The sequence below is a fragment of the Acomys russatus genome, chromosome 17, assembly GCF_903995435.1.
Source record: "Acomys russatus chromosome 17, mAcoRus1.1, whole genome shotgun sequence".
NCBI classification, from domain to species: domain Eukaryota; kingdom Metazoa; phylum Chordata; class Mammalia; order Rodentia; family Muridae; genus Acomys; species Acomys russatus.
In genome coordinates this window covers 38,909,034-39,018,400 of record NC_067153.1, presented here as the reverse complement: position 1 = coordinate 39,018,400, position 109,367 = coordinate 38,909,034, and the positions used below count along the sequence as shown (strand labels likewise).

Sequence of the window (109,367 nt, the reverse complement as noted above, 5' to 3'; positions counted from 1 at the left end):
TCACCTAGCCGCTACAAAGCTGGACGGCCAATTTCTCAGTGTCCTGCTTGATCAGTTTGGTCGGTCAGTCAGTCTGCGATCAGCAGGAGAGATAAGAACAGTTTCTCAGGCCAGTGGCTATTCTGCCACACTTGTTTCTTTGACACCCGTCATCTTCAGTGAAGTAGACTGGATATGCTGCCAGGAGCAGATGTGTGTCTGTCAGAAAAGCCCTTTATTATTAACTGCCATCTTCTGTAGACCTCTGAAGTGTTTGAAGACCATCTCTCTAGCTACTACAGTGCATAATCATATCTATCATTTGATCGACTTCTCTATCTCAGTATATCTAAATAGACAAGCATTGCTTGTTTTTAGCTATGTGTTCTTACTTAACCCTGAAAATATACAAGAAACCAAATAAAGCTTATTCTGTAATTAACTAAACTGGTATCTAACAAAACTACAAGTAAGATTTATAAGTGACTAACTTGTATCTCCAACCATACTGAACAGTTAGCTCTTACAAGACTATCACTTTACAGCATATTTTTAAATGGGTTGCATATATATAATACATTAAGCAAACATTGAACAAAGTCTATCAACATACAATATGTACAATACATAAGGCAAAAGTTGAACAAAATAATCTTAAATTTCTATTGATCTACAATACCAATGGCTGATAGATTCAATAATCTACCTTTTATCCTATAGTTCTATATCCTCCCCTTTTTTCTTTCCCTTTTCCTTCCTCTCCCCTAACACTACATAGAATAGAAAGATGAGAAAGAAGGATAGAGGGGAGAAAGAAAGAAATCCCTAAATGTAACCTTTCTAACTTATAACCAACCCCCCTAGACAATAATGAACATTGGTAACCCACCAGAAACACCCATCCCACCAGCTAGGAATGGGGGTGTTGTGTTCTCAAAATTACTTTCTGCTGTCTGAGGGCAAGAACATCTTTTGGGTACCCTTAGAAAAATAAGATACTGGCTGAGTGCTGGAAAAGCTAGCTGTATCTGTTTCTGTCCAGTCTTTTTGGGATCAATCCTTTGGGCTAGCCCTTTTAATGTTGATAAACATGCAGATTCTTGACACGGTAGCTGAGGCAGTCCTCCAGGTTGAATCGCCTGGGCATTCTGCTTTGTTGCCATTACCATCTGGTTTTTTGCTCTGAAAATCAGCAAACTTTTGAAAGTACTAGTATAGGTACATTTCTAATGTCTCTTAGCTGCTGTTGTTCCTTTTTCGCTAACATTAAGAAAATTTAAAGTCAACAAAGCGTTATTTAATCTGTCCCTGGGGGTTTTTACACTTCCTTTTTGTTTAATAAGCATCTCTTTTAAGGTACGATTAGCTCTTTCTACAACTGGTTGTCCTGTAGGACAGTGTGGTATACCAGTAATGTGCTTAATATTATATAATATGCAAAATATTTCATCTTACTGGATACATAGGCAGGAGCGTCATCAGTCTTAAATTTGTGCAGGCATTCCCATAATTGCCATTATTTCCAATAAGTGTGTAATTACACAATCAGCCTTTTTAGAACTTAAGCAGATGCCCATTGAAACCCTGAGTATGTATCCGTGGTATGATGTACGTACCTTTGTTTTCTGCAAAATGAAACATCCATCTGCCATATTTCATTCCTTTTGGTACCCCTACAGTTACTTCCAGCAGGCAATGGAGTTTGGTTATACAGAGAACATGTAAGACACTTTTTAATTAGGTCTTTGGCTTGTTGCCAATAGAGAATTTTTTTTCTTTAAACCTTTACTGTTAACATGATGCTTTTCATGAAATTTTGAGGCTTCTAACACATTTCCTATTAGTAGTTGGTCTATTTCATTTCCTTGTGCCAATGGACCTGGTAAACCTCTATGAGACCGAATATGATTAATATACAAGGGATAGTTTTTATTTCTGATGGCCTTTTGCAATTTCATAAATAAAAAAGTCAATTCTGAGTTATTAGGAATAAACTCAGCAGTTTCAATATGTAAAACAACTCTTTCTGCATACTGAGAGTCAGTAATTATATTAAGAGATTCAGGAAAATCTAACAGCACCATAAGGATTGCATATAATTCTGATTTTTGAACTGAGGTAGGCGGGCTTTTGATCCTAAGGTTAGTTATTTTGTCTCACTTAGAAGCTGCCATTCCCATCCTGTTTGCCATCAGGATAGAAGGTCGGTGCCTCTGGAATTGGCGTTCTCATTACAGTGCGAGGAAGGATCCAATTAGTTCCTTTTACAAACTATATACGTTTGCTTTTCGGGTATTTGTTATTAATTTCTCCCAAGTAGCTACTACAAGCTCTTTGCCCATCTTCACTGATTATCCATAATGACATAACCTTAGCATTATTAAGAGGCACTATAATTTCTGCTGGTCTGTTCCTGACAGTTGATGTCGTCTTATTCTACCTTTTATAATTAATTCAGACCTTTTTTTTTATATGTATGTCTTCAATTTTTTACTTTATGTGCTAAGAAAATCCATTCCATGATTTTATCTTCCCTTTGCATAATGAGCCCCATAGGAGAAGGAGTTGAAGGCAAAATAACCAAAGTACAACTAAGCTCAGGATCAATTCTACCCACGTATGCATCTTGTAGTCTTTGTTCTACCAGAATTAACGCTTTTTCTGCTTCAGCCATTAAGACACCTTGGATGGTTTAAGTCTGAATCCCCTTGTAATTTTTGAAACAAGTTAATTCATATGTAGATAATCCAACTGTAGGCCTCAGCCAGTTAATATCTCCCATCAATTTTGAAAATCATTAGGAGTTTGCAACTGGTCTCTACGGATCTGTACCTTTTGTGGTCGAATCTTTTGAGTTGTTTTATAGACCAAATATGTAACTCAATCTCCTATTTGTATTTTTTTTTTTTCTGGAGCAATCCATTACCCCCAGAATGGCAGAATTCTTTGTGTTTCCTTAAATTTTTTCTCAAAAGTATCTGCATCAGAATCAGCCAACAAATATCATCCATGTAATAGTAAGTGATAGATTGAGGAAATTGCCTATGAATTATTTCTAATGGTTGTTGCACAGAGTATTGACATAAAGTTGGGCTATTAATATTCCCTGTGGAAGTGCCTTCCAATGGTATCTTTTCATTGGACCACTGCTGTTCAGAGTAGGTGCTGAGAAAGCAACCCTTTCCCTATCCTCCTCATGCAAAGGTTTTATGAAAAAAAAAAACCAATATTTTAAGCCAATTACTATTATATGCCATGACCTAGGTAACAACGAAGGTAAAGGAATTCCAGGCTGTAAAGGACCCATTGGTTGAATTATTCTATTCACCACTTTTTTAAAAAGACTTATTTATTTATTATGCATATGAGTACACTGTCTTCATGCACACCAGAAGGGGGCATCAGATCCTATTGCAGATAGTTGTGAGCCCCATGTGGTTGCTGGGAATTGAACTCAGGACCTCTGGAAGAGCGGCCAGTGCCCTTAACCGCTGAGCCATCTCTCCAGCTCCTTATTTTCCACTCTTGAATCCATCACCATCCTCCATTTTCCTGATTTCTTTTTTACAACAAGCACAGGAATCCCATGGGCTGCTAGACTCTTCTATATGGTGAGCCCAGCTGCTCTCGGACCAGTTGCTGACGTTCCTGCAATTTGTCTTTTGTTATGGGCCAGGGCTCCTGCCACACAGGTCTGTTTGATATCCGTTTTAGGTACAAGGTGGCTAGTGTATCAGCAGTGGCCCTTTTTATAAACTTGGAAACTCAATACCTGTGAAGTTCTGTCTTTGGGCAATGGGCACAGCTTGTGATTGTCCTTGATTACACATTTAAATACCTTCTCCAGAAGCATCTACCATTTCACACCTAATTTCATCATTGTCTGTCTCTGTGATTGCAGGAATATTAATTTGAGTACCCCATTGTTGTAAAAGATCCCTTCCCCATGAATTTATGACTATATCAGCCACACAGGGTCTCAGCTTCCCTGTTTGCCCATCTGGTCCCACACACTTAATCCACAGTACACTTTGTCTTATTTGAGATAATTTACCAATTCCTATAAATTGTGCATTAACCTTCTGAAGTGGCCAATCTGGCTTCCAATATTTTTGAGAAAGGATCATGACATCTGCTCTTGTATCCACCAAAACTTTTATTTCAACACCATTCATTTGTACCATTAATTTAGGTCTCTGGTCATTAACCACTGTCTGGCAGAACACACATCTTCCAGTACTCCCAAATGTACCTGTTCTTTCTACTGGAGTGGCTTTGTCCTTGATGTAAGGAAACAGGAACAGCTGAGCAATTCTATCCCTACATTAATTAGCATCTCCTTCTTTACATATGCTATGATTTTTAATTTCTTCCTTACAATCCCCATCTATTATACCAGGATGCTCAATAAAGCCTTGAGGAGTTAACCCACTTCTTCCCAAGATTATTCCTACTGTCCCTGAAGGTAAAGGACTGTAAACACCAGTGGTTATTTTGTAACATTCAACCTGTGGGAATAGTGTAAGAGATTTATCTGAGGCCAGATCCAAAACTGAGTTGCCTTCAGTAGCATGCATTAAATCATCAACACCTAGTCTTAGTTTTCCTGCAATTTTGTTACCTCCTGGCTGACCAAAGAAAATTTTCTCTTATTGTTTGCTGAGGGGCCTGGAACTAACGGGCCCCTCCTTTTGTTTCCTGACAGCAAGAGATTACCTCGTATGTCTCTCTTGGATTGACAATCCCTAGACCAATGTTTCCCCTTCCCACAGCGGCTACAATGCCCTGGAAGCCTTGGCACGTCTTCACCATCACGGCCAGAAGCTCCTTGTGCTCTGCTATGAGTGCCGTTTACTCCAAAGGGGGTGCACCTGCTATTTTGAGGTCTGGAACATTTAACCTTACAGTTTCTTTGTAAATCTCCAAATTTACAACAATTAAAGCACCGAGTATTTTGATATCTGAGCTCTCTAGCTATACTTTGTCCTATGGTATTGTTTGTTTGTTTGTTTGTTGGTTGGTTGGTCTTTTGAGACAGGGTTTCACTGTAACTGTTGAGCAGCTTCTAACACAGCTGACTCCAATCCCTTCCAATCTTGGGGAATAAGTCTGTCCTGTATAGCCCAGTTGCTTAACATTTGTTGAACAAAAGATCAATTCATTCCATACAATAGCCTCTTTAAAATGCTTGAAATCTAGCGTATCTACCGGACGCCATGCCATCTCATCATGAACCTCAGCACCATCATTAGCAGGGATATGTTGCACAAAGACTGGAAAAGCTGATGGTGTCTGTGCAGCCCTAGAGAATTCCTCTATCTGAGCACTTGTCTCCAAAGCCCTTTTGCCCTGTCTGCTTCCCTGCTCCTCTAGAGTCTTTACAGCCTCTCAGGCTTCCTGTTTTTCTCCGCCCCTTCCCCATGCTGGTGCTCTGAACACCTGTCATGTGGAGCAGGGCAGGGCGGCAACTGTGGGAAACACTGGCTCTCGGTTACCAGGTGTTTTCCCTTTACCAATGTTACCAGGTGTTTTCCCTTTACCAATGGCGCTTTTTGCTTTCCAAATGCTTCAGCCTCTACCCACAAATTCTCTAGTTGTACAGACGACTCGGCAACCCTTTCCAGCATCATAGAATTTACTGACCCTTCCTCTTTTTGTATCTTATCAGTCTTTCTTTCAATCTTTAAAAAAAAAAAATGTAATACAGTAAAAAGACAAGAAAAAACAAATTTCCCTCTGGGTATAAAGCAGGAAAGAACTTTGCAACAGGAGCTGCGATTTTGCTGACACCCTGACACAGCATGTTTATATCTTCAAAATCTGTGTCTTCCTCCACAACATTAGAAGTTAAGTTACCCATTATGCCCAAAGCACACTGGGTGCCACCTGTAGACTTCGACCTTTTCCAAACCTACTTTAAGGTTCTTTAATGCTTACACCTCCCTTCCAACCCACCTCCCTTAGACAGGAGAGAACAGAGGTTAATGGGAACATGAGAAGTAGACCTTTTTGGACTGAGTTCCTGGGAGCAATTCCCCTGGTGTAGTCAGCAGGATTTCAGCAGACCAGAAATTCAACCAAAGTTGCTGCTGGAACTTGGAACAGCAGCCGGAACCTGGAGCCCCGAAGCGTCCTCTGGAGCGGGTCTCTCTAGGAGCGTCTCAAAGTGGAGCAATGAACAGCCAAACAATACCAAGACCAAAAAAGCACCCGCCTCCTGTTCTCTCAGAATCTGTACTAGGATGTGTTTCAGCTGGCAAAAACCAAGCCCCCACCTGAGGAGGTTCGTCTTCTAGTGCATAACCATCACCTGTTCTCTCACAAGTCCGTTCCCCATCCCACACTCGGGATCAAAATAAAAACATGTTTACACCCACTACACAGATGCTTTATTGGGGTACAACTAGAAGCCACCCCTGGACAGCTGCACATGGATTGGGAGCAGGAGCTGCAGCTGGTCAGCTGGTGGCCACTGAACTCGGGTGACAAAGAAGAGGCGGAAGTTCTCCAGGCGTGCCTCTTGGAACTGGGAGGGGTCATACTCAGGTCCGTCAGTGGGCCGTAACAGTGACAGATACCCTTCCTGTGCCAGCAGCCCGCGACTCAACAGTGCCTGTGCCAGGCCAGGCTGCACCGCCTCCAGCTGCTGCTGCACTGCTGCAAACAGGTCCACTTCACGCAGGTCAAACACCAGTGGCTTCCCGTACCTGTAGGTGTGTCCTGGTAAGGAGGCAGGTAAGGCCCAGGGCGGGGCTGTCCTGGGCCCTGCCTGTCACACCTGAGTGCCCCCAGCAGAGCCAGCCGAATCGTCTCGGGTCTCATGTGCTCTGGGTTTACGGTGTCCACGTAGTTGGTGTCCTGGTATCTCAAGAAAGTGGCTGCCTGACCAGAAGGGTCGATGACAAGAGGCCACCTGAGGGCAGCCACCTGGTCACTGCAGCCTATGGGCACCTCTGACTTGTACCCGCACCCGGCCCGGGTACTGACCGTCCATCCGCACGGATGCGGTCACCTACATCCTTCATCAGCACGTCATGAAGCTCCGTGACCTGGCACTTGAGCCCAGGCGCTGCCATCTCCTCGTCTGTGGAGGTGTTAGTGGTGGGGCATGGGAGATCCCACTGCTTAATCCCCCGCCCCTTGGCATCGCCTCTGCAGCTGCCCCACCACAGCCCTGCCCACCCTCCTGGGTCTGCTCCCTCAGCTCCAGCCTGGCCATGGCCAGTGTCTCCTCGGCCTTCTGTGCCTCCTGCCGCAACCTGTCCACTTGGGCCTCTGCGTCCTTGATGGCCTAAAGAAGGGACCACGATGACCAGTGCTCTTCTCATCTCCTCAGGGCCACCACATACTTTGGGGAAAGGTGAGGGTGGGGTGGCTGCCCAGTCAGTCACATGAGGTCAGTGCCTGCCGGGACCTCTTGGTTCTACCCATGTCTCCAAGGAGCCCACTGCTACAGAGTGACACCTTGGGGTTGGAGGGCAGAGATGCTGGGAATTTCCCTGGAAGGGGACCCCCGCCCCCGAGGCTGGTGTAGGGCGGGAAGAGATGTAAGAGCCCCACCTGCAGTGTGAGCTCCGTCTTGCCCATGCACTTCCTCTCACACTTGTCATGTTCCATGATCCTCCGATTGAGCTCACAGTAGGCTTGTTGTAGCTGCCACCAGCACACAGGCCTTGTAGACCTCAGCAACTCACCGTCACCCCGACCCCTCAGCCCGCAGGCCCTCCCCAGGGTCTCCTTCCTCGAGGGAGGCCTAGGTCACAGGGTCACCTCCTTGTGACACTTCTGCTGCTCCTTGGCCAGCTGCTGCACCTTGAGGTTGATGCTGCAGAGGAAAGAAGTGGGCTGGTCAGCGTCATCCATCCACAGTCCCCCACCTCCGCCCCGACTCCCTCCCCGACCCCGGGCATGGCCCCAACTCTGTGTACCGCTTGGCCTCAGCCTCCTTGTGTTTTTGGGCCTCCTGGGCCCGGCGCTGCTGCTCAGCCTCCATGTTCTGAAGCATGGCCTCTGTGAGGCTCAGGTCCCACGACTGCAGCACGCTGGCCACCGTGTCCAGGGAGGCCACCTAGTGACAAGGCATTTGATGCTTAGGTCCACTTGTGCTCTGAGTGTTCTGCCTCCCTAGGGAGGATGCACTTCCATTTTAGAGGATTTGGAAAAGTTAGGGTAGCACGATTGGTAACTGATAACGCCACAAGTCAAGACCACGGGGTCCCCTGGGCAGACCCAGCTCCAGTGGCAGAGCCCCCAGGGCCACTTTGGCCCCTTTCCGTCTGCCCACCAACCAAGCTCAGCTCCCTGCTTCTGTCTGCCACTCATGCAAAGCCACCTGGGCCTCTAGGCTATCCACACTGTGGGAGACACCGCTGTCTGAAGCTGCTTTCATCTGCTGTCCACCTGAAGATCTACCCTTCTAGGACACAAGCCCCTAAAGAGCCACAAAGGCCCCAGCCCACCTGGGGGGCGATGTTGTGCACTTGAAATCCTAACGCTCGCTTCCTTGCCTGGCTGTGGAGAGCAGATGATGCTCATAAGAACAGGGGTTCTAGGGCTGGGCAGGCTTGGCCGTCACCCACAGATACCGGAGGGTAGACAGAGAAGGATTTGCATAGAGGGCTGTGAGCCTCTGTAAGGGTGGGGACATGGATGACCCATCCAAAGTGTGCCTCTCCAGGCCCCTCATGCAGATGGGTTAAGGTCAGCCCCTGTCTGTTGACCCTGTCCCATTTGTTTCATGTTAGCTCAAAGCCCAAAAGACAAACGCGTGATCTTTCTTATTCATCTGCTTTAAATGGAGCCTGATTTAGTTTTAGAAATTCGGAGACCGCTTGCTTTTCATATTGTACAAATCGCCACCCGATCACCCACCGCAAGCCTCGGCCTGAACAGGGCCATGGGCTGCCCGGGCCATCGCTGCCCTCAGCTCTGAGCTCCCTTGGTGCTGGTGGCATCAGAAGGCACTGGTCCACCGCCTGCTGATGGGATGCCACGGCCACTCTTTGTCCAGTATCCTCTCCTAGATCAGCTCCAGTCCGGAAGCTCCCCACACCTGCTCTTCCTTTCTCAGAGGACCTTCCGCTTCTGGGTCGTCCTTGGACATACATAGTGCCCATGCCCTCCTCTCCAAATCTCTCCTGCATGACGCTTCCTTGGAGAGATTTATCCTGGCTACCTACAATCGCCACCACATGCCCGTCCACCCTAGGGACACAGCCCTTCACCCTGCTACACTTTTCTCGTTTCCTCACTCCTGATGGGAGTGACGATCCATCAGACACTTGTTGATAAATTACCCCCAAGCACCTAGAATGTTGCCTAGCTCCAATATTTTGTCAGTCCAATGGCTGGGTGAATCAGTGAATGAATCTATTGATTTGCATCTGAATGTGCTAGAATGAACAGGAGAGATGGCCGTGTAGTGGAAAGCAGCCCAGGAGAGAGACATATGCTGCAGCCAGCAATGATGGCAGAGTCATATCAGCCCTCTGAAACTGAAGCCCCAGAAAGAGCACACAGAGCTGCAGGATTCCGTGTTTCCCCTGCTGGGTCTCAGTCTTACCTTGACGCGGTATGTCCTCACCACGCTCCCTTTCCCCCATTTTGGGACGACAATGCATATTCCCACAAGTATAGCAGAGGCATGTAATCTGTTTTGTTTTGTTTTGTTTTGTTTTGTTTTGTTTTTACAGTGGGGTCATGTTTAGAAATTGCCTTGAGTTTCAGAAGAGATTCGGAACCTTTTTTGTTGTTGTTTTTAATCAAGAAGTTTATTTAAAGAAGAAACTTGACTTGAAGGGAAAACTATCCGGGGACATTTGTTCAAGGACAATCTACCACCCCCACTTGAAGAGAGGTTGTTCTTCATGTGACAGCTGTGTACAAAAAGGTTACAAAGTTGTCCTTGGTTTTACAGTGATAAGTGGAAAACACTAAAATCCTCAAATGGAAGGAGGTATACAAGGAGTTTTATGCTGTTGGGTTCTTTTGTTAAAACAATGAGAGCAAAATAACGTACTGGACTATGAGGCTAAGAGCTGAGTGAGTGTGCCACTAATGGAGAAGGGTATTTCCACAGAACTCCCCCAGACCATCTGCATCTGATGGCAACCAAAACAGAACACTGGCCATTTAACTTAAGAAAAGAAGTCCAATGCCGGGTGTGGTGGCACGTCCTTTTAATCCCAGCACTCAGGAGGCAGAGGCTGGCGGATCTCTGTGAGTTTGAGGCCAGCCTGGTCTACAAAGAGAATTCTAGGACAGCCAGGGCTACACAGAGGAACCCTGTACAGAAAACAAACAAACAAACAAACAAACAAAAAAAAAACAAGAAAAGAAAGTGAAATGCCCGGGCGCGCACACCCACACACACACACTAGATACATTATATCTAATAAAGGAATAGGGGTGGGAAAATGGAAGACCAGAGAAAACTACAGGGTAGTAGTCAGGGCGTGCTGGAACCAAATTGCAGCTTTCTAATTGCGAGTGTATACTTGGTTTATGACACAATTCTGGAATAAAGGAGCAGCCTCCCTTTTCAGTAGACACCTTCTGTCTGCTGCGGCTGCAACACAGCCCCCATCGTATCTTTATCCTCTGTTTCCAACTGTGCAAGTGCGTCTGTTTCGTTGATTGTTTGCCCATCAAACTGGAATCTGATCCGTCTTACTGGCAAACTCTGTTGTTCACACTAGGCTTTCACTGTTCAATGAGTGGTGTTTGCCTCTTCATCTAAAACTCCACCACAGCCATCCTTCCCACCACCTCAAATCAACATGGTCATCATTCTCAGTCTCAGACTCCTTCCTTGGATTTCTTGCTGGCCTCGGGAAGCACAGGAGTCTCCCCAGCTGCCACACAGGTCCTCACTGCAGGACCCTTTGGGCTTTTGAACAATGTTGGGACAGTGAAAGACTGTGGGCACTTCTGAAGTTGCAATAAACACAATTTGCATTATGAGACGACCATGAGCCTAGGGGGGCCCGGGGTGGTTTGAAGGAGAATTGTCCCCTAAGGGTTCATATATCTGAACACTTGGTCCTTAGTTGGTGGCGCTGCTTGGGGAGGCTATGGTACCTTTTAGGAGGTTGAGCCTTGCGGGAGGAAGTATGTCACTGGGGGTGGGCTCTGAGGGTCTATAGTCTCACCCCACTCCTTCTTCTTTCTCCTTCCTGTGTGTGGATGAAAATGCGAGCAGCCAGCTTCCTGCTCCTGCTGCCATGACGTGCTTTCCCTGTGACGGGGGCTCTTTCCCCCAGAACCAAAACCCAGAGGAACTCTTTCGTCTTGAATTTGCTTTTGGTCACAGCAACAGAAGAGCAACCGAGTCAACAACGATAACACCGCACAACTTGAAAATGTACAGTAGTCACGTCATGGGAATGACTGCTGGGCAATGGGTCTGCAAGGCACTGCTGGTAGGAGTGAGTGGGCCGCTGCAGCCATGAAACCGGGTAGGTGTGCACAGGAGACACACAGCACACCACAGCCATGCCTGGGACTCAAAGCCCAGCACAACGTGTCAAATAACTGATCATCCATACCAGTGAATTCATTTCTCCACACCAGCGGACGGAGATAAACTACAACTCTGGGCAAAAGACTGAATCTCACAGACACAGTTAATGACAAGAGATGCCGGAAGAACAATACCACAGTGTCACACAAACTCGCGTATGAGATTCAAAACGGCAAGACCAAGCTACAGTGCCTAGACATTTGGGCCTAAAAAATGGGTAGATGGGCAAATGAATGGTGGATGGCTGGATGGATGGTGTTTTAAATATGGAGTAAGGGCTAGAGAGATGGCTCAGAGGTTAAGAGCACTGTCAGCTCTTCCAAAGGTCCTGAGTTCAATTCCCAGAAACCACATGGTGGTTCACAACCATCTATAATGAGATCTGGTGCCCTCTTCTGGCCTGCAGGTGTACATGCAGTGTATACACAATAAATAAATCAATCTTTAAATATGGAGTAAACAGCAGGGCAGGAAAAGCAAAGAAAGTATCCCTATAAAATCCACCATGTTGTCTCCTGGGCAGAGGGTGTGGCTCTGGCAACCTGGCATTCCTTATATGGTTTCTGCTGGGTGTCGCTTGTGGTGAGCCACAGAGCCACATGGACAACTTTGATTCGTTCAATGTCTGACTAAATAATCTGTATTTTACAAAATAAGACCCAAGGTTGGTAAAATCAAAGAGTAGGCAGGTAGATGCGAGGTGAGAGAAGAGGTGAATGCTGAGATAAACGCTTACACGTGCGGACGGCCGTCTGGGTGAGACAGGCGTTCTGATATGAAATAAATTGTGGGTATTTATCTCAAGGAATCTTTACTGAGACCCGTGTGCCAGGATTTCGCCAAGGACCTTGATGGCTATCTCTAGTCCTGCAGAGCTGGGCTGTTGCCTCCTGATGTGTGCAAACAGCTTAGGGACCTGTGAGGGTTGGTCTGTGGGTGGAAGAGCTGTAATCAACGGAAACCAAAGGATACGAGAAGACGACGCGGTGAGCTGACGGCTGTCGCAAGAGCAGATCAGTAATTTAATGTTAATGAACTGGCAGGATAAAGAGGTGATGCAAAGGAAGACACAGCACACAGCTTGTGGTACGTTAGTGCGGGCAACTGATGCCGAAGCCTGGCAAATACAAGAATGAGCTGATGAATCCACTCAGTACAAGCCTCTGTGCCCACCCCCTCACCGCCCCCGCTGTCCCTCCCCACTCTTCCTTTCCCTTCCTGCAAAAGCCAGCGATCTGTCTCCCACGTTACCATTCTACCATTTTGAGATGGAATCATGTACTTAGTGCTGGGTCAGGGGCCAGCTTAGGGGGTTTCAGCCATCACCATGAAAGGATGTCTTTATCTGGGCTGTGTCCGGTTGGAGGCTATTGCTGTGCAAGCTTCAGTGACATTATTCCGTGGACACAGCTTCCCCCGGGCTGGGCCGAGTGCCCAAGAACATAGCTGCCGAGGTACATAGCGTGATTAGCTCTTCAGAGTCTGCAGAGAGAGGGGCCCTTGTTCTGTTTGCAGCAAGGTGTGGGAATCCAGTTGGCCTACACCCTTGCCAGCACCGGTTAGCCGTCCCTTCACACAAGCTGCCACAGTGTGTGCTGATTCAGGGCACCCCTGCCCTGTGCTGACCAGCAGTCGTCATGTGCTCTTCAGGAACATTCCTCTCCCCATCTGTCATGGACAGACAGCAGATCCCTGTTCGTCATGGCTGGACACCAGGGTTAGTTGCTGTTGAGATGAAATTTGTTCCTATGCCCCAGGGAAGTGTCCTTGGTGAGGTGTGTGGTTTGTGACCAGCCTCTCCCCATAGCTGGTCTTGTGAAGAGAAGCATTTCCTTCCGTCTGGTTTCTTTATGTTTCTTCATTTCTTCCTTCCCTTCTTTCTTTGTTTCTTTCTTTCTTCAGGGGAGAGTGTGAATGCAGTACCCACAACCACAAATTATGCAGTCAAGGTTTTCATATATAGAGAGGTCAGCACATTTGGGGTGCAAAGGATAAGCCTAAGAATGTTTCAACCTGTCCTGGAGCCCAGAGTTATTCCCCTATATTTATTTCTTTTTCTTTCTTTCTTTCTTTCTTTTCTTTTCTTTCTTTCTTCCTTCCTTTCTTTCTTTCTTTCTTTCTTTTTTTTTTTTTTTTTTTCTGAGACAGGGTTTCTCTATGTAGCCTTAGCTGCCCTGGACTCGCTTTGTAGACCAGGCTGGCCTCAAACTCACAGGGATCCACCTGCCTCTGCCTCCTGAGTGCTGGGATTAAAGGCATGCGCCACCACGCCCAGCTCTGGTGTAATACTTCACTGTTCATGGTGAAGTCTCAGATCTGTTGAGTTGGTGTTGTGTCAGGTCGGAACTCATTTCTTGGCCTGTGGGCTGCTAGTGGATCCGGTAACTTGGGTTGAGATGAGTGTCCTTTCTGACAACTGAGATTTAGGGCAGCTCCCTGTCACTGCAACTCCCCAATTACCAGCCCTGTGGCTGCCCAACTGTCCTCTAGCCTCTCTGCCATGGCCTCCCAGCCTCTGACAGACACACCGCTTTACCTGCTAGGCCAGGATGGAGAGGGAGTAGGCCCCAGGATGTGTCCACAGGAGGCAATGCTGGGAGTGGCACAGGAGGCAGGGGGGCCCAGGCTGGGCAAGGACTCGGGGGCAGAAGCAAGTGTTTGCCAGCAGGGCCTGACACCCATCCCACAGTTTCTGCCAGCACTTTCAGCTTTAGGGGTGGGATCAGGGTCACTAGAATTAAGTTCAGGTGACTTAAAGGAAATATAGGTAAGTCCAGGTGTGGTATCAAACACCTGTGACTCCAGAACTGGAGAGTCTGGGGCAGAAGGATCAGGGTTCGTTCCCAAACTGGGCTATGAAGTGTGTGTGTGTGTGTGTGTGTGTGTGTGTGTAAACAAACAAACAAAAGGTAAGGGCACTCCTGGCCTCAGTTCTCAGAGCTGCCCTCACTGCTCAGTGAGCACCCCAGAGACCTCCTGGACCCAGTGGTTCCCAGTGGTCCCCATGGGGACCACAGTGCTCCTTCCAGCTGGGAGGCAGTCCCACCGACTGGGAGAAAAGAAACAAGAATAGACTGAGACCCAGAGGGTGCATCCCAAGTTGTCTAGCACCTGTGATACCTGGCCAACCTCTGAAGACAGAGGACTGTTTGCTAATCTGTCACAGTAGCTGCATCCTCGTGTGGCCAGAACCCTGAAGGACAAAGTGCATAGACAGTGTCCCTAGCAGAAAGCTACTACGCAGAAATGGGAGTTTGGTTGGTGGAATGGAACCAGATGCAGAATCTAGGGATTCCAGTATTCCGTCCACATTCCCCCCCCCCCCGCCCCTTATGAGACAGGGTTTCTCTGTCAGGCTTCTGGCCTGAACTCCTGTCAGTCCATCTGCCCACGGCTGGGATCACAGATATGTACCACCACCACCACACCAGAAACCTTTCGAGTGGGAATGCGTATGCCAGGGCCACACCTGCTCCGGAGTGCTCCCGTCATCCGCGTATACCCGAGGGTCTGCTCCGAGCTTCAGCAGCACCTCTACGGCTTCCAGGTGGCCTCCAAAGGCTGCCCGGTAGAGCGGTGTGCGACCGAAGGCGCCCTGCGGAAGGGGCTCCCTGAGCGCGTGCGGAGACCAGGCCACACCGCCGCCGCGCGCACCGAGCCCACCTTGCTGTTAGGGCTGGCACCCAGCTCCGCCAGCAGCTGGATGGCCATGGCCTGCCCGCCCGCCGCCGCCTCGGATAGAGGCGTGTTCCCGTGGCTGTCTTCGCACTCCACGGTGGCCACGCGCCTCTGCAGCCGCCGAGCCTTGCCCACCTCGTCGTGGCCCACGCCTTCGCGCGTCAGCAGCTGCTCCACCTGGGCGCAGGGCCACGTCATCTCGGTGTCCGCCCCGCCTTGCCAACCCGTCGCCCTCTCCCACCCCCACCCCCCAAGCACGGACCTCCTTAAGCACGGCGCGGATCTCTCCCAGGTCCCCTTCGAAGGCAGCCTCCAGCAGGCGGCGGCGGCGCTGCAGCTCCTCCCGCCGAGCACGCTCTGCCGCCTCCTCCTGCTCGCGCTGTCGCCGTGCTTCCTCCTGCTCCCTGCGCACCAAGGCCAGGTAAGCCTGCAAGACAAGGCCCTCGGTCACCGTCCCCAGCACTCAGAACACTGCCGCTGTGTCCGCAGCTCACGGTTACAGCGCAGCCTGACATCACGCCCACAGCCTCGAGGACGCTGTCCACAGCCCAAGGTCATCGGCTCCCCTTCACACTCTGTCCAGACCTGCCCTCTTCCTCGGGTCCTGGCACTCAGGGTCTTGAGGCTAGGCCCTCCTGTTCACCTCTCTCTGCAGCTTCTCCATCTCATCCAGGTACTCCTGACGCTCCTGCCTTCGGCGAGCCAGCTCCTTTCGTGCAAGATGCTGCCGGAAGGCAGACTGAATGACAGTAGCGGCTTTGTCCTCTGCAGTTGGCGCTGGAGTGAGAAGAGAAGGGATTTGGACCCCAGTCCTCTTTCCTAGCCACCATCCAAGCAGCTGCTGGGGCCATACAGGGGACCCAAATGGGTCTCAGAAAGCATGAAGGCTGGATTCAGTGACTGTCATGCCTGTCACCCAGCATGCATGAGGCTGCTGGAGCAGGAGGACCCATGGAGTTCAGTAGTTTAAAGCCAGGCAGGGCTATGTGGTAGATAGTGTCTCAACAGCAATGCTTTAAAAAAAAAAACAAAAACTAAACAGCCGAGTCAGCATAATGTTCCTTCAGTCGAGCAAGGGGAAGAAAGGGGGCCAGACTAGAGCAGGAAGTCCACATTGCCAGGGCCTGAAAATTTCTAGCAATCTGCAGCTGAAAAAGAAGTTGTAGGGGGCTGGAGAGATGGCTCAGTGGTTAAGAGCGCCGCCTGCTCTTCCAAAGGTCCTGAGTTCAATTCCCACACGATGGCTCACAACCATCTGTAATGTTATCTGATCCACTCTTCTGGCTTGCAAGAGTACATGCAGGCAGAGCACTGTATACATAATAATAAAGAAATATTTAAAAAAAAAAGTTGTAGGAAGCCCATGGAGAAAAGAACAGAAAAACAGACTCTGGTCTTCAGGGCTCACCCACCAGAGGCAGAGGCCCTTCCTGGGCTTTGCTCAACAAATCCTCAAAGCCCGCTGACTGCAGCTAAGCCATAAGCTGCCCCAGAGCCGGGAAGGTTCTCAAGTGGTTGCAGCTCGCATCCCAGGACACTCAGGAGAGGGCGTGAGTCTAGACCCTGAGCACAGCAACCACATGCTCAGACCATCCTGCAGAGAGGCCTACATGCTGGCCCGGCACAGTGGCTTCTAGAAGCAGGGGATGAGAAGACACCATGCAGTCCCTCCTGTCACTGGCTAATCACTGGTGTGTGAAGCCATGGGGAGTGCTCCACCCCACTGGGTCTCTGGGTCTCTTCCTTTGAGTGTGTCTGTCTGCCTGTCTGCCAGGGGTGGGGGGGGGGTCAGCTTCAGAAAGCTGAGGACCTGGGAGAAGACATGTGACAAGCCAGGTGTCGAGAGCATCTTATGAACAAAAGATAGATGACAATCTGACCTAAGTAACAGACTCCGCGACAGGCCCCTTCTGGCCTTCAGGTGTACATGCAGGCACAGCACTGTATACATAATAAATAAATAAATAAATAAATAAATAAATAAATAAATATTTTTTAAAAGTGACTATGAAATTTAACATTGCTCCAGGTGCTTCATGGGCAATGCAGAGGACTTCCAAAGTAAGCAATTGAAGAAAGAAGATGTAATTACAAAATAAAATGGTAGCTGGGCTATGGTGGTGCACATCTATAATGTGATCTAATGCCCTCTTCTGGCAGGCAGGCATATATGTAGGCAGAACACTGTATATGTAATAAATTAATCTTTAAAAAAGAACATAGGCCGGGTGAGGCAGCGCACACCTTTAATCCCAGCACTCGGAGGCAGAGGCAGGCAGATCGCTGTGAGTTCGAGCCCAGCCTACAAAGTGAGTCCTGGACAGCCAAAGCTACACAGAGAAACCTTGTCTCAAAAACAAACAAACAAACAAACAAAACCACCCACACCCACACCCACACCCACACAAAAACCACATAAAGATATTTGGGGAAATACGGTAAGATTGAAAACTTTTGTCAGAGAACAGGACCCAGTTATAAACTGTAGAGTGGCGAGGCGGTGGTGCCTCCCAGCACTCGGGAGGCAGAGGCAGGTGGATGGCTGTGAGTTTGAGGCCAGGTTGGTCTACAAAGTGAGTCCAGGACAGCCAAGGCTACACAGAGAAACCCTGTCTTGAAAAACAAAGAAAAATAAATAAATAAAATAAACTGTAGAGTGTGAGCAAACTAAACCCTCAGAGCTCAGCAGGGCGTGGTGGCACAAGCACTTAATCCAGCGTTGGGACAAAGACGTCGGTGAATCTCTGTGAGTTTGGGGACATCTGGTTTACACCAAGAGACCCTCTCTAAAACAACAACAAAAGAGCTCAGCAGTGGCTAGGCATGATGGTTCATGACTTTAATGCAAGCACTTGAAGATCAGACCCAGGCAGGTGAATTTCTGAGTTCAAAGACAGCTGGTATACATAGTGAATTCCAGCCCAGCCAGGGCTACATAGTGAGGCCCCTGTCTCAAAAACAAAATGAAAAACTAAGGACTCGGTGGTTACATGTAATTGTATAATAGAAAGAGCTGAAGGTAGAATTAGTAACCTAGAACACCAGATAAAGAAAATAATTGGGGCTGGGCGGTGGTGGCGCACACCTTTAATCCCAGCACTCGGGAGGCAGAGGCAGGCGGATCGCTGTGAGTTCGAGGCCAGTCTGGTCTACATAGTGAGTCCAGGACAGCCAAGGGTACACAGAGAAACCCTGTCTTGAAAACAAAAAAACAAACAAACAACAACAAAAAAACAAAAAGAAAGGATTTGGGAAAAGAGAGGGACAAAAGGAAATGGTTAATGCAGATATAATTGGAATAGCACATAAATTATGGATGTTGGAAGACAGCTTTTTCTTTAGACAGGGTTTCTCTGTGTAACAGGCTGTCCTAGAACTCCATCTGTAGGCCAGGATGGCCTTGAACTCACGGACATCTGCCTGCTTCTGTCTCCCCAGTGCTGGGATTAAAGGAGTGTGCCATAACGAGTTCCCCACTGGGCTCTTTTGTTTGGTTGGAAGAGAGTTTTGAAAGTTAATCAAAGACAGCACATCAGAATGTTGAAACACAACGGTAAACACAAGCATGCAAAACAATAGAGCTGGAGAAAACTGCCAAAACTAAAGGGAAAAAAGGACATATCCAAAGAATCGATGAATTTATTAAAAAGCAAAATACACATCAGTAGCACATGTATGCTTTTTTTTTTTTTTTTTTCTTTTTCTATTTTTCTTTTTTGGTTTCTCGAGACAGGGTGTCTCTGTGTAGCCTTGGCTGTCGGCACTTGCTTTGTAGACCAGGCTGGGCTCAAACTCAGCAATCCACCTGCCTCTGCCTCCCAAGTGCTGGGATTAAAGGTGTGCGCCACCACGTCCAGTTTACACATGTGTGCTTTTTGTACACAAAAGGAATGCTCCAGACAGAACGGGGCTATGACAAATTAGACTCATTGGTTCACCAAAGAATGAAGAAAATAAAAAGACAAATGTGTGAATAAACATGTACAAAACAGTAATGCAGATTATATAATAATTAAAATTAACAAACACAGCCAGGTTTGAATGCTTAGTCACAAGAAAATAGAACTGTTCAAAAGGATTAGATGGGTTAGGAGACCTGGGCCTGTTGGAGGCCATGTGCCCCTGGGGGTGGTCTTTGAGATTTTAGAAGCCCATGCCAGACCCCACGTCTCTCTCAGACTGTAAATAAGGATGCACCACTTCTCAAACCATGTCTGTCTGTGGGACACTGTGCTTCCTGCCATGATAATAATGAACTAACCCTCTGAAAGTCTAAGCCAGTCCTCAATGAAATGCTTTTTTTTTTTTTTAAATAAGAATTGTCTTGGTCTGTGACTAAGATACTAACAAAAGCTGACAGCAGCACTCATCTATGCATAACATAATTACTTAGCCACACCACACCCATTGAGCAAAACGGCATCAGTATCCTCCATATTAGGGCCCATGACCTCACCAGCTGTGGCTTTTGGCCAGGTGGTTCACACACCATACCTGAGCTCCCTCCTGTGGAGCGGGTCTCAAACCCAACCAGAAAGCAGACTTGCCACTGTTGCAACAATGGATACATCTTGTCTGGACAGTCCTGCTGTGTCTTAGTTAGGGTTCCCAGCTGTGTCAGACTGTTGGTGTCACTCTTTCCCCAGCAGCCCACACCTTCTAGCATTAAGAGGGTGAGCGAGCAGGGAGGGAGCTGCCAGCTCAGTTCCAGCTTGATTTCCCTGTCTTGAAAGAAAACATAGTGTCCTTAGCAGTAGGTTCTCACTATCTATTTTGGGGGGCAGCCAACTGCAGTGGCATTAGGGGTCTCCCCGACCTACTCCTGGCACTGCAATCTTCACTTAACAATCTATAGATTTTGGAAGCAGCTTTATCTTTAATCCCAGCCCTTGAGAGGCAGAGGCAGACGGATTGCTGTGAGTTTGAGGCCAGCCTGGTCTACAAAGCGAGTCCAAGACAGTCAAGGCTACACAGAGAGACCTTAGCTCAAAAAACCAAACCAAACAAAACAAAACAAAACAAAAAACCAAAAACAAAAACAAAAACAAAAAAAAAAAAAAAGGAAATTTTAGTTTTAAATTAGATTACCAAGTATCAGTTTCCTTGTGGCTTTTCCAAACAACCTCAGCTTTGGCTTATCCTTCCCCCTCCCCCTCTTCCTGTGCCCTCTCCAGTTAATAAAGAAGCCTTTCACCTTGAGTATGCCCCTTCATCTTCATATCACATGTGTTTTGTCACTTACTTCCCCACAACCCAAAGAATCATTTCCCCTCTCATGGGCCCCTTTCTAGTTTCCTGGCCTTAAACACACTTATTTCCATATAAATGTGCATATATAAAAATTAGAAGATAGGGGCTAGTGAGATGGCTCAGTGGCTAAGAGCACCAGTTGTGTTGGCCGTGGTGGTGCATGCCTTTAATCCCTTGAGGCAGGTGGATCTCTGTGAGTTTGAGCCCAGACTGGTCTACAGAGTGAGTTCCTGGAAAGCAGGGCTATACAAAGAAGCCGTTTTGAAAAACCAAAACAAACAAAAATAGCACCAGCTGCTTTTCAAGAGGGACACAAATTTGGTTCTGAGCACCCCACATCGTGGCCTGCAACCATCTGTAACTCCAGTTCCCAGGAGATCTGATCCCTTCTTTTTACCTCCATGGGCACCACATGGTGCACAGACATACGTGCAGGGAAAACGCATATGAACACACACTCCAATTTTTTAAAGTTAGAAGGTAGATTAGAACACACACATAAGAGAGAATAAGCTCACTTCTGGATCTGGGTTAGCCCACTTAATGTATTATTTCCCAGCGACACCCGTTTCCTTACAGATTCCATTTTCCTTTATAACGGAGTAAGAGTCTATTGTGTATATGTGCCACGGTTTCATTATCCACCCATCACTTGATCAGCATGCTGGGGATCAACAGAGCAGCAGTCAACATGGGGATGCAAGTGTCCCTGTGGTAGGATGCAGGTTTGCGCCCAGGGGTGGTATGGCTGGACAGAGGGTGGTTCTGTTTTTTAGTTTTAGTTTAGCAGCTAAACTAGTTTACACCCTTGCCAGCAATGATGATAAGGATTCCATTTTTTTTTCAGCGTCCTCCCTAGCGTTTATTGTTTTCTTGATGGTAGCCGTTTTGATTGGGTTGAGATTAGACAGTTTTATTTCCCTGATGACTACTGGTGCTAAACACTTTTTTTTTTTTTTAATTGTGTATAGTATTTTGTCTGCATGTACAGCTGCAGGTCAGAAGAGGGCATCAGATCACATTGTAGATGATTGTGAGCCACCATGTGGTTGCTGGGAATTGAACTCAGGACCTCTGGAAGAGCAGGTGGCGCTCTTAACCACTGAGCCACCTCTTCAGTCCCCCTGCTAAACACGTTTTAAAATATTTATTGGCTGTGTTTGTTTTGTTTGTTTAGTTTTGGTTGTTTGCTGTTGTTTTGGGCTGGGTTATTTGTTGTTTGTTTGGTTTTTGAAGACAGGTTCTCTCTGTGTGTCTCTGGCTGTCCTGGATGTAGGTATTTCTTCTTTTAAGAATTTTCTGTTCAAGCCTGGCATGGTGGCGCACGCCTTTAATCCAGCACTCGGGAGGCAGAGGCAGGTGAATCCCTGTGAGTTCGAGGCCAGCCTGGTCTACAAAGTGAGTCCAGGATGGCTAAGATAACATAGAGAAACCCCACAGGCCGCCTCTTCATTTGATTCTTTTTCCTCTGCTGTAAGAAGTGCTTTAATGTCTTGAGATTCGGTTTGTCAGTTGGTCTGATTTCCTGAGTAATGGCTACAAAATGGCACACTCAATTTCCAAATTCTTGCAGGTTGTAACAAGTTCTGCCACTGCATAAACAAGTAATGCCAAAAGTCTCTTATCTTTAAGGAATTTTTGTTGTTGTTGGGCTTTATGTTTGTTTGTTTTTGTTTTTTGAGACAGGGTTTCTCTGTGTAGCCTTGGCTATCCTGAACTCGCTTTGTAGACCAGGCTGGCCTCGAACTCATATAGATCCACTTTCCTCTGCCTCCCTGAGTGCTGGGATGACAGGCCTGTGCCACTGAGCCTGGCTTGTTTGTTTATTCTGAGTTAAGGACCAAACCCAAGGCCAAGCACTCTACCACTGAATTAAATCCCCAAGCCTAGAATTCAACTCTTATTTAGGAAAATAAGTATTTTTAAGTAGCAACCCTGTGGCTTGCCTCCATCCCGATGACATCATCAGGATGGAAGCAGCCATATGGCTGGAAGCCATATTTACTAAGATGAAAAAAAGAGTACACGCTGAGCCAGGCACGATGGCGCATGCCTGTAATCCCAGCATTCACGGAAGCAGAGCCAGGTGGATCTCTGTGAGTTCGAAGCCAGCCTGGTCTAAAAAGTGAGTCCAGGACAGGCAAGGCTACACAGGGAAACCCTGTCTCGAAAAACAAAAGAGTACATGCACGTAACTTCACCTCCATCTTGATTGAGATAAACTGTGGCAGCACCAATGAAATATCTTTGTCCTACTGCGCCCTCTGCTTATCATTGTATCTCCTTTTTAGACTAAAGGAGCAACAACAGGCCTCCATAATATTTTGGATTAGAATGGATTTTGTATGGTGATAAAGGAAGGTTATAAAGGTATACTCCGGTTACCAAGAGCTGACTTAGAGATGTATTTCTGTAGACTGCATTTATGGTTTAACATTTTATTTTGATGCTAAAGAATCTTCAATTAAATCTTCAATTCAAACTTAACAGGGATCAAATTGTAAATCCTGATCTTATAAAAGCCACTCATTTGTTGTAAACTGTTAAAGATAATTAAGACATACAAGTTAACGGTCTCAGTCACTTTGTTTTTTGTTTGTTTGTTTTTTGAGACAGAGTTTCTCTGTATAATAACCCCTAGCTGTCCTGTCCTCGCTTTGTAGACCAGGCTGGCCTCAAACTCACAGCGATCCATCTGCCTCTGTCTCTGAGTGCTGGGATTAAAGCCACCACACCTGGCTGTCAGTCACTTTAGAAATGATCAAATTCTTTAATGTGCTCAGAACTGTGCACATAGTCATGCTACGTATAAATGCAATTCAATTACAGGGACAAGCTTTATTTAGCCTCCTAAATATGTCTTCAGAGTTAAGCCTGAATCAAGTAACTAAAAATAAGTAAAGTTTGTTTAAAATGAGGTATACTTAATAGATGGCCCTCAAAAGCCCCCCAGAGATTGTTGGTTTTAAACAAACTCCCAAATGTTCGATTTTTACCAATAAAGACTCAGGAGCTAAAGCAGGGTGGTGGCGCACACATTTAGTCCCAGCACTCGGGAGGCAGAGGCAGGTGGATCACTGTGAGTTCGAGGCCAGCCTGGTCAACAAAGCGAGTCCAGTCCAGAACAGCCAAGGCAACACAGAGAGACCCTGTCTCAAAAAAACCAAACAAACAAAACCAAAAATGCCTGCTAGCCCAGAGAGGCGGGGAGCACCCAGCTGACCTCCCTTCTGCTTCTCTGCCCTGTCTTCAAAACCCTTCAAGCTCAATGCACTTCCTTTCTGTCACCTGTGGGTCGCGTCTCTCTAGCAGTCCACGGTGCAACAGTGGCAAGTCTGTTGTGGAGTAACCAGATGATTTCTGATTGGGTTGGAGGCCTGCTCCACAGGAAGGAGCCCATGTCTGGTGCTGTAAACCTGGCCAAAAGCCACGGCTGGTGAGGTCATGGACCCTACCGCTGTTGTTTTGCTCAATGGGTATGAGGTGGCTAGGTAATTATGTTTATGCATAGATAAGTGTTGCTGTCAGCTTTAGTTAGAAATGTTGTTGTTGTCATGTTGTAATGGGCAGCAGTAACTGCAGAGACTGGTCAAAGTGCTGAGGTTGAGAGGCTATTGAATGTTCAGCCATAAATGGGACAACCACACGGCCCTCTGCACCGCTCAGGGAACATTGCAGAAGAGATGGAAGAAATAGCGTGATCAAGGAAAAAGGGGTAGCCTGTTGTACGATGCTGTTTTCCAGCCAGGCCATGGAGATTGTAAGCTTAACTCACAGCAGTGACTGTCTACACAAGACCTGCTCAAGATTGTGTCTGTCACCATCCTGCCATGCAGTGGGGGAAGGGGACTCATATGGCCCCACCCTGAGACCTGTGGTCAGTTCATGGTTGCTGGGGGGAAAACAGATGTTTTATGCATTGGTGTAGCCATTGGTCAGCTGGCTGTGCTCCTGTAAATAGTCCCTCACCCACACTCCTATAAGCAACCCTAGTGAAAGGTGTGCCTCCCACACACAACATGGAAGTAGAAGGGAGGCTGGCTGGGAAGAAAGTAGGGATTAGTGGAAAAGGGAGGGGGACAAGAGAGAGTAATGAGGGTGGATATGATCAAAATATAGCATTTATTTATATGCAAGTGTCAGAACACACAATTATTATATAATTGTCTGTAAGTAATGTGTGCTAATAAAAATACAAAAATGCTTAAAAGAAAGGAAAAATAACATTATATAATCCAAAGTTTTAATACAAGCTGGTTCTATACAAACATGCATGTAATGGTGAACCATCAATGTATAGAAAAAAAATCCCATAGTCAGGGAAGAAAGAAACAACTCTACAATAATAGCTAGAAGCTGCTGTGTCCCTGACACAGGCAGAACAGCAGACAGAAGTGGAGAGAGGTGGGGGCACTTAACACAGGAAAGCCCTAGGGACTGTGGGGACCAACGTAGCAGTACCCACGTCCACATGCACACGCTGCCCAAGGGCACGGGGGACGTTATCTCGGAATGTAGGGCAGAGTTTTCAGTGACTCCTCTGCAGAGTGCGCGCTGTGCCTTCTTCACCGAGGGATCAGGGAAAACATCACAGGGGACATCAGAGAAGGCTTAGCAATGGGCGAAGTCGTAGCACACAAAACTCTACCGGGTGCAGTAAAAGCAGCGCTGAAGGGACTCGGAGCTTTACTATTACAGCAGTAAACAAGGTGCATGTCAAACCTGCAGTCCACCTTGATGACGCCAAGAACAAGGGAAGGAAAACCTAACCAAACCCAAAGATCGCAGAGGGGAGGAAATAGAGATTAGACAGAAGTGAAACGGGAAAGGCACAAGTCACTTGCTGCTCTCGCGGAAGAGCTGGGTTTGGCTCTGAGCACCCACATCAAGCTCCTCACAGTTGCCTGTAAGTCCAGTGCCAGGGGACCCATCACTCTCTTCTGGCCTCTGTAGGCACCTTCATGCATAAGTATGCACAGACATATAAACTAAGATACGTACACATGACTAGAAATAAAAACTAAAATCTTTTTTTGGTTGGTTGGTTTTGGTTTTTTGAGACAGGGTTTCTCTGTGTAGCCTTGGCCATCCTGGACTCATTTTGTAGGCCAGGTTGACCTCGAACTCACAGGGATTCACCTGCCTCTGCCTCCAGAGTGCTGGGATTAAGACGTGTGCCACCACGAAAGGGGGATCATACTACAGATTCTGCAAAAATAAAAATGACTATAAGGGAATGGCTGTAAGTCAGATAGGCCAGCGGGCTGTGAAGGGTCCGGAGAAACAGCTGGTAGTTAGGAATACCTGCCGGTCTCCCAGAGACCTGCGTCTACTTCTTAGCACCCAGGTTGGGGGTTCACAACTGCCTCTAACTCCAACCTCAGGGGCCCAGCGTCTCTGGCCTCTGTGGACACCACGCTTGCATGTACTTACCACCCCCACATACACATAATTTCAAGTAATAAAAATAAAATCCTAAAAAGTAAGGCGCCACAGTTAAGAGCTACTCCTGCTCCTCCAGAGGACCCTGGCTCAGTTCCTACCACGCGGCGCATCAGGTGCCTTACAACCACTGTAGTTCTGGCTCCAGGGAAGCTGAGGCCTTCTGGAATCAGCAGCCACCTACATGCACGTGGTGCATGTAAAGGTAAGCAGGCATACACATAAATAAAAATAAATAAACCTGAAGGGAAAAGAAACCTCTCAACAAAGTCCTAGCTAGACACGATGCTTCATTGGCATATTCTGGGTAACGTGAGGAGAGCATGTCCCATTGTGGTGAGGGATAGGGCATGCCTCAGCCTTCCCAGTGTGGTGAGGGACAGGGCATGCCTCAGCCTTCCCAGTGTGGTGAGGGACAGGGCATGCCTCAGCCTTCCCAGTGTGGTGAGGGACAGGGCATGCCTCAGCCTTCCCAGTGTGGTGAGGGACAGGGCATGCCTCAGCCTTCCCAGTGTGGTGAGGGACAGGGCATGCCTCAGCCTTCCCAGTGTGGTGAGGGACAGGGCATGCCTCAGCCTTCCCAGTGTGGTGAGGGACAGGGCATGCCTCAGCCTTCCCAGTGTGGTGAGGGATAGGGCATGCCTCAGCCTTCCCAGTGTGGTGAGGGATAGGGCATGCCTCAGCCTTCCCAGTGTGGTGAGGGACAGGGAGCACCTCCTGCCTTAGTCCATGAGGCTAGCACCCCCTAATACTAAAGCCGGGCAAAGAAACCACAAGAAAATCCGGGACAGCACCTCTTAGGAATATGAATACAGAATCCTTCCAGCACGCCCCAGCAAGCTGAGTTGAGTAACATAGCTAAGTCTTCTCCGTCATGACCAAGTAGGACTTGTTTTGGGAGTGTAAGGATGGTTCGACGTATGAAAACTGACAAACTCAATATGCTCCCACCAACAGCTGGGGGAGGATATAATCATCCCAGCTGATTCAGGGAAGCATTGAAAGAAGTCAGCACATTTTGGAGACACGCCACACATTAGAAGTAGTAGGGGGCCGGAGAGATTGCTCAGCAAGAGCACTGGCGGCTCTTCCAGAGGACCCAGGTTTGATTCCTAGCACCCACAAAGTGAATCACAACCATCTGTAACGCCAACTCTTGGTGATCTAATGCCCTCTACTGGCCGCCATAGATACATGGTGCACAAGGATGGGTGGCTGGCAGGATGCCCGACTCAGCAGTGATCAGTGCAGCAAAGGTCATCACAGGAAGGCCGGGCCTAGGAAGAACCCAGGGAACTACTTCCCTTCCACATGTGAGCCTGTAGAAAGCATTTTCCTGGGAGAGTCACGAAGATGAGTGCCAATATCTCCATTCCAACCCACGGCTCTGGCCTCTGCAAAAGGAAACCAACTCTGACGAAAATCAGCCGGCCACTGGAGCAGTTCCTGGGCAGATCCACACGTGGCCCTGGCAGTTGGTGGGTGACCACTAAGGTGGCAAACATGTCTGGAGGAGGAGCAAAAACAGCTGACCCTCATGCGGCAAAGACAACAGTATACCTTCCCTCGTCAACCTAGGGCTGGGGCTACCCGCAGCTCGTCTAGTTCTGGGGTACAGGACATGAAGGCCCACGCAGGTGCAACAGTGGCCCCCAAAAGATGCCTGCGTCCTGATCCCTGCAATGACTCCATATGGTGAGTTTGTGGCCAAAGGGGATTCAGGGTTACAGATGAACAGATGATGGCTGACCTGGACAGCTTGGTAGGATGTAGGATCTCCTAGGAGATACGCTCTTGGGTGTGTCTTTGAGGTGGTTTCTGGAGAAGTTTGATCAAGACATACCCTGAATGTGGGTGGCCCCATACAAATGGTCCATGGTCACCGGCTGGATAAAGAAGAGTACCAAGCACTCCCCCAGCACCCAGGCCTCTCTTGGTTTTTGGGTATTTTGGGGGGAGGGGTTGTTTTTGCTTTTGAGACAGCGTTTCTCAACTATTAGCCCTGGCTGGCCTCGAACTCAGAGATCTGCCTGCCTTTGCCTCTCAAATGCTGAGACTGAAGGCATGGGCCACCAAGCCTGACCTGTTCATCCCTCTCTGCTTCCTGACTGTGGCTACAATGTGACCAGCTGCCATGGCTGTTGCTGTTATGTCTTCCCTGCTGTGGTGGGCTGCAATTTTCTTAAACCATAAGCCAAAAATGAACCCTTTCACCCTTAAGGGGATTCTTGGTCAGGTATTTTGTCATAGCAACAGGAAATGTGACTAATGCCAGAGGTGATGCGCCATTCTCCACCGAGATCTGGTGTGTGCACAGACAGGAGAAGATGGAGAGAGAAGAGGCAAGGGGTACAACAGGGGTAGCTGCTACTCTGGAGGGGCGGGGCAGACAGAGACAGAGATAGAGACAGAAAGAGACAGAGAGACAGAGGCAGACAGACAGAGAGAGAGAGAGAGAGAGAGAGAGAGAGAGAGAGAGACAGAGAGAGCGAGAATAAAGGCCCTTAAGAGCAAGGGTCTTAAAGCAGCTCGGGGCCATGTACTGTGTATTGAAAGAATCTCCATTTATGGTAATGGTCAGTCACAGCAGCACAAAGAAACAACACAACAGAGTCAGTCCTTGAACATCTGGACTGGAGCTTTGGCACCCACAGGTCTGAGACACACACAGACACCCTAAGGTAAGAAGAAAACTTGTTGTATCTGGCATCTCCACTCATCAAGTCTGACCCAACGCAGGCCTAGACAGGGGTGTCACACCGTCACCTGTGGTGTGTCCTCTGGGTGGGAGCAGATGGCGGTAAGGCAGACCAGGCACGGCATACATCTTCACCAGCTGAAATGCCACCAATTATATCCCCTGTGTCAGAAGTTCCTGATGCACAGCTCCCCTCTAGGAGCACCTGGCCACCCACTGCCCTGGGCAGGAAATGTGTCCTAAGTGGGCTCCAGTTGAAGGCAGCAGGCTCCTGAGAATACTGAGACGAACAGTCCTGGGAACAGTGATTTGGAGGAAAGGTCTGAAGGAAGGTAGGGAACAGGTTTGTAGGAATAGTGGCATTTGGAGTGACATCCCTAGAGAGGATCTACAATCTGGGGTCACCTGATGACTGACCGTGCTGTGGACCTCGGCCAGTAGGCTGTGAACTGTTGGGGGTTGGTCTGGTGCTATTTGTATTCAGATGCTAAATTCTGGGCCCCCGAGATCTGGCTGCAGCCCAGACAAATGCATCCTCACATACGCTGAACAATGTTGTGTAAACTTTGCTCCCCAATTACCTCTGATTGGGTAATTAAAAAGCTAGACAAACTGTAGCTGGGCAGAAGAGAGGTTGGTGGAGCTTTAGTTTCTGGGCTTGGGGTCTGAGGTAGGGACCCTGAGAAGAGAGAATAAGGAGGAAGAGGAGGAGGAAGAGGAGGAGGAGAAGGTTGCAGTGGGGCAATATGGACCATGAGCACATGGCCATGAGGGCTGGCCTGATGGAGCAGAAGCAGCCCAGACAGATACAATATGGCAAGTAATATTGGGGGAACATGGCTGGGAAATAGAAAAAATAGCAGAGAGGGTTGATATCTGCCCAGCTCTAGTACTTTAAAGCTTATTATAAATCTAATAAATCTCTGTGTCTTTTATTCAGGAACTAAGTGGTCTAAGGTGGGGTAGAAACTCCTAATAGATAATTAAAAAGGAAAAGGGATGTAGGACCCCCCAAAAAATTCCTCTTCAACGAGCAGAGTGGCTCTGGTGACAGGGACTGTATCCCAACATGAGTCCTTCTTGTAAGAGAGACCTAGACCAGACAGACTGCCCCTGCTGAACACACCTTTCTTCCCGGGTCATCGGCTCTAGGAGATGGCACAGAGAAAATCAATCAGAAAGCCACAAATATCAATCAGGGCTGAACAGCAAAGGGAAGACGGGAGGATGGTATGCTCTCAGAAGAGCCCTGGGATAACAACAGGGCACCTACGCGATAGCAACCAGCTGCCCCTCCTGAGTAGAAGACCGAGTCAGCACGTGGGTATAAGAACTGTTGCCACCACTCATTCCTGGCACCCCAGCAGTAATATTCCTGAGTGTGGCCTACCAGACCACTGAAGGTCTTCCCAGGATATGCATCAACTAGGGGTAACAGAGGCGGTGCTGCAGCACAAGAAACAGCACCGGTACTTCTCGGGGGTGGGGGTGGGGGTGGGGGATAATGTTTCCTCTTATTTGGCCTCCTTTTTGGTCTGTATCTCTGCTGGGAACTGCAGCCCCACACATCTATCTCTGCTGGAGTCTCAGGACTGTTTGGCCCTGAGCTATGCAGAACCCAGAGCAATGCATTAGGTATACGCAACCATGCTAGAACAACCTACAGACCTCGTGTGCATCCTGTCCTGGGGACAAGGCTGAGTCTCTGAGGATGCGAAGGGAGGAGGTTTGCAGGAGAGGGGTGTTCACCGGCAACACGGGTGCAGCATCTCCCAGGGTTACACGCCCCTCGGCTGCTCTGAGAATTTTGGGAAGGAGAAAAGCAAAGGGAAAGTATAGAATGCCGCCGTCGCCGGGGGTGGGGGTGGGGGTCTGCTGGAGCGGATCCAGGCACTGGCTACTGGGAGCATCGCAGATGGAGGAACACTGGAGTGAGCCTAGAGGAACCAGGCTGGGTGTACTGGGTTCAAGACACCCACAGGGGTATTACGGGGCAGCTGGAGATGGGGGTTGTTGGATGATGGCGGTGAGATCTTAACCTAACTGTGCCTCGGGAACACAGAGGTGGGGCCGGAGCCAGGAGGTGAGCAGGTTGGCCAGACCTGGTCCCTCCGGTCCATAGGCACTAGAGTTCAGAAAGTAGGCACAGGAAGGACTCCAGGACTTCCCAAGCATGGCCGAGGCTGGATAATTTTACTGCCACCAGAGGGCGACGGGCTCAAGGCAAGAGACTTGGTGGGACCTTTGGGAGGCAGTCCAGAGCCAAGGGCTAGCAAGGCATAGAAAGGGAGCTTCTCTGCCTACTTCTGGCCTGCTGTATAGAACATACGAGCACACACAGGTGTATATATGAAAGCACGCATGTCCTTGAACATTCTTGCATACACATGTGCATATGTATGTATACTCACGCATACCATAGCTATCTGGGTCCAGGACAGTCCCTTTACTGCCAGCCCACCCCTTAGCAGATGTAGGGCACCCAGGTTCTTACCTGCAGGAACCTTGGGCTTCTCAGAGTAGGACCCTCTGGACACCTGACCTGTCTTCTTCTGCAACTGGAGATTCTCTCTTGGCTTTCCTGAGGGAAGGTGGCACAAGTGTTAGGATGTGAGCTGTCCCCTCACCCCATCAACTTCAGGTGGCATTTATGGGACACCAGCCAGGGCTGTTCCCAGGCTATTAGGGAAGGCCTCACAAGGCCAGCACATGCGGCAACTTTAATGAGCAGCGTCTTCTAATAGCAAATATGCCTTGGGCTGGCACAACCAAGAACCAACAGACGCACCTACCCAGACCCGGGCAGGTGAAAGTCCCTACAGCGTGTGCCCTTCACAGTCCTGACGGCTGTCTCCCACCCAAACAACGCCCCTGCCATTTTCCAAGCCCTTCGGCAAAGCCTCTCTCCAACTCTGCTCCAGAGGTGCGCTCAGTCTGCTCCTGAGGTTCCTAGGCAAGGACAGGCTGGATGTGTGTTTGTGTGTGTGTGTGTGTGTGTGTGTGTGTGTGCTGGGCAGGGCCGGGCCCAGGCAAACCAGTCTGGCCAGTGAAGCCGAGCTGGCTGGGATGAGGCCCTGGGCGTGGGTGTGAGTCAGCGGGCTGGGGCCGGGGAACCACTGGGGAGGATGTCACCTGGAGCACTGCCTCAAAACAGGAGGCCTGGGAAGGAAGGCTCAGATGAGACGTTGGTTCTGGACCCTCCCAGATCCACCCCTGGGACTAACAGGTGGGCCATGGAAGGGTCCCTTGGGACTTGCTTTCATTTAAAGGGGGTGGTGGTGGACTCCCAATCATGACAGTATAGTCAGGTCCCACACCCCACCCCGGGAGATAAGCTAGACTCTTCTTTATCTAAGCTTTTGAAGGCTCAATGTCTTCACCAGCCCACAGTGTGGCCCAAGTGCTTCATGCTGGGGCTACAGTGGCTCTTTGTCTTTGGCAAGCTCCTGCCCAGCTTCATCTGGGTAGGCTTGGGGTTCCAGTGGCCAGCTGGGTTGGGATGGTCTATGGCCAGTGAGGGTCTGGGCAGTTAGGGCTGGTACATTTGAGATGCAGCTCATGGCTCTGTGGCCAGTTTGAGTTTCCCGCGACTGAAGGTGGAGTGAAGGGTGGGGGGTTTTGGTGACGCCCAGGCAGGACCAGGCACGTCTTCAAGCGGCAGTCTAGCTACTGAGAGCCGCCCCCAGTTTCTCAGTCTCCCTCCCAGTCTGGCCAGTGAAGCTTTGTGGCCTGTAAAGTCCCGCACCCTGTGTCAGCACGTTAGTCAGCCTCCTCGGTTAGGGTGAGCCACTGTGCCGCCAAAGTCCCTATAAACTCCCTGGTGTGGCCCAGTGCCACAGAGTGGGGCCTGTGGAGCCTACGGGCAGAGCCAGGGCCCTGAGCTCTGCTGCTGTGGTGCGGACAACAGCCAAGGGGCAGCGCAGCCACTTGGGACAGCAGGAGCGGAGGGCTGAACCTGGCTGAGAGAGCAAGCAACCTACTGTGGCCTCTGGGATGTCCTCTGAGCTCTCCAACAAAGCCAGTTGATGAGCCAGGCCCTTGGGGAGCAGACATCTGGTGAAAGAGGCACTGGATCCAGGGCCATGTCTGGGAAACGAGGTCGAGCTCGAAAGCCCCGAGGCAAGAGGGTGGGCAGGACCCATCGGGCAGCTGGGCAGCAGGGCCCTGAGGCTGAGCCCCCGCCCCCCAACACAGGGGGCCCTCAGGACAAGGTGGGGGTGGCTCTGACAGAGCACGTGACCAGCACTCAGCTGGCTCCTCAGGGACACTCCAGGGCCACCAGGCCAGAGCAGCCACAGGCAGCCTGGAGGCCAGTTCAGGACACTGCTTTGGAATCCGAGCTGGTGCTGGCCCCTGAGCACATGGAGGGCTGTGGAGCCGGGGCCCCCATGCCAGCCCTGGGCCCAGAATTGCTGAGACTCCACGAAGTCCAGCTGTGCCTAGCCCAGGAGCAGCTCCTGCTGGAGGACCGGAGGCGGCAGGTCCAGCTGCAGATGCAGCTGTGGCAGGAGGAGCAGCTGTGGCTGCAGCAGCTGCAGGAGGAGCAGCTGTGGCTGCAGCAGCTACAGGAAGAGCAGGCCTGGGTGCACATGGAAGGGCTGCAGCTGGCTGTGGCCCTGGAGCAGCTCCGGAGTGAGGGCCTCGAGGCACTGCAAACCCAAGGCCAGGTAAGGCCTAGAGGGGTATTGGGCAGGGGCTTGGGCATTCTGATGGTACAGTGGACATCCAAGCATCTTACAAATGTGTGAAGGCTGGGAGGCCAGGTTGGCTACAGAACCTCTGTGGGCCTGTATACCAAGAAGGGCTGGTGCCCATTATACAGAATGTTGCCCAGACCAAGGACAGCAAGCCTGCCCAGACCACACAGTACTTGGCAGACAGAGGCCATTGTGGGAGGGAACTTGTTTGGGGATGGAGGTGTTAGAATTAGAAACTACAAGAGCTGTGTAGGGCAGAATGCATAGTAAGGTATGGGGTGAGGGCTGGGTGCAGCAACAGAGTGGAAGAACAGTCTCCACCCCAAGCGTCCTGGACAACTTCTCATCCGGTCCACCTGCCCTGCCCCCTGTTTACCGCGGCATGGTGCCCAGGGCTTGAAATCACAGAGGCAGCACGCAGTGCTGGGGCCCATTATCCTCATTCCAGGAGGAAGACTGGCCTCAGACGCAGCTGGGGCTATTTTGGGTAACTAGGATCTCACCCCAGCGTGGTGTGGAGTCACCACCACCTGCCAGCTCCGGGGAATCTGGCGCTGTCTGGTCTAAGATGCAGGGCTGCATCTGGGTCTGGCTGGATACCTGTGCAGCAAGCACAGACTCCAGGCAAGCTTGGGTGCAGAGCCCAGGACACAGCCTGGAAGATGCTCACAGCCGTGGCAGAATGAATGGGACTCAGAGCAGACGAGTGATCAAGGCTGCAAAAGGGTAGGCAGGCGGGCGGGGGTGGGGGCAGTCCCTTTTCTGACCCTCGGCAGGAGCTAGCCCAGGCTGGTTGTGACCTTTCATCCTGAAGTGCTATGCTATGGCAAGATGGTCTGAAGGGGGAAGCGTGAGGCAGGATTGGGGAACAATGATTGGACAACCCGTTGGCATGAAGAGTCCCAACTCAGATTCAAGGCCCACTCTTTTCCAATACTGTTTAGTTGTTGTTTCACCACAGGGTCTCTCTCTGTCCTGGAACTCACTCTAGATTAGGCTGACCTCGAACTCAGAGATCCACTTGCCTCTGCTTCCCAAGCGCTGGGATTAAAGGCATGTGCCTCCAACGCCCTGCATCAATGTTGTTTTTAAGCTGTCTGCCCCTCCGATCTCCTCCTGACCCCTCTACTGCCTCCAGGGGCTCTAACATGGTGCCCTTCTGAGCACTGTGTCCACACCCCACCCCAGCTCTAGAGGTCCCCGCTGCAGTGGATGTCTGAGCTTTGAACTATCAAATCGATCATACTCAAGCCCAATGGAAAGATCCCTTGAGAACTACTTGGAAAGAGATTCTCCTGTGCACCTAGCGGTCTCATGGTCAGTGTTGGGGCAGTGCCCTGGAGGTCAGAGGGTGCACTCACCAGCAGCAGATCGAAGCTTGGATGCAGGGAGGGGTGCCTGCGACTTCCCCGGTGCAGCTTTGGGCCCCCCCTTCTTACTGCTCATTCTCCTGGGGGTGGGAAGGAAAAGTCCAGGGCAGGTACATTCAGGGGCGCAGAGGACAAGGCAGTGGATATACTGCCCTGGATGGACACATGGCAGGAGCATGGACCTGCAGCACATTCCTCAGCCAGCTCCTTGGTCCACCTGCCTGCCCCTGGTTATCTGTGTGCCCAGTAGCTTGAGCAAGGACGTCTAGCAGGAGGACGTCTCCCTTTATGCTTGTGTGCCTGTCCTCAGGCCATCCTGATGGAATCCACTGGAATCCTGCTGGAATTCTGGCACCAGTCTCTAAATCACTGGGCTACCCGCGGAGCAGCCCGAATTCTGCAGACGTGCCTTTAACTGCCCTCGACCTGGGGTCTACTGAACACAACCCTTCCTCACCCTCTTCCTGGCCTTGGAGAAGTCTGCTGTCTGGTTCTGGTGGCAATGCCCTTCTCCCTAGTATGCAAAGTTGCCTCCTCTCTTCCTCCCCCTTCCCCCCATTCATTGCCCTAGGAAGAGTTTTCTTTCCACTCCAGCCTGGGTTAGGGTCTTCCAGTGTCCTAGAACCCCTCACGGGGCCAATGAATAGGAAAACCAGGTAGTGCAATTACTGGTTCCCACCTCACCAGGGCCACAGGGTACCATAAAGCATTCGGGAACGGAGGTAATGAAATGTTATCCTGAAAATAGGACCAGAAAGCGACTGAAGGCTGGCTTAGGGAAAGTGTTCGGGCAGGTGTCAAGCACTCGGAATTTGGGGCAGGAAGAGTGGTAGATAGGGATAGGACCCAAATTCAGGCAGAGCCTAAGTCGGGGTGCGGGTGGGAGGACTGGGCAGATAGGGACCTAGGATGAACTAAGTCCTTAGGTGTACTGGGGATGTGTGGGGGTTGATATGTGCATGAGGCTCCCTGTCTGTAGAGGGTCCCGGTCCTTGTAGCATCCTGGGTGCAGAGACTCTCTAGTGTATGTGTGTTAAGACAGGTCCCCTGTGGCTTCAGTGGGTGTGCACAAAGGCAGGATCAGTGGGTGCCAGGACCACTGTTGGGGCAGTTTAGAGCATAATCCTCTATGTGCCATGGAGAATGGGGCTTGGTTGTGGGATTCTGCGTGGCGGGGGCGGGGAGAGAGGGGAGGCTCCTGCTTATGGGTCATCCGAGATTCCCTTGTGCCCGAGGGGTCCCACGGGTCCAGGTGTGTATGCAGGATCCCTTATGTGGTTGGAGGTATGGGTGGAGAGGCCTGGGGAGTTCCTATGTTGTCGGTTTCATGTGCGGAGACTGCGGGGAGTGAGTTGGGGAAGCCAGTGGTGTGTGTGAGTGAGGTAGGGCGGTCACCTGAGCGAGCTAGGTGCCCAGGCCCGCGTCTGCCACCGCACCTGCCTCACCTGCCAACCGCAACAGTGTGCCCAGAAGCTCCGCCCCTCGCGTCGGGCTGGCCAGTTTCCTAGCGACTAAGCCGGAACTTCCTAGTCACCCCGACTTCCGGGGCGAGGGTCAGGGGTCGGCAGTAGGGGCTTCGAGCGATCGGTTCGCAAATGGGTTTCTACTGGCTTCTGGGTTCTGAAAAGAAGAGGCTCTAGCAGTCCGGAGTGACGCTGGCCAGGGTCTGGGGCGTAGCTCTGAGGCGCCGTCAGAGCGCTCGGGGGTCGAGGTTGGGGTATGGGCTGGGGGCGCCTGCGAGACCACACTGGGGACCCGGGGTTGCGGCTGGGGTCCGGGCCATGGAGGGCACAGGAATGCGGGCGCGTCGGGGTGGGGCCGCCCCGCCCAGGTGCTGCCCGGGCAGGCAGGAGGCAGAGCGCGGGCGGGGCGGGGGCGGGGCGCGTGAATCAGGCCGAACGGGCGGGCGGGCCGCGGCGGGGAGTGGCTGTCGGACGGACCGGACCGCGAGGCCTCTGGGCGGCGGTGGGCTCCTGCTGCCCCTGTGCCGAAACCCCACTCACCTGGCCAGGTAGGCCTCCCTCCCCGGAGCGGGCCGGGCACATGGCGCGGAGACTCCGGGCCTGTGCGCGGAAGCACCTGGGTCTGGCCTCAGGACCTGGGCCGGGCGGTGCAGTGAGCGCGTACGTGGGGCTGGGTCGGAGACAGGGAGACTGAGCGCTTCGGGGTACTGGGTGAGGGGTTTTCCAGAGACACGCTGGCAAGTGGGAGGCAGAAAAAAAAAAGGGTGCGACTCGCTATCGCGGCCTAGATGTTGTCGGGGCATGACCCGTACCTTTCCCGGAGACTCTTCCCCGAGCCGCCATGAACTGGGGTGTCCAGGGCTGGATCCCTGTGTGGAGGGCAGGAAAAACTGGGCTCTTCTAACTCTTGATCCCACATCCCTGAACTGGATTGGCAGATAAGACACCTGGTCTGGGTAGCGGCTAGCTTTCTGGGGTACAGTAACACCCTTGGGCCTTGCAGTGCCTAACCCGCCAGCAGTATAACTAAGTTCATCGACTTCCGGTCTTTGAGCCGAATCCCACCTCCCAGCTTCTCCTGGTCCTCTACCACTCCGTTGCTACTTGGTCACAGCCACCCTCTTTGTGTAGTAGCCTAAGGCCCTCCCGATAGGATACCCTATCCAGACAGAAGAACACTACTTCCTGCCAGGTCGGAGAGGAAGGGGTCATTTTCTTGTGCTGTTAGTGGCGAAGGGCCTGGAGAGTGGCTTCAGGTCGGAGGTCAGCGCAGAAAATTCCTGCTGAGTCATTGGTTGGGTGGGATCGGCCCCTTCCTTAAGCTGAGCCCCTCTTGGATAGGTAGATGTCAGTGAGCCGGCTGTTAGGAGTGGTCACTACCCGAAAGAGTGAAAGAGCATATGGATGGGCATTTGAGGTTGTGTGTGACTGCTGTGAGGCCAGGTCCCACCTGGGCCACTCAGGACTAGGGTCCCTTCCCAACCAATAGTATCTCTTATGGTTCCTCACCAGATGTTCAGAGGCTGGACAGTATCATTTCTCAGCCTTCCTTATATCAGCAAGCACCCCCTCAGGGTGAGTGTGGTAGTGTGGGCATGCTGCCTACTAAGGCCGAGTGCAATATGTCTAAGCAGACAAGCCAGCATGCTTACCCCAGGTGGTCTGCCTTGATCTCCCCAGAGCAGTGTGCCACACACCTCACACTGCAGACAAGAGGGAAAAACAACTGCCCAAAGTCAGGGAAGTGCCCCCAAAGGGAAGTCAGAGCACTCTTAAGTAGACCTAGGAGTGTCCCCACCTCCAAACTCTTGTCACATTTGGACTTGCTAATGTGTCACACCATGCCCCTAGGGATGACAGACACTATTGTTCCCTTGGTCATACGCAGCAGGGTCTTGACCCCCAACATCACTGGGCAAGTGTCCCCTAATAACAGAGCAGCCATCACTGGCCCACTCCTCAAGGCCCTTCCTGGGTAGAAATGCTTTCCTAGTGTAGAGTAACGTGTGGGAACGTGTGTGCTAGGCTGGGCAAGAGTCCCAAGCCATTTCAAGCCCGAGGAGCAGTAGGGTATGGGGTGTGCCTGCCTTAAGGCAGCTTCCAGGCCAGAGGTCAGCAGGTTTCCAGGCATTTGGTTGTCATTTCTAATGCCTTCTTCAAGCACAAGCTTTTGCTACCCCTTCCCCAGGCCACTAGAGACCAAAACCAACAGCCACCATAGGGCCCTGGCAGAGAACCCGGGACAAGACGTGCAGCAAAGACTCTGCCTTCGTTCTTAGTGTGATGGGGAGAGGGCCCAGGGTCTTGGAAATAATCTCTATTGCCATCGGGATGGGTGAGTCTGGGAGGGTATAGAGACCCTACAGGGAGAGTCTTGTTGCCCAGGGAGGTTTTTAGCTGAGGTGGAACAGTTAGCAAAGGATGAGTCTTCAGAGAGATCGAAAGTTGAGGAGTTAGGACAGAGAGAACAGTGACGGGACTGTGGGAAGATACAGGTGTGGACTAAGGGAAGAGGTGTGGGTGGGGTTTAAGGCCATCACCCCTGGATGAGTCAGTCTCCACTGCACTAACCTTGGGCCAGATACAGTGTCTTGCCACCCCTTCCATCCCCATACGGTGAAGGTAACAGGCCAGAGCACTACTCAGGATCTTCAGGCGGTGGAGACAGTGCCAAGAGGCGAACAAGACTAACCTCTTGAAAAAAGAGGGAATAATCTCTTTACTGGACTGAATTTGTATCTTTCTATTTATTTATTTATTTATTTATTTATTTACTTACTTACTTTTTGAGAAAAGTTTTTCAAGATAGGGTTTCTCTTTGTGTAACAGCCCTGGCTGTAGACCAGGCTAGCCTCAAACCCACAGAGACCCACTTGCCTCCCAGCTCCGATTTTGTGTCTTAACTTGTTTTTAGAGGAAGAGGGATCCACAAAGTAAATAGAGTGTGTTGACCCCGAAGGAGGGGTGGTGGGACCCCTTATCTATCTGGGATGGGCTAAACATTCTCAGTCCCTGAGACCCGGATGAAAACAAGGTCTCTGCCGGGCATGGTGGCACACGCCTTAAATCCCAGCACTCGGGAAGCAGAGGCAGGTGAATTGCTATGAATTCAAGGCCTGCCTGGTCTACCAAGTAAGTCCAGGACAGCCAAGGCTACACAGAGAAACCCTGTCTCAAAAAGGAAAACAAAATTTTCAGCCCCAGAAAGGGCACTTAGGTGAGTGCCAGCGGCCCCTGTCTCCCCGCTAGGGGCATGCTATGGTCTGTAATGCTGTTTCTGAGCCTATCTTGGTAGATCTCCCAGGCATAAGCTAAACCCAAGACCTAGCAACTCCATCAACTGTGTGTGTCTACTTACAGAGTAAGGTAAGTAGGTTCTACTGCCCCTAGTTAATGCATCTTCCTGCCCCTCCAGGCCCCTGGCCCCAACATGGCCCGTCGCTCCCAGAGCAGCTCACAGGGGGACAACCCATTGGCACCTGGGTACCTGCCTCCTCACTACAAAGAATACTACCGCCTGGCGGTGGATGCACTGACTGAGGGTGGGCCAGAAGCCTACAACCGCTTCTTGGCATCTGAGGGGGCACCTGACTTCCTGTGCCCCGAGGAGCTGGAACACGTGAGCCGCCACCTGCAGCCCCCACAATATGTGGCCCGCGAACCCCCCGAAGGCAGCCCTCCTGATGTGGACATGGATGGTTCCTCAGGCACCTACTGGCCAGTGAACTCGGACCAGGCGGTGCCTGAGCTGGACCTGGGCTGGCCCCTGACGTTTGGCTTCCAAGGCACAGAGGTCACCACACTGGTACAGCCACCACCACCCGACAGCCCCAGCATCAAAGATGAAGCTCGGAGGATGATCCGCTCTGCCCAGCAGGTGCATTGTCATGGGATTGATGGATGGCGAAGGGCAGCCTAAGCTGTACCTCGAAGCATGAACAGGAGAGTGTGGGAGATACAAGAGCATTGCTGGTGCTAGGGATGCCAGGGCCGGCCCACAGACCTCAGCAGGAGGGTAGAGTTTGTCTGTTGTCGCCTGGGACTTGGTTAGTAGGCTCTGCATACATGTACTTGTCTGAGATCATGGCCAGGACCCAGAAGCTGGGGGCCTTTGACAAACATGTCTCTGCAGACCTTGCGCAGCTCAAAGCAGCCCCCCACCAACCCCCGCCCCCTCCAAGTGGTTAGAAGCAGTATTAAATCAGGAAGACTGGCCCATACCAGTAATTCTAGCATTCAGGGAGATTAAGGCCAGCCTGAACTACATAGTAACAGTCCAGCCCAATATTAGAAAACAGTAACATCACAAAACCCAGGCAGATTAGGGTGAGGTAGCACAGCCAGATAGTAAAGACACAGCTTCTGTACCTGTCCCAGGAAATGACAACCCCCCATCAAGCCCGAGAGGTTCTGATGCCTCCCCTGACAACTTAGGATCTGAACACACAGGGCCGGGGCTGCAGCTACCCTGCCTCTGAACAAAGCACCCTAAAAGTATAGGCTCTGCCCCTGCTCCAGGCTCCCTTTCGGATTGCCAAGTGTCAATTGCTTTGGGTCCCTTCTACCATCCTCCCATTCATGGCCACTCTAATGGTCACTAGTGCTTGTGGGTGGAAGCGTGGCCAGAGATGGGTAGAGTGACAGGGCCTTTTCCCTCTCCACTGACCTGATACCCACCTCCCAGGTGGTAGCTGTGGTGATGGACATGTTCACTGATGTGGATCTGCTCAGTGAAGTGCTAGAGGCAGCTGCAAGGCGTGTCCCAGTCTACATTCTCCTGGACGAAATGAATGCTCAGCACTTCCTAGACATGGCCGACAAGTGTCGGGTCAACCTGCACCATGTGGACGTGAGTGACCAAGCCAGGGGAGTGGAGGGGAAAATACTTTTGGTGAAGACCTGACTCCCCCTCTCTTCCAGTTCCTGCGCGTGCGCACAGTGGCAGGTCCTACCTATTACTGCCGCACCGGGAAGTCTTTCAAGGGCCACCTGAAGGAGAAGTTCTTGCTGGTGGACTGTGCTGTAGTGATGAGTGGGAGTTATAGGTATGCCCAATGGGTTTCCCTCAGCCCTGGTCCTCCCCAAGGAGCCCTCCTCCGATGGTCCTACTTCCTTTCTCATAAACCGCTCTTTGCCACAGCCCACCAGCCCAAATCCTTATAGATCCCCATTTCCCGATTATTTTGGCCTTTGCGGCCCTACTTCCCCTCCCTGACTCCCACTATCCTGCCCACAGCTTCATGTGGTCCTTCGAGAAAATCCACCGCAGCCTGGCTCATGTGTTCCAGGGAGAGTTGGTTTCCAGCTTCGACGAGGAGTTCCGCATCCTTTTTGCACAGTCAGAGCCCCTGGTGCCCTCAGCTGGGGCTCTAGCTCGCATGGATGCCTATGCGCTTGCTCCGTACTCTGGGGCTGGGCCACTGGTGGGCGTCCCCGGGTTTGGAGCGCCAACACCTTTTTCTTTCCCCAAACGGGCACACCTCCTATTCCAACCACCCCGGGAGGAAGGCCTGGGCTTCCCCTCTTTCTTAGACCCAGACCGCCATTTCCTATCGGCCTTCCGCCGTGAGGAGCTGCAGCGGATGCCTGGGGGTGCATTGGAGCCCCACACAGGGCTCCGGTCACTGACTCGTCCAGTTGAGGCTGGGCCCATTGGAGAGCTCGGAGGCCCCCGGGGCTTCTTCCAGGCACGGCACCTGGAAATGGATGCCTTCAAGCGGCACAGCTACACAGCAGCCGATGGAACTGGAGCAGTGGAGAACTTTGCCGCAGCGCGGCAGGTGTCCCGACAGACATTCCTCAGCCATGGTGATGACTTCCGTTTCCAGACCAGCCACTTCCAACGTGACCAGCTCTACCAGCAGCATTACCAGTGGGACCCACAGTTTGCCCCTGCGCGCCCTCAGGGCCTCTTTGAGAAGCTTCGTGGAGGCCGGCCTGGCTTTGCGGACCCTGACGACTTTGCACTAGGTGCTGGGCCCCGCTTCCCAGAACTTGGTGCTGATGTACACCAGCGGCTGGAATATGTGCCATCCAGCGCCTCTCGGGAGGTACGCCATGGGTCTGATCCCGCCTTTGGACCCAGCCCCCGTGGTCTGGAGCCCAGTGGGGCCTCCCGTCCCAACCTGGGCCAGCGTTTTCCATGCCAAGCAGCCTTGAGGCAAGGCCCAGACACCACTTCAGAGGCCGAGCCTGAACGCAGGGGTGGGCCCGAGGGCCGGGCTGGACTGCGTAACTGGCGCCTTGCTTCCTACCTGAGCGGCTGCCACGGTGATGGCGGAGAAGAGGGCCTGCCGATGGACGCTGAGGCCTATGAAGATGACGTGCTAGCTCCGGGAGGCCGGGACCTGCTCCCTTCCACATTCCGCAGCCCTGTTTTTCCAGCCAAGGGACCAAAGCCAGGCTCAGGAAGCGGGGGTGGCGACAGCTCTGAACGAGAGGGCCTAGAAGAGACAAGTCTAGTTAAGCAGGACTCCTTCCGCTCACGCTTGAACCCGCTCATCCAGCGCAGCTCTAGGTTGCGCTCATCACTTATCTTTGCATCACAGGCCGAGGGTGCTGGTGGGACTACAGCAGCCACCACTGAAAAAGTACAGCTGCTACACAAAGAGCAAACAGTCAGTGAAACGTTGGGTCCAGGCGGAGAGACTGTACGTTCCAGTGCTTCGGCCAAAGTGGCTGAGCTACTAGAGAAATACAAGGGCCCTGCCCGGGACCCTGGCGGTGCAGGGGGTCCCATCATTGCCTCTAGCCACAGCAAGGCTGTAGTGTCCCAGGCCTGTCGGGAGGAGATTGTAGCACCAGGAGGAGCTGGAACTGAGCGCCGCAGCCTTGAGAGTTGCTTGCTTGACCTGCGCGACTCCTTCGCACAGCAGTTGCACCAGGAGGCAGAGCGACACCCAGGGGCTGCTTCTCTTACTGCTGCGCAGCTGCTCGACACGCTGGGTAGCACAGACCGCCTGCCATCGCGCTTCCTCTCTGCCCAGGGCCGCTCCTTGTCTCCACAAGGTCGAGATAGCCCTCCGCCAGAAGGGTCCAGAATGCACCAGCTGCCTTATTCTGAGCGCAAGGGGAGCCCCACTCCAGCCCACCCTGAGCGTAAGGGGAGCCCCACTCCAGCCTACCCTGAGCGCAAGGGGAGCCCCACCCCAGCCTACCCTGAGTGCAAGGGGAGCCCCACCCCAGCCTATCCTGAGCGCAAGGGGAGCCCCACCTCAGCCTACCCTGAGCGCAAAGGAAGCCCCACATCTGGATTTCCCAATCGGAGGGGTAGCCCAACCACAGGATTGACTGAGCAGAAGGGGAGTCCCACCTCACCCTACCCAGACCGCAGGAGCAGCCCAGTACCCCCAGTGCCCGAGCGCAGGGGCAGCCCAGTGCCTCCCGTGCCTGAGCGCAGAGGTAGTCTCACCTTTGCTGGGGAGTCTTCGAAGACTGGCCCTACAGAGGAGGTGGCTGGCGGCCCCATGGAAGTCCTGCGCAAGGGCTCCCTCCGCCTTAGGCAGCTGCTGAGCCCCAAGAGTGAGCGGCGTGGGGAGGATGAAGGCAGCTTCCCAGCTCCTCAGGAAAATGGGCAGCCTGAGAATCCCCGGAGACCTTCGCTGGGTCGGGGTGACAGCACAGAGGCTGCTGCGGAGGAAAGAGGCTCAAGGGTGCGCCTAACTTCAGCTACTGCCAATGCCCTGTACAGCAGCAACCTGCGAGATGACACGAAGGCCATTCTGGAGCAAATCAGTGCCCACGGCCAGAAGCACCGCGGAGTCCCCGCTCCAGGTCCAACCCATAGCAGTCCTGAACTAGGTCGCCCAACACCTGCAGGAGACTTGGCCCCAGACATGTCTGACAAGGACAAGTGTTCAGCCATCTTCCGCTCAGACAGCTTCGGGACACAAGGCCGGCTCAGCCGCACACTGCCTGCCAGTGCAGAGGAGAGAGACCGGCTCCTGCGCCGCATGGAAAGCATGCGCAAAGAGAAGCGCGTCTACAGTCGCTTTGAAGTCTTCTGCAAAAAGGACGACGCTGGCAGTACTGGAACAGGAGACAACTTGGCAGACGAGGACACGAGAGACAGCAAAATGGGCAAATTTGTTCCCAAGATCCTGGGTACATTCAAAAGCAAAAAATGACCTGGTCTCAGAGGCCAGGACTCTGTATCACTGCCATACCGCACCCACAGTACCCGTCTGGTACTGATGGAGTGGTGGCCGCCAGGCTGCTGTCAAAGCAGTTTGGAACCTTGCTGACAACCACCTAAACTGAGCTCCACTTGAATTCTCCTGGCAGCTGCACTGCCTCTCACTCTTGGCTTTTCCTCACTAAGAGCCTCAGCCCCTCCTCCTGGTGCACTTTCCTCGTTGCCTCTCTCACCTCGGCCTTTACCATCTCCTGGGCTCAGGTCCACATTGGGTCTTAATTCACCTCAGGGATCCATCTCTCTGCCATATTCTTCAACTTTTCAAGAACTCTATCACTTTATGCCTCAGTCGCCTAGTTAGGGCCTTTTATCTCAGGACTTTTTCTCAGGGTATGTATCTCACAGCCTCGTGGGTCCACTGCCTCCCTCTGGTGACAGCTTCCTCCATCCTCTCACCTACATCTCTCTCTCTCTCTCTCTCTCTCTGGAACTCACCTTTCCTGCTCTCACTCTGTCTCCTCACTGCCTCCTAGCACTTTCTTGGCTTCTGCCCTCTTGCTATAGGGATGGCAGGGCTGGCCTCAGGCAGTTTAAAGGAAAGGGATGCTGGCTAGGGTAGGCCACTGGACAGTAGTTGCCAGGTACCTCCTGGGGCTCCTCAAGCCACATCTGCCCTCTCCAGGAAGTCCCTGGGTAGCACTTGAAGAGGAATGGAGAGCAAATTGTATTTGCGGTACAATAAAGCGGCCTGGACAGACTTTCTGTGACCCCAAACTTCAGTAAGTTCCAAACCTCAGTAAGTTCCTAAGCCAAAGTCTGGGAAGAGGCTGTATTTGTCCTCAGCAAAAGGCAGAAGATGAGATATAGTACAGCCTGAGCCCCAGCCACCCTAGGGGACAGTAGACCATCCCCTCCTAGTCTTGGTCCTTTCCTATTTGCCACCAACCCCCCAAAAATAATCTGTCCAAGGTCCCTGGTTATTTTATGTATTATTATTATTAGGTTTTTTTTTTTTCAAGACAGGGTTTCTCTGTGTAGTCTTGGCTGTTCTTAGTTTGTAGATCAGGCTGGCCTCGAATTCATAGTGATCCACCTGCCTCTGTGGAGATCCCAAGTGCTAGGATTAAAGGAGTGCACCATCTCACTAGGCACCTTTTTTTTTTTTAAGTTTTGTTTATTATGTATACAGTGTTTTGCCTCATGTACACCTGCATGCCAGAAGAGGGCACCAGGTCTCATTTTAAATGGTTGTGAGCCACTGAATGGTTGCTGGGAATTGAACTCAAAAGCCTTTGGAAGAGCAGCCGGTGCTCTTAACCCCTGAGCCATCTTTCCAGCCCCCCAAACTGGGCACTTTTATCTTACCTCTAAGGATTTTGATTTGGATGACTCCAAATGCATACAGAGAGCCTCCTCCAACACACACACACACACAACACGGCACTGAGAAATAGGTTTCTGCTATCTACTAGTCTTTCCAAATAGTTTATACATATGTGTGAATCATGCATACACACTCACAGTTATATGAAATCCCAGAGGGGCAAAGACATATGAGAACAAAGCCACTAAGATCTGACTCCAGCAGCTGGAGAAGGGAGAGTACTGGGACTTGGGCAGTGACCCGATTTGCACTGTAACATTCCACTGTCAAAACTCCCCAAGTTCCTGGGCCAGGTACACACGGTCCCCTGGGAACCAGATGAGCCGCAGTGTTTCCTAGTCTTGGCATGCTTCTTGCTTAGCTTGTCTTAGGGCGCATGGTGTGGTATCCTGTGCGTCACTGCTCAGGCTCAGACCTGTTGAGCTCTGCGGTGGAAAAGTGGAGGCTGGTAGTCCTTCCTGGGGCCCTCTGAACCCCTTGACTGCACCCTCCATGCCTTCCTAAGAAGGACATCCACTAAAGCACAGTCTCTTGCATTCTGACACTAACAATAAACACCACACACAGGCTCCCAACAGCCCAGTGTGGGAGGCAGAGGTGATCTTCACTCTAAGTTCTGGGGCCTCCTGGAACAGCAAGTTCCAGACTAGCCAGGGCTACACAGTGAGATCCTACACACACACAAATTATCTCGTGCCAGCATGTCCCCAAATAGGTGTGACCATCCAATATATACCAGCTGTTAACCCTGTGGCCTTCCTGATTTCCTTTTTCGGAAAACCACTAGTCCTGTGTGGAGCTGTTAGCCCTCGGTGCCTGTACAAACACCTCTCCCATACCTGCCAACCCTATACAAACCCAGTCTCCAAGCCCAGCAGACACCCCTCAACCTTTATCTTGCAGTTTCTGTCCCACCTGAACCCTTCCTGCCCTGATAGCCAGTTTTGGCGTTGTAGGCAACACAGGTTTCCACTGTTTGCCCTCACAGACTCCTTTGTTCTGTTTGTCAGAAACTTGGAGCTATGCCTCAGACTCTTAAAACCATGCACTGACCCCTCTGGCAGTCAGCCAGCGCAGGGGACAGCCCTCTTGGCCCCAGTTCTGACTGGCTCCCTGCCATGTTGGAATCATATCCACTCTCTCCCATACCCAGGTATTTGATTTCTGAATCTGCCTCATTGCACCCAGTACTACTGTCATGCAGGCTCCAACTCTGCCCAGCTTCCCCTACCCACGCCTGGTCCCTTCTGCCATTTGCTTTACTGTGGCCAGCAGTTCAAACAGCTCCCCTGGCTTGGGGGGGGGGGGGCGGAGAATGACCTTCAGAAGATGTGCGGAGTGCTCGAGCCTCTACACAAGTCTGGTCTGAACTCACACGAAGCCCTTTGCACAGTAATGCCCCCACAAGATCTTAAAGGTGTCTTCTTCCTGGCCTCCTGAAGACAAGCCAGGAATCGGTCACTGTGGTTAGAATACAGGCGGCAGTCACTGACAAAAGGCAGCAAGAGTCTTGGCCCAAGACACGTGCAGGCCCATTCTCTCTCCTCTTTGCTACTCGGGTCTCAGGCAGTCGTTGGTACCCTGCATCTGGGTGGGGAATGGATCCACAATCTTTGTCCCACAGGACTAGGCTGTGTGGGCAGAAGCTTCTGAGAGAGCAGACATGGTTATTCAATTTTGTGCCCAGCACAGGATTCGGGTGTGGAACACTCGGGAGAGTGGGCTTCGGGAAAGGTTTGGGACCTAGGAAGGGAGTCTTCGGATGGTAGTAGGTAAAAAGATGTCTTAGCTGAGCTGGGGAAAATACTTTATTAGAAGAAATTGTTGGTGGGCGGGGTGGAGTGGAAACCTCCACCTACTCCCCCTTAGGGGAGAGGGGCTCAGAGAATCCTCCTGGAACTCGAACGCCCTGGGGGCTGCGGAATGGCGCCGGGTTGCCGCAAGGAGGCGGGTGGGCGGCTCAAGCACGCGGTCCTTGGAGCACGGGCAGATGGCCCAGCGCGGAGCGGCACACGGTCCCGTAGGCCTGGGAGTAGCCGCCAAGCGCAGCTCTGGCTGCGCCCTGGGCCCCCTGCGAGGCCGAGGTGCCAAACATCCTTCGGCCGGGTCGGGGTTCCGGGGCCTCCCGGGGCAGGCGGGAAGGGACCTGCACGCAGGCGAGGGTCTTGTTCAGAAGGGAGAAGAATGGAGAAAGATTCTGAGGGGTACGAACCGCACTGGAGGAAGCTGGGAAGGACCGGGGCCGGGCTCACCCTTCGTGCGCAGGCCGCCCTCGGCCCACCGCCCCGGGCCGGATTACTGCGGATCAGAGCCTGATTGGCCGCCTGAGCCGCGGCCTGTGAAGTCAGGGAGGGCACCACTACCCTAATGTTTGGCTTCACCTGGAAGGGGTATGCCACAGGGTCACGAAAAAGTAGTGCAAGAAGCTCTTCCATGCCCACTCAACCTCTACTTACCCTTGAGGGTGGCTCCGCAGTGGCCCCTGCGGGCCTTTCCCCCCTTCCTGGCTGCGGAAGTTGGAGCAGGGGGTCTGAGTTCTGCTTGGGAACTTCTGTGGGGTCGTAAGAGCAACCCCAGCAGTTAGGTCCCCGCTGCACATCTTGGTGGCCCTACACAGAAGGGGACAGGGGTGCGTAGGAGGCAGGCAAGGCTCACCCACGTGCTCCGGGTTATGACCAGGTCTGGGTCCGCGCTTCCGCGCAAGCATCTCCGCCGGGACCTGGGGGAGGGCTCCGGGCTTGAGCGACTGCGCACGGGCCGGGGAAACCCTGAGCTCTGTCCGTGAGGCCGCACCCCGCGGGCCTTCTTCTCGAGGGCTGCGGCCCTTTCCCCTCCGCTCCAGAATCATCTGTGGGATAGGAGGGGCACTCAGAGGGGGCCGGACAGTCGTTGCAGTAGGAGGCTTCGAGGGAGCCCGTACCTGATACAGGCGGTTGCGATACTCCGGTGCAGAGAGTTGGTCTCCTTCGTGCACCGGGAGCCGCACGTCGGATCCCCGTGTCCACTCGCGGTCTGGGCAATGGAATCTACCGGGCCAGGAAAAAAAAAAAATGGATGCAGGAGTGATGGAACCCAAGTTGCAGGAGAGCAAGCTCCTACCCTTGCCCTTCGCTCGAGGTCAGCCTTCTTTGTACTTCACCTCTGCACGTAGGGGTGTTGCAGCGCCTGCTCTGCACTAAGCCGCTTGTCGGGATCAAACGCCAGGAGTTGCTTGAGGAGGTCCAGGGCTTCTGGGGGAGTGTCTGGCGGCAGGAGGGCGTCCAGCGTCTGCCGTGGCCTGCGGGCAGCCGCCTGTCGTCTCCTTTCTAGGGCCCCACCCGCAGAAGCTTCTGTGCGTGGCTTGACCTCTGCTTTTCTGCTTGTGTAAACCCCACTCCTCGAGCCTTCTTCCCGAGGTGGTCGCCTCTCCATCCCAACACCCTTCTCCTCGCTCAGCGGGGGCACTCCTCCTTTTTCTAAGGCTGCGGGTGTTCTCATTTCTGGGAGATGGGTCTTTTTTTTTTTTTTTTTTTTTTTTTTTTTTTTTTTTTCCTTTTTTCTTTTCCTTGTCAGTCTCTTGTATTTTGCCTCTCCCCCTCCTTCATAACTAAGCTTTAAGAGGCTGGGGCTGAAAGCAGAGTTCTGTTCTGCACTGGTACAAACTGGCTCCTGTGCCAGCTGCAAGATGGCGGCAGCCCCCTCCTGCGACCTGCCACCCCTCCACCACACCTAAGTGTTCCACTCACCTGAACCCGAGGTTCCGCAGAATCAAAGTACTGTAGTCTGAGCCAAGGCCCTGGAGTTCTGTGGGTGGGTGGGTGAAAGGAGGAGATATGAGCAAGGCAGGCTGCGGAGGGCGGGACGACCATCCCTTATAGCCTCTCAGAAAGCCTGTGATCTGGAGCTCAGACCCCCCAAAAGCCAGCCATTTGCCTTGTATGAGGCCATGAGTGCCCACAGCCATGCTCCAACCAGAAGATGCACACTCTCAACACGTGCACATAGAAGATGCTGGGGTCACACCTCCCTTTGCTTCTGTCCCCAAAAGCAGGAACTTGTTGAGAGAACAGGGACATCCTGCTGGACCTTGAAGGTGTCCCCTTCTTGCCATGCTCCTCCTAAGGCTCTCAGCAGCCAACACGGACCCTTCACTTCCTGACCCTCTGCACAATCAGCCGCACGCTTCCTGGTACCCTCTCTGTCCCTGTGGTCAAGCCTGCCTCTCTGCACCAGCCACCCCCCGAGCGGCTGCTCTCTGGATCCCCCATCCCAGAGGCTCTTTCACTCAGTCATCCTGTAGCAAATGACTCCCTTCTATGCACAATACCCAGTCTCCACAGCTGTGCCCTCTGACTCTCACTATCCTATTTTTTTTTTTTTTTTTTTTTTTTTAGGTTTTTCAAGACAGGGTTTTTCTGTGTATCCTTAGCTGTCCTGGAGTCGCTTTGTAGACTGGGCTGGCCTCGAACTCACAGTGATCTGCCTGCCTCTGCCTCCCAAGTGCTGGGATTAAAGGCATGTGCCACCACGCCCGTCTCTCGCTATGCTATCTAGGGACAGGCTGCTGAGGTTGGGACCTCTTAGTGCACGTGCTCACCCTCCATGGAGGGCAACGGGATGGTCTCCAGGATCAGCTGCAGCTGATGGAAAGTAGATGTGCCGGGAAACAGTGGCTGCCCTCGAAGCATCTCTCCCAGTATACAGCCCAGGCTCCACATGTCCACTCCGGGGGTATACCTGGGGCAGGAAGGGGCAGGTGCAAGGGAGCGAGCACAGAGGCAGAATAGGAAGGAGTGAAGGGATAGGGCGGCAAATACTCAGAGGTGGGCCCACGCAGGGCCAGGATACAGGCTGCCCTGTGGGACCCGAAGGGAGAAGGTAGGTTGGGCATTCAGCTGTTACCATCGGGAGGATAGAAGCACCTCTGGAGCTCGGTACCAGCGTGTGGCCACATACTCTGTCAGGGCCTGACCCTCGGGCCCCTCAGGGAGGTCACTCAGAGAGCGCGCCAGGCCAAAGTCACAGAGTTTCACCCGGCAGGCAGCATCCAGTAGAACGTTGGCTGGCTGGGGGGAAGAGATAGACTTGAGACCCAGTGAGCTTGGTGCACAGGGAAGCCAGGGAACTGTGTGGGCACAGCATGGACCCAACCTTCTGGTCTCGGTGGATGACACTCCCTGAGTGGATAAACTTGGTGGCCCTCAGGAGCTGGTAGAAGATGCATCGCTTGTGGATATCCTCCAGCAGCCTGCCCTTTTGGATGACTGCATTCAGGTCGGTGTCTGGGAAGGGGCAGGAGCCGGGGAAGGGTTACGCAGGTCAGTCTGGAGGGTGAAGAGTGCGCGGGTCTGTTCCACTCTGAGCCTGCATCAGCCCTCACAGTCCCTCCTGGGCTCTCTCTGCCTGGCTACCCAGCCGTTTGAGCCTGTCTTCACTGTCAGTAGAACCATGATGGGCTATGGACTTATTTCCATCTCATGTTGTTCTTGGCTTACAAACTGAGTGGGGGGTGGGGGGGCAGAGGGGGGAGGGAGAACACAGCAAATGAGGGCAAGGCAGGAATTCTGTGCAGGAGGGGAAGGGTGTTCACCACCAGGTCAGAGCGGGTAGAGTAAGCAGAGAGGGGGATAGGGGAGGCTCACCTCAAGGCTTTGAACGTCAGTCCACCAGCTTTGTGCTCAGGTGCAGGGGAGAGATGGGAGTGACAGACACAGCGGAAGCCAGGCAGCAGAGGGACATAAGGAGGGAACCAGTCTGCCTAAGTGGGGCTGGGGACCGGCCCGAGGTGTCACTCACCCATAGATTCAAACACCAGGTAAATATCTCTGTCACTCTCTGCTGGGATCACATCAAGCAGGCGGATGATGTTGGGATGGTCCCCAAACTCCTGGGAAGACAGGCTGCTGCTGCTGTGGATTGGACCACTAGGGCCAACTTCTCCCTTGTCTGTGGGGACCTGCTCCCGGGGGAAAGGATGTATGTGGTAGGCATGGCCCTGGACCACTTACCTGGAGAAGCATGACTTCACGGAAGGTTCTCTGTAAGAAACAAAAAACACCCAGCAGGGCTGACCCAGCAATGCCAGGAAACCTGCTGAGCCCCCTTTTCCCCCCACAACCCCCGAGCCTCCCCACACTTCCCCCACTTCTCACTTACCTGAGCATCTGTCTGGTCCCTAAAGGCATCAAAGATTTTCTTGATGGCCACTACCTCACCAGTCCTCCGATCCACTGCCTTCCACACAATGCCATAGGCCTGGGGAACACACAGCTGGCTGAACATGGGAGGGGGGTGTGGGGGGGCAGGGCGCAGGCACTCTATTACACAGAGTCATATTCCATGCAGCCAGGCTGCCCTATCCAACTGTGGATTCCGGGAGGGGTAGAGTGTGACAAGACCCGGAGTGGCAGATCCTACAACTAACTGCAGAATTTTCTGGAGTGGGGAAAGGGGTGAGAACTGGAGAGGTCCCTACGGGAACCTGAAGCCACAATTGAGCACTCCTGGGCAGGGCCTGGATGAAGCCTGCTGTCTTCAGAGTGACCTTTAACCCCTCCAGCTCCCCACACATTCTGACTCTCTTTCTCCACAACTCCATCCCACCTGCTTAGCAAATTCTATAGCCTTAACCTTCAGAATGTGTCCGGGACCTGGCGGCTACAGTCCCTGCTAACTATGGGGCACACTGGCCGGAGCCTCTCATAGATTGGCTACCTACTCTCTGCCACTCCCACCCCATTACCAGCACAGAACTTCCCCAGAGTAAACAGGATGAGCTTTGTAAAATGTTACAAACAGCCTGGAGCTCATCAAGTAAGAGTCAAAGTCTTTAATTCCCCCAGATCCCTTCCACACAGCGAAGCCCATCTCCAACCGCCAACAGGTCTTTGTTTCAGAGCCTTTGTGATTGCTGTTTGCTTGTTGCCCTCTACCATACGAAGAATACACACACACACACACACACACACACACACACACATCACTCATATAACCCCATATGCTCAGACCCAATTATAATCGCAAATACACCTGGGCTCACACACAGTTCCTGTTCTCATTCAATATGCCCACTTAGACAGACCTGAGCCTGGCTTATGTGCTCCTGGAGCAGCCTGGGAGCAGCCTGTCACTCTCGGTAACTGGAATGGGCCAGGCTTCCTTAGAACAACCTATGGCAACCCAGAAAGGTAGGAGATGTGGTGAAACACCCGTGTCACTTCTCCTGCCACCTGGGGACTCTGGCAGTCACCTGTCTTCCAGGGCAAAGTCCCTGAGTGCTACCTGGTTTCCTTATGGAAACAAGGGTACAGGAGCCTCGGAGAAGGCAGGACACGAGCCCAGGAGCCAGCGTTCAGTTAATTAGATCTTAAGGGGGCTGACCAGATAACTTCAGTGCCCCCTCAGATGACGGAGCGTCCCCGCGCTCACCCCCTTCCCAAGCCTCCGCTTGATCAGGTATCTCTGGGCTACGTTACGGTCCACCTCCGCAGCACACATAGCAGCAGCACACAGCTGGCTCTTGGGGGCCACCGACTCTTTCCTTGGAACAGGACCTGTTGATCCGTTGACTTGGGAACCGACAGCCGCGATGCTCCTCCCATGCGCCTGCGCCAATGGGCGGGGTCGGCAGCCAACCCTACCTTTCCGCTTGGGTCCCCTGGCCAGTGTTGCACGCGGGGCGGGGCGGGTGGGAGGTGGGGTTGAGGAGGCTATCCCCGAGCGTGCCAGGCACAGCGGCATCGCAGCACTGCCAGCCCATGAGTTGTGCACGTCTTATGTGCAAGGGGGTGCTGAGCGTCGGGGATTCAGAGCCTGGCTATCTCAGGAGCAATTCTGTTGGATGCAACCATGGATGAAAAGTCGGAGGGCGCCCTGGACCCTGGTGGAAGAGGACTCTTAGAGCAGGTGACTGGGGAAGGCGCCAAGTGGAGTGAGCCCAGCGCGTTTGAGGCTCCAGGCCTGCCTTATAAGGGAGTTGGATGGAGACCAAAGGCATGAGCCAACCAGAGGACCAAAACACTGAGACCACTGAGGAGAAAGGTAAAAGGTTACAAGTGGCAAGAAGGTTGTGGTTTAAAATAAATAAATAAAATTACGTAAATCTTTAAAAGAAAAAAAAGGAGAAGAAGAAGAGGAAGAAGATGGTCGCGGTTATGCTGGGCTGGGGACACCACACCCTACACTACCCAGAAGTGAAGTGGATCCAGATCACTGGAGCCTTTACTAGGATGTGGGAAGGGTGACAGGCCTGGGCTGACTGGAGAGAGAGACCTAAAATGTAGGGTGTGTGGCTCAGTGGCAGAGTACTTAACCTAGCATGCACACGAAGACCAGAGTGCCATCCCTAGCACCCCAACAAAACAAAATATGGGTGATGACAATTATGCGCCCCCTCCCCGCGGTTTCTGTCCCTGAGTTTCCTTAAGGAAACTGGGGGACACCCTGAGACCTCATGCCCGAAGCCAGGTAACACCAGAGCCCCCAGAAGCCACAGGGAGAGTGATGCCAATGCTTCACCCACCTGCCAGTCTTCGAGGGCCGTTCTCCTCCTTCCACCAGATGCTCTGGGGAGGCCTGGCCCACTGCAGTCGCTGAGAGTGAAGGACGGTTTCCAGCATGACTCAGGGTCCCATAAGCAGGGCCCACCAAGACTGAGTGACACATAGAATAAGGGCAGGAATTGTGTGTGAGTTAGTTTGTGTATATTAGAGCTCTTAGACCTTGGAGAGACCAGGTGACACCACAGCAGGTATTGGACTCGAGTGCCGCTTGGGAGAGGTCTGAGCTCTCCCACTCACAGCCAGATTGCCAACATGCCTAGGGACCAACATTTTTAGAAAGGTTTAGATATGTTGTAGTTCAAAAGTTGTGTAAAATACAGTGAGTGTAGAATTGCTAGAAAAAACCTCAAACTTACAAAGAAACTATCATCATTATCATTTATTTTACTGGATTGGGGAGTTAAATTACCCTGTGCTAGCCAGGCAGTGGTGGCGCATGCCTAGAACCCCAGCACTCTGGAGGCAGAGGCAGGTGGACCACTGTGAGTTCCAGGCCAGCCTGGTCTACAAAGCGAGTCCAGGACAGCCAAGGTTACACAGAGAAACCCTGTCTCAGAAAAAAAAAAAAAATTACCCTGGGCAACAGCTTTTGAAAAGAGATTCTTGAGGCTGGAGAGACAGAACAGTGGCACCGGCTGCTCTTCCACAGGGTCCAGGTTCAATTCCCAGCACTGACATGGCAGCTCAGTTACAACTGTCTATAATTCCAGATCCAGGGCATCCTGACACCCTCATACAGACATACTTGCAGGCGAAGGACAATATTTTAAAACATAAAAATGTTTCCTGTCCTGAGCCGGGCATGGTGGTGCACGCCTTTAATCCCAGCACTCGGGAGGCAGAGGCAGGCGGATCACTGTGAGTTCGAGGCCAGCCTGGTCTACAAAGTGAGTCCAGGATGGCCAAGGCTACACAGAGAAACCCTGTCTTGAAAAACCAAAAAAGAAAAGAAAAAAGAAAAAAGAAAAAGAAAAAGTTTCCTGTCCTTCCTGCCTTGATTCATTGGAAACCTGCCATCAACAGTGACAGTGGACATCAGACGTGTGGCAGCCAGTGGCCAAAGCAGAATGCATATCTGTGACACTGTGAGGTCTGACCACACGATTGCTAGGATATCTGCCATAGACTCTGACCCCTGCAAGAACACTGTGCTCCTCCTGCATCCTGGGGATTATACATGTCACTATTGGGGCTAGAGAGAGAGCGTGCGCATTCCGTAGCTAAAGTGGTTGTGATGAAGGAAAGGCTGGAAGTAGTAAGCTGACCTTAAAAAGAATTGACTGATAAACATGCTTAGGAAAAATAATTACACAAAAGTGGAATTTAGCTAAGGAGTACTCCTTCCGATATGACTGAAAGATGAGCACTGTACTAACTAGACTTCTTTTGCTGTTGTTGTTGGTTTTTGTTTTTTGTTTTGTTTTGTTTTTCGAGACGGGTTCTTTGTGTAGCCCTGGCTGTCCTGGACTTGCTTTGTAGACCAGGTTGGTCTCAAACTTACAGAGATCCACCTGCCTCTGCCTCCCAAGTGCTAAGATTAAAGTTATGTGCCACCAACGCCTGGCTGGTTTTTTTTTTTGTTTTGGTTTTTTTTTTTGTTTGTTTGTTTGTTTGGTTGGTTTGGTTTTTTTGGTTTTTCAAGACAGGGCTTCTCTGTGTATCCTTGGCTGTCTTGGACTTGCTTTGTAGACCAGGCTGGCCTCAAACTCAGAGATCCACCTATGTCTGCTCCCCCTACCTCTGAATGCTGGGATTACAGGTGTGTGCCACTGAACCTAGCTCTAACCATACTTTTGTTTGTTTGTTTGTTTGTGTGTTTGTTTTTCAGACAGGGTTACTCTGTGTTAGCCTTGGCTGTCCTGGAGTAGCTTTGTAGACCAGGCTGGAGTCTGAGGTTACTGAGGGTACTGCTCATTATGGTCTAGTCTCCCATCAAAAGGAGCATAATCCTGCCAGGCAAGCAGGATGACCCCAGTATGTATGTATGTATGTATGTGTGTCTCAGAAAAGTGGGCAGCCCTATAGTAGATGGGGCATACCTAGCCAAACCACACTTAATATCATTTTATTTTTACTTACACATTTTTTTGAGTCAGGGTCTTATGTAGCCCAGGCTAGCCTTTAATTCCTTGATCCACCTGCCACTACCTTCAGGTACTAAGATTATAGGATCACACCTCAACACCCAGTTGTTTTTATACATTTTTTGAGGTGACAATGCATCAATTAATCTGCCACACCTACACAGCTGGGCCTAACTAATAACAGCAAAGCATTAGAAATGCTTTTGAGCTGGGCAGGGTGATGCATGCCTGTAATTCCAGCACTCAGGGAGGCAGAGGCAGGCAGAACTCTGTGAGTTCCAGGCCAGCCTGGTCTACAAAGAGAGTCCATGATAGTCAAGGCTATGCAGAAAAACCCTGTCTCGAAAAGCCAAAATAAATAAATAAATAAGCAAGTTTTGTTGTGTAGCAAACTCCACAGAATTGAAAGATTCTCTCTTGGAGGGAGAAGGAGGTACCTGAAGCTCAGGAAGTAAACAAAACTTACAAGTTCCAGAAACCTGAAACTTGCAAGACTCACAGTGCCCCTGCCAAAGTTACTTGAAGGAGAGATAAACATGTTTTTTGTTTAGGTCACAAATAGGGGATGAGAAAAAGACTTGTGGGAGAGCAGGTGATATTTATCACCTTAGAAGTTGAACTACCATGTCGGGGAGATTGGTTATTAGCCAGCTGTAAAACATCCTTGAACAAATTCTGAGAGGAGGTATAAATGTGAGCCAAAAACAAGAGGTGGGGCCTTTGGAGACTGGATAGTTTTGGCTGTTCATTGCTCCACTTCAAGATGCTCCTAATGAGAACTGCTTGAGGGAAGCCTTCGGGGCTCCGGGCTCTGGGAGGTTCTGGGTCCAGAACCCAGTTGCTCCAGGTTCCAGCAAAAGAATTCTTTTGATTACGCCTGGAGAATCGTTCCTCAGAACTGATATCCTTACAGTTTCATTATTGTATTCTTTAATCTCCTTTTCCTATTGTTGAGGTTAGTCGGGTTATAAGTGAGGTGCTCTCGGTTAATAAGTTTGTAATAAAATGTATTTGTTAAGAAAATTGAGCCTACAAGTGGTGCCCAACGTGCTCTGGGCATCATGGGTAACTTAACTTGTAATGTTGTGGAGGAAGATAATGGTTTTCAAGAGATAGTAATGCTCTTTCAGGGTGTTGGCAAAATCACAGCTGCTGTTCCAAAGCCCTTTCCTGCCTTATACCCAGATGGAATATTTTGGTTTTTTCCTTGGTCTTTTTACTGTATAACATGTTTTAAAAGATTGGAAGACAGATTGATAAGATGCAAAAACCAGAAGGGTCAGTAAATTCTATCCTTCTGGAAAAGATGGCAGAGTTGGCAGTACAACTAGAAAATCTGAAGGTAGAGGTTGCAGCAAATAGAAAACAAATTGTGTGCTTGATAAAAGAGAAAAACCTGGTAACTGAGAGTGAGTGTTTCCCACAATTGCTGCCCTACCCTGCTCCAAGGGCCAGGTGGTCAGAGTGCCAGTGTGTGGAAGGGGGCAGAGAGAAATGGGAAGCCAGAGAGGCTGTAAAAACAAACAAACAAAAAACAAACAAACAAACTACAAGAACAGGAGAGCAGAGAAACAAAAGGGTCTTTGGAGAAAAATGTTCCCATAGAGGAACCCCCCAGAGTCACACCATCACCATCGGCTTTTCCAGTTATTGTAAGACACGTGCCTGCTCAGAATGGAGCTGAGGGTTATGATGAAATGGCATGGAGTCCAATAGATATGTTGGATTTAAAACATTTTAAGAATTCTTTCGTCAGGTACGGACTACATTCCACTTTCATCAAAGAAATATTGAACAACTGGCCCACACTGCATAGACTTGTTCCCCAAGATTGGAAAAGTTTTGTTTCAGTGGTATTAGAAGCAAAGTAACAACTGCAGTGGTTATCATGACACAGATGGGAGGCAGAGAGAATAGAACAAGAAAATAGGAGAAGGGGGCTGTAGAAATGGCTCAGTGGTTCAGAGCGCCGCCTGCTCTTCCAGAGGTCCTGAGTTCAATTCCCAGCAACGAGATGGTGGCTCACAACCATCTATAATGTAATCTGATACCCTCTTCTGCAGATAAAGCACTCATATGCAATAAATAAAACAAATGAATCTTTAAAAGAAAATAGGAGAAGGGACATAAATGTCAGTAAAGAGAAATTGCTTGGTGAAAGCCGATATGCTGACTTAAAACAAGTCAAATATGATGATACAATGATTGAACAATGTCGTGCTGCCGCCTTAAGAGCTTGGGACATGGTGGAGGAACCTGGTAAGATAACCATTCCCTTTACTAAGATGTTTCAAGGGCCTGGGGAAGCCTTCACAGAATTTTTTGCAGAGATTGGGATCAGCACTAGATAGAGCAATAGCAGAGGCTGACACCAAACAGGCATTGAAACTCATTATGGCATATGAGAATGCTAACACGGAATGTAAGAGGGCAGTTAGACTCTTAAAGGTAAGAGAAACAGTTAATATTAGCTTTCTAGAACATCAAAACAATATAGTAGGTCAAGCTACGGCCAGAGGTCCAAGATATCATAACACCCGGTGCTTTAAGTGTGGCAGACTTGGGCATGTTCAAAGAAACTGTAAGGTTAAAAGTTTCAGACCTCAAAATAACAGGTGCACTCAATCTGGAGTACATGATAATCGTAGGGCAGAACAAGGAGCATCTGGCCATGGTGACTACGAGGGGCCAAGACTTCCAGGGTACTGTAGCCGATGTGGGAAAGGAAAACATTGGGCTAGAGATTGTCAATCCAAAAGAGATGTGCAAGGTAATATCTTACCGGTGGGAAACAGCACGAGGGGCCCATTGGCTCGGGGCCCCACCACCAACAATACAGGCCGAATTCCTCTGGCCAGTGCAGAAGTAACAGACTCACAGGAAAATGGGAATTTGGTATTAGTGATCTAATACATGCTACTGAAGGCAGCACAGCCTTGGATCTGGCCTCATATATATCTATTACATTATCTCCACAGATTGACTGTTACAAACTGATTACTGGTATTTAGTGCCCTTTGCATTTGGGGACAGTAGGAATGGTTCTGGGAAGAAGTGGACTAACTTCTCAATGTCTTATTGTGCATCCTGGTATTATAGATGGGGGTTGTAAAGAGGAAATAAAAATCATGGCATGTGTAAGAAAGGAGATGCAAATTAATGCAGGGAATAGAATTGCACAACTGTTACTGTTTCCTTATGTTAAGGGCAAAGCTGCTCTGGTAGAATGAACAGGTGCATTCGGAAGTACAGAGAAATGTGTGTTCTGGCAAACAATAGTCAATGATCAGAGACCTAAATTAATAATACAAATGAATGGTGTTGAATTACATGTCTGGTTGATACCGATACCGACATCACAATTATCTCAAACAAGTATTGGAATCGAAATTGGCCACTTCAAAAGGTTAATACAGAAATTATAGGAATTGGTAAATGATCTCAAATACAACAAAGTGTATGTGTGTGGGACCAGAAGGGCAGACAGGGAAGCTGAGACCCTATGAAGCTGACATACCCATAAATCTATGGGGAAGAGATCTCTTACAACAATGGGGTACTCAGATTAATAATCCTGCAATTACAGAGGTAAACAATGATGAAGCTAGGGGTGAAATGGTATGTGCTTCTGAGGGAGATATTTAAATGAATAATCAGGAGCAACCGCAAGCTATGCCCATTGTCCAAACTCAGACAGATATTGAGGTGCTCTCGGTTAATAAGTTCGTAATAAAACGTATTTGTTAAGAAAATTGAGCCTATAGTTACTCAAGCCACATTGCTCATTCACAGTGAGAGCCCCACTACACTACTGTGCTAGAAGACTCAGGGTCAGCAGACTCTCCTATTGAGCTGCCTGAAAGTCCTGTGGGGCCTCCCACTACTGCAGCTTTCCTGTGTCTTCACCCACAGTGGGTAGGCTTCTGGGTGATGCAGTTAGTTGCCTCGGCGTGGTTTGTGTTTCTGCAAGGAACCCCCTTTAAGCTCACTGGTTCATGAAGCTAGATTTGGGTGGAACAGTTTCTGTGCTGGTTTGTTCATGTTACCCCGGGGATAGTCACATTACTAAAAACCTTTGTATGTGATTTCAGAAATCCAAGAATCCTCACATCTGTCCACACCTGTAGGTCTGGGCAAACCTGAGCAGAAATACCACTTCTGACACGAGTGGCCCGAACATGTGTAGATGCATGCATCAGAGCTGAACTTGAAGGCCTAGGCTTCTCAGGAGGAGAAACAGACACACAACCCCAATGTGGTGCCTTACCAGGCTCTAGAGGACAGCTCATGAACTTTCTCTGAAAAAAAAAAAAAAAAAAAGGAGGGGCTCTGTGTGGGCTGTAGTTACCTGGGAGAGACAGGAGTGCCTGTAAACTGCTGAAAATGACAGAAAGTCCTGTTTCTAGCCTCTCTTCTCCGAACAGAAGAGATGTATTTGACCCAGACAGACCGAGGGCAGGAATAAGGAACAATCATGGGAGATAGTGGATGAGGGGGAAAGGGGGAGGGAAGAAGGGAAAGGGGGAGGGTTATTTGTCAAGGAATGAGACAAAGGACTACCTCTGGGTAGAGAGGAGACAGATATGGCACATAGGAAAGTGGTGGTTTATAAAAGTAAAACTGAAAACTCTCTTAGGATGAGGTGTTTAACTGGGCATGTTAATTAGAGCAGCCGAAAGGGGTCTTCTGATTGCTGGACTTCAGTACTTTGATAGCTGGACCCTAGTCGTCAACCTCAGGAGGAGGAAGTGGTCAAGTAAGTGGCAACCTTTAGGCATGGAATCTACTGGTGTTTAGCAAGGCAAGGGAATGATGGAAAAGGACAAGGCCTGCCAGAGCCGTGCTCGACCCCTCCAGGTAGCCAGAGTCCCTTCACATGGGCCCCAGAGGGTTAAGAGTACAAATAAGGAAAGCATAAAAGTTGTAATGCTAGGCCAGGCGTGGTGGCGCATGCCTTTAATCCCAGCACTCGGGAGGCAGAGGCAGGCGGATTGCTGTGAGTTCGAAGCCAGCCTGGTCTACAAAGCGAGTCTAGGACAGCCAAGACTACGCAGAGAAACCCTGTCTCGAAAAACCAAAAAAAAAAAATAAAAAAGCTGTAATTGTAATGCTCAGGATAAAAATCTCAGAAATAGCCCAAGTGGCAGCAGGAATGTCTGTCTATCTATCTATCTATCTATCTATCTATCTATCTATCTATCTATCTATCTCTGGAATACAGTCATCTTTGTCTTTTGCTCCCTCTGGATACGTGTGTGAACTCCATGTGGCTGAAATCCTGTTTTGTCAACAGAGGCTTCTCTCTACAGCTCCCCCCCCCCACTTCCTGTACACAATCACCCCAAGATGCCAGCACCTCGCTAAGGTAGTTTTTCTGGCCCAGTTGTTTCTTTATCAAAGCAAGTAAAAGCTTTCCTGATGACATCCAGGATCTGCGCCTGTCAGCTTCTCACCAAATACAGTCAGGAACGTGGTGATATTGATGGAGCCTGGCCCCTCACTCATCATGCCATCAAGATACCTACCCGCTGACCTGTTCCCCAGGGAGGATGCATGCAGTTCGGCCTGTCTGGGAAGCCAGTCTGGTTCTAGTGATCATGCCGTTGGTTTTTGCTTGTTTGTTTTTTGTTTTTTTTGTTTTTTTGTTTTTTTTGAGACAGGGTTTTCTCTCTGTAACCTAGGCTATCCTGAAACTCACTCTGTAGACCAGGCTGGCCTCTAATTCAGAGATCCTCTGGGATTAAATGTGTGCACCACCGTTGCCCAGCCTAGTTGATCGTGTTAAGGGTCTCTTGCCTCCTGGATCTGTGTTTGGTCAAACACAGCAAACACTTTGTGCGTTGTGTGCTGAGGGTACTCCTTGGTGATCTTGGTTGTTGCCCTTTTGCTTGACACGGTGATGGCTGAGTCACCGCACCTTGGCTAGCCGATGCTTCACTTGATGATGTCACCACCCCCCTAACCCAGCACCACCCCTCCCACCATGAACTGTCATTTCCAGTATCCACTAGCAACTTGGCAGACCCCTGATGTTTCCTAGTCAAGACTGAATCCTGTAAGGGTGCCGGCTATGTAGAGTTAATAGCAAAAGAGGGGACACCAAGTCCCTGGTGTACCCCTTATGCCCTCTAGATGTCTGGCCTACTGGGAAAGAAACCTAAGAAGGTGTGATCAATAGGCCTCAGGGAAAAGTGCACTGGCCAAAAATAAAAATAAAAGAACAAAAACAGTCTATTTTTAATGTGAGGGGTGTTTAGCACTCATTAATGAACTACAGATAAGCAGGAGGCACTAGGCTCCGTCTTCTCTAGCTAGCAGCTGGCACCTTCCTATGTGAGCCCTTTTTAGTGTATCATGCATTGACAAGTTACAATCTACTAAGGAACTGGACCTGGGTAGACGGAAAGGGGAGGAGAGTTTTCAGCCCCGGGAAGGATGGGGAATTTTGGATGGGAATTATGCTAGACAACTAGGGAAAGTTTTACCTTCCTGAAGAATCTAACCAGTGAGCGATTCACAGGGGCCCATGAGGGATTCAGAGGGGCGGGGGGGGGGGGGGGGGGGGGGGGGGGGAGGAGATACAGTTACAAATACAAAAACCTAAAAAAACAAAAAAACAAACAAAAACCAGGGCCAGGCGTGGTGGTGCACGCCTTTAATGCCAGCACTAGGAGGACAGAGGGCAGGCATGAATCTCTCTGTGAGTTCAAGGTCAGCCTGGTCTACAAAGAGTCCAGGACATCCAGTGTGACACAGAGAAATCCTATCTCAAAATAACCAAAAATAATAAATAAATAAATAAACCCCCCTGTTTTGAGTCAAATACGCAGGCCAGCTATTCTTGTCCTGTTCTGTAGCTTTCACAGACTTTGCAAGGTTGTAGAACAACTTTTGCTACTGTGTGTCCCCAGCACTCAGATTATGAAGTGAAGATCGTTGTTTATCATGCATTGCAGCTGAAAGATCTTAACACCTTCCAGCAGTCCCATTCCACCTCAGAAGCCAAGAGTCCCCGCTTTGAAATGCTGCGTGAAGGAGCATCGTTTTCCTTGAGAACATGCAAACTCCACAGGGACAGGTGGGGCTAAGGGCTAGCTCAAAGCTGGGTGGAGGGAGGATGGGGAAGAGTCCCCTTATGCTGTGGGACCTGAAGAGCCCTTGATAGAGTGACAGCAAGAGCGCTAAGAACCTGGCGAGTGGAGGATGGGAACTTGGAAGTTAGTTCACCATCTTGAAAATGAAGCCTCGCCGGGCCGGGGGTGGCACACGCCTAGAATTCCAGCACTCCGGAGGCAGAGGCAGGCGGATCACTGGGAGTTCGAAGCCAGCCTGATACACACAGCGAGTCCAGGACAACTAAGGCTACAAAGAGAAACCCTGTCTTGGAAAGAAAGAAAGAAAGAAAGAAAGAAAGAAAGAAAGAAAGAAAGGTGAAGCCTTGCTTGACTGTGACCCTGCAGAGCCATGCAAGGATAAAAGAAATGGCAGGGAATGAAAGACTGAATCAAGCCGTTGCCAGAGCAACAGAATGGGGTAAGGACAGCAACTAAGTTCTGTCTCCATAGAGCCCGCGCGTGCTGGAGATCAACATTCCTGGACGCATGCGCCAGGATGCGACAGCTGAGGTCTGGAGGGACTGCTTGTACACAGGCTGACCATGGTGCTTTCCGATATCTTATCCTGCCTGCTCTGAACTTCACAAACTGAAGACCCGTCCCTAAACCTAGGGTGTAATTCTCTAGAATTTTCGGGTTGAGGAGGAAGAGTAGCTGAGCTAGGGAGCGGGTGGGGCTCGGTGCTCTCATGAGTTCAGTTGGCTCAGGCCTCAAGTCATGGCGCCCAAGAAGAAGCGCGGGCAAAGCTCTCAGCGCAAGCAGGCAGGAGACAATGCGGAGCCCCCGCTCTCCGAGCACGCGCAGTACCTGCAGCGTGAGTGTTCGCTGCTCTCGGAAAACCTGGTGGCCTGTGAGCAGCAGGTGGACCTGGTGCTGCAGAACAATAAATTGTTGGACCGCGAGGCGCAGCGCTTGCGCGAAGAAAACCGGCTATTTGCCAGTTATATGACCGCGCACGCTCAGCGCTGGGCCAACGCCATCGTGCGCCTAGAGGACCAGAACCGCACGGACCTGGCGCAGATCCGGTTTCAACGAGCTGAACTGGAGTCTCTTTACCACGGGCGTGAGGACGGGGTGCGTGCACAGCTGCTAGAAATGAAGACGCGTGCAGAGAACATGACACAGCAAGTGCAGGAGCTTCAGCCCTACAAGGCCAGTGCGCGCGCTCCCGTGGACCGGGCGGGGTCGAGGGGGATGGGCGCGCTCCCCACCCGTGCGCTGATCCGCGGGCCCCTCTGCAGGAGCTACAGCTGGAGCAACTGGCGCGAATCCGGACCCTGGAGCGCGAGCTGCTGCATATGCGCGTGGAGCACACGCAACTCCTCCATCGGGTGAAGCGACGCTTCATGGATGACAAGGCTACTTTCGAGCGCGAGGCACGCCTGCATGTGGTATCCTTGACCCGCCGCGCAGAGCGGGAGGCGGCGCGTGCCCTCATTTCGCACACACATGCCATCAGGAGAGAAAATGGGCATCTCCGACAAGAACTCCTGAGGCTTCTCCAGCGGGCCCAGTTACTGCAGGACATGCGACAACAGCTGCTAGAGCAGCGGGAGCAGCTGCGCCGGGAGCACGAGGACATTCGGAACCTGCATCACGTGCACGGCTGGCTGCACAGGGGCCCCGGGGGACCACCACTCTGGCAGCCACCCCAAGCCCATCAGCCCTCCCTGCGCTCTGGGTCACTTGAATCTCTGCTGGAATCTTCCTATACAATTTTAAGGGCTCAGGCCACATCCCAATCACTTGCTGCCTCCCAGGTCCCCTCGGTGGCCCAATTACACCAAGGCTCCAAGGCTCCATCAAAAGAGTCTTCTTTGGTCCCACCTCTAAAGGCTGGGTCTGTGATTGCTCTCCCAAGTCCATCACGTCCGGGATCTCGAGTCCCATCTCTGACTCCCTCACACAGGGGCTCACGGGTGTCATCCATGACCACATCACTCAAGGGCTCCAGGGTTCCTTCCCTGGCTGTATCATCAGCTAGCTCTCTCTTGGTGACACGGTCGCGGGAGGACTCTCGGATCTCTGCACAGTCCGTGAATGAGTTCTCTCAAGAAACTGACACACCTGCAAAGCCCAACTTGAAGCTTCCCCCAGTTCAGTCCCAGGATTCGAGCCCTGTCAGCCCACAGTTGGAGGAGACAGAAAACACTGATGATGCCACAGAAGTTGTCTTGGGGCAAGCCTGAACCCACAAGAGGGACCGGCGGGGAGGGGTGGAGAGACATACTTTGGAAGCTTTCTTAGTACATAAAGGTGTTAATAAAGTGTAAAATAAACCCCATCATGCTCTGGCACCCACTTGGTTCGCTGCCCCTGTATTTCAGGTGAGCAAAGGCCGGTTATGGGAGCTACAAGTGAGCTTGATTCTCCTTGCCTGATGGAATTCAATGTCTTTCCACCAACCAACAGCCAGCATGGGTAGGGAGCCAACAAGGCAGGCATAGGCAGTACTCAGGGGAAATTGGGTAGTGTAACTTCAAGGGAATTTCTTCTAAAAGAGCAGCAGATTCTGTTCTCAACAGCATAAGGAGAACCTACTGGGCTTTTCCAGTGATTAAAAAATAAAAAATCCGACCTGGCCACAGTGCATATGCCTGTAATCCCAGCACTCAGGGCGCTGAGACAGGCAGATCTCTGAGTTCGAGGCCAGCCTGGTCTACAAAGCGAGTCCAAGGCAGGCAGGGCTGGCTACACAGAAAAACCCTGTCTCAAAAAACAAACAAATAAATAAACAAACAAACCCAACACCGAACAACAAAAAGAGAGAATATATATATTCCAGTTTAGGAAACACTGCAAGAATTATCTGGGAAGTCCCACTGCCTCACGTCTAGCGGAACAGGGATGTGTTCTGTTTGGTACTCCGAGTCATCTGGGATTCTGTTGGAGATAGTTGTGCCCCTTAATTTAAAAAACACCCTTGTGTGTTTACTGGGTAGGACTTTTGACCTGTTTCTTCTGGTGCTGGGGGTTGAGCCCAGGCCTTTATGAGTGATAAACCTACCACCTGGGCTACATTCCTAGCTATGTACCATATTTCCTCAAGACACTATCAAAATTAGGAAATTCACCGTGGAGAAAATACTTTCTACTAAATCATACTGGCCAACCAGATTTTGTCACTTGTCCAAGTGGTATCTATGGTTAACTGCTCCTTTCCTGAGTCACATCTTGGATTCCATTGTTTTCTTTTTTCTTTCTTTCTTTCTTTCTTTCTTCTTTCTTTCTTTCTTTCTTTCTTTCTTTCTTTCTTTCTTTTTTAAAACAGGGTTCTCTATGTAGAGCAGGCTGGCCTTGAACACAAGAGATTCTCCTGCCTCTGCCCCTCTAGCGCTCGGATTAAAGGCATGCAACTCCCCCTCCACACACACACCTTTAATGCGCAAGGCCAGTTGTTAAACATGCTCCTTAACAGAGGTTTGAATTCCTGTCAACACAGTCACAGGCAATAACTTTGGGCACTTCCTATCTAGAAGTTCAGGGCAGATGGCACCTCCCAGCCCACGGTACAGGAAGAAGGGGCCCAGGGCCTCTGTGCCACTCAGTCTTCGGCATCGTCTGCATGTGGGCTGGGACAGGGCCACAGACAGCAACCTGCATAGACCTTCCACCTGTCTGGGCCAGGATAGTTTAGCTAGATGGTTCCTAGAACTCTGATGCAGCTGTTTTTGGGACAAGATTGGATGAAATGAACAGAGTAGAGGGACCTCCCCCAAAAGTCACTGTTGAATCCCTTCTCCAGTATAACTGCTCAAACCTGTTAGCGACTCACCCATTATTGGGGCGGGTGGTGGTAATGCAAACAGTAGAGCCACTACAGGAGACTGTTTTAGGATCTAACAAAGCGGTATTTAAAAATTATTTTGGCTGCTGCTGGTGGTGGTGGTGCAAGCTTTTAACTTAATCCCAGCACTGGGAAGCAGAGGCAGGCAGATCTCTTTGGTTAAAGGCCAGTCTGGTTTACAGAGTAAGTTCCCAGACAGCCAGGGGCTATACAGAGAAAGCTTATCTCAAACAAACAATTTTTTAAAAGGGTCGGGGGGCGGGGGGGAATGGGAAGACAACTCAGCAGTTAGGGGCCCTGGTTTCTCTCCCAGAGTCCTGAGTTCGATTCCCAGCACTCACATGGTGGTGGCTCACGCCATCTGTAATGGGATTGGATTCCCTCTTCTTAGTATACACATGTACATGTAGACAAAGCACCTATATATAGAAAAATACCTAAATAAAATCTTTAGATTTTTTATGTGTATGGGTGCTTTACCTTCGTGTGTATGTACCATGAGCACGCCTGGTACCTGCAGAGGTGAAAGGGGATGTCGGATCCCCAGGAACTGAGTTAGAGACATTTGTGAGCCATTGTGTGGTTTGTTAGGACCGCAACCCAGGGAACTTCTCTCCAGCTCCCAACATGGAGTCTTCTAAGACCTAACTGTCAAGTCTTAAGGCCTCGAGAACTGCTGAGTGAAGAGAGGAGCGTGAAAAGCACGAGGGAGGATGTTCTGCTGCCCAAAAGCAGCCTGCCTCATGACCAGTTTAAACCAGGCCTCTCCCCTGTCAGACGTAACACAGATAACTGAAATCTCACTTGTTTTCATTTTGGTTTTGCGAAGCAGGGTTTCTCTGTGTTATCTTTGTCTGTCCTGGACTCACTTCGTAGACCAGGCTGGCCTTGAACTCACAGAGATCCACCTGCCTCTGCCTCCCAAGTGCTGGGATTAAAGGCATGTGCCACCACCGCCCGGCAGGATCTCTTGCTGAAACTAGACTAGTCCAGCTTGCCCCACGAGTCCCAACCGTACCATTGTGAGTAGGACACACACATGCTCATCCACCTTTTTATGTGGTTACTAGGGATCCAAACTTGGATGCTCATGCTTACTCAGCAAGTGCTATCTCCAGTGAGCCATCTCCCACCCCTCAGATGTGGCACTTTTTGTTTGTTTGTTTGTTTGTTTCGAGACAGGGTTTCTGTATAGACCAAACTGTCCTGGACTCACTCTGTAAACAGGCCTTGGACTAACAGAGATTCACCTGCCTAGTGTTGGGATTAAAGGCTTGTGCCACCACTGCCCGGCTTCAGATGCTGCAATCCTAGTGTGAAACACTCACTACTACCATTTGAGCTGCTTGCTCAGACACCCTCACAAAACCAAGCCTATTAAACACTCCCTGTAAAGGGCATGGGCCAGACCACATCTAAGATTCCGGCAGCCACTTCCTGCTGCCAAACCCCAACTTTGTCTTAGTATTGCCCCAGCTGCAGGCAGTCCCCAGAAGTGCTGGACTACAGAGGTGGGGTGATAATTGAAGGTGGGACTTGTATAAAGCGCCTCTATTATGCAGCTGTAAGTCAAGTAAATATTGGTTCACCAGGCTGGACTTGAATGCACTCCTTCCTTTGATCTCTCTGTGGTTGCCATGGCCCGGTGAGTACCATGGCGTCTGATGCTTTGAATGAGAAATATTCCCCGGGGGGGGGGGGGGGGGGGGGCTTTGGTGTTTCAGTGACTGGCCCCAATCTGGTGGTGCTGTTTTGGGGGGGGTTTGGGAGGTACTGCCTTGCTAGAGAGAGTGTGTCACTGGGGGCAGGCTTTTTTTTTTTTTAAATTAAAAGTCTCATCCTATTTCCCATTTTGTCTTTGCTTAGTGCTTGTGGCTGGGGATGTGGGTTCTCAGCCTCCTGGACATGGACTCTCTTAACCCTCTGGAGCTGTGAGTCAAAATAAACTCTTCCTTCCGTTGCTTCTGGTCATGGGGTTTTATCACAGCAACAGAAAAGTAACCAGCACCGCTTCCCAGGGAAAGTCATGAAACACTCAGCTACCTTTTCACCTTTTAAGTACCCTTCTTAAAATATGGTTTCTCCTCTTCCCTTGCATGGGTATTTGCAGTTTTCCACGTGGCCTATGGGCTGAGGAAGCAAGGGAACTATGGCGGGACACTGGGCCTACACCACAGCAGCTTCGGGATACTGCAGATGAGTGGTTCTCAAACCTGTGGGTCACGACTTCTTTGGGGGCCAAATGACCCTTTCACGGGGGTCCCAGATCAGATGTCTTGTATATTAGCTGTTTGCTATTCATAACAGCAGCAACATTATAGTTATGAAGTAGGAATGAAAATAACATTATGCTTGAGGGTCACCACAACAAGAGGAACTTTATGAAAGGCTCACAGCATTAGAAAGGTTGAGACTCCCTGCTGAAGATGGCTGTGGTGGTGCAGGTTTGTGATCCCAGCACTAAGGCTGAAGAGGCAAAAGCATCAAGTTCAAGACCAGCCTGGGCTACATAGCAAGACACAGGCTCAAACAAGTGAGCTGGCCATCAGTGTCTTCCCATCCTCTGCAGTAAGAATACCTCAAGCCCTGACAGACAAACCCACCAACACATTTCAAGCTCCAGTGGAGTGACCCACGTACTTGCTGGTGCTAGGTATCCAGAGAGCATGTTCAAGACTGGTGGATTGGGGGCTAGAGAGATGGCTCAGTGGTTAAGAGCACTGACTGCTTTTCCAGAGGTCCTGAGTTCAAGTCCCAGCAACCACATGGTGGTTCACAACCATCTATAATATGATCTAATGTGCACTGGTTTTTTTTTGTTTGTTTTTTTGTTTTGTTTTGTTTTTTGAGACAGGGTTTCTCTGTGTGTATCCTTGGCTGTCCTGGACTCGCTTTGTAGACCAGGCTGGCCTTGAACTCACAGGGATCCACCTGCCTCTGCCTCCGAGTGCTGGGATTAAAGGCGTGCGCCACTACACCAGGCTCCTAATGTACACTGTATACATAAGTAAATAAATCTTTTTTAGAAAGACTGGTGGAAGCCGGCCGTGGTGGCGTATGCATTTAATCCTAGCACTCATGAGGCAGAGGCAGGCAAATCGCTGTGAGCTTGAGGCCAGCCTGGTCTACAAATCGAGTCCAGGACAGCCAGGGCTAACACAGAGAGACCCTGTCTTGGGGCTGGGGTGGGGGGGGGGGGGGGTGGGGGGGGGCACTGTAGGCTCACTTTCCCTTGGACTTTAAATAGAAAGTATCTCTGTAGCTCCCATCTAGCCATGCAAACTGACGCAGGTTGTCAAATTCCCTAACATGCAGAGGCAGAGGCAGGGTAGTGTGAAGTACCAACTTTACTCCTCAGGTGTAGAGGTGGCTCCAGGTCTCCAGTGATCTGAATACTGTGGTTGGCACCACGAAAAAGATGCCTTTTCAAGTTTTTTGTTTTGTTTTGTTTTTCAAGACAGGGTTTCTCTATGTAGCCTTGGCTGTCCTGGACTTGCTTTGTAGACCAGGCTGGCCTCGAACTCACAGCAATCTGCCTGCCTCTTCCTCCAGAGTGCTGGGATTAAAGGTGTGTGCCACCACACCCAGCTCTTTTTCGAGCTTTAAATCCTATGTCCTTCCAGCATTAAGTCACTCAAGAGCCAACTTTTTTTTTTTTTTTTAATGTCATTTAGAGGGCCAGCAATGCAAATCCCAGATACAGACACAGCAAGGCGCCCAGTAGGGATAGACACGTGCTGAGAAGTAGGTCTTCCATCTCCAGAGAGTTCCTGTGAATTTAAGAATATCCAAAACTAACCAGGCAGTGATGGCGCACACCTTTAACCCCAGCACTCCGGAGGCAGAGGCAGGCAGATCTCTGTGAGTTTGAGGCCAGCCTGGTCTATAAAGAGTGTCCAGGACCACCAGGGCTGTTACACAAAGAAACCATGTCTCAAAAAACAAACAAAACCAACAAAACCTCTGAAACTAACACACAGCAGACAATATGCCACAACTACCACCCACGAGCTTTAAATCCTCACCTAATAGGTAGTTTACCTAAGGAACCCATTTAGCTATATGCCTTCCATCCAGGGGGTTGTGGTGGTGGTACAGGGCTAGTCCTACTGGAGAAATGCACAGTCTTGTCACTTGCTAGCCCCATGGGACAACCAAGCAGCCCCATGCACACACACCCTACAGGACTGATGCGTTTTGGGAGTAACTGCTGGCCACTCATTTGCTTACAGAACACTCAGTGAGACACTTTCACTCAGCTCTGAGAAGGTAATGAGTGGACAGTGAGATGAAACCACACACACACACACACACACACACACACACACACACACACACACAGAGAGAGAGAGAGAGAGAGAGAGAGAGAGAGAGAGAGAGAGAGAGAGAGAGGGGTACAGGCCAGCTGGTACTGGAAAGGCATCCAAAATTCAAATCTACAGCCAGGCATGGTGGCACATGCCTTTAATGCGAGCACTTGGGTGGCTGAGGCAGGCAGATCGATGTGAATTCAAGGCCAGCCTGGTGTACAACTCCAGTCTGAGACAGCCAGAACTACAGAGAAACGCTGTCTCGAAAACAAACAAACACAAAACAAAAAACTCAAGTCTATAGGGACTGGTGGTATAGGCTTGTAATCCCAGCCACTTGGGGGCAGGGGGAGGACTGAGGCAGGAGGATGGAAAATCCAAGATCAGCCTGGATCATGTTAGACTGCCTCTAAGAGGGTTGTGGAGGCAGTTCAGTAGCACTTGCCTAACTCTGTGTAGATTCAACCTCCAGAACTGCAAACAAAACTGCTCAGGTCAAAGTGCCTAATAGGTAGTTTACTTAAGGAACCCATTTAGCTCAGGTCAAAGTGCCCACTCCACACATAAAGGGCAACGCCTTCCGAACTCTACCTACCGGACATGGAACAGACACCTACCTGTCTGGCAGCCCTTAGGTGGAAGGCCAGTGTGCATTTTTGTTTATCCAAGTTTATGTGAATTTGGGGAATGCCATCTGCATACTGGAGGGTGCACATCCATTCACTGGCTCCTGACGTACAGAAGTGAACCCAGACACATTGCTGCAGACTTAACAGTTCCTGTGTTGGAACTACGACCCCAACAGCAGGAATGCAGGTGCTGGATCTCGAAGAAGTGACCCAGCCTGGATGAAATCACACAAACGGGGCCCCCAGTGCAATCAGTGCTTTTGTTAGGACAAGGCTCTACTTCCTGGGTCCCTGGTTCTCTGTGGGCAGCTCAGCACCTTCTCAGCCGAAGCTGATCCTTTTGGGTTTGTTTTGTTTTTCAAGACAGCATTTCACTGTGTAACCTTGGCTGTCCTAGACTCTCTTTGGAGACCAAGTTGGCCTCGAACTTACTGCGATCTGCCTGCCTCTGCCTCCCAAGTGCTCTGATTAAAGGTGTGCACCATCACCACCCAGCCAGAGCTGATCTTTGAGTTGCTATTTCCTATAAAATCCTGCCCAATTCCATGTGCATTTGTTAACTGACACTTTAAAAAAAAATTATGTGTATGGGTGTTTTCCTCCATGTACATCTGTACACCACATGCATGTCTTGTGTCCACAGCGGTCAGAAGAGCGTGCTGGATCCCTTGGAACTGGAGGTACAGACTGTTATAAGCTGTCATGTGGGTGCTGTGATTTGAACCTGGATTCCTGTCATCTAGAGAGAACCTGATTTAAAATGGAGACAGCGTTTGGGTTCTTATCAGCATGCAGGGAGCAGGGCTGGGACTGTCACATGGTAGGCAGATTTCTGGCTGAAAAAACTGACACGCTAACTCAGAACTGAAGATGCCCTGTGGTCACCTCACACTGTGGTAAGGCCCAGCCTAATTCTGAGGACATCAACAGCTCCCAAGGCAGCAGGTCAGAGCTGAACAGAGGACCATCTAGGGCAATGGTAGGTGACTCCATCACTTTTGCGTCTTGAATAGGCAGCCAACCTGAGCCAGCCACTGTGATAGGACAGTGGGTCTCACTCCTGAAAGGACCCAGAAGCTGAGACAGGACCAGTGTGGCAGCCATCTCTACACTCATGACCCCCTGTAGAGAGAAACAGGACCAGTGAGAAGCATCCAGCTCTCAATGTGCCCAGCACCAGAGAGTTCTATGCAGGTACAAAGGGCCACACCTAAAGCAAAGACTTGTCTAAGTTCCCAGCTGTGCTCCACACCATGGGAAATAACCTTTTAGTTTTGCTTTGTTTTGCTTTGTTTTGTTTGAGACAGGGTCTCTCTGTGTTAGCCTTGGCTGTCCTGGACTTGCTTTGTAGATCATGCTGGCCTCGAACTCACAGCACTCCGCCTGCCTCTGCCTCCCCAGTGCTGGGATTAATTGAAAGGTGTGCACCACCACACCCAGCCAAACAAATAGAACCAAAGACCCAGTTTCTATAGCTGAATAAACTGCTAGACAAACAGTGCTGAGGATGTTTTAATGAACTTCTACTGTAGTGATTGTGGCTGTTTCCCCCACAGCCACCCCAGTGTGAATCCAGGTCTTTCTGTAGCCCTTTAACAAGGGTGTTGCTTCTATGGCCACCTGTTGAGGAAGAGGAGGCTTTTTTCCCTTGATTTATTGATTCATTGTATTTATTGTGTGTCTTTATGCACACACATGTGCGGGAAGTCAGAGGACAACTTAAGGCCTTCGGTTCTCTACTTCTCTTAGGCCGGCAGGCTTTGCAGCAAGCGCCTTTGCCCACTGGGCCATCTTGTCGGAGCCAAGAGTGAGCTCTACTTCTGCTCCAGCCCAAACCTACCTCCCAAAACACAGGAGACATGCTGGGAGAGCTACAAGAGAAAAAGAGTTAAAGTGCACAGAAGTTACACTCAGGACGGGGACAGAGTCCTCAGCTGTCACAGCCAGAGAGGCAAGGAACACCAAAGGAGCAGTTGTTGCACACTTCAGACCCCTTCCCCATGCCAACTGCCTGGCAGAACTTCCTCAGAGACTGGCAGAAAGCTGCAAACTGTTGAGTCATGGACCACATGGCCTCCAGGCTTGAGAGCATCTGCTGTAGTTCTTCCGAGAGGCCCAGGACACCGGAGGCCCAGCCACCCACAGGTGCTTCTACACCTCTCCGCGCCCGTGAGTTCTCTGATGCCTCGTGAAAAAGCCCAGGTGGCGGAAGCCCTTCCCACAGTGCTCACACTCATAGAACCTCTTTGTCAGGTGCAGCCTCTGGTGGATGCTGAAGCCCTTGGGCCACCTGAAGGCCTTCCCGCACTCAGCACAGGTGTAGGGCTTCTCTCCACTGTGAATCCGCTGGTGGTGGCTGAGGTTCTCTTTAGTACGGAAGGCCTTACCACAGCTGTCGCAGTAGAAAGGCCTCTCTCCGGTATGAACGAGTTTGTGGCGGAGGAGGTTGGATTTCTGTTTGAAAGCCTTCCCACAGTCGCTGCACACATAGGGCCGGTCTTCGGTGTGGATTTTGCGATGCTGTGCCAGGCGGTCCTTCAAGCTGAAGGCCTGTCCACACACATCACAGCAGAAGGGCTTTTCGCTCGTGTGATTTCTCTGGTGCCGCAGAAGGTTTGAAACCCAGCGGAACGTCTGGCCACACTCAAAGCACTCAAAGGACCTGGTTCCAGTGTGCACTGTCTGGTGAGCGGCCAGCCGGCTATGGCAGCTCAGTGCTTTCCCACATGTGCCACAGATGAATGGATGTCCCTCTGTACCACTCTTGGACTGCTCCTTGAGGCCTGGCCGCTTCCTGCGGGATTTTCTACAAATCTTGTTCTGGAAAGCTTCCTGTTTGTCCATTTTCCTCCCAGAGGTGGCTCTAGGAAGGTGCATCTTACCCGACGACAGGACACTCTTCCTCAAGGTAGCTCCTCTCTTGGCTCCTGTCCGTGGATGGCACCTCTCGTGAGCTGAAGCCAGCTGGTCACAGCACCTCTTTTGATCTATGGACTTTCTGCCTTCTGTGGAGGAACAGACACAGGCCAACTTATAAAGCAGTCATCCAACAGAGGATGAAGGAAAACTACCAAGTGTCAAATCAACTCGGTCTACTCAGGATGCCAAAGGAAACTGGCATGAATTATGAAAAAATATGTTCATGCACACAGATAAGCTAAAACTAACAATGCAGAGTCTTAAAAGTTAACCCTGATGTTCACCTGACCCAGACAGTGAAAGACAGGGCATGGTATTGACACACACACACACACAACACACACACACACACAAAAAAAAAACTGGTTTTTTTTTTTTTGGTTTTGCTTGTTTGTTTGCTTGAGACAGGATTTCTCTGTGCAGCCCCGGCTGCCTGGAACTCACTCTGTAGACCACAGGGACCTCAACCTCAGAGATCTACCTGCCTCTGTCTCTAAGTGCTGGGATTAAAGGTGGGCGCCACCACTGCCCAGCATAAGTGAGTTTAAATGGACCAAAACCACCAAGTATCCATTATGCTTCGGTCAGCTCACCTAACAGGCTCTATTCCTACCATGGAGGTGGGCCCGGGGCAGGCACCAAGAGAGCTCTCCAATTTAAAACCACTCACCCTCTGAGCCATAAGCTTCCTGCCAACAGGGGCCTGATCCATCCCCCAGCTGAGGGCATTATACAATCTGGGAGCTTCCCAGCTTGTCTCAGGCTCACAAAGCTGCTTGTCTCACTTCTGAGAGGACACGAAGTAAAAATCAAAACCTGTGCTGGGCAGTGATGGCACACTTGGGAGGCAGAGGCAGGTGGATCTCCATGAGTTCGAGGCCAGCCTGGTTTACAGAGTGAGTTCCAGGACAGCCAAAAGAGAAGTCCTGTCTGTCCAAGGGGGGGTAAGAAAACAAAACAAAACAAAACCCCTGGGCTGAATTGTAGCCTGGCATAGGGTTACCTGAGGCCTTAGGTTCCATGTTCACCATGCCAAAAACAAACCTCCCCCCCTTAATGACTACCACTGGGAATCTTTTTCTTTAAAGATAGAATTAATTAATTAATTTTTTATTTATTATGTATACAATGCTCTGCCTGCATGTACACCTGCAGGTCAAAAGAGGGCATTAGATATATTATAGATGGTTGTGAGCCACCATGTGGTTGCTGGGAATTGAACTCAGGACCTCTGGAAGAGCAAACAGTGCTCTTAACCCCTGAGCCATCTCTCCAGCTCCCATCCACTGAGATTATCTTAAGGAACGAGCCAGGGCTTTATCCTAATTTTATAAATGAGCAAACACACATGAAACAGAGAACCTGCCCCTGTCGCAAGCCTAGAGCGTGATGTCAGAAAGACACGCATTTATATTCTCCCCGGCCCCACCCCACAAGTGGCCATCACAGTCAAATCTCAGCCACTCCTACACTCATCACACAGCGGTAAGGACACTGCCTCCCTTTCTCAAACACCTCCCTTCCACTACAACCTCACCACAGGGTCCAACTCACATGTGCACACCCCTCCCCTCAGAGCTTAGTGGCAGAAGTATGCCACTCATGCTACCTCCAAAGTCCCTAATCCGGAAGGAGCTCTGCGTCCACCCTCCCGCTGTGTCTGCCTAAGGATGGGAAAAGTGGCCTTAGTGCCAGGAAATTTGGGATGGCTCACTTGCATCTCACTTACCTGGGCGGGCACCTTTCTGTGCTTCCAGAAACTCAGGTCTGTCCCAGTCTTCAACCCATGGCTCATCCCACTGTTCCAGGTGAGAAACAAGGTCTGGTCTCGGGCCACAGTATCCTTTTCAAAAGTGAGAAATGGTGTCTGATTTGTATGAAAGACAACGGAAGGCCAGGACTCCGACTGTGTCTGGGCAAAGCAAGAAGAACCAGCAGCCCCGCCAGCCCTTGTAGATCTCCTGGCGGAAGTTGCTTGGAAGCAGGAAAGAGGAAGACAGAGAAGATTTGCAGGAGAGAGACAGAAGTGTGCACGCTTACATCTGAGGACACACATGTTGCCACCAAGCCCCTGCAAGGCCCCAAGACACAGCACAGGGGCCGTTAGCCAGGACCTACAGGCTCCAGAAACTGACATGCGGGCCTTACCCAGCTCAAGGCAGTTCCGGAAGTTGTCAAGCATCACGTCGCGGTAGAGGGTCCTCTGGCTAGGGCTCAGACACGCCCATTCTTCCCTGCAGAAGTACACAGCCACATCTCCGAAGGTCACTGGCACCCGACACACAGACGGTTCCAGGACTGCCTGCTACTGAGTGACACTGAGTCAGAAAGAGCATGCTAACACCCATACACAGTACAGGAAGTACCATCTATGATGGTTAGGATTCGTTGAAGACCACCTAGGAGACATGCCTTTGGGTGTATTTGTGAGGGTGCTTCAACAGAGAAACCCTGTCTTGAAAAATCAAAGAAAAAAAGAAAAGAAAGGAGCTATAGTTGGCCACTGCTGTGGTTCCGCTCAGGCAAAGTATGACCTACCCACTGCTATCAAGAAACAGAGATAATCTTGATTCTGTAGTCAGGACAACAAAATAAGCAAACAGCTCAGTAATAACTAGGTGCACCCCAATGATAACGAGATTGTTAACACTCCCTAAGAGAAGGGGAGGGGAAGGCTACCACACTGTCCACTAGAATTGACCTACCAGTCCCTTGAGCCTGCTTATGCTCAGCTCCTCTCCTTTTCATCTGATAGAGGGCCCAGTTAGTGAAACAAGCTGGTGCCACCCACATTCAGGGTGGATCTTTCCACTGAAGTTAACCGATTATGAAAATCTCCCCTGGGGCTGGCGGGGTGGGGGGCTCAGAGGTTTAGAGCATGGGCCGCTCTCTTCCAAAAGTTCGATTCCCAGCAACCACATGGTGGCTCACAACCATCTATAATGAGATTTGGTGTCCTCTTCTGGTGCACAGGTGTACATGCAGGCAGAACACTGCATACCTAACAAATAAATAAATCTTAAAAAAAAAAAAAGAAAAAGAAAGAAAGAAAAGAAAATCTCCCCTAGTTGGGCATGGTGGCTGAGGAATGTGGGTCTTTGTGAGCCAAAGGCCAGCCAAGGATACAAAAAATAAGACTGTCCGAAAATAAACTAAAAAAGGAAAAATTTGAGCGGGGTGTGGTGGTACAGGCCTTTAATCCCAGAGAGACAGAGGCAGGTGGATAGCTGTGAGTTCGAGGCCAGCCTGGTCTATAAAACGAGTCCAGGACAGCCAAGGATACACAGAGAGTCCCTGTCTCAAAAAAAAAAAGAAAAGAAAAGAAAAGAAAGAAAGAAAGAAAGAAAGAAAGAAAAAGAAAAATCCCTCAAAGGCATGCCCAGAGGCCCATCCCAGTGTCTAGTTCACAGTTAATATGACCACAGTCCTTATCAATGGTGAGCAGATCTGTTCAGGCTTCCCAAGAAAAAAACTACTAAATTAACAGGACAAAAGAGAAAACCAAAACTATAATCAATATGGTTGCTACCTCAACAGATCTGATACAGCTTGAATGCCATTTTAAAATGCAAGTATGGGGCTGGAGAGATGGCTCAGCAATTAAGAGCACTGTCTGCTCTTCCAGAGGTCCTGAGTTCAATTCCCAGCAACTACATGGTAGCTCAAAACCATCTCTACTGGGATCTGATGCCCTCTTCTGGCATGCAGGTGTACAGGCAGATAGAGCACTTATATGCATGAAATAAATAAATAAATCTTTAAAAATAAATAAATAAAGTCCAAGTATGTCAGGTGGTAGTAACACACGCCTTTAATCCCAGCACTTGGGAGGCAGAGGTAGGTGGACCTCTGAGTTCAAGGCCAGCCTGGTCTACACAGCAAGCTCCAGGACAGCCAAGGCTTCAGAGAAAATCTGTCTCAAGGTAGGGGGGGAGTGTGGGGGGAGGGGACACTTTTCAAATTAAAATCATTTTTAAATCAAATCAAAAGTTTATAGAAGAAAGTGACGTTACATTTTCTTCATAAACTAAAGGTAGGCAGGCAAAGACTCTGTCCATGGGACACAAAAGGCACCAACTTTAAAAGAAAAAAAATTGGGTCAACAAGATGGCAGGTAAAGGTGACAGATGTTACCCAAGTTCAATCTCCTGGAACCATATGGTAGAAGGAGAAGGCCTGCTCCAGCGAGCTGTCCACTGACAAGCAGAGTGCCACATGCACCTGTCCATACAGTAAATAAAATTAAAAAAAAAAAAAAGCTGCTGAGATAGGCCTACAATCCAAGCACCAAAGACATACAGACAAAGGAACCAAGAGTTTAAGGCCAGGCCAGGGCTGCTGGCCCACACATTTAATCCTAGCAGAACTCTTAAGGTCCAGGCCAGCAATGCTTAACAGAGTCAAGTCCAGAACAGCCCAGTCTCAAAAAAAAAAAAAAAAAAGAACAGAAGAGTCCAAGGCCGAGTTTCATCTCTGTGATAAAAATTCCAACAACAACAAAACAATTTAGAGAAGAAAGGCTTATCTAGCTTACAACTCCAAGTCACAGTCCATCGATTGAAGGCAGCTCACATCACAGTCAAAACCAGAAGAGTGAATAATACGTTTTTTAGAACTCAGCCTAGCTCCCTCTAATCTCCCATAGCCCAGTGCCCTGAACCTGGGGCTCATCCAGACTATGTCCCACTTGACATGCCCATAAGCCAACTTTAGCTAGCCGTCTTTTATTGAGACTGTCTCTCCAAATGATTCTGATTGCGTCAAATTGAGAAATTAACCATTACTCCAACTTTGCCTACATAGCTATGTCAAAGACAGTTTGGGATACTTAAGATGCAAGCCAAACAAAACAAAACAAAATGTAAATGGAAATAACAACAACAAAAGATTTTTCTGGTTCTAAAAAGGAGTTAGGGAGATGAAAGGGTAAGTCACAGAGAAAAGATTTCCAATTCATTTTTCTGCCAAAGAAGTAGCATCCAGAACAACTTCTACGAACTAACGGTAAAGAAACAAAAAATCTTTTAAAGGGTTAAAAAAATAACACTCAAACAGAGGCAAAGGGGTCAGTACAAGTTGAGGCCAGCCAGCATACAAATCAGAACAAATCAGGTAAATTGTTTTAACAGCTATCACGAAAATTGAGCCTGGAGGCATTCAATCTTGTGACATTGAGACATGAACCTGCTGATCAGCACGCTTATCTATACTTTGACCGCAAGGCTGCAAGTTGGGACACACCTGGAGGACCCGAAGTTCGGGAAACACGGATCCGGGTAATGACTGCCAACCACAAACTCTGGATGATAAAATGAAAGTATCCCCCCCCCCCCCCATCTGACCACCAGAACGAGTGCCACAAGCCTGGCTAAACTTCAAAGTCAGAGAGCAAGGAATATGGGAAATCCACGCTAAAAACAGAAGACTGTAGTCCTGGAGTGCAGAAGCAGACAGGACAGAGACCGAGGGCTGCCGGAGCGCGGTACTAGCAAGAGTCAGGAAACCCAAGCGTGAGTGCCGTGGGGATCCAGGTGAGCGCGGGGCCGGGGATTGGGAGTAGAGGGTCCGTACTAACCCGAGGGGCCTCCCGGGTAGCCCGCCCAGGAGAAGCGCTGCCCCGTTGGAAGCAGCGATCCCGGGGAGCAGCGACACCGAGATGGGGGCGCATCTAAAGGCCGCAGAGGGTACCCAGGTCTGGTTGGTTGCAGCGCAGGCGGGGTAGCGCGCAGCAGGGCGGCCCCGAGAAGAACGCCGGGTCGAACGGGACGATTGCCGAGCTCCTGCAGCTCCAGCCGTCAATTCGGAGGCGCGCCGCCTGGACTTCAACTCTTCAACGGAAATACGCCAGCCAGGGAAGCCGCTTCCGGCTACTCTAGGAGCGGCGACTCGCTGCTACGCGCCAGATTAGCCGGTGGAAAGACGGAAGTCTGCGCCGGTTCGCCCCCAGAGGCCCCGCCCTTCCATTGCTATGGGTGCTCGACCTCGGTGAGCACCTGGCTGGATGCGGTTCTTATCGGCTTCTCCTTGGCCTGCTGGTCCGTCCACCGTGGAGACAGGCTGGGCTGTGGCGCTTCTGAACCCGTTAGGAATTTTTTGTTTTGTTGGATTTTTTGTTTGTTTTGTTTTTCGAGACCATAGTATCTCTGTGTAGCCCTGGCTGTCCTGGCCTCGCTTTGTAAACCAGGCTGGCCTTGAACTCACAGCGATCCGCCCGTCTCAGCCTCCCTTGTTGGATTTTTTGAGACAGGGTTTCTCTGTGTAGCCCGGACTATGCTGAAACTCTCTTTGTAGACCAGGTTGACTTCAACTCAGAGATCCATTCCTGCCTCTGTCCCCTACTCCCCCCCCCCCCCCCCCCACACACACACCAGAGCTGGAGTTTAAGACATGCACTACAACGCCCAACTTTTTTCTTTTATATATAATAAAGTACAAGTGATAACACAAATTGTTTTAATCTGTTGAGTTATGTGGTGTTAAGGACCCGCAGGGTTTCCCGTTTTGCATCTTGATAGTTCTTATTCTGCAAATCAGGAAATTTCCTGCCCTAGGGAACCTTTCTTTACCTGGGCCACCAACATTCTTTGTTTGGAATGTTCCTATCACTGTCTAGACCCGATGTTTGCGAGGTTCATGTCGGTGGCATGGGTCAGGATTTCCTACCTCATTTTGTACACTCACTGGTCAACAGACATTTGGGCCACTGTGATGCCAAATTTAATTCTAAAGATCCAAACTTGTAATTCTAGTTTAGGTAACACTTCGTTCCACAAAAAGATAGACCCACGAGCTGGGCGGATGTTTGTTTTATACAGAGGGAAGAGCTAAAGGAAAGAAAGAAAAAGGCAGAAATAAGATTGGTCTTGTCAACTAGCAGTCCTGGTGGGCACATTTGATCCCAGACCTCGGGAAGCAGAGACAAGTGGTTCTCTGTGAGTTACAGGCCAGCCTGGTCTACAGAGCAAGTTCCAAGGCAGCAAGGGCTACACAGGGAAACTGAGTCTCAAAAAAGGTCTTGTTAGAGTTATTTTCTTCAGACAGACGTTAGAAAAAAAGGGGGGAAAAGTGCCAAAAACCAATTGCAGGGACACCGGGTTAACACAGGTTGCTTTTCTGTAAGGATTAAAGCCAAGTGAACTCTACTATTGTGGGGCCTGTGTAACCCCATTTCTGAAAAGGAAACTCCATTTTTAAGGGAAAGTGACCTGGGCATGAACTCCAGTTTCACAAAGCCCACGAGAAGATGCTTCGATCAACTCACCTCTGATAATGTTTGACCATCACCCTAGCAACGGACAGCCAATTAGGGGTAGCCAGGACACCTGGCCTGAGGAAGATAAGGTTGCTTAGCTACCAGCTGGAAGAGCCCCTAACCCCTGGGCCAGAGTCATGCAGCCTCAAGAACATCCACCAGTTTGGGCCGGTTTGAACCAGTTCAGAGCTCTAACCAATCCCAGAAGTACTCTTACTGTTGCCCGAGATCTGTGCCAATAGAAGTAAAGATTACTAACCCACCGTGGAACTCCTTTTTCTGGCCTTTGTAAGAGGCCTGCACGTTCCCCTCGAGGTCATCACCATTTTGTTTGAGCGGCCAACCCTATAATTCTAGAATTCTCTTTGCTTTTAAGTACAACTTTGGACTCCTGGTGGTTTTTGAGGTCCTCGAGATCTGGGCATAAGGCTGTCATGCTCACTGAAGTCCACCATCTCCTGATTCCCCAAACGGTCAGATAACAACCTAGTTTCCTCTGGTGCCTGAGACTTGAGCATGGTTGATGCCTCTGCTGAGTCTGGTCAGCTAAGGGCCCAGTTGCGGGACCTTGCTGTGGGCTTTGTTGAAGAAGGGTGCTATCAACATAGGTGGACATTATCAGTTTGCACTCACTTCTTTTGGCTTTGTATTCAGAAAAAAAAAAAAAAAAAAGAAATTCTTGAATTCTCTAGATTATGTGTTAAGTCTATGTTTGACTTGCTGAGGAATTACCAGTTTCTACATCAGATGCTCCTGTTCAGATTGCCTGTCCCCACCAAGCATGTTCCTGTTCTACTTTGAGTTGTTTCTGGGCTCTTTGTTTTGCTTAAATTGTAACCATCCTAACTGATTTAACCTGGTATGCTGTATTAGAACAACAGCTCGGTGTTCCACAAAGTAGCACAGAGCAAAGGCAAAGGTAATTTCTTTTTGTAAAAAGGAGCACCAGGACCCAAAACCTGCTGTAAGTGGGCCAAGTTCACTTGTTCTTCCAATTTGCCGGGATCAGACTTCACAGTCTTTTGCAATTGGCTACTTTTGAGAGGAACAGTGCAAAGGCCGTGAAGAGAGAAAGGAACAGCCACTGCACGCTGTCAAGCTCCCAGAATGCAGCCGGGCCTTGTACAAACAGGTTTTACCAGACAGGAGAAATGAAAAGTTTGCATAAAAGTTTTATAAGGTGGGAAAGATTGAGGGTGAAGGAGAGGTCCTGTCTCCAACACCAACACAGAGCAGAGAGCAAGTCTTTAATCCCAGACTTGGAGAGGCAGAGGCACCCTGATCTACAGGGTAAGCTCACAGACAGCCTGACCTACATAATAGAGTCCTTGTCTCAGAAAAACAAATGATGATAAAGGTGGAAACTTAAAGGAATGTTACCCCATGGCCAGGCTATGGTGATGTACAACTTTCAGGGCCAGCCTGGTCTACCAGGATTGCCAGGGCTACACAGAGAACCCTCCCCCCCCCTCTCATTCATATACCATTGGCAGGCAAGTTATCTTTTTAATTTTTATTATTTTGAGACAAGATCTCATTATGTAGCTCTGGCTGGCTGGCCTGGAATGTAGACCAGGCTGGCCTCAAACTCAAAAGAGATCTGCCAACAAGCTATCTTTGATAGAAAACAAACACACAGGTTTCACATGCCATACATATAATTTTTTTCCGTTTGGGTGTTAGTTATGTGTTTTGTTCATTTCCCAATAGTGAAGCTTGAAAGGTCTTGGCTTCAAGGTTCAAAGGGGACACTAAGATGGATTATCCTTTTAGCAAAAGATTTATTACAAGAAATATTAATGCCATAGACAGGCAGACAGCAACATGGGAGGGGCTCTGAGGAGCATTCAGGCTACATGGCAGAGTACTGGGGGAGGGTGGGTCCTTTCAGGGTTCAGAGGAAGAGGGTAGGAATTAATTAAGTTTCCTTTTTGGTTTCAGTTGGCCCCTGTTAGAGATAACCAGTGAGTAGTCAGTCGAAGAATGTCAGGTGGCTGATTCATTTCTCTCGTGGTGGACATCAAGAATCTAGGGGCGGGGGTGGGGTGGGGGTGGGGCGGGGGAGGCAGCGCTGCTAGAGAGTTGGCTCAAAGGTTAAAGAGCACTGACTAACCTTCCAAAGCTCCTGAGTTCAATTCCTAGCAACCACATGGTGGCTCATAACTATCTATAATGAGATCTGGTGCCCTCTTCTGGCAGGCAGGCACATATGCAGGCAGAATACTTTATAAATAATAAATATTTTTTAAAAATAATAATCTAGCTGAGCAGTGGTGGTGCACGCCTTTGATCTCAGCACTCAGGAGGCAGAGGAAGGTAGATCTCTGTGAGTTCAAGTGCAGCCTGGTCTACAGCCAAGGCTACATAAAACAACCCGTTTTCAAAAAACAAAACAAAGTTGTAGAGAGAATGTTGGTTTCTTTAAGAATCCAGCTATGTAGGGGCTGGAGAGATGGCTCAGCAGTTAAGAGCACTGGCTGCTCCTCCAGAGGACCAGAGTTCAATTCCCAGTACCCACATGGCAACGCACAGCTGTCTGTAACTCCAGTTCCAGAGGCTCTGGCACCCTCACACAGACATGCAAGTGGAACATCAGTGCACATAAAATAAACAAATCTCTAAAAACAAAACAGTTATGTAGCTGGGTGTGGTGGTGCAGTGGTGCATGCCTTTAATGTACCCAGCACTCTGGATGGCAGAGGCAGGTGGATTGCTCTGAGTTGGAGCCTAGTATGGTCTACAAAGAAGAGTCCAAGACAGCCAAGGTACAGAGAAACCCTGTCTTGAAAAAACAAAAACAAACAGTAAGTTATGCTATGTGTTTCTGCTTTAATCCCAGCTGCTAACTATAATTTGCTTCGTGGACTATCGGGGGCCTGAGGACAGTTGACATTTGGAATTCTGGAAACTTTTCAGAAGGAATAAATTCCAGAGCCCTCAGAAGGGTGTTGGCTGGGCACTCAGGAGGCACAGCTGTCCCTCCTGCTGCTTCCTGTTCCTGCTGTTGCTGGTCTGTAAATAGGCGGTCATGAGAAGAGACAGTAAGAAGAAACCAGAGATACCCTGAAGAGACGAAGATTGGACTTGCCTCATGGAACTCAATGGCCCTGACCAGCAGGAAGTAGTAAAAAGATCTCAGTGTCCCCTCTCCCCACTATGTTTCTGTCTCTCCTACCGGTTTTGGGTGTTGGAAGGGACTGGGTTGGAGAAAGGTGGTTAGTAGAATCTAAATAAAATAGCTTTCTAAAAAAAACCCTAAAACACAAAATATTTTATGTGTATGGGTGTTACCCTTGCATGTTATGTCTGGTGCCCAAGGGGCCAAAAAGGGTGTCGGAAGTGGAGTTACAGTGGCTGTGAGCTGTTATATTGATGGTGTGAAATGGACCTGGATTCTCTTAATAGAGAGCGGGCAGATCGTCTCATCTCTGTACCATCTCTCCAGCCATCTGAGCTCAGCTTTAACAAGAACATGCACACATACAACTGAAATGAAAAGGGACTTTGAAATATATTGCTGTGGCAACATCTGAAGTTGACACAAAGGAGGGTTTATTTGTACTCAGTTTCAAAGGGTTTCTGTCGTCCATGGAGTTTGCCTCACCGCTGAAAGCCTGTGGTGAGGCAGAAGCATCATGACAGCAGGATCAGGTGGGTAGGAGAAGGGACCGCTTACTTCATGGCAGCCAGATAAGTGGACAGTGAGAACGGAGTGTGAGTGTGTGTCTGAGTGTGTGTGTGTAACATGGCCCCAGACCGACTTTCTGCAACCCAGCTCCACCTTCTAAGAGCCATTCATACCATAGATGGGAGCCAACCTGCCCAATTTGGGAAAAGCTGTTTTAATTTTTATTTATTTTGTGTATGGGTGTTTTGCCTACACTTATCTGTATATCATGTGCATTCTTGGTGCCCATGAAGGCCAGAAGAGGGCATTGAACGCCCTGGAACTCGAAGTATAGACGGTTGTGAGCTTCCATGTGGGTGCTGGGAATTAAATCAGTGTAATTAGCCACTGAGCCATCTCTCCAGCACCTCAGAAAGCTGCTTTGCAAAACAACAACAACAACAACAACATGAAAGTCAGGCATAGTGGCACACATCTTTAATTTCAGTGTTCAAAAGGCATAGGCAGGTAGATCTCTGTGGGTTTGAGTCCAATCTAGTCTACACTGTCAGTGTACAACAGCCAAGGCTGCACAGCAAGACTGTCAAAAATAAATAAAGCAAACAAACAACAAAATTAAAATTACGTAAATAGGGCACAGTAGCCCATATCCATAATTTAATCTCAACCCCTGTAAGGTTGCACAGGAATATCACTTAGGACCAGTTTGGGCTACACAGAAATATGATCTCAGAAAACAAACAAAGACAAATCAGAACACCACCAAAGACTCCAGAATGAAGTCTGGAGCAGACCGTGCTCTTAACCACTGAGCCAAATCTCCAGCCCCCTCTTAATACATTTTCAAACAAGTGATGTTAGAAAGACAGAGCTGGGCCTGGAGCTGCTAAAACAGAAAAAGTGATGTAGGCATGAGAGCTCTGTCCTCGAAGTATAGTGGACAGCTCTGAATGAGGACTGTGCCATACTTGGTGGGCAGTGACTGCACACAGAAGACTGCCAGCATCTCATAACAGGACTTGGGGAGATAGTACTTCTTAGTATAACAGATCACACTGATGACAAAAAGACTACCCCAAAATTTAAAACAGCAACATAGAATTGTTGGGGGATGGTCTAGTGTATTTTGATGCTAATTACTGCTTGCTGTCTCTGTGACCTACCTTTTAATTAATAAAAAACCATCCAACCTGGGCAGGAAAGAGGAGATAGAGGTGTGGCTAAGGGGCCCAAAAAGGAGAGAGAGGAATTCTGGGAAGAAAAGAGACCGTCATGAGGAAGGAGAAAGACCGGAGGAGGAGAGGAGAGGAAGGCCGCCATGGGTTAGATGGAGGGGAAGCACATGGCTGGTGTGGATGAGGAATTCGGCCCAGATGAAAAACATTAACAAGTATTTGGAATTATGGATGGGAGGTAGCTTGATAGAAACTGGTAGAAACAGATGGCGTAGGATTAGGGCAGGTATCACATACCTGCCCCACTATGGGAAGTAGTTTAGAGGATTAATGCCTGCCCAGGTTAACTAAGGCTATTTTAAAATATAACTAACAAGTGTCTGTGTCTTAAATGACTGCTAGCCGGGCATACTGATAATACTAATGATACAGATAACTTAAAAACAATATAGAGAGGAAACAAGAGACGCTGTAGCACACATCTGTAATCCCAGGAGGCTAAAGAAGGGCTGTGAGTTTGAGGCTAACCTGGGCTACATGGTAAGACACTGTCTCACAAAAACAGACAAAGGAAGGATATGCCAATTACACAGGCTTGGGTTCTTGTTTTGTTTATTGTCGTGTGCTAGACACTAGGGACATAGGAACCAATGACACATGATTACTGTCCTCAGGAAACACGGTGAGAAAGAGAGAAGTTGTAACTGTGGTGTTTCAAAGCAAGTACAGTAGCAGTGGTAAGCACTGAACAACAGAGGCTCGAGACACAAGCCCAGCTCAGCACCAGGGAAGCAGTTTTGGGCTTCACATAACCATCAGGGCGAACTGGGAGAAAGGGGGAGCTCCGTCAGGAGTGGGAGCAGCCTGGAGGACATGGGCAGCCACACACATCAACTGTAATTACCAGGACTCAAACAGTCGAGGAGACGAATCCCATGGCTTGGAGATGAACTAGTCCCAGACAACAGAGAACCAACTTTCAGTTTTGCATGAGAAAAGCTCCTTTCTCTCACCTTTCAGCTAGGTAACCACTTCTCAAGTAATAATACAGCTGTGCTCACAGAGGATTTAACTTGAGGGTGTGCTGTAACTGCAAATAACATCTAGAACATTCTCTAGAGTCTCTCCCTCAGTGTACAGCTCAAGATCAGCTGACCAGTCCCTCCGCTTTCCTGCCCTGGTTAACAGACAACAGGCCTAGGCATAAGCAGCCCCTCTGTGACTTGGGAAGTGTGACACCTCACAGCTTAGAGGCCACACATATACCAAGTGTGCCCGTTTCCGAGCACCGCTTACTCAGAGAGGGTGTCTTATACATTATCTGCACGACACCCCTGCTCTGCAGACCTCTCTCCTAAATGAATGGTGGTGTCAGTCAAGGCAAGGTCCTCCTGGTCGACGAGCTCCGGGGGAAGATGGCCTCCACGCTGACTGTACTGGTGGGGCTTCTCTTCCGAGTGCATCTTCTGGTGCTGAAGGAAGGTGGCCCTCTGGATGAAGCCTTTCCCACAGTAGCTGCACACATAGGGCTTCTCCCCAGTGTGAACAACCTGATGCAGCAGCAGCTTAGAGCTCTGAATGAAGGCTTTGCCACAGTCCTTGCACTCAAAGGGCCTGTCTCCAGTGTGGATCTTCTGATGCTCGGTGAGGTGGGCCTTCTGCAGGAAAGCCTTGCCACACTCTTTACACTCATACACCCGCTCCCCAGTGTGGATCTTCTGGTGCCGTATGAGGTAGGAGCTCAGGAAGAAGGCCTTCCCACACTCGTTACACTCGTAGAGTTTTTCCCCAGTGTGGATTCTCTGGTGCTGCGTGAAGTTGGACGTCTGGCTAAAGCGCTTCCCGCACTCGGTGCACACGTAAGGCCGCTCTCCGGTGTGAATCCTCTGATGCTGAACGAGCTTCGAGCTGCGGATGAAGGCCTTCCCACACTCGCGACACTCGAAGGGTCTCTCTCCAGTGTGGATTCTCTGGTGCTCGATGAGGTCCGAGCGGTGTCGAAAGGCTTTCCCACAGTCTCTGCACTCGTACTGTTTGACTTCTGTGTGGATCTGGTAATGCCGGATAAGGCTCGAGCTCCGAATGAAGGATTTCCCACACTCGTTACACTCATAGGGCCTTTCTCCCGTGTGAATTCTTTGATGGCGAATGAGTAAGGAGCTCTGACTAAAGCCTTTCCCACACTCTTTGCACTCAAAAGGCCTCTCACGGGTGTGAACTCTCTGGTGCCGAAGAAGATCTGAACTGTGACAAAATGCTTTCCCACACTGAGCACACTTGAACGGCTTTTCTCCCGTATGAACATGCTGGTGTTCGATCAGGTTCGCATAGTGAGTCAAGTCTTTCCCACACACGTTGCACACGGACAGCCTGTCCCCGCTGTGGACTCTCTGGTGTTCAGTGAGGAGAGAGCTCTGACTGAAGCCTTTCCCACAGTGATCACACTTGTATTGCTTCTCCCCTGGGTGAGAAATCTGACGTGGAACTACACTTGACCCAAACGGGAAGCTCCTGCCAGCAGCGCCACAAGGATGGGCCTCCCCTTCCGTGAGCTCTCTCTGAAGCATGAGGAGGCTTGAGCTGAGAATAGGGTCTCTTCCTGACTTACTACACATCTGGGCTGTTTCTCCTGTTTGGATTTTCCAGTGCGTCACTGTTAACTGTTTGCAGCCCCCATCCTGAGAGAGGGGACTCTCCAGGCTCTGCCCTTCTGGGTTCCCCAACAGCTGTGCTAATTTGTCTTCACGAAATTCCCTGGACGCAGAGGCAGAGGGCTCTAGCACTGTGAGTTTGTCTGACATCGTCTTACGTGAATTTTCATTCCCCAGAAATTCAAGATTCAGGACCAATCATCTTCTTGCCTTTAGCTCCTACAGTTGAGTCTGAAATGAGAGAAGAAGGTGGTCTTTTCCTTTTGTTATCAAGAAGCTGTTAAGTCAGGTGGTGGTGGCGCACACCTTTAATCCCAGCAACCGGGAGGCAGGGGCAGGCAGATTGCTGTGAGTTCGAGGCCAGCCTGGTCTACAGAGCAAGTCCAGGACAGTCAAGGCTACACAGAGAGACCCTGTCTCGGAAAAAAACAAGCAAACAAACAAACAAAAAAGAAGCTGTTGAACAGGCTGAAGGTATAAAGTTGAACTCCCATCCAATTGAGAGAGGAAGCATTTCCTCCGCCCACACCTCTGACCCGTCATTGTGACCAGCTTTCAGGAAGCCTTGCCCCAGAAAGGCTTCCTGGGGCTCCACCTCTGAGCTGTCCAACTGAAGGACAAATAGGTCTGTGCCACCCAGCACTCCTCTAACTTGTGTCCTGTGTGGGAGACACAGGAATAGGAGGATAGTCAGAACTCTACTTAAAAACCAAGACATGTGGGCTGGAGCGATGGCTCAATGGTTAAGAACACTGGCTGCTCTTCCAAAGTTCCTGGGTTGAATTCCCAGCAACCACACGGTGGCTCACAACCATCCATAATGAGAGCTGGTGTCCTCTTCTGGTGTGCAGGTGTACATGCAGGCAGAACATTGTATACATAATAACTAAACAAACTTTAAAAAAAAAAAAAAGACATGTAATTCCAAGGCCACGCAGATAAAATCTACCAATCCTGCTACCCCCACCCTCATTCGCGTTCCGTACCCTGCTCCTACCCAGTGCGCATCCGTGACCCACAGCACTGTACTCACTTGAGGGTATTTGCAGCACACAGGGCCTCAGTGCTGACAGCAGTGTACCAATTCTGACCTACAGTGATGAACCTTGAAGCCAAGAACGTGGTTAGGATCTCCATACTTCCAATCTCTTACCCTTTCAGTGGCCTTCTAATCTAGTTCCCTCAACGAAATCCCTTGGTGATTGGAATGACTCCAGCAGTTCCTGTCCTAGGCCTCACTGACACAAAATACTTTATATTCTTAGCCCTACAACTTGTTGGGTTCTGTATCCAAGAGTTAGCCCACGTCAAATAAAATATAAACAAAACAAAAACCCCCAAATCTGTACAAAACATGCATACACCCTTGTTGGGGGGTGGGGCATTATTCCTTGAAAACAACATACTTACCCAGCTGTCACAATATCTTAGGTATGGTAAGTAATAAAGATGATTTATAGGACAGAAAGCTGTGAGTAGATGGCATGCAAACATTACATGTTTTTGGTTTTGTTTTTTTAAGGCACTGGCTGGCCTAGATATATGGACCTATATGTACCAAGCTGGCCTCAAACTCACAGAGATCCACTTGCTTCTGCCTCCTCAATGTACGTCATCACTCTAGCACCTCATGACACTTTTAAAAAAAAGTTTTATTTACTTATTACTATGTATACAGTGCTCTGCCCGCATGTACATCTGTTGCCAGAAGAGGGCATCAGATCACACTATAGATGGTTATGAGCCACCATGTGGTTGCTGGGAATTGAACTCAGGACCTCTCTGGAAGAGTAGTCAGTGCTCTTAACCTCTGAGCCATCTCTCTAGTCCAACTCACGACACTTTTAAGGAAGACCTTCAACATCCTCTGACTTTAGTGTCTGCAGAGTGAGGGAGCTCACCCACCCTTTTCTTCTTGTCACCTTGTGTGAGACCAGCTCTGGCTAGACTCAACCTGTTTTGGATCGGCCTGAACTCTTGCTGACCAAGTGCTCGCTACATCCACAGCCCTGAAGCCCTAGAGGTATGCCGGCCATGTTCTACATCCGCCCAGGTCTCCTTGTGGAACCCAGCTCATCAGTGGAACTGTAGCGATGGCTCAGAGCACTTGCTGTTCTTGCAGAGGTCCCAGATTCAGTTCCTAGGACCCAGAACAGTGGCAGCGCACAGCTGCCTGTGACTTCAGTTCAAGGGAATCTGACGGCATTTTGTGACGTCCCTGGGAACCCGGATCACATGTGATACACACACATACATACATACATGAATACACACAGGTAAAACACTCATATACCTAAAACACATATTTAAACCATCTAACAGCCCTTGCTTCCGTGAGACGAGAATGTCTGCTCCCATGACTTACCTGTGTTTGCATCAGACTGCCCCCATCAGACTGCCCCCCATCAGACTACCCCCATCAGACTGCCCCCCATCAGACTACCCCCCATCAGACTGCCCCCATCAGACTGCCCCCCATCAGACTGCCCCCATCAGACTGCCCCCCATCAGACTACCCCCATCAGACTGCCCCATCAGACTGCCCCCATCAGACTACCCCCCATCAGACTGTCCCCCTCTTACTTCATGAGTCACGAGGGAAGGTCCTCACCTCCTCCTGCTGTTGACCCTCTCCTGTCCCATCTTGTCCAGCCACCATCCCCTAGCCGTTGAGACAGAAGCTTCTGTCCCTCTAGCCTGCCAATCCAAATCAGCATACAGCATACACATAATTAGGGGGAAATGCTGGACTTGACGTAGTAGCGAACAAGAGACCCTTGACATCTTTTAGGTAGAATATCAACATTTCATTTTAAAAAACCAAACGGCACACATGTCTAGTCTCAACTACTATAAGGGTTGAGGCAGGAGGATGGCCGACTCTGGGTAACATAGCAATATCCTGTCTCAAAGAACACAAATACCAACCTAACTTCCTGAGCTCTATTTCCTGTCCAGCTACGATCCCACCTCTCCTTCACAATGACACCCAATGGTCACTGAGTTTATTTTTACATCTCCTTTCCTTCCTTATGGGAAGGGCCTCACTGGAATCAGACTCTCCCAACAGTCCACACAGTATCACCAAACTTGCTCACTTATTCACCCCCACTTCCAGCAGCACCCCATGAAGCCACCTTGTCACCGTGCTCCTGGGACAGCCTCTGCTAGCTTTCTCCCTCAGTACCTACCTCTTTCCAGTGTCCAGGGATGACAATGCAGCCTTGCCTCCATCTCCACTGACCCATCTTAACAGATAGATGGCAGCTACGGCTGAAAATGTTTTTCCTCCTGCAACTGGGCCCTTCCCCAACTTCCACATTTGACTGGCTCTCAACCTGATGCCTTTTCTTGGACTTTCTTGGATTTTCAAACCTTAAGTGTCAACCTGGAATACTGTAGACCAGGCTGGCCTCGAACTCACAGAGAGCCACCTGTCTCTGCTTCCCCAGCGCTGGGATTAAGGTCGGGCACCACCACCGCCTGGCGATTTCCTTTACTTTCATTCATGCTCCACATCTGATCCACTAGCAGACCCATAAACCAGGCCATTATACTGTACCCCGATCCTGTCTCAACACCTCAATGCTGTCCTCCACACACAAGGGTGACAGTCTTCTAACCTGCCTCCAAACCTCCTTTCTCCATTGCTTTTCTACAAAGCCAGCAGGATGACCCTTTAAAGGCATAAATGAAATGGCGACTTTCTATTTAAAAACCTTCAAGGCTCTCCTATCGCCTACGACCAGCACTCTTCTCCAAGTAGGTAGCTGAAGTAGCAGAAACACTCTGGTTACTTCCTAGACATCTGAGCTCAACTTTCCCATCATCCCTTCTAAGAGCCAGCTGTTCCCAAGAGCCACTGCTCTCCTCTCCTCCATGCAAGCTTTAAGCTTCAGAACCGCCACGGTAAGGGCCGTGGGCCAGTGCCACCAGAGTCTAACTGGCACTCACTCAGCATAGGACGTGCAAGGCAACCCAGCCAGCCACAGTGCTTAGAAGGGACCTGCGTCAACTCACATGTGTCCCAGAGTGGACGGCTGCACTCTTTACAGAGGGAAAATAGGCTAGCAGAGACAGATCAACCAAGATCACTATAGGCCATTGGGCGTGGACCCAAGGTTCAAATTCAGCTCCGTCACACCCAGAGTCCTGGTTTGAGAGACTTTATCCTTCATAAATACATGTTGGTTTTACAGGTGTTTCACTTGAAGATAGACAGATTCAGCAGTATAAAGAAATCTGCACATTGAAACTTAATGTTTAGGGGCCGGGTGCTGTGGTGCATGCCGATAATGCCAGCACTTGGGAGGCAGAGGCAGGCAGATCTCTGTGAGTTCAAGGCCAGCCTGGCTTACAAAGTGAGTCCAGGACAGCAGAGAAACTTTGTCACGTAAAACCAAAACCAACCAACCAAACAAACAAAAAACATTTAGGGACAAAAGGGTAAAATAGATGTGTGGTTTATTTTAGAAATCAGTGAAACCTTCTGACTTTTATTATTTTATGTATGGCTCAGGATGGAATTACGCATACTAGGCAAGTGCTCTACCAGTAAGCTACACCTTGGTCCATTATACTTAAAATGGCTTTGGGACATAGAAACAAGCCTGCATCTGTTCATAAGACTAGCTTAAAACCATGTGTGCCTCGTTGTGACTTTCATAATTTCTTGTTTTAAGAGAAGTTTCTTAAATAAATCTGCTTGAAGAAACATCTCAAAATGAGCAATTTGGGAGCTAGAGAGATGGCTTAGCAGTTAAAAGCACTACCTGCTCTTCCAGAGCACCCACATGGCAGCTCACAACTCTGTAATTTCAGTTCTAGGGGATCCAATGCCCTCTTCTGGCTTCTGAGGGCATCAGACACACACTTACGTGCAGGCAAAACACCCCCACACATAAAATAAAAGAGGAGCAGGAAGGGTTGCATAGCTTCCACATTGGGAATAACCAGGCAAGGGGGCCTCAACTCCCACCTCCTTAGAGACCTGTGCATGTGCCCCTGCAGTTGTGGAGGTAGCTGAGTGGTTTGTGTGTGTGTGCGTGCGTGCAAAGCATGTTTGTTTCAAGTTCTCCTCACAACCATCCATATGTTTAGCAGAGGCAGCTTATTTGAGGTCCAATAGAGCCAGAGGCTGGCTGCCCTCTTAGGGCTCCTCTTCTGACCTCTACCCCTAGTACCAACACACAAGGTCTTCCACTGACACAAACAAGGTTCTTCTCCTAACAAACCCAGGGGCCTTTCAGCAGCCATTTTCCATAGGCCAAGAAAGCAGTCAGGAGGCGTTCTGATTGTACTTCAGACACCACTCTGCTCCGGCCCGCCTTCATCTCTTCCACCTCTAGCTCAAATCATGAGTCTTGTAGGGGTCTTTGCCAGGTCTGCCCTCTCTCTATATCATCCACCAAATTATTCCAAAAGCAGGAACCTACCCTTAAAGCTCCAGGACACTCCAGGAGTGTCCAGAGCTCTATGTACCGGCTCGTGAAGGTTCTTGGTACCTCTCATGAAAAGGAAGCTCCCATTACAGCAAGTATTAAAACAGATACAATCCGTGACAGGACAAAGATCTGCTTTCTGCTAATAGGTAGTGAGGCATTGGCTTAAAACTTGGTTGGGGGGGGAGGAGGTGTTCTGATTTCTTCACGAGCAGAAGACATTTATTTCTCTCCCGCATTGCGATGGGTCTCAAAGGAGGGATGTCTGTGAGTGCGCACTGTGAATATCAGCTCCACCAGGAAACTGCTTGAGTTTGAAACCGTACTTCTGCTAATACCCACGGGAAACCTGTAGCGTACTTCTCCAGCCCTAGGGACAACTGGACCACTATAGGGCAGGGGGCAAAGAGGATTAAATGTCCCTGGCATCATCCCAGATGTCACAGACGTTGACTCACACATTTTATGCATGGATCAGCTTGGCCAGGTTGGCTGACACCTGACCCCATCTGAGAATCCTCCATCAGGTCATATGGGGCTGATTCTGCCCCAACATGCACATTATCTGCAAACCCTGAAGCACTGGGATGCCTGCACTGCATCTCCTCCGGCAGAGGCCAAAAGGCCATAGGAAGGCAGGAGGGCAAGGTACAAGCCGAACAGCCAGCGAAGCCTGCACCTGCACTCCATCACCTGAGCAGCCACCCTTCAAACAGCCATACGGAGGCTTGATCTGCTGGCGCCGAGGCTGAGTGCAAGCCTTGAGGGCCTCGAAGTTCGCAGAGGACCGGTCCAAGCATCCACCACGCCCAGCTCGGAGAGAAGATGCCCGGCTCGGCCCAAACCCAGTTCGGAGCTACCGACACCGGCAAAAGCCAAGTGCAGCCGGGCCGAACACCAACCAACTCGCTGAGCCCCGCCGGCCACAAGCCTGCCCACCCGTGCGAGCCACAACGCCCCCACTCACCCGGAGCCCGGCGGCGAGAGGACGGCCCGGAACCAAGCCGATCCGCACCCAGCCCCGCAGCCCCGGGCAGCCACAAAGCCCGCACCGCCGCCGCACACCCAGGCCGGAAGCCGCCCGAGGCCCCGCCCGGAGGACATCCGTAGCCGCTCTAGGATAAGAATGGGGGCCGCCGCCGTCTCCGTGCCACGGACTTCCGGGCCAGACTATAGCAGACCACCAGAGGACTCAAAGCGCAGGAGCGCCGCTGAGAGTCTTGTTTCCGCACGTGGCTGTGGGATCTGCGACGAGGCTCGGCTAGAGGTGTCGCCAGACTTCCCCTGGACGATCTGGGGAAGGCAAGCCCTCTAGAGAGCTTTTACTAAGGTTTCTTGTTGGTTGTAGTCGAGTTTTAAGTTTTGGTTTGGGAGGTTCAAAACATCTTTATCAATATTGTATTGTTGAGTCTGAGAGACGCGCAAGTGAAGAAGAGAGAACCACCACATTACAAGTATACCAAAAAACAACTTTATTTACCGCGGGACGCGCATCTAGCCGACTAGGACTACAGTCAGGCTGGGGCCCTGACTGCAGCCCCGAGGAGAGGGAATACGTTTCTTTTAAAGTGAAACACTACAACCAGGTGTTCAGGGGAGGGTAAAGTAAGTGTTCAATCATTCTTTGAAGTGACAGACCCCTCCCGGAGTAAAGGGTCTGTTCCAGGAGATGATAGCGGGATGCTTACACAGACTCTGGGTGAAGCTGCAGGGCTATCTCTCCCTAGGGCCTGCTGAAGGCCATTTGGTCTTTCCTGTAATTAGAGGGACTTAGCAGGTGTCCCATTCCATGGAGCCACTAGGGGTGTGTTCAAGGGGAGGGTGCAAGGAGACAGGGGTCCTCAAACATCAAGAAGAGAAGGGGAAGGGAGCGCGAGCTGTCGCAAAGCTACCCGTCGGCAGGTGACCCAACCACGCCCCCTTCTCCCTTGAGTTTGTGTGTATGAGCATAGTGGAAGGACAACTTTCGAGCCACTGTACCTAAGAAGCAGCATCTTAACTTTGTAATAAGCCACTGCAGACTCAAAGTAGTGAAATTAAGGCTGTTTATTTTACGACCTTGCAAAGCCAGGTGAGAGAGCCTAGAATGCCAAGCGCACTCACCGATTGAGGCGTAGCGCTTAATTTTATTGCGTGCATTATTGTCTTGCCTGCATGTATGTCTGTGTACCATGTGTGTGCTTGGTGCTCCTGGAGGCCATGGTGAGGTCCCAACCCATGCTGCCACTAAAGGCCGTGTCTATGAGTCCATGGTTATGAGGTGGCAGGGTTTGGCGTCTGTGCCTTGTATTACCACTAGACAATATAGCGGGACTTTTTCAGACCCACCAGCAATATAAATAATAATGACACAAAGACTTTTAGATAGTTTAAAGCTTAGGCCTTAGCTGGGGCAGATCCCTAGCCACTGTCTAGATATGACTTGACTGTTCTTGCCTATCCCTCAACATGTGGCTGCCTCTAGGACAAAGGAGAGTGTCTACCATGAGCAGGAATTCACCAACTGAGCTGGTGCTGGGTGCAGAAAGGTAGCAATTGGGTAGGTAGGGGAGTCCCAAATCCAGTGAAAGGGGGGGGGGCAGGATCCCACCCTCCAAAATGGGCGATAGGTGGGAAACTTAGATTATTGATTGGCAGTGCTTCTCTGGGTTCCATTTGACTTGAGAAGTGCATTTCCTGTAGCTTACAAGAATCCTTTTAAGTTCATAAAGGGAGACAACTTTTAGACATGTTAGCATCATCACTGTTTGTAATCTACAGTGAAATACACATTATAGGAAAAGGCGGTAGACATACATTTGTGTTATAGTATAGCAGAGTTTTGAGAAAAACTTTCAGTCAAAAGCATGAATACTCTTTAAGGTGAACTTAGGAAAGGCAGAAGCCTTATGGATCTTTCTAACATTTGTGCACTGGTAATGTGACGAGGAGAGGGACCTCCTGTAGAGCAGAAGGGCAAAAGCTCATGTGATCTTAATTTTTAGCGTCAGTACACATCATGAAAGAAGGAGCTTGTTCCCTTTGTTTAGAAGACTGGATGTACATAAATTAAGTATAATGAGAAATATTTTGGGTCTATATTAAAAAGACAAACCTGTAGGCTCACTTTTTTAAACCAGTATATTTTATTACACACTTATTAACCAAGCATACGTCACATATAACCCGACTAACTGAACCAATATGAAAAGAGGATTAAGGAACACCATAACAAAACCATAAGGATATCAGTTCCGAGGAATGGTTCTCCCAGCGTACTCAGCAGGATTTCTTCTGCTGGAACCTGGAGTAACCAGAACCCGGAGCCTCGGCAGGAGCCTGGAGCCCTGAAGCCTTTCCTCGAGCAGTTCTCTCTAGGAGCATCTCGAAGTGGATGAACAGCCAAAACTATCCCAAGTCTCCAAAGGCCCTGCCTCCACTTTTGGGCTCCTTTATATATCTCCTCCCAGAGTCCGTTCAAGGGATCTTTTCAGCTGGCAACAATCAAGCTCCTGCACGAGGTGGTTGGTTTTCTATTGGATCAACCTCACCTGTTCTCTCACACTTGGGATCATTAAAAACAGGTTTCTCTCTCCTTCACAAACCAAAGGAGGTTCAAAATCTTGAACCTGGAAATAGGATAGGGGATCATGTAATGGAATGTTTTACAATAGTTAGATTAATAAATAAGAACTCCAGGTCGGGCGTGGTGGTACACGCCTTTAATCCCAGCACTCGGGAGGCAGAGGCAGGCGGATTGCTGTGAGGTCGAGGCCAGCCTGGTCTACAAAGTGAGTCTAGGAGAGCCAAGGCTACACAGAGAAACCCTGTCTTGAAAAAAAACAAAACAAAACAAAACAAAACAAAAAAACCCAAAAAATAAAAAACCCAAGACACAGGTGAAATTGCTGTGAGCAGTCACTGTCCTTTAGTTAAAAGAATGGTAAAGGGTTGTATCTGAGATCTGTCCTTTAAGTCTGTAACAAGGTAGAGCGTATCTAGACCTGACAGTAGCTCCAGGACTGAATGAAGCTTAAAGCCTGGTCTCTTGCTTATGAAGAGGACTGAGAAGATATCTGAAGCCTCCCCTGATAGAAGTTGGCTATGTGACAGTGTAACCTGACCATGAGGTTAAAATAGACCTGCAGCGTTACCCTGGGTTTGGTGAGGTGGCTGAATCTAGGAGCTGTCCATACTCAGCCAAGTCAAGGAACTTGAAGGCTGCAAGTGTCTAAAGCTCTTGTGCTGGTTGAACCTCCAGTGACTGGCACAGAGGACAAGCCTGCATGGGAGCATTTTGACTTCCAGAGGCCAGTCTGCCAGTAGGCAGGGTACGCCTTTCAGGCTGCTGTGGGACTAGTGTCCCCTTCTGGTTGCATCTGAAACAGGTCCCTGGCAGAGCTGACTCAGGCTGGACCCCTGCGGGAGGGGGTGTTGCAGACCTCTGTTTCCTTGCCTCAAGGCAGCCGCTAAGGCCTGGAGTATATATAGTTGTCTGCTGTAGCTGAGCCTGTTGGGAAGGTGCCTCTAGGGCTTTTGTAGACATTCGGTAACCTGTGTGTAGATAGATTCACGGTGTAATGTGTCATCTGTAATCTGAAAGTTAATAATCATAGCTAAGATTGAAATAAAATACCTTGTGTTTGCTTCATCTCAGTAGCAAGGAAATCTGGCCTGCTTGGCGTATTGCTCCCACGGAAACCACTGTTTTGAATGTATTACTGTCCAATAAATTCTGACATTATGGAAAACCACAAGTGTGCCAGTTCTCTGCTCCACCATTTATTTGGGCTCAGGGTTTATGTGTATGTGTTGAACTCAGGCCATCAGACTTGTAGGCGAATGTCCTGAGCCGTTTCCGTAGCCTGTCTGTTTTGTTTTGTTTCTTTGTGTAGCTGCCCTAAACTCACTTTGTATAGTAGGCTTGCCTCGAACTCAGAGAGTGCTGATGTCTGTATTTTTAGGTCAATACTACCAGCCCAGTTGATACACATATAATTAGCTAAATCTGCTGTCCTACTGATCTCCACATAACCAATATGTATTTATCTATTTGTTTTTTATTATTTATACACTGTTCTGCTTGCAGGTACACCTGCACACCAGAAGAGGGCACCAGATCTCATTATAGATGGTTGTGAGCCACCAGGTGGTTGCTGGGAAGTGAACTCGGGACCTTTGGAAGAGCAGACAGTGCCCTTAACCTCTGAGCCATCTCTCCAGCCCGTATTTTTAATTTTTACATTTATTTTTTGTTTGTATACGTGGGGTGCATCTGTGCAATACTGTGAACGTGAAGGAAAAAAAGAACAACTTGTGTAAGTCAGTTCTGGCTTTTCACCATAAGGGTCCAGTAGATCAAACTCAAATGGACAGCCCTAGGGCCAACTGCCTTTGAAAACACCGTGCCAACAGGGGCCCCTGGTGCTGGTATTTTAAGTTTTCTTTGTGAAACATACTTTGAAGATGTTGTCGAAGTAGAAGAGATTTTATTCAGTGCTTTAAAATACTCTATTCAGGTAAACCAGAATCCGAGTCTCCTGTGAACACGTCGCCTTATAGGATTGGTGCCAGGAGGAGGCGCGTGGCCACTCCAAGCTATGCAGCAGGGGAAAAGAATGGAGATTTCCGGTCAGCCCACTACTGTCTTGTGGGACCTGGGTCCGTTTATGACCACCAGAGTGTGTCTGGGAAGGCAGCTCGTCCTCTGCTTTGCAGTTCCAGCGGTCCGGGGGTGGGGGGGGGGGGGGGCGTGGGGGATGCCGCCCACTGCCCCGCCCCAGGACTCAGTTTCCCAGATGCCTGTGAGACTCAGAGGATATGTCCCAGAAGCGCCCGCTCCACACAGTCGCATGACTAAGACTCCATTTCCCAGAGTTCCCCGGGAGGGCCTTGCCCCCTCCACCTGGACAGCGAAGAGCTGGGGAAGTAGCCGGAAGTAGCTCTCAAACTGGTGGAACCTGACGCAGGTGAGACATTCAGGTGGACGCATCGCAGCAAACCACTGGCCCGGTAGGCTGGTCGGGGCCGTAAGAGTGCGTCTGGTATCAGGGGTCTGCGTGGGTTGGGGCTGGGTGGCCTGTGAGGTCGGGAATCACGGGGGGGAGGGGATCGGCCCTCATTCATTTGGGTGAGGGTTAATCCGCGCGGTTAGGCCAGAGCCGTCCTGCAAGTTTGCAGCGCCTGGAGGCCGTCGGCGGTGCACCCTGTCATAGAACTGTGCTTTCCTAAGCCGTAGGCTATGCGCTCAGCATTAGTGAGTACAGGGCCCCCTAGCAAGGGCACCGCCCCTTGTCTGTCTGTAGAAGGTGAGCGTTGGGGAGAAGCAACCACAATGATCTGTGCCGAGAATTGCCACATGTATGTTTCCTCTGCCTATTAGGGACATGGGTTGGGACCAAGCTGCTTTGGTTTGGATAGCAGCCAGCAGGATCCCGAGTCGCCCAAGGCAAAGGACTTCCTTGGGAACAGAGCTGGGCGTGTCTGGAGGCCTGTAGTCGCATTTGTGTGCCTGTTGCCCATTAGCCCAGGAGGATAGAGTGGGGAGTATGGCACATCCTCTATCCTCCTTAGCTTACACCATTTGGCCTTCCAGGTACAGCCACAATGGGTGAACCCCAAGGATCCATGAGGATCCTAGTGACAGGGGGCTCTGGACTGGTGGGCAGAGCCATCCAGAAGGTGGTTGCAGATGGGGCCGCCTTACCTGGAGAAGAATGGGTGTTTGTCTCCTCCAAAGATGCAGATCTGACGTGAGTTGGGGCCATATTCAGACCCAATCCCTCCTCCTGGTTCCCTCTCTAGGTTGAAGAGTGCCCTACTGGGTTTGGCCTGAGCTTAGCAGTAACCCTCCCTGAGTCTGGGTCCTCCCTGCCATGGGACTGCTCTGGCTGCTGTCTAAGTAAACATCCTCCCATAGGTCCGGGAACCCACAGCCAGCATCTGCTAAAGCCCTGAACTTGGCTGCTTGTCCCTTTGGCTGCCCTTCCAGCCATGGACCCATCCAGTTTCTACACCCAATGCCCAAGCTCCTTCCTCTTGGTTCCTGGGGCTTCCCTAGGCCCCCTGACATCTTGCTTCCCTCAGGGATGCAGCACAAACGCAAGCTCTGTTCCGGAAGGTACAGCCCACCCATGTCATCCATCTTGCCGCAATGGTAGGCGGCCTTTTCCGGAATATCAAATACAACTTGGATTTCTGGGTAAGTTGGGGTGCTGGAGGCAACAGGCATTCGGAGCCCGGAGCTTAGGGTCCTGAAACTTCCAGATTCACCCGCAAGAAGTCCCTGAGGACTAGTTTTTTTTTTTTTTTTTTTTTTCCTGAGGACTAGTTTTGCACAGCCTCAGAGACATTTCGTCAAGTGCTGAAGGAAGTTGGCAGACTAGACTGTGTAACTGGGCACAGCTTCCTGCTTGCTGAGCCTGCTCGGCTGCCAGGTTCTTGAACTCCCAGGCTTGGTTGGCTTAGCTTCCTGAATCTGTCAGCTATTCCGGGGTGTTGGGTGTGCCTTAGGAGGAAGGATAAAACAGAAGAACTCTGCTTCTGCTGACTGCGCTCCTAAGACTTGGCCCGCCAGATTTTGCCCAAGGACTCTGTCACCCAAAGCTCTACTTGCCCAACCCAGTCTTTTCAGCAAACTGCCTGCTCACTACCTTCTTCCTTCATGTTAGATCAGTATGCCTTGTATCAATTTAGGGAAGAGAGCTGGAGAGGGGCAGGCCACTGAGAAGAAGCAGAGCAGGGCATGGCTTCTCTGGGGCTGGGATGTGGGGGGAGGGGGCTTCTCCTTTGAAATGGAAACCCCACCTGAAGTTTTCCTCATCTCAACCACCTGCCCTGAGGATGCCCCTCTGGCCTCCACAGCTAGGCAGGCAGGCAGGCAGGGCAGGAGCTTCTTGTGGCCCTAGAGGATGGCAGCTTCTTTAAGGTCAGTGCCAGGAGGCTTTTAGCCTTGTCCCAAGAGCACGTCCAATCAGTAGGCACAGATGGCGCTCGTATCTGAGCCAAGGTATGCTCCCATGTCTATCTGTGGAGAAACAGGCAAGAGCCTGGGTCCTTCATAGGCAGCCTGACCCCCCTGTGCTACCCACCGCAGAGGAAGAACGTGCATATCAATGACAATGTCCTGCATGCAGCCTTCGAGGTGGGCACTCGCAAGGTGGTCTCCTGCCTGTCCACCTGTATCTTCCCCGACAAGACCACCTATCCTATTGATGAGACAATGGTGAGGGGCAGGGCTTCCTGGGGTGGGACGTGAGGGTGTGGGCAGAACCAGGACGTGGGGGTTCTCAGTGCATCTCCTACTCCTCCAGATCCACAATGGACCACCTCACAGCAGCAATTTCGGGTACTCGTACGCCAAAAGGATGATTGACGTGCAGAACAGGTGCTTCTTCTTGGTCTTGCCCAGGCCTCTCTGGAGAGGGGAGGGTGGGCCCCCTGGGTTAGTGAGGCCTTCCTGCTGCCTCATTTATAACACTTTCTAAAGACGCCAGCTTTGGAAGGAATTGGGGACAGTCAGGGTACATTCTGGGGATGGGGTCAGGAGACACCATGCCTCCACAGGGCCTACTTCCAGCAGCACGGCTGTACCTTCACTGCTGTCATCCCCACCAATGTCTTCGGGCCTTATGACAACTTCAACATTGAAGATGGCCACGTGCTGCCTGGCCTCATCCATAAGGTGCACCTGGCCAAGAGTGAGTGCAGCTGTCCAGCACACGCCTGGCCCAGGTTACCTGCCCGTGGGGGCCCTGAGCTCAGCTGTGGGGTGAGCAGGGAGCTGGCCCTGGTTGCAGAGCTCTGACACGTGCCCCATCTGTAGGTAGCGGTTCAGCCTTGACTGTGTGGGGTACAGGGAAGCCCCGGAGGCAGTTCATCTACTCGCTGGTATGTATGGAGGGAGCGTGGCCTTTCCAGGAAAGCTGTGCGGGAGGTGGTGGCTTATGAAACAGTCCTCGAACCTTCCCAAGTCCCCAGGGGTGCAGCTTTGGCCCAGAAGGAAAATGTGTGGCCTGAATGAGGGATCTCCATCCAGGGTGAACCCTGGCTGTTTCCCCCCAAGGGAGCAGAAACAGCAGTACAACCTCCCCAGGAGGGAGCGTTAGGTGCCCAGGTGTGGATTTGACCCGCCCTTCTGACCTCCAGGACCTAGCGCGGCTCTTCATCTGGGTCCTTCGGGAGTACAATGAGGTGGAGCCCATCATCCTTTCAGGTGGGCACTCCGCAGCTGCTGTTGCCTACAGCAGGACAGGACCTTGTCTACCCCAGTAGTGGGAGCAGACATGCCCTAGGGGCCTGCACAAGGAGGCCTAACTGACTGCTGGCCCCTGATTCCCCACAGTGGGCGAGGAAGATGAAGTGTCCATCCAGGAGGCAGCCGAGGCTGTGGTGGAGGCCATGGGCTTCTGTGGGGAAGTCACTGTATCCTCTGGCTCTGGTGATGGGATGATGGTGAGGCACTGTGGAGGGGCACTGCGGCTTCACCTGGTGGGATGCACAGTACCATTTTGTTTCTGGTGGTGTGTGCCCTCGCAACAGGAGGAGATCTGCTTTGCCCCAGGTCTGTCCCAGGTAAAGATAGGTTCCAGATAGGGCAGGTGGGTAGCGCTCTTTCAGCTATGGCCTTGACCAAGGTGTCCAGTTTGATTCGACAAAGTCAGATGGGCAATATAAGAAGACAGCCAGCAATGGCAAGCTTCGGGCCTACTTGCCTGACTTCCGTTTCACACCCTTCAAGCAGGGTAAGTTCCTGTCCCTCCCAAAACCCTTAACCGCCCTAACCTGTGCTAACAGGCTCTTTGCCAATTAGCCCTTGGCAGCAGCACCAGCTGTTTCTCCCTGTTCCCTGCTGTGGTCTCAGCATCCATACTGTGACCATGGGAGTTTGGTGTCCAGCATACTTGGTCAATAGACCCTTTTTTTTTTTAATGTGGTTATTTATTTATTTATTTTTATTATTATGTATACAGTGCTCTGCCTACATGTGTGCCTTCATGCCAGAAGAGGGCACCATATCTCACTATAGATGGTTATAAGCCACCATGTGGTTGCTGGGAATTGAACTCAGAACCTTTGGAAGAGCAGCCAGTGGTTTTAACCTCTGAGCCATCTCTCCAGCCCCTGGTCAATAGACCCTTATCAGAGTGTATACCCTCTGGGAAGCAGGACACTACAGTTTAGGGTGGGGAGTTCCACCCTCTCTACCTCCTGGGGTGAGGGCATCACTGGCTCTCACTTGTCTGCCTCTGCAGCTGTGAAGGAAACCTGTGCTTGGTTCACCGACAACTATGAGCAGGCCCGGAAGTGAAGCCCGGGACAAGCAGGTGCTCAGCTGGCAATGCCCAGTCAGCGGTCATCACCCTCAGACCTTGCCAAGAGCTGAGGATAATATCCAGCAACCTGAGCCACGTGCTGGCCTCTCTGCCAGGGGGCTCCATGCTGCTGTCCAGAAGGGCCCATGTCCATCCTTGGGGAAAGGCCAGACCAGCACCTTGTTTGTCCGCTTCTGCCCCAGCCTCATTGTGTCCATGCCGGTGCTGCTGGTCCATTGTCGAAACCAATAAAATGGATTTTCATAAGCCTGGACTCAGAAGCTATGTCCAGCCTTCCTAGCCTGTCCAACCCTGGGACCCTGTGTGCTACTTAGCTCCTAAGAGCTTCTAGGCCCAAGGCAAGAGTCCCCGTGTGAAGGACCAGAGGATGGAGATCTGGGCGTTGGGATGCAGGCAGTGCAGGTCAGATGTGAACTGTCCTGTGAGCTCAGGTATGGGCAGGGCACCTCCCCAGCAGCCTGACTTGGATCTTGGTCATGCTTAACCCTTCCACTTGTGGCCACACACAAGCCTTTCTGCCTCAGACTTGAGGACCTTGGTGGATGGACCCACAGGAAGCTTAGTGATGGGTGACCCAGACTTCTCCAAGACCCCAAGCCTGGCCTTAGTCAGCTCTAGCCACTGGAGTGGTGACGTCATGGGCCTTTCCATTCTAGTCATTCCTGGATGGTCAAATCTAGACCAGTCAGGGCAGCATAGAAGAATCTACTTAAGGGTGCTGCAGCTGGGGGCTGCCCGCTTTGGCATTGTCTTGTCTTTGTCTACTGCAGCTCTGGGTCACTCTCCAGCTCCCATCTTAGAATCTGTTCACAAAAACTGATGGCACCGGGCTAGAAGCTACAGACTCCTCTCAACCTTGAAACAGAGCTACCACTGTCCCTGAATATTTATAAGGGATACAGCTCCGGGCAGGCATAAGTGACAGTTGGCACTGGTGTCAGTTGGCACTGGTGTAATACATTAAGACGTTCCCAGGTGATGACTCATGACCACCAGCCACATAGCTAAAGCTGACAACAGGCCTCACACACTAGTGACTTTTTTTTTTTAAAGGAACAGAACTGTTACAGATAAAGGTGGTTTATTAGACTGGATGTGCTCTGGGTAGCCCAACAGTGGCTAACACTAGAGAAGCCAAGAATCCAGTAGTTAGCCGGGCGTGGTGGCGCACGCCTTTAATCCCAGCACTCGGGAGGCAGAGGCAGGCGGATCGCTGTGAGTTCGAGGCCAGCCTGGTCTACAAAGTGAGTCCAGGATGGCCAAGGCTACACAGAGAAATCCTGTCTCGAAAAAAAAAAAAAAAAAAGAATCCAGTAGTTATTCAGTCTGTGAGGCTGGGCGTCTCAGCAGGCCCAGCCTGGCCCTGCAGGCCTGGAGGACTCCTGGACAGCTGCTGGTCTTCAGTGTACTGTGCCCAGAAGCAACAAACAAGCAAAAAAGTTTCCTTCCATGTCCTGCAATCTGGGCTGCCACCAGGAGGCACTGCCTTGCTTCAGGTGCTTTCTTGCCACTCTTAAGAAAAGACTTAAGAAAATCAGTCTCAGGCTTGCCTAGCAGCTTGTGTTTTAGCTAATTCCAGATGCGGTCACCCCCCCCCCCACTTGTCCCCTCCCCTCAGAAACCACATCCATCTCGCCCTCTGCCTTCTTCCCAGGTGACCAGCCTGTCTGCTGCTGTCTCATCACTTGCTCAGTTTTCCTCACCCAACCCAACCTTCCTATGCATTCTGCCTCTCACTCCCAGAAGTACTAATAGCCAGTTCCAGCCTGCACCCGAGACCGGTCCATGACCTGCCTGGGCCTTCACCCGAGACCGTCCATGACCTGCCTGGGCCTTTACCCTCTGAAGCAGCTTCAGCAGGCCTCCCCTATGTTGTCCTCCTCAGTCTCCCTCTGGCTCAAGCCTTCCCAGCCCCCATTTCCAGATTTCCTTTAAGCCTAGCCCTTTGATGAGCATCCATGGAGGGGGCCAGAGCATTAAGGATGTAGTCCTCAGCCCCCAGAAAGAGCTGGTCTGAACTGATGAGACACATCCAGTTGTCTAGAGACCACCCATCAATGTGTTAAACGCATCATCATGTCAAGATGCACTGAGAAATCAGAGTGCCTTGGCCACCCTGACCAGACAGCTGCATGCATTTTCTGGCAGACTTGAGGCCAAGTCTCAAGCTTGAACATTTCCAGGTTGCAGACCAGAATACAGAAATACACTCATGTTTGTGTAAATGTTCCTTCTCAGCGGGGGACTGGGCGGGGGAGGGATGGGGGGGGCACATCCCAGCACTTGGGAGGCAGAGGCAGACAGGTTTGCTGAAAGTTTGAGGCCAGCCTAGTCTACAAAAAGTGAGGCCAGGACAGCCAGGACTGTTAACACAGAGAAACCCTGTCTTGGGGGGAAAAAAAAGTTCCTTCTCCACCTTCCCATAGCCGGCCCTGGGTAGATCTTGCTCCCTGTGTATAGTGAGGATTCTGCAAGTTCCCTGTGTCAATCTGCTTTCCTTTGGTACCTGAGACAGTAAACTCATAAGGGAAAGCTTTATTTAGCTTTAGTTTTTAGCTCCTGGTGTTACAGGTTTCCATCCGTTGACAGGCAGGCACATCACTCTTAGGTTTCTGGTGGGGTCTGGAGAAAGACTGGGGAATACAACTCTTTACCTCCCACAACAAAAAAGGAAAGGACTGCCTGTTGTGGAAGCTTCGCTTTATTTGTAAACATGTTTTCGTTTTAATTCCACGAGTGGGATATGGGGGTCTGCTCCAGTTTGTCCACAGCTGATAACTGCCTCCTGAGAGGGTAGGAGATGTTTGTCAGCTGTGAACTACCTCATGCAGGGGGCATGGTCTTTGTCAGTGGGGATAAAAGCCAGACCCAAGGAGAGATATGGGGGGCGGGGTGTGTGACAGAAGCTGGAGATGTCCTGAAATGAGGATTGGACTTAGCCCCAAAGAACCCAACGACCCTAAACAGCAGGAAGCAGCTAAGAACTACGCCCCCTCCCGACTAACCTTCTTTCCCTCCTACCTGGTGTTGGAAGGGATTGGGGTGGAGGAGGGAGAAAGATTTACAGAACTCCAAATAAAAATAGCTGAACAAAAGTACTCCAACAAACAAGGGCAGAAGACCGTGCTAGCGGGCAGAAGCAGGGAATCTTGTGATTGAGGCCAGCCTCGTCTACAAAGTTCCCGGACTGTCAGGGCTAAACAGAAAGACCTTGTCTCAAATGCCAAAACCCATGAAAGCAAACAAACAAACAAACAAACACAAAACAAAACAAAGGATCAGGGTCCCAGCCTTTGTCCCATCCATCCAAATTACCAATTCAAACAACCAAACTTAATTTTCATTCCCTAAAGTGACTTTGAATCAAAGGTACACACGGGCTTCCTACAAACTGGGTAAAGGCAGTTGTTTTGCTTTGAATGTGTATAGTTAAGCAAACTAGAACACAGCACTTAGAAGTAAGCAGCGCTTACAAGGGCAATGTTGTCCTTGGACTGTGTAGCTGGGCAGTTAAAAGCTGGTCCCGCTTACCACAGTTGGAACGTGATGGACAGTTGTAGGCTTCAAACGTTTTCAAACCTGGGGTTCTTTAATGGTTATACCTCCCTTCCAGCCCACTTCCATCCTAGATAGGAGAGAAAAGAGGTTAATGGGAACAGGAGAGGTAGACCTTCTTAGACTCAAGTTTCCGGGAGCGATTCCACTGGTGTAGTTGGCAGGATTCCAGCAGACCCGTTAAACAGCAAACCAGCAATTCAGCAAAGGGACTGCAACCGTAGTAGCCGGAACCCAGAGCAGCAGCTGGAATCCAGAATCTTGAAGGGTTCTCTGGAGCGGTTCTCTCTAGGAGCGATGGACAGCCAAACAACACACACACACACACACACACACACACACATCCTCTCAG

At 50.3% G+C, this 109,367-nt stretch overlaps 7 protein-coding genes across 13 annotated transcripts; 3 read left to right on the top strand and 4 right to left on the bottom strand.

The window, feature by feature from the left end:
- Positions 1-6,358: 6,358 nt before the first annotated feature.
- Positions 6,359-31,279, bottom strand: Iqank1 (IQ motif and ankyrin repeat containing 1). The gene is made up of 13 exons (XM_051159344.1): positions 31,228-31,279; positions 31,063-31,149; positions 15,822-15,955; positions 15,441-15,605; positions 15,164-15,355; positions 14,970-15,095; positions 7,908-8,047; positions 7,750-7,804; positions 7,540-7,632; positions 7,162-7,270; positions 6,967-7,063; positions 6,758-6,892; positions 6,359-6,686 (listed from the first exon to the last, which is right to left on the bottom strand). The coding sequence occupies exons 1-13, from the start codon at positions 31,277-31,279 to the stop codon at positions 6,383-6,385; spliced, it is 1,689 nt and encodes a 562-aa protein (XP_051015301.1). The 3' UTR covers positions 6,359-6,382.
- A 404-nt stretch (positions 31,280-31,683) lies between these two features.
- Fam83h (family with sequence similarity 83 member H) lies at positions 31,684-44,453 on the top strand. 5 transcript variants are annotated; one of them, XM_051159772.1, is made up of 5 exons: positions 31,684-31,794; positions 39,514-39,975; positions 40,783-40,947; positions 41,019-41,143; positions 41,335-44,453. In XM_051159772.1, the coding sequence occupies exons 2-5, from the start codon at positions 39,529-39,531 to the stop codon at positions 44,222-44,224; spliced, it is 3,627 nt and encodes a 1,208-aa protein (XP_051015729.1). In that variant the 5' UTR covers positions 31,684-31,794; positions 39,514-39,528; the 3' UTR covers positions 44,225-44,453. The 5 variants fall into 5 exon arrangements, with proteins under 5 accessions (XP_051015729.1, XP_051015724.1, XP_051015728.1 ...); XM_051159767.1 differs by lacking the exon at positions 31,684-31,794 and adding an exon at positions 32,253-33,235; XM_051159771.1 differs by lacking the exon at positions 31,684-31,794 and adding an exon at positions 33,758-33,991.
- Positions 44,454-47,576: 3,123 nt separating this feature from the next.
- On the bottom strand, positions 47,577-53,158 carry Mapk15 (mitogen-activated protein kinase 15). Its single transcript, XM_051159328.1, has 14 exons — positions 53,024-53,158; positions 51,752-51,850; positions 51,604-51,633; positions 51,392-51,482; positions 50,747-50,877; positions 50,498-50,661; positions 50,193-50,332; positions 49,342-49,399; positions 48,756-48,893; positions 48,537-48,642; positions 48,272-48,464; positions 48,073-48,167; positions 47,869-47,997; positions 47,577-47,762 (listed from the first exon to the last, which is right to left on the bottom strand). Exons 1-14 carry the CDS (start codon positions 53,090-53,092, stop codon positions 47,577-47,579), a joined length of 1,629 nt encoding a protein of 542 aa, XP_051015285.1. The 5' UTR covers positions 53,093-53,158.
- Positions 53,159-63,919: 10,761 nt separating this feature from the next.
- Ccdc166 (coiled-coil domain containing 166) lies at positions 63,920-65,559 on the top strand. The gene is made up of 2 exons (XM_051159327.1): positions 63,920-64,507; positions 64,597-65,559. Exons 1-2 carry the CDS (start codon positions 64,073-64,075, stop codon positions 65,542-65,544), a joined length of 1,383 nt encoding a protein of 460 aa, XP_051015284.1. The 5' UTR covers positions 63,920-64,072; the 3' UTR covers positions 65,545-65,559.
- An 8,654-nt stretch (positions 65,560-74,213) lies between these two features.
- On the bottom strand, positions 74,214-77,483 carry Znf707 (zinc finger protein 707). The gene is made up of 3 exons (XM_051159766.1): positions 77,149-77,483; positions 76,730-76,843; positions 74,214-75,086 (listed from the first exon to the last, which is right to left on the bottom strand). Exons 1-3 carry the CDS (start codon positions 77,180-77,182, stop codon positions 74,233-74,235), a joined length of 1,002 nt encoding a protein of 333 aa, XP_051015723.1. The 5' UTR covers positions 77,183-77,483; the 3' UTR covers positions 74,214-74,232.
- Positions 77,484-87,884: 10,401 nt separating this feature from the next.
- Positions 87,885-89,974, bottom strand: Znf623 (zinc finger protein 623). The gene has a single exon (XM_051159765.1). It carries the CDS (start codon positions 89,854-89,856, stop codon positions 88,366-88,368), a length of 1,491 nt encoding a protein of 496 aa, XP_051015722.1. The 5' UTR covers positions 89,857-89,974; the 3' UTR covers positions 87,885-88,365.
- Positions 89,975-101,057: 11,083 nt separating this feature from the next.
- Positions 101,058-105,715, top strand: Gfus (GDP-L-fucose synthase). 3 transcript variants are annotated; one of them, XM_051159763.1, is made up of 11 exons: positions 101,058-101,138; positions 101,722-101,878; positions 102,213-102,327; positions 103,222-103,350; positions 103,439-103,512; positions 103,692-103,825; positions 103,951-104,015; positions 104,274-104,340; positions 104,470-104,549; positions 104,770-104,869; positions 105,380-105,715. In XM_051159763.1, exons 2-11 carry the CDS (start codon positions 101,733-101,735, stop codon positions 105,433-105,435), a joined length of 966 nt encoding a protein of 321 aa, XP_051015720.1. In that variant the 5' UTR covers positions 101,058-101,138; positions 101,722-101,732; the 3' UTR covers positions 105,436-105,715. The 3 variants fall into 3 exon arrangements, with proteins under 3 accessions (XP_051015720.1, XP_051015719.1, XP_051015721.1); XM_051159762.1 differs by having other exon boundaries at positions 101,064-101,095; XM_051159764.1 differs by lacking the exons at positions 104,770-104,869; positions 105,380-105,715 and adding an exon at positions 104,689-104,718 and having other exon boundaries at positions 101,064-101,095; positions 104,470-104,579.
- Positions 105,716-109,367: the final 3,652 nt, after the last annotated feature.

Bases quoted from the DNA above. Each gene is read 5' to 3' on its own strand.
- Iqank1 (XM_051159344.1), bottom strand. From the start codon at position 31,279: ATGTGCTGGCCTTGTGAGGCCTTCCCTAATAGCCTGGGAACAGCCCTG. The intron at 8,048-14,969 runs GTGTGGCCCTGG...CCTTGTCACTAG, and splicing joins ACGGGAGCACTCCGGAGCAG to GTGGCCTCCCTGGACACGGT. The intron at 7,064-7,161 runs GTGGGCAGGGCT...ACACCTCCACAG, and splicing joins GAGGGAGCAGACCCAGGAGG to ACGAGGAGATGGCAGCGCCT.
- Fam83h (XM_051159767.1), top strand. From the start codon at position 32,594: ATGAGCCAGGCCCTTGGGGAGCAGACATCTGGTGAAAGAGGCACTGGA. The intron at 40,948-41,018 runs GTGAGTGACCAA...CCTCTCTTCCAG, and splicing joins TCAACCTGCACCATGTGGAC to TTCCTGCGCGTGCGCACAGT. The intron at 41,144-41,334 runs GTATGCCCAATG...TCCTGCCCACAG, and splicing joins GTGATGAGTGGGAGTTATAG to CTTCATGTGGTCCTTCGAGA.
- Mapk15 (XM_051159328.1), bottom strand. From the start codon at position 53,092: ATGTGTGCTGCGGAGGTGGACCGTAACGTAGCCCAGAGATACCTGATC. The intron at 48,465-48,536 runs GTACGGGCTCCC...CCTATCCCACAG, and splicing joins ATCGCAACCGCCTGTATCAG to ATGATTCTGGAGCGGAGGGG. The intron at 48,168-48,271 runs GTGAGCCTTGCC...ACGACCCCACAG, and splicing joins TCATAACCCGGAGCACGTGG to AAGTTCCCAAGCAGAACTCA.
- Ccdc166 (XM_051159327.1), top strand. From the start codon at position 64,073: ATGGCGCCCAAGAAGAAGCGCGGGCAAAGCTCTCAGCGCAAGCAGGCA. The intron at 64,508-64,596 runs GCCAGTGCGCGC...GCCCCTCTGCAG, and splicing joins AGGAGCTTCAGCCCTACAAG to GAGCTACAGCTGGAGCAACT.
- Znf707 (XM_051159766.1), bottom strand. From the start codon at position 77,182: ATGCTTGACAACTTCCGGAACTGCCTTGAGCTGG. The intron at 76,844-77,148 runs GTAAGGCCCGCA...ACTTTTGAAAAG, and splicing joins CCGGAACTGCCTTGAGCTGG to GATACTGTGGCCCGAGACCA. The intron at 75,087-76,729 runs GTAAGTGAGATG...GTTCCTCCACAG, and splicing joins ACAGAAAGGTGCCCGCCCAG to AAGGCAGAAAGTCCATAGAT.
- Znf623 (XM_051159765.1), bottom strand. From the start codon at position 89,856: ATGTCAGACAAACTCACAGTGCTAGAGCCCTCTGCCTCTGCGTCCAGG.
- Gfus (XM_051159763.1), top strand. From the start codon at position 101,733: ATGGGTGAACCCCAAGGATCCATGAGGATCCTAGTGACAGGGGGCTCT. The intron at 101,879-102,212 runs GTGAGTTGGGGC...TGCTTCCCTCAG, and splicing joins TCCAAAGATGCAGATCTGAC to GGATGCAGCACAAACGCAAG. The intron at 104,341-104,469 runs GTGGGCACTCCG...GATTCCCCACAG, and splicing joins GGAGCCCATCATCCTTTCAG to TGGGCGAGGAAGATGAAGTG.